The sequence below is a fragment of the Chenopodium album genome, chromosome 11 (genome assembly GCF_948465745.1).
Source record: "Chenopodium album chromosome 11, dcCheAlbu1.1, whole genome shotgun sequence".
Taxonomy (NCBI): Eukaryota; Viridiplantae; Streptophyta; class Magnoliopsida; order Caryophyllales; family Amaranthaceae; genus Chenopodium; species Chenopodium album.
This window is the reverse complement of record NC_137844.1, coordinates 1,400,879-1,503,541: the sequence shown is the minus strand read 5'-3', so window position 1 is coordinate 1,503,541 and position 102,663 is coordinate 1,400,879. Positions and strand designations below refer to the sequence as shown.

The 102,663-nt window shown below is 33.6% G+C and overlaps 8 protein-coding genes and 1 non-coding gene across 11 annotated transcripts; 4 read left to right on the top strand and 5 right to left on the bottom strand.

Moving 5' to 3' along the window:
• Positions 1–10,438: 10,438 nt before the first annotated feature.
• On the bottom strand, positions 10,439–19,036 carry LOC145568156 (uncharacterized). 2 transcript variants are annotated; one of them, XM_081627597.1, is made up of 15 exons: positions 18,798–19,036; positions 18,065–18,150; positions 17,748–17,977; positions 17,040–17,214; positions 15,979–16,062; positions 15,218–15,459; positions 14,908–15,124; positions 14,600–14,679; positions 13,761–13,845; positions 13,518–13,649; positions 13,300–13,413; positions 13,162–13,209; positions 12,743–12,827; positions 12,210–12,266; positions 10,439–10,580 (listed from the first exon to the last, which is right to left on the bottom strand). In XM_081627597.1, the coding sequence occupies exons 3-15, from the start codon at positions 17,972–17,974 to the stop codon at positions 10,498–10,500; spliced, it is 1,629 nt and encodes a 542-aa protein (XP_081483723.1). In that variant the 5' UTR covers positions 17,975–17,977; positions 18,065–18,150; positions 18,798–19,036; the 3' UTR covers positions 10,439–10,497. The 2 variants fall into 2 exon arrangements, with proteins under 2 accessions (XP_081483723.1, XP_081483722.1); XM_081627596.1 differs by lacking the exon at positions 10,439–10,580 and adding an exon at positions 10,970–11,327.
• Positions 19,037–28,220: 9,184 nt separating this feature from the next.
• Positions 28,221–33,810, bottom strand: LOC145568155 (E3 ubiquitin-protein ligase HAKAI homolog). Its single transcript, XM_081627595.1, has 4 exons — positions 33,610–33,810; positions 33,039–33,301; positions 32,197–32,255; positions 28,221–29,421 (listed from the first exon to the last, which is right to left on the bottom strand). Exons 2-4 carry the CDS (start codon positions 33,291–33,293, stop codon positions 28,404–28,406), a joined length of 1,332 nt encoding a protein of 443 aa, XP_081483721.1. The 5' UTR covers positions 33,294–33,301; positions 33,610–33,810; the 3' UTR covers positions 28,221–28,403.
• Positions 33,811–36,205: 2,395 nt separating this feature from the next.
• LOC145568154 (auxin-binding protein ABP19b-like) lies at positions 36,206–36,838 on the bottom strand. Its single transcript, XM_081627594.1, has one exon. It carries the CDS (start codon positions 36,836–36,838, stop codon positions 36,206–36,208), a length of 633 nt encoding a protein of 210 aa, XP_081483720.1.
• Positions 36,839–44,564: 7,726 nt separating this feature from the next.
• LOC145568153 (biotin carboxyl carrier protein of acetyl-CoA carboxylase 1, chloroplastic-like) lies at positions 44,565–48,716 on the bottom strand. Its single transcript, XM_081627593.1, has 7 exons — positions 48,342–48,716; positions 46,775–46,819; positions 46,519–46,685; positions 45,770–46,070; positions 45,577–45,648; positions 44,874–44,939; positions 44,565–44,778 (listed from the first exon to the last, which is right to left on the bottom strand). Exons 1-7 carry the CDS (start codon positions 48,492–48,494, stop codon positions 44,755–44,757), a joined length of 828 nt encoding a protein of 275 aa, XP_081483719.1. The 5' UTR covers positions 48,495–48,716; the 3' UTR covers positions 44,565–44,754.
• A 4,290-nt stretch (positions 48,717–53,006) lies between these two features.
• LOC145567112 (uncharacterized protein At1g03900-like) lies at positions 53,007–58,591 on the top strand. The gene is made up of 3 exons (XM_081626343.1): positions 53,007–53,650; positions 56,921–57,205; positions 58,091–58,591. The coding sequence occupies exons 1-3, from the start codon at positions 53,123–53,125 to the stop codon at positions 58,157–58,159; spliced, it is 882 nt and encodes a 293-aa protein (XP_081482469.1). The 5' UTR covers positions 53,007–53,122; the 3' UTR covers positions 58,160–58,591.
• A 204-nt stretch (positions 58,592–58,795) lies between these two features.
• LOC145568152 (uncharacterized) lies at positions 58,796–64,507 on the bottom strand. Its single transcript, XM_081627592.1, has 11 exons — positions 64,337–64,507; positions 63,890–64,120; positions 63,691–63,774; positions 63,416–63,549; positions 63,219–63,313; positions 62,391–62,479; positions 62,212–62,308; positions 60,735–60,883; positions 60,575–60,645; positions 59,451–59,565; positions 58,796–59,346 (listed from the first exon to the last, which is right to left on the bottom strand). Exons 2-11 carry the CDS (start codon positions 64,112–64,114, stop codon positions 59,179–59,181), a joined length of 1,227 nt encoding a protein of 408 aa, XP_081483718.1. The 5' UTR covers positions 64,115–64,120; positions 64,337–64,507; the 3' UTR covers positions 58,796–59,178.
• Positions 64,508–74,957: 10,450 nt separating this feature from the next.
• On the top strand, positions 74,958–76,782 carry LOC145568041 (uncharacterized). Its single transcript, XM_081627484.1, has 2 exons — positions 74,958–75,809; positions 75,958–76,782. The coding sequence occupies exons 1-2, from the start codon at positions 74,958–74,960 to the stop codon at positions 76,780–76,782; spliced, it is 1,677 nt and encodes a 558-aa protein (XP_081483610.1).
• A 6,655-nt stretch (positions 76,783–83,437) lies between these two features.
• Positions 83,438–83,544, top strand: LOC145569735 (small nucleolar RNA R71). The gene has a single exon (XR_014096276.1). It is a non-coding gene; the product is annotated as a small nucleolar RNA R71 (small nucleolar RNA).
• An 8,602-nt stretch (positions 83,545–92,146) lies between these two features.
• On the top strand, positions 92,147–98,751 carry LOC145567111 (protein CHROMATIN REMODELING 8-like). 2 transcript variants are annotated; one of them, XM_081626341.1, is made up of 7 exons: positions 92,147–92,345; positions 92,892–93,446; positions 93,627–94,023; positions 94,954–95,806; positions 96,114–96,723; positions 97,033–97,500; positions 97,859–98,751. In XM_081626341.1, the coding sequence occupies exons 1-7, from the start codon at positions 92,256–92,258 to the stop codon at positions 98,540–98,542; spliced, it is 3,657 nt and encodes a 1,218-aa protein (XP_081482467.1). In that variant the 5' UTR covers positions 92,147–92,255; the 3' UTR covers positions 98,543–98,751. The 2 variants fall into 2 exon arrangements, with proteins under 2 accessions (XP_081482467.1, XP_081482468.1); XM_081626342.1 differs by lacking the exon at positions 92,147–92,345 and having other exon boundaries at positions 93,283–93,446; positions 93,632–94,023.
• Positions 98,752–102,663: the final 3,912 nt, after the last annotated feature.

Genomic DNA, 102,663 nt, shown 5'->3' with positions numbered 1-102,663 from the left:
GTTACTAACCCAAATAAGATTTTTTTTTTTTAATTTTGTTTTTTCATGCTTCATGCAAATGTATATGTAAGATAAGTTTTTTTTATACACTATCACTAATAATTGGATGAGGTTACTAATCATGTAGAATTATGTATTGAGTGATTTGTTGCATGTCACGTAGACGATCAATAAGGTTTTATACTCTATAATATACTAAAAACTACTAGTGGCAGTGAATATTAATTGGATGAAGTTACTAATCATGTAGAATTATGTATTGAGTGATGTGTGGCATGTCACATAGAAGATCAATAAGGTTTTATACTCTATAATATACTGAAAACTACTAGTGGCAGTGAATATTAATTGGATGAGGTTACTAATCATGTAGAATTATGCATTGAGTAATGTGTGGCATGTCACGTAGAAGATTAATAAGGTTTTATACTCTATAATATACTAAAAACTACTAGTGGCAGTGAATATTATAGTTCATCCACTATTTTTTAAGGTTTTATGTCAATTTGACAATAACTAAATACAGTATGCATTAAAGATAATGTGAAAGATATATTCATTGTCTAATATGATAAGATAATTGTTTCACAATTGAGTTATCATTTAAAAAATCCAACACCAAGTGTTTGGTAGGTAGAACTCATAGATTTTAGACAGTTTATATACCAAATAATTAAATTGTAAATATATAACTCTCCTAACTATCTAATGATCGAAAACAAATAAGATTGGTAAATAAATGACCGTTGAGTCACATCATTTTTACAAGAACAATTCCATTCCATTTCGTATCTTTTCATTTTCTTTTATGGTAAATGACTTTCTCAGTCACATCATTTTAATCTATAGAAAATCTACAAGAATATTCAAACTTAAGTAAAAAAATATGAATAAAATAGCTAGGTATCAAACGAATCAAATACTAAATTAATGGGAGTAGGTGGTCCTTTAACTCCAAATTTAGACCTATCCCAACATGTTTGATGGGTCTCAAAATAAATCTAATCATTTGCACTACAATAAACTTCTTGCATTTTAATTAATTTATTTATTTTATTTTATTTTGGTTTCATTAACTCATACCGTATTCCTTCAAGTCCCATCTTTAATACTTGGATTGACAAAAAGCAATTAAGCATTGGATGTTGTATTTCTTCTCAAGAAGTTCGGTCTCCCAAGATATTTTTAAGATATATCTTGGATCTTACACACTATATCATGTGCCATATATCATGATATATGTATACAATTTCTACTAAGGTCATGCTTACATTTGGGGTAATATATTAAGGGGTAATATAAGTCAAACTTGTAAAAACATAAGTAATTAGAGGTGGTGCTATAGGTAGTTACAAGTGAAATAAGGTAGTTGTTGAAACCCATTGTAGCCCACTGTGAGTATTCCACGTTGGAGAAAGATGAGAGATGATTCCATTTATAAGGTAGAGGAGTAACTCCTACTACTGTCAATTGGTTTTAGTATGAAAACTCCTAAGCCTAGTTTGTGGACCAAACTCTCCTCCTTATTCGGGTTGCCCAGACCCATTTCATATTATTTTAAAATTTAACATGAATTGTAGGAAAAGAGAAAGATGGAGGAATTTTTACCCTCATATTAGTCATATGAGGGTGATAGTTGCCTACCCTCCCTGATGTGTGACTATTACCCCAAATAAGGATGACAATGGAAAGGGTCAAGTAATACCCGTACCCGTAAAACTTTTCCCATACTTATACCCTACCAGGACCCTTAGGGTCTAAAATTTTTAGACCCTTACCCGGACCCTTTGGGTCCAAACAGGGTCCCTAATTTTTATAATTGTCTTTTTTAGTGTAAGATTGCATATTTGCATATAGCATGCAAAAAAAAAAAAAAAAAAAAAAAAAAAAAAAAATAATAATAATAATAATAATAATAATAATAATATGAGAAGATATTGTGTCAGTCCGGACTGACGAAATGCGGATTTTTGATATCCTCAATTGGCGGGATGATATCCTCTATTGGCTGGATGATATCATTTACTAATTGGATGATATCTTTTATTGGCTATATGATATCCTTTATTGACTGGATGATATTTCTACTGACTAGATGATATTCTCTATTGGTTAGATGATATCCTCTATTGGCTGGATGATATCATCTAACTGGATGATATCCTTTATTGGCTGGATGATATTTCTACTGGCTGGATGATATCCTCTATTGGCTGAATGATATCCTTTATTGGCTATATGGTATCCTTTTATTGGCTGGATGATAGTTCTACTAGCTAGATGATATCCTCTATTGGCTGGATAATAGCATATAGCCAATAGAGGATATCATCCAACCAATAAAAGATATCATAGACACAATCATAAACGATATCATATAGCTAATAGAGGATATATCATCCAACTATGATATCATATAGCTAATAGAGGATATCATCCAACCAATGGATGATATGTATAACTTGTTTGAAGATATGTATAATTTGTTTGATAATATGTATAACAATGGTGGAGCCTCCATTGAAGTGCTCGTACTAAGGTCATGGGTATAACATAACTTGCTCATTTCTCAGCTAAAATACATGCATATGTTATTAAAATGCTCACAATTCAACATACAATCATATGGGACAATTAATTTCAACAATTATACATCACATAAAAAAGCCCCAATTCGATTTTTGGGCATTTTTCAAAAAATTTGAAAATCTCAAGCTTTCTCTCTCTTCCGCCATGGATGACCTCGCTGCTCTCCTTCGTCGTAACCACCACCAACTTGTCATCGAGTGGAATCTTGTTCTTCATCGCAAGAAGATGACGATGATCTGATACTTTCTTGAGTCTCGACTGACGAAACATTGTATTATAGCACGCTCTTTACTTAATTTGATAAGTATAATAATACATTTGCATATAGCACGCTCCTTACTTAATTTGATAAGTATAACTAGTGTGCGGCCCGGCGATACCCCGGGTTGCTAGTTTGTACTTGTTTAGTTTGCTAATCTAGTTTGATTGTTTAGATAGTAAGACTTGTTAGTTTTGATTTTAAGTTTTGCTATAAACAGTTTTTAGTTGTGAAACTCAATCATTACATAATGGAAACAAATAGTATAATAAACATAGATTAACTTATCTAAGTTAACTATAATTTTGTTGGATAAAAAACACAATTAATAAATGGCTAAGGTGGTAAGACTTGTAACTTAAGACTTGTTGTTCTTGAGTTCGAGTCTTGTTATAAGTATTTTTTAGATGCAAAACCTAATACATGTTGTGAGGGTGACATGCCATGTTTATAGTGACATGTGGCACACATTGCTAACGTGTCGAACTTAAAAAAAGTGACATGTGGAACATATTCTATTTTAGCAACGCTTTTTAATATATAAGTATAGATAATACATTTGCATATAGCATGCTCCTTACTTACATTTTTACCTTTACAAATATTATTTTATTTTGGTTTTTTATATAATAAACTAGTTTGGGGCCCGGGCGATGCCCCAGGTTATGTTCGAGTATAAAATGAAAAAAAATTACCTTGAGTTTAAATAATATTTTGGAATCAATACCTTAAGTTTAAATAATAAAATAAAAATGATAAAATTAGTTGGGGATAGAAAGAGAGCTGCAATAGTATTTGTTTTACAATTATGTAGGGAATTACATATAATGATATAATGCTTAAGGAAAAGTGACATTAATTGCGGAATAATGGTAATGAAAAGTTGGGAATTTCAAGGGATGTAATACTAATGTGTTGTTATATTATCATCTATGTGGCGCTACATCATAAATGTTATGATGAAAAAGTATGACACATGTCATCAACATGTTAATTCCTTGGGTTTTCATAATATTATAGATTGGACGGGTCTAAGTACGGGTCTGAATTTGACGAGTTTGTGGGCAGGGTTTGGGTATGTATATATTGTATCCGGACTCTTACCCTACCCGATACCACTTAGACCCATACCCTATCCGGGCCCATAGGGTCTAAAATTATACCCATACCCGTATTTCACGGTAGGGTTCGACAAGGTCTGGTCAGGGTCCTTAACCCATTGTCATCCCTACCCCAAATGAACCTTTTTCTTCACCTCATATCACAAAATCACTACATAGTTTTTCATACAATTACATTATCACTACATAATTTTTCTTACAACCACACCATCACTATCTCCTCCTTCCCTATATTCATTGTCATTTTACTTAGAGGTGCCAAAACCGAACCAATCTGAAAAAAATCATCCGTTTTGAACTGTAACCGATCCAATTTGATCCGAGAAATTTAGGACCCAAATTCGATCGGTAATCAACCCGAACTTAATCCGAACCTGAATTTAACCCGATCTGAACTTAACCCGGCACCAAATTGACCCGACTTGAACTCAAACCAAACCCGATATGAACTCAAACCGAACCGATTTGATCCGACTTGAACTCAACCCGATCCATTTTAACCCGAACTGATAATAACCCGACTCGATTTTAAATGATCCGATTTTAACCTGATCCGATTTTAACCCAGCCATAATTTAAAACCTAACCTATTATTAACCTTTTTTTTTCAAGTTCTTATACTATTATATATTTACAACTTTACTAATTATTGATAAGTTAGAAAGTCTAAAACTCTAACAAATATCTTATACAAATTGAATTAGTAAAAAACCAAACTAATAGTACTCATAGCCTCATGAAGTCATGAGATTAAACAATTGAAGTGTAATACCTTAAAAAGAGGACATTCTTTTTTGTATATCACCGTATGTGACTATCATCTATCAATCTATTAGTCTGTCACTAGTTCATCACTATTTGTCTTATTTGTGTACGTAGCTATGATAACTCATCGATAATTATTTAGTTTGGATTTGGCTCCAAGATAAATATTACACAAGGGTTGATTGAATGAGGAAACTAATTCTTTGTATTTTATAATAATTAACCACGCAATATGAGAAATGACACATGAATAACTTGATATCAACTCAATAATAAGGTAAAAAGTCGATAATTACTCTAGTTTAAAAATGACATTACTTGGATATTGAATTTGGTCAACTCGACCAAAATCTAGACAAATACGGAAATTATTTGAATCGGAATTGACCAAATACTAAATCAACCTTATCTTAATCAAACGAAATTTGACCGAACTGAAATCAATTAGACCCAAATTTATCCGACCCGAAATTAACCTGGTCAAACCCGTTCTGAACCCGATTCGAATTTATTCGAACCGAATATGAACCGATCTAGAGTTGACTCGACCCATATCCGACCTGTACTCAATAGACCCTGATCCGAATTTGACCTGACCCGTCCCGAGTTAAAAGAATAATTTTGATTCGAACATATCAGATCTGAGTTCCGAATAGATCCAACCTAAACTCCATCTGGTTATCCGAATTGACACCTTTAAATTTAAAAAGTTTAACTTTATTGCTACAGTAATACATCCTCTCAATCCAAGCATGCCCAATTAAAGATGATTACTATGATAATCTTACCGCGTATTAAAAAATGAATTTTATGTTTGATATTTCTACATCCGATTAAAAAGTGGAGTATTTTAAAAAAATGGTCAAACTTTATATTAGTATTATCAACAAAACTGAAATGATTTTATACTTATTATGCGATGCGAATTGAAATTTTATAAAATATAGTATTTTGGATAGTAAAGATTATATTTTATTTATTTATATTATTAAATTATTAGAATAGACAAGACAACACTAATTTTTTTTTTTAAATTTTTTTTTTTTAAAAAGACAACAATGAATTAGATCTTACTCACTTAACAATTTTTGAATATTTCTATAAAGAATAAATGAATAAGATCATAAAATCAAGTCAAATAATTTTTTATTAGTGATTGAATCAACATAAAACAAATTATATTAAAATTATTTATATATTAACAAATTACATAAAATTATATATATATAATTACAATCATTTTATTACACAAAAATATAAAATTAAACATTAAATTATCCATAATTAAATAAATAAATTAAAAAAATTTAATTAAAATTACCCTATGGGTAATCAAGACAAGGTGTTATGTCCAATGTGCATTGCCATAGAAACCCTATTTTGGGTAACACAGTAAGCACACCTTGTTCAAGACTTATTTATGAAATTAAAATCTAATATAAAACTACAAAACTTGAATTAATAACATACAAAAAAAAAAGTAATATAAAAACTCGTCAAAATGAAAAAACAACAGAAAAAACAGTATCCCATAGGGAATCGAGACACTACAAATAAAAAACACCAATTTAGAATATCAAAAACGGATTATAAAATAATAAGATGATTATAATTATAAAAGGGAGTACTGAATAATGTACTAATACATAAACCCCGTAAATGCACTGTTTGTTTGTATTTTTTTTTTTTGGAAAGAGTTTGTTTGTATTCTTTTAAAAAAACAAATATGTTTTTGTGTATGAGATAAAATTTATTATTTTATTCGTAATATGTAGTATATCATTTAATATTTTTATTTTAAAATAAATTGTTAATTTCTTCTCATTGTTACATATTTAGATAAATTTATAATCTCAAAAGATAATACTTATTTTTAATTAATTTAAACTTTAAAAGCTCATTCGTCATTTTCATTCACGTGATATTTGAATTATTTAACTCTAAAAGAAATTATAAAACTCTTATTCAATGAGTTATAAGTCTATAACTAAAATTAATAATTTTATCTGGCACGATAAGAAATTATAATCGTATGTGACTCTCTAAAATCTTGAGAATGAATGGATCATCTTTATATATATATATATATATATATATATATATACTAGTTTTGTGCTTGAGTGACGCTCGGATTGTAGATAAATTTTAAGATAAACTTTTTGGCTTGAATATTAAATACGATTATATAATCTTTTTGAATAATGCTAAATATTTAGATATACGATATCATATCGTTTATTTATAGAGTAATGTACTTTTGTAGTTTTGATTGTAAATAAATATCTACGTTATTATTACCTTGATTTTTTTTTATTGAACTTAGATTATTTTTTACCAAACTTAAATGATTTTACAGATTAAAAATTATTATTTTTTTTATTGATAATCTATTATTTTCAAAATAAATTATATGTATTATAAAAAATTTTTGAAACAAATTTAATGATGGAAATTTAATCGAGTTATAGAATATTTATTAAAAGTTAGGAATAATTTTGTTTATTTAAAATATAAGTATAGTGATAATAAAACTCTATACAACATTTTTATCTTAAAAATTATATGCAAAATTATCTTACTTAGCATCATATTAGATTAAGTCCCGTACGTGCCGCGCACGATTTTTACTAAATTTTATAATGAATTATACTGTTGATTCAATATCAATAAAAAAAGTCCTTATATTTTTAAATGAAATTAAAAAAGTTTGAATCTTAATTTATACCTAGAATTAAGCTCCGAATCCGAATTATCCCAAAGGATGAACCAAGTGGAACACAAAAAAAAGTAAAAGATAATAGAATAATATTTTACACAATAAGAGATATGAAAAATATTTGAATATTTTTTTAGGAGGTAAATCACAATTATATGAGTTGGTGAAAATTTTTTTAAGGAAGTGAATCACAATTATATGTGTTGGTGAATATTTTTTTTTTTTTAAGAAAGTGAATCACAATTATATAAAGAAATAAATATTTTTTAGGAAGTGAATAAAAAAAGAAAAAAAAATTGGAGGGAATTAAAAGAACATCACCAGGAAGTGACACGTGTCATTCTTGATGTCTGTTTTAGTATTATGTTGTTGATGTGTCACAATAATACCTATTTATCGCCAGTGCTTGACACTTGGCTAAAATTTAAAATGTCAAGTGTCGCTGTCTCGCAGTCTGGCGACAATTATCAAGATCAAAATGTAATGTGAAAACATGCTGATTGTTGATTATAAGAGGGGAAGAAGAAAGAGAGAAGTATGGAATTAGCATTGCTATGGAAGAGAGGTCAGGATGTGCGCATCAATTCATACTCAATTAATCACATCGATGCAACAATTAGTAGCCTGAAGTATGAGGATTGTCGTTTTACTGGAATCACAAAAGATGATAAAAAAAATATAAGACTGGTGCTCTCATGGAGTCCCTTCATGCTGATGACACTAGTATTTTGTGATTGTGTGGGGGAGAATTTAACTTAATGCTTTGGTCCCATGAGAAGATGAGAGAAGATAAATTTTAATGAAACTGTCATTCTTAGATAGGTTGCCAGTTGGAGGACTTAGGGTATAGTGCCATAGTGGGCACTAGTACACCTAAACCAACAACAGGGGGAGACAATGCCATCCAAGAGAGACTCAATTTTATTTATTTATTTTTTTATTTTTTTTTTGCGAATCAAGCTTGGGATGACATTTTTCAAGGGTTTTTTTTGTAATACATTTAAAGAAGAGAAAATCTAATCATTTACCAATTCTCTTCAAAGATAGGGAAGTCCCTACGTAAAAAAGAAAAAAAGACTCGTGTGGGAGAAGAAGGGCTTGAGAGAAGATTCGTGTGGGAACATTATAAATAACGCTTGGGAGAAAAGAGGAGTGTGGCAATAAACATTAGTAGAACAACCAGCAGACTTAGCTCTTGGTAAGAGAAACTTTCAATAGTTTTACTAAAGAGCATTACTGCTTATTTTGAGATTTTCTTTGGGTTCTCGAATGACGTGGATGTGGAACCGGTGATTGATAAAAGTGCAAGCAAAAATTTCTAACACAATGTTCACTTTGCTCTCAGCTCCCTTTGCTGAAGTAGAGGTTATTAAGGCCATCTCCCCACATGCACCCGACAAAGGCACTTGGCCTCGGAAGGTATGTTTGCTATTTTTTATCAGAAGTTTTGGAGTGTCATTGGCCCTGATTATATTAAAAGAGACTTAAATATCTTGAACAATAATTTGAAATTGTGTCAATTAATCAGACTCACATTGCTTTGATTCTAATTATATTTTTCTTATGATAAAAATTTTAAATGTGGTCAAAGTATTTTATACAATTAGTGTAATAAAATAAGAAGTATTGTTTATAAATGAGCACAAGTGTGCACAATTAATAAAAAATATATTAACATCACCGACTTGTAGAGCATAAAAGCTCTTTTATTTATATGGCGGTTGAATAAATCGTTTGCTTTTGTACAACTTGTGTTTTAGGATACTATAAAAGAGTATACTTCGTATAATTATTTTTTTTTATTTATATTATTAATTTTTCTAGGAGGCAACTATAGGTTTGATCTCACTATCCCAACAATCTTTGAAGTCTTCTATAAAGAACAATTCAATTAGTTCAATGCAAAATTGAAATTATAGGGATATCCCAACTTATCTTGTTTGGACTCACAATAATACCCATATCAAATACCATTAATTTAAACTTTTTGCCGATTTATAGTCTTATAGTACCCGTCAAAAAAAATAAAATAAAATAGTCTTATAGTAATTGAAAGAAAGGTTATGAGGGAGATAATTTCATAAATAAAAGTAACAATCAACCTTATTTTTAACAAGTTTTACTAAATACTAAATGTTTAAAATAGATTAAAGATGCCTCGGTATACACGCAGAGGGTCTTGATTCTAAGTCTTGTATATCCTATGAATGTTGATTTTTAGGCTATAATAGATAAGTAATTTTCTTGTTATGGTGGTACGTATTCTCTTTGTTTTGAATATTTGTTACAATTTAACTAGTATAGTAGTGTTAATGCATAAGTTTAACTATAACTGTATACTGTTATATGAGTTAAATTGGGAGTATATACATAAGACATGAAAAAAAAAATCAATATTTGAGAATGTTCATGAAACTAATCCTACAACTTTAGACAATGACATTTGATTTGCATACATTAATAAAATAAATTGTCAAAATTGATACATAAATAGTGTTAAATAGTGTTAAGATCAAATTGTTGTGAGATTAAAAAAACCGACTATGTAATTATAATGTGTTAACTCCATAATATGCCAAATTGCCAACCAAGGGAGACAAAGTCTAATTACGCAACGGTGGTGCATTACGCGGTAGTAAAGCGTGCCGTGCGCCAATTCCTTAAAACTTTTACAACTAGAGTATTCATTGTTTAAAAGATAATCTCCTTGTACTATGGTTTAATTACATGAATTTTACAAGCAATCCAAAGAAAATTTCATGATCACATTCACACCTGTCGTCCATAATGTATTCCAGCTCGGTACAAAATTATCATTTCGGTGTGAAAATTATTGTGCAACACGATTTTAATAATTGATTATCCAGTCAAATTAATCTAAAGGGGATGATTTTTGTGATTGAAAACAAGGGGGTTACAATTTACTAATACAAGTAAATAAGCAATACTTAAAAAATATTCATAATCAATGATTTTGTGTTAAAACTATGTGTACATGAGTTCAAAGTTTTAAAGCTTGCACATATGTTGATCTTTATGCAATAATTTCACCGTGAATGTCCCGATCCTCCATCCGTCTCAAGATCATATATACACGTACTATTTTGAGATCGAAAACTCGTCATATTTTCTACAAACAACAAGTAGATTGTGGTTATATTCCTAAAGCACCCCACTTAATATGATCGGAATAACTGTGCAATTCTAAGTTCCCGAACTATATATAATATGTCACATTCCTAGGCCTTTATGGTTAAATCCTATTCAAGACTTCTAATCAAGAAACTAGTTGAATGTTTAGTGAAGAACAATTCCTTACGTAGTAACAAGAAACATGAACCTTGTTGCAATCGTATGGGTCACACATCTGAGCTGAACATTGGAGAAATGAATCGGAAAACTATAGAAATTTATCTCTCATTAACCAAGGGAAACCCAAATGCTTAACACAAGCAATACATTTGTACAAGATACAGGTTATACAGTACAAAGGTTGGAACAAAAAGAATGGGGCATCAGTAATCAACAAATAGTATTCACTTTACAGTTTAGTTGGGTTACTTTGGGGGGAAATTTTACAGTAATGAAAATGGAATCAGGAGCAAGATCGAAAATTAGCTAGTGATAAAATTCTCCTATGCTTTCAGATGTACTTAATGAAACAATGATAATTATAAAGTATAGACTGACCAGATCTATCATAGGTCAGACATTCCTTGGTTACCTAATGCTTGAAGTATTTAGGAAAACTTTGATGGGGGAGTATCGGTTTGAACTGGGGACACTTCTAATTGAGGAGGCAAGAGATTAAAAAAACTCCCATTAACAGATTGATCACCACTGGTTGCTGCTTCTGATGAATCTGATGACTCGTCCTCTGGCACAAAGAAGCAACATGTGAAAAAAAAAACCCGGACTAGTCACCTATTGATGAATGATTAAATAACTCCAACCAAACCTATTGGTGAATGATTAAATAACTCCAGCCAAAAAGATTTGATACACATGAACCTCTCTATATAGCCATCTCAAATGGGAAAAGAAAAAAAAATCCAGAAAAATGACCAAATCAATTTCATCCCTTCTACCATCGGATTAAACAATTCCTTTTGCTTTAAATGTCTCACTTCAATCATCAATTAATAGAAAAGAAGCATAAGTGGAAGGCTTATCCAAGAATATGCTATTCATCAACTTCAACTCTTTAAGATCGATATATTCAAAAAGTACAGGCATCCAAGTAACCAAAGGAATGAGAATATTTATGGGAGGGCTATCAAAATGAAAAAGATGGTATAATAGTAGTAGTATATATTTTCTCCAAAGGGCTGAAATCATAATGGTGGGAGAACACAGACATGAGCAGTTGAAAGAAACAAAACAATCTTGCTAAACTTTCATATGCAACCAATCATGGTGATATGCAATTGCAACAAAAGCTTAATATGTCACATAAAAAGTGATATTAAAATGGGAGGAGAAAAAAAGGAAAAAAAAAATGTGAGGTTTGAGCAAGGAATACTATGTGAAGGAATCTGCTGAAACAACACCCATGAAGAGAAACCAAGTCTACAAGCTCTTCCAAGAATATTGGTTTAGCAGTTGCAGGAGCAAAGCAACGTTTTTACAAAACTTCAAAGGAGGCTTCACAATATCTAGGCTTCTCGGCCAAGATCGCAGAGAACTAGATAACGCAAAATGCAGATAGGAATAAATGAAACACAAACTCAAGACAAGAACCCCAGAGGTACAAACTTACCAAAGAGTGACTTGATTGATGGCCTCTTAGGCTTGTTGTCTTTCTTCTTCAATTCAGCTGCAAGTAGCCACCAGATTACCAAGGTCAAGAGTATTAGACAATGCAGTAAAATATGTATTGAGGCCTCAGAAAAAGACCCAATGAAGGTGACTATGATACAAATGTTGGCAAATAACGATACAAGAATCAGATGAAAACTAACCCACTACCCTACAACTTCAACAACATTTTTTTTTCACGATTAATACTGTTCTATTATACAGTTACTCAAATTTAAATATCCTGCTATGCATGAAAAGCCACTAGGAGAGTCACAGTGAAACAGGAACTTTTTACTCTGGGACAGTGACGAGGTAGAACACTTTATGTTAATAAGTGTTGATGGAACTTTATAACTCAATAGATCCCTTTTACAAAAGTATAATCAGATTTATGCGTTCTCAGCCAGTCATTTTGCTAATACAAAACATGATTTCAGACATTGACACAACTGTTAAAAACACAATGTAGGAGAAGAGCAAGAGCAAGAATACCAATGCCCGGAACTTGATAATCATTCACAATTTCGAAGTTCTTGTAAGTGTAGCCCACAAAGTTTAGGTCCTTGGATGAAAGCATCTGTAGAAAGGCCATAATAACGAGAGAAAAACTTAGATAAGAAACAAAAATACCAGGACAAAGAAAGAAACAGAGAGCATATACTATGATATTGCAGAGATAGAGAAAAAGAAAGAAATATAAGAAAACAGATTAATCGATGAAGCAGAAAAAGAAATATTTGTAATTTAAGAGCTTCCCCTGTTTAAAAAAGTAAGCTAATCCATAGTAGTCTAGCTAATATATTTATAACCAGAGATATAGAACAAGAACATAATCATTAAACTGCATGAAGTATTATTATGACACCAACAACACCAAAATAAATAAGAATACTAAAAGTACAGCAAATTACCTTTCTCCATGGACCTTGCTTTGATGTTGATTGGGATGAAAAGTCAGCCTGCATATACCACAAAAAGTGTAAGTATATCCATCTATAAATGCAAAATAGTTGTAGAATTTCAGTATCACTACAAAGAGGTGAGAGCACCTCATCAAACTTCTCAAAATTCTGTGTGTCTAACTCATCATTGACTTCAGGGAGGAAAGCAGCTTCCATTTGGTATATTCTTTCCCAATCAATACCATCGAACCATGGATGAACCTAATATAAATTTATAGAGATATAGAAGAAAAAGATTAGCTTCTTATTTAAAAAATCTATTTAGATCTCCTAAAGAACTAAGAATAGGACAGACCATACAACACCTTTATTTCATTAGCACCATTTGACCCAAGTCTCTGATTAACATTACACAACAGTTTACCAATGAGATCTTTAGCTTCTGGAGATATTTTTGCTTCCTCAGGGAACTTTAAATGAGTTCTCCAGTTTACTATCTGCAAAACGTGGAAAGCACTATAAACCACCTCTCGCATAATCAATCTATTACTCCATCAGTTTACAACGGTTATATCAGCATTGGTAACTGAAAAGGAAAAAACAATTACCTTCCTACATGTTGTCATGGGATCATCTGAGTAAAAAGGTGGATATCCAACAAGCATTTCAAACATTATTGCCCCGAGTGACCACCTGTAGAACAATAAATATACATTTTCAGAAGGCACACAATCAACAAGGCACAATCAACTGTGAATAAAATACTCGGACCTTTACTACAAGTTACAAAAAATAAAAGCATGAGATCATAAATATGTTAAAAAAAAAAAAAAAAAAAAAAAAAAGAAAAACTAAAATGCAGCCAAACACATAACATGTATTGCACTGAGCCATATAATTCAAATTGAAGTGATTCAAATGTATAAATTAACTAAAAAATATTGGGATGGAAATGTCCAGGTGTACCATCAGAAAAATTTCAAATAGATCTTAATCCCCACAGTTTGTAACTTACCACCTTACTAAGCTCATAATTTGTAACCTCTAAATTGTGGCTTGACCGACTTCACTTAGTGAGCTCCCACGTTTTCAAGTAGGACAAAATTTCAAAAATCATAATTCTTCAGCATATATAGAGCACGTAATGTAGGTACTTATTAAAAATATTTTTCTTAATTTTAGCCATTTTCAAGTATTCTACTTGGAATTAGCAACTTTTCCCCTCTGAAGGATGCAGTGCTTTTTTTAATCAGATCATGGAGATAGTAATGACAATTATTAAGCCAACAGCCAAAACTTAAAAATGGAATGTTTTTATCCTATGGACATGGAGAATAATCCAGATTTAGGCAGTATAGTATTTAGCATCACTAAAATGGAATGTTTTTATCCTATTGACACGAAGAATAATCCAGATTTAGACTGAAGAAATACTTATATTACTCACCAATCACATTCCATTCCATAACCCTTCTTCAATAGAACTTCTGGAGCTATATAATCTGGTGTGCCAACTGTAGAATAAGCCTGCACATCATCAATAAATCAACATCATAAGATAGAGAACAAAGCATAAAAGGCCCAGTAACTTTTCACATATTACATAACAATACAGCTAATAAAGAGTTCATATTTGTACCCATGAAAGGAATAATATGAATTGCTAACTAAGTTATTTCAAGCTGCACACTCCAAGGAGATAATGCTTCAAACACAGGTAATACAATATCTTCCAGCAAAAAAATGTGAACATACAAGCATCCGCCGATTCTTCTGCCAGTGTTGAAGTTGCTCCTGCTGTGTACGTCTGGGCTTTGTAGAGCCATCATCAGTTGACGAATTCCCATTCCCACTCTGGACTTCAAAATCCTTTTCTTCAAGGGTACTGCAGTCTAATGGTTTACAAAGTCCAAAGTCTGACAGTCTCAAGTGCCCAAATTTATCAAGCAGCAAGTTATCAGGTTTAATGTCTCTGTCAAAATTGTACTTACAGGTTAATCAGATGTGTGCCATGCAATATCATCACAGCAGTCAATATATCCATTATAAAATGTCAATCACAAACCTATGAATGTAATGATGTTTGTGGATAGATTCAATGGCCAAAACAGTCTCTGCAACATAAAATCGTGCCTCATCCTCTGTCAATGTATCCTTCCTCATGAGTAAAGTCATCATATCACCACCAGGAAGATACTCCATAATGAGATACAAGTATTCCTCATCTTGAAAAGAACAATAAAGCTTAACAATGCAATTGCTGTCAACTTCAGCCAGAAGATTCCTTTCAGCTTTTACATGTTCAACCTACAATTACACGGCAATTGGAAATGAAGTTAGTAAATAAAGTAATAAACATGGCATATACTAAGTATAGGACATTTCAGATCAGCTAATCAACTGATGTAATGCCATACACAAAATATTTAATTATAAGTTATTATATTAAAAAAATAAAACTAATAGTCTTTCCTCTAGTATGTTATCAAAGAATATAATGTTCCGATTTGTGCCGCATTAATGAATGTCAGTTCATTTTGTTTTATAGGATAAGGAAGGGTTTGAGTAATATCATGTGTGCTGTAATTTCCATAACTAAGCACCCATACAATATTAGATATCTAAAACAACATAAACAAACAATTATAATTCATGTACTTTACTCGAAAAGGATGTTTGACATGCAAACAAGAAACCTTAGTGTTAATCCAGGAACAGACCAATATTTCCTCTGACCAAAACCCTTTTCCCATGAAGTTGCAAAAAATCAACATAAAAGCACAACTAGAAATAACAGTTGACAGAAACAAATAGAGATAGTCGTACCTGCCCTCGTCGAAGCATCTCTGACTTTTTGAGCTTTTTCATAGCATATACATGATCTGTTGTCTTTTCCCTACATATCCTGACCTGCCCCACATAATTTTGACCAATTAACTAAGCACTGACAGCACGCAATTAATCCAAAAACAGCAGAAATGCAACCAATAAAAGGGGTACAATCACAAAAGATATTTCTTCAAATTATCATATATAAGGACCTAAAATCCTAGACCAACAATCCCAAAGAAAAACTAGTTTGTGACACCAAGAGTAATTAAAAATCTACAATTTCTAGACAAAGCACCTCTCTAAAATAAGACACTCCTGAAAAATTTAATGATTTGCTAGTTGTCAACGAATTCAAGAAAATGAGTAATTAGCACATTGGCCAAGGTTGAGATTAAAAAGACTCTTTCATGTCCAAAGTTTCCTCCGCCAAAATAATAAATTATAGAAGTATCCACAAACCTCTTCTTTCATAATCAAAGATAAGGCGTAATGTCAGTAACACCTTCAAAGGCCATTCTAACAGACCCTTATCCTCCATATTTCCCCATTTATACCTACAAATTTATGGATACCAACACTATTCTATTCTATAGTGATGTGACCAGCTTTAGATAGCTCTAACCTGGGCCTGCCCAATAAAACTTAACTACATCACCCTTCAATCCTTCATTTATCATAATTATAAACCTTTGTCAGCTAGGTAGTGGTACAATCTCCATTTGGAAAAGGAGCACAAGGGAAGAGGCAATATTTACACAGTAAGCTATTATAATAGTAATGTTGCAGAGGATGCTCCGATTTGGTAGAAAAATAACAACACTTATTATTTACATAAGTACATATTGAGTTGCAAAAAAAAAAAAAAAAAAAAAAAAAAAAAAAAAAAAAAAAAACTGTTAAAAAAAAAAACACTGTTATAAAGCACTGACATGTTCCTTACCGTGGTCTGCAGATATAAAATGAGGGTCCATGACAAAAGGGACTGAATGCCATCAAATACTAACGGATAAAAGAAACTATTTTTGTGAAAATTAAACAAATCGAAAATTACATACCTCACCAAATGCACCCTTTCCAATCATTGTCAACAGCTCAAAATCATCAGCACCCATTTTATGCCTTTGGAGGCGCATGTACTCAGTCTCTTTCTTCTCCAAAAACTTTAATAAGTTGTTCTGATCTTCCTCAGACACATCAGCATCAGCCAACTTCCTTTCTAGTACACTCCGGCTGGTCACAAATAGCAAGTGGTATAAATCAAGTTAAGCTTCAAAGCGAATTATATTAAAATTTATATGAATCCATAATCAACTTTGCACACATGAACCACATCCCTCACAATGATGCAATCACATGCACTGAGGCAATATATGACATTAGTTACCCATATAAGCAGACGAGGAAAGAATAACATAAAAGTTGATTACTAACTTCATGTTCCTCATCAGAAATGGAAGAGTAAAACTAAAACAAGTAAACATGAAATATGCAAACGTGGTATATGATAAATATAGCTGACAGAAAATCAAAGCGCGGTGATCATGCATCAACTCATGTCACGTAGAATTTCCGAAAATTAATTATGCAATAGATGCCATTTTGCTTACTAAGTTGCACTGAGATAATCAAGATTTTGATCAATCATTAAAAGTCAATCTTCACTTAAATTCAAATATTCCAATTCCCAAGTTCTAAATCAGCAAAACGAGCAATTATTTTGTTCAAAAAAAAAATCAATTATTATCAAAGTTCTCAAAGCATACCGCTCCTTCCTTTCTTGCAAATTCTTCATTTGCTCCTTGTAGTGTTTCTCAATATATTGCTTTGCTGCTGCAACCCTCTGTTGTGTAACATTTGACGGTGTTTCATCATCTGATGTCGGGGCAGACACTTCCTTACCTCCCAACATCCCGGAATCCTTCTTTTTTGATGCAGATCTCAACTTATCACGTGGCTGCAACTTATGAAACCAACTCTTGGCCGAATCCATACCCTTCATTTGGGAAAAGAAATTATTCAGTGATCTCCTGAGTTTTTCAAATTGCATAATCAATGATTCAATATACTTTAAAATACCCACCAATCACGTCATCTGCAACTATTGAAGAACATCAATCCAACCTCATTTTGCAAAGCATGCTATCTCAGATTCAAATTTCAATAACCCTGCAACATGAATACAGAAATCATTTATATAAAGAATTAAACATTAAACAGCATTCAAACATACTTTAACTCAAAACATCCACAAAAAATCACACCTTTTCACTATCTCATTGTAACATTTCCCAATTGCAATTATATTTAACCAAAATTTAACCAGTTTCCTCTAAAATACTTCATAATAGGAAAGAATGAAACAAAGAATTCACAAAATCATTAATGTGAAAATCAAAAACGCAATACCTATATATAACAAACTCTGCCAATTGCAAATAAACTGTTTGTATTAAAGCATTAATCGAAAAGGGGGTAAATTGAGGAAACCTCAATCAATTTGATCTAATTTTCTGTATTCAATAAAATCCAATTAATCGAAATAATAACTCCATACATTTCAGTCAACAACCACAATACAAGATCATAATCTCAATAACACGAACATTAATTAATAATCATAATCATGATTAAAAAAAATTAAAAATTGCCTCAACCCGGGAAAATTCAATTGAATAAAATAAATACGACAAAACAATCCAGCAACATCAAATTGATCATCATATCAATAAATAAAAACCCTAGATTGATTGAAATTGAAAAATTACTATAAAAAATCAGACAAAAGATCAAAAACAAAGAATGTGGAAGATTACCGTGAAGAATTTCGCAGACCGAAGAGAAGTAGCGGTGATCGTCGGCCCGCGAAAATCTCAGAAAACTGAATTGCAGAAAATAAAAATTGAAAATAAATTGAAAAAAAAGGGTGAAAAAGGATGTTTTCAGAAGAGCGAAGAATTCGGAAGGGATGACCACGATAGCTATAGAGTCCTCGTTGCCCGCATGATCTTTCTTTCTCTCTCCTCTTCTCTTCTCTTCTCTTTTCTTCTTACTTTCAACTTTATATTTATTTTGGTATTTTTGGGGGGAAATTTATAGATTATGATTGTATGTGTATATATATATTTATATGACAAATGTAAAAAGTTGGAAATGATCAACCTATAAAAGTGATTATTATCTTTTATTAAAAAAAAAAAAAAAAGTTGTTTTTGCATGATTAATTGATTAGTGAGGGGAGTAGGTTATGTTGACTTTATCTGTTCGTAAGTAAAATTATACTCGAGAAATATAATGAATGAGTGAAATATAATGAAATATAATTTGTATGAAAAATATGATCGATGGACCAATGGTGGCTACTTGCTAGTGAATGATATACTATGATGCATATAACAAGGATTTTTTTAGCGAGTAATGCGCATTTTATGAAATTTAGATATATGCATCACGAGCATGTATATAAGATGTATGTTTTATGTGTTGCTCGTTTATTTAGGTGTACAATAAACATATTACATATTAATACTCGCCATAAGATTGAGCCTTTGCGTTAATTAGTTTTCAACCATTTTGCTCTTATTATGTAGTTGTGTTCATGTTTAGTGATGAAACATGATTAATCTAATAGTTAGATTTAAAGACATGTTACTATTACAAATTAACAGAGTAGTTTTTACATCTAAAAGAAGCACCTAAGTTATTTTGTACGGAGTAGTTTTTCTTTTGTAATTATTTTAGCCTTGTAAATTAAATATTGATTTTAAAGTTCTAATATTATATGATACTTTCCATTTATATATTCCTTCAACCTACAGCCTCTTTTCTTCCTGAACTTTTTTTCTCAATGGATAATGGCTATACAAAGTAACTACTCTTAACATTATTTCTTCCATCTCACTAAATGTTATTTTAGGATAAAAAAACAACAATATCCACTTTTAACAACTACCTTGAACATCCCTCAAAAAAAAAAAAAAAAAAAAAAACTACCTTGAACATGGTAAATCAAGATCTTCATTCTTAATTTAAAATGCAATACTCATAAAATAATAGCGTACCATATAAATATGAACATGCTTTACTCTATGATTGAGAGAAATAATTTTAAAAGTATTGATTTATAGATTTGGTCGACTATTTATTAGGACAAAACACTATTTACAAGGTGATTCGATGTGGGATTTCCTTAGAAAAATGATTTGTAGGAAACTTCTGAGGAAGTGAGAGATGGGCCTGTTTGGCTGGCCTTAATACTAGCACATACTGCCAAATTGGTGAAAGCATCCATCCAAATGCTAAGGATCTTCTATATTTTCCCATATTTTATTTATGTTATAAAATAAAGGGAATAGGAGAGAAGATTGAGAGAGAATTAATCTGTATTTTCCACTTGTATTTCATATAATGGAGGTATAGATATATATAGATACAATATAATTGATAGGGTTTGCTTGGAGAATAATAAACCCTAAAATCTAGAAAGTTCTGGAATGATACAAGGGTATAATGGGCATCCACAAATATATATTTCATAACACTCCCCCTTGGATGTCCATTATCTAAGAATGTGCCTCGTTAAAACCTTATTAGGAAAAACCCTGTGGGATAAAAACCTAATGAAGGAAAAAGAGTACAACATTCTTCGTAATACGCTTGGGATGCTGCCTCGTTAAAAACCTTACCAGGAAAACCCAATGTGGGACAAAACCATGGTTAAGGGAAAAAGAGTGCAGCGCGTATTTGCTCCCCCTGATAAATGCATAACGTATTAACGTGAAATCTTCCAATGCGATAAATCCCATGCGATATGGTTGGGTAACTTCTTCCATGTAGCAGAACACCATTTCTTGATGATTGATCCTTTCAAATTGAACTTGAATCTTCAAATCTTTACATGGACTTATTAAGGCGTCTTCATTTCTTCATACTTGTGGAAAGAATACATGTGTTTACCACTGCACTATTTCATTCGATAGTTTTGTTTCGAATAATCATAACAATTAGATGTATGCCTTCTTCTGGAGGTCATATATACTACAAAATGATGATCAATAATTGATCACACTATCCAAATATAATTTCATGGCAACACTTATTATCATCATATATATTTCATTTTCCAGTATCATAAGAATTAAGAAATTAAACTAATTACATATTTTGCTCATGGCTCTTCTGGACCATAAGAATATTATTCTCACTTAATGGTATCTCAACTCTATTTTTAATTAGACATTTCATTTTTTATATGAGAATTTGCCAATGAATACAAAGAATTGTTGAATCTCACATAATCAACTTCAGGTTGAGATATCAATGATGTAGTCATATTCACTTTTCATGAGTTTGATAATAATTGCAATATTTAAGATATAAAATATGTAGGGCTGTGTATTTAAATACGTCGTATATAAGTTCTTCAGGAACTCTTCTTACATGAATCATAACAAGTTATTATTAAATCGATGTCATTAATAATTTCATCACTAGTGTAAGCCCATTGGAATATGAATATCTCTTTCTAATTTTTCATCAAAGTTGTAAACATATCTTACTATACTTTGAATGAACATTTACATACACTACAGTTATTGTAAGAAACTAATGCATGCAATATGAGATATAGAAAATATGATAACATATTAACAAATATACAATGAGTAATGCATCTAAAAACTTCCTATATATGCAAGGAATAATCCATTAACTTATGACTCACACATGCACATGAACATAAGACTCAAAATGATGTAAGACACTGTACAGTGTGGATTAAAAATCCATATTTCATTGGACTTCTGGTCCATATTAAACTTTTGATCATTATCATTATGTCGACAACAAAATGGACATATATTTCAGATCCCTTATTCACTAGTCCATTCTATCATGCATATGCATATTATTCATCGGTTCCATTGTGTACCGGTATCATAAAATTCCTATAACGTACATTTCGCATGCTATTTTACTATGATATCTGAATGCATTTCTCATTGGTACCATCATAACTTTTCTAACATAATAGGCCATCTATTATAGTAATTCAGATATCTATACCACATATTAAGGGTATTTCTCACACTATGGTATTAGTATACTATTATTATACTTTAAAAGTATCAACTGCACTATCTTGCCATATATTGCATATTTATATTGGAACCGATCTTACAAACTACACTTCAGGTGCAGTGGTTTAAAGTACATTGGCAAGATCTATCTTGATGTATGCACATAATATCATTATCACCATAATCAAAACATGTCCCTCTATTTCTCTAGATGGGTCATAACGGTATACAAATCAAATCATAGATGTGCAACATATGTTGATACAAAAGTTGGCATGTAACTTTACAAAGTATCATTAGAGGGATCAACTATTTATAGTATTATAATTTTGCCAACTTACTTCAATTCTTCCCCCTAAGTTGGTAAAATATCTCAAATGTTGGGGCAATTCTTCACCAACTTAGAATCAAATTTCATCTCGTAGGATAATCATATATATTCAACAAAGTTCTATCTCTTCTAGAGAATAATTCAATTTGTTCTCCTCTAGAGATCAATATTAATAGGGGTAATAAATTGTGCAGTTGCTAATTTCTTATTCTATTCCTTATGTGCTGACATACAATAGCCCCAATCAAGAGAATTGTTATAAAAATATAAACTTTCTTGTAATTTCATTAAGAGGTGATGTTCGGGATCACTAGAAACATTAATAGTAATACTAGTTACTTAAAATTTTCACATATAACTTGTACGTGGTGAGTTTCTGGTCACCTAATATTTGTCAACATATAAATTATTCTAGTGAACTTCTGGTCACCATTCATTCAGAAAAACCAATATATTATCTCTTGAACTTTACTTTTAACACAAAATATTAAAAATCATAATCTAAATATAGCTCAATCTCAATGTTATGTCTTGCCATTCAATTTATTTCATATATTTAACATGAGAGAGCGTCAGCACATTTTATTTCTTTCATATCAAATGAAACTTCAGGTTTTCATAACGGGGATTTATTAAATCCCGAATGGCCTAATTATTAATTATCACACCCAATCACTTTTCCTTTAGTATTTAATTTATGGTCAGTTTTATAATATTGGTGATCACCTTATTAGAGATACTTTATACATGGCCAAGAATATGATGTGATTTTAGTACACCAATGTGTTTCTTTCTACAATTGGCAAGACAATTAACTAATACTCATACTCTACTATAGCATTGATTGTAATCTTGATACATGCTAATCTTGTTGGACAACATTTTATATTCTTCTAGAGTACTTTAATGTACTAGAAATGATCTCTTCAGGAGATGCATCAAAATGTGTCACTTTCTCAAATTTGTCATTGTCAATTATTGCTCTTTTCCTCTTCCAAGGATTCTTATTGTTGTAACCCTTTGGATTACCATACTTCAGGTGTGCTAGTTTCACTAGCAACTGTTCTTGTCCTTCTAGGACATCAACTTAATATGTACATTTTTAGCTAGTATATAAGTAATGACATTTATTCATATCCATCTTCAGGATGGTCCCTTTCTAAATATTTGATTATCATGTGGCCACCTCTATTAAATAAATTATTGATATTTAGGCTAGTGTATGTACCAAACTGACCATTAACATATTTAATTATTCATGTGCAAGGATTACATAAAAACAATGGAAGAAACACTATCTCCCCCTAATCCTTGCATATGGGGGTATAAAACTAGTCCAACAATCTTTAAATCCACTCTCTTCTCAAGCCATAAATTCTTTTAGCAATGCATGTATCAAACATAATAAAATTATTCTTATAAACTCTTACTCGTAACTCTTGCCCAATTTTATTAATCTTTATATTGAAAATTCTTAAAACTATGGGCATAATAAATACATTTTTCAAGCAAGGTTTCCACAATGTCATCCATCTCATGCTCGAATATATATTGTGCAATAATGTTTAATACGTAGATCGTATAACTTTTGCATGAGTTATATCCATCACAAAAACATGCATATATCATCTCAATCATACAATTATTTCTCATTCATTTTCGGGTATAAGAATCTAGTTATCTATGAATTATTAATACTCACCCAAAGTGTGGTATCTAGAATAACCACCAAATTAAAAGACATTATGTCAACTTTTCTAAGCTTTTGTATAATCATTCTCATGACTTCTTGTTTATAAAAACACATTAGTATTGTGAATTGTAGATTATATAAGCAACATATTCTAGAAACTAATAGAAGTTTCTAAGTCATATATGTATCTTCATATTATTTTGAGGAATTTGAGCTTTCATAAATTTAAGGAACTTCAGGTCCATCTGTATGAGTATATTATGTTCAATCAATTCATTATTCCTATAATCCAACTTAATGTAGGCATATAATATCATATATGATCTATCTTAATCACACATCAATAATTTTTTTTTTTTTTAATATATAAATCACGTCAGTAGATTTCATCATAATATCAACTTATAAGGTTGCTAACATACATGTCATGTCAGTGAAATGAAGAAAAACATACTTAGATATTTCACAGAATTCAATATATCAAGGTCATATATAAACTTATGTAGTGCATAATTCAGTGTACACATCAATCATAGTTTTATAAATGCTATGCATTATGTAAAACACTTTAGAGAAATTAACTCTTCATAGTTAAAAGAACCCGAGCCCTATGCATCACAATATGTATATGACATGTGAATAAGAAAATCATAACTAACATCTTGATAAATAACATATATTATGTATAAATCACTAAAACAGATTTCCTACCCCATATAAATAATCACAAGCATTCAATAAATAAAGGTTCAAACTTCATAATAGTTTTGTGACCATAGATATTATTTCTAGGGAGAAATATCAACTTTATGATACTCCATGATCAATGTTAACTAGGCCTCTAACAGGATGAATAGACACATTAATAGGATAAAAATTATATATGTCTTGAATCAATGTTCAACAAAGATTCATGGTCAACTAGCTAAAATCATGGTCGATCGTCAGCAACAAAGTTCTTGATTTTGAATAATTATTGAAGTGCCTAGCATGAGCTTTAAATAGGCAGTATGGTCGTTGAATGTACACATCAAATTAGCAAACCATTAGCTAAATAAACGGAGCTAATCAGCTAACTTACAAAAGATAAATACTACTAAGCTGATAAGCTAGCAAATTAAGTCAACCGTTATCAAAAAAAAATTCTTAACTATCCTATATTATAAACCGAGTCTAAGAAAAAAAAAAATCATTATTGTTTAATTCTTATAATTTCATTTAAGACTTGCAATGCCAGCTTTCAGAATACAAATTTGATTGAAAACAATTACGGAGTGCATAATTGTAAATACATGTGATTAATCACACACCTTTTGCAAAGCAATGACTTCCAATATCAAGTATCCATAATGCGTATTCAGTAAACATTATACAAGTATTAAATTAGTTCTTGATAACTAGTTTGGGATTTCAATAAAGTTGTAGAAGAATACTGATTGGAAGGAATGAACACAATCAATGCATTATTTGTATCTATAGAATTATATATATAGATCTTGATTCTAAAATATATCTCATAGAATCCGCAAACTATTTTGACATACTCGTATTAAAATATAAAAATAATTAAAAATATTGTTTCGGAAAAGTGACATTATAAATTCAACTATGTATCTAATTAAGAGTTTAATAATCAAGCAATAAGACTTATAACACTGACCATAAATTCCTTTGATATTTAATTCTTTGAAACTTATAGATCATAATGTGATTAATGTAATATCATATGATACCAAAATAAAGTAAGATATTACCAATACGCATATACTTGTAATATAGAATTTGGCATATACAAAGATGCAATAAACCATCACAAAATATTCTCAAAATTATGGTAAAACTCAAATTTCAATCACAAAATTATCTATGCTAGGTATTAATGAAGAGCAGACAAAATCAATTCGGAATGGTTCCTAACTGAAGAGTATTTTGAACCAATTAAAACCACCGAAATTGTATAATTGGATTACCTGGTTTGACAGTAGGATCAAATGTATTTAAGAATGAAGATTCTCACCATTCATGATGGACTCCACATCTTCCACCAACTCTGCGTGATGAAGCTTAAACTAATTTGATCATCCCAGACTATAATTATTGTGATACAATTATTGAATGGATGGGAAGATATAAGTTTTAACATCCAAAGCATTATATAATTGGCTTAGAGCTTGGTGCTGATAACGTGTTATAAAATAAAGGGAATAGGAGAGAAGATTGAGAGAGAATTAATCTGTATTTTCTACTTGTATTTCATATAATGGAGGTATAGATATATATAGATACAATATAATTGATAGGGTTTGCTTGGAGAATAATAAACCCTAAAATCTAGAAAGTTCTGGAATGATACAAGGGTATAATGGGCATCCACAAATATATATTTCATAACAATTTATAGTATTTTTCTTACAATTATTCTTCTTTTTATTTTTTATTTTTTATTTTTTATTATTATTCTATGTTTAATATTTTTTTATTTAATTATCTATCTCAGTTACTTTAAGGCTTATTCAAAAAAAAAAAAAAAAAAAAAAAAAAAAAAGTTACTTTAAGGCTTTGCTTGATTTGCACTTAATGAACAATTTTCATTAAGATTATATAATTAGTTTTCACCCTTTTATGAATTAATAATATTTCTTTACCCAAAGAAAGTAAAAAAAAAAAGGTGGCTAATAATACTCCTGTATATTAGGCTTTTGGCTAAACTTGAGGTATTAAAATCACCAAATTTCATGTTTATTACAAATAGTACTATAAATATCAAATGAAGAATTTGCACCAAAAAAACTATCAAATGAAGAATCAATTAGGCCTTAGCCTAGTATGTAGCAAAGATAAGAGTTTTGTTTAAGGACAATTTAATTACGCTCAATACAAGTTATTGTTTTTATTTTAATAATTAATTTATATTTGCCTTGGCCAATTGATAAAATTAAGAGGGTTGATATTTGTTGTTTGACTATTCTAGTTGCTAGTATTAAGTACGAAGTACTTACATAAACAATCTGATAAAGTTGATTGTTGACTACTAGCTACGGAGTACATCACATGTTGCTCCATAGCGTAGTAAGGTACTCCATTCATTTACGATAAACCTATTTTATATCATTTGTCGTCGTGAACGACCAATCTGAACAAACTACAAACGTTGTAATATTCCCCACCATGTTGGTACCAATTCTAGACACCAAAACTGAAGTAAAAATGATACATTTTTTCACAGACAATGTTGTTATTTTTCATTTTGTTCTATGTAATTGAATTAGTATATGATATGATTCATGTGGTTGGAGTTGTAATGAATGGGAAAATGTTCCTTATATTAGAAACAGTTGGCAGACCACATTGCTTATTCCTCTTAACATCACTCATATTGTACATGTGGGTTGACTCATTTTTGGCTACAATTGGTCAGTCAGACACATGTTTTCTCAAACATTAGCCCATGTGACCCATTTCTCTTAATATGTCCGTTTTTATTGGAAACCCCACAAAATAATATGCCCATCTAAATCAAATCCAAATATTATATAATCCAGCTAATTTATCATATTATTTAATAATATGATAGTGAAATTAATCAAATGAAGATGAGTTGACATTAGTAGGGCATACACATTACACAAGTCTTCTATTGTCTGCTCCCCTTTGTTATTGTTAAGTGCAAGTATGTAAGTATTATGCATCTCATATTAGAAGATGAAGTAAAAAACACTTTTCATTGTTAACTGGTCGTAGTTAAACACGTTTTGCCCTTTACAGTTTACACCAATGAGTGTATTTTTCTATTAAATAAAGACGAGTGTACAATAAAATTTTCAATAACTAATGGTTTCGATCAAGTCCTTAGCATAGTTCATCATGCAGACTGTAGGTCATGACTCTTGTTTGTCATATCAAAACTAAAATGAGATCAGAACTAGCATTATGGTTGTTACCTTTTCCTTTCTTTTGATCTCCTCCGTATTAGAATAAACTTTTCAAAATTAAATGAACACAAAACTATCACGGTCGTGTTGAAAAAATTCCAAAAATCTATTGTTATTGGCAAATTGTTCATCAATTGGGGTCATTTTCTCCCTGTTATGAACTGTAAACATCTTCCAACCTAACAATTTCTTGTCCAAAACTAGCATCAGGCTGAACCATGGCATATGCCGCATACCTAGCAAGCATTGCCAATATATATATCAAAGCAGCAAAAAAACAAATGCCAATAACGAACAGAAAACACTAATACTACAAGTCTACAAAAGCAGCATTATCCAAAAAAAATGTGAAAAGGGCATAATACAGCATAATAAGCAGGAAACTTGCACTAGTCCTGGCTACCTCCAAAACCGTCACGTCTCTCTGATTGCCATCCGTAGTTCTTTCCATCATTACTCATCTCACCTGAAAAGTGCCCATGTTTATGTTGCACCAAGTGAGGAGGTGGTGGCCCTGGTGGAGGTGGAGGTGGAGGTGGTGGCATGCCTTGCGGTGCTGACAACAAACCTTGTCCACCTTGGACATTCTCAAAAGGAACATTAGCAGGGCCCCCATTCCAAGGACGGGGATAATTTTCTTGGAAATTAACAGGCCCAGGTCCTGGAGTAAATCCCAATACAGACCCTTGCTCAGATCCACCTTCCCCAGTGGAGTCTGATCGTGCTACCTCATAGGAACCTGGAGTGTTATAAAAGGGTGGTGCTGCATCAGATGGGAAAGGAGGAAAGCCAAATGGAGGTGGACCCATCATCATTGGGTTTGCATTAACAGGCATTGCGAAATTAGGAGGCTGTTGGGGGTACATCATCGAGTACTCACGATGAGGATCAGGCAGAATTCCTGGTTGCTGCTTGTCTGAAAACTGGCCAAAATCCTGTGTTCCACCCTGTGTATCACCATTCTGCTGCTGCATCCGAGGTTGGCCCGAACCATCAAAGCCCATGGGGCGGTTGTCGGATTGAGGGTCAGAAGGATGGGCTTGTCCATAGAACGGTGGTGGCTTTGGCTGCATAAGTGGTCTAAGGGGAGGCTGGTCTCTAGGTTGCTGGCGGCGGGCTTTATCCTCACGATCATTCACCTGATGATTTGCACTAGGAGGGAAACCAGGCCTTGGTGGACCTCGAAGTGTTGTATCTAACGTTGAAGAGGGCTTAGAGTTTGATCCCTCTGGTTCACTCATCTCTTCTCTTTTCATATTAGGCTGAAGCAAGTCGGCATGGTTTTCATGTATGTGAGACTCAAAATCAGACTTTTTCAGAAATGACTTGAGGCAGTGAGGAGCAGCACAAATGAAGATTCCCTCCATCATTTTGATTGTTTGGATCTTCTGGATTCGTTCATCACATCTGTTACAAACAAACTTTTCAGTATATACTGCCTCTGTCCCCATCTCAGAGCCCATTTATTCCCCCCTCCCTTATCCCCAATATTTCAAAATGAGCACAAATTGGCACTACCAGGAGACTATACTCCAAGAGTACATAAGAAATTCTACTCCTCCATTATGTTTGTCCTGTAATGCTTTCTATGACCTCATAGGAACAAACAGAAGTTCCTAGAAAAATCCATAAAGACTATACATACATTATCTACTGAAATAAAGAGGACAGTCAATATACAACTGCTAAATATTTTGAATGTATGATATATAGACCCAACTAACCATTTAAGTAGCAATTTTTTCAACTGAATTTCACTATTCTTATCGGAACTAATTCACTAATTAGCCCTGAAATTATATTCATAACTAAACTTATCTTATATGAACTTATTAAACCTGAACTTATCTTGACCAAACCGATTAGCCTTATCTTGTCAAAAACTATAAACCTTGAACCTGATCTAGTGATCTTGTCTAAACCTATTAGCCGTGATTCGTGAACTAACCTTATATGAGCTTGTTAGACCGTAAATAAGTGATAATAAGGCAGGGAGTATAAAGCCCTGAGCTTAAAACTCATTATTAACTGAACTTATTAGACCTAGAAGGCTATAACTTTATCTTATCTGTACTTAATAGCCCTAATTGTATTATACGAACATAAAATAAGTGAACATAAGGTGTGGACAATAGCGCCTTAATCTTCATATTCACAATGACATGGACTCAAAAGTCTGGACAATTGATATTATTATATAATGCAGGATTGCAAAGACCAAATTGCTCCAACCATCACAAAACTAAAAGTTGAAAGCAATGAAATAGGTAAAGTGGTTAGAAATTAAAGAGCCCAAAAATTATAAAGAAAAGAGAAGGTTGATTACCAGCAATGTCATTCTTATAAATTGCATAAAAATTAATAAGAAGAATATATGAGTTTAAATGGAAATTTTGTATTCCTAGAACAACTTCTATTATGGTATTACTCAGTAATAATTTCGTACCAAACAAATAGACTAATTTTAAGAAAATAAAATTATTAGCAAGGCTTTGACCATTTTTCTCAAATTCTAAATTAGATCTGTACTGAAATTGGTATTTTTTACTCTTCGTGCTACCAATTCTAACCAACAAACTAAATCTATTTAATCATGCAATATTGCATGCACATGTATGATTACGCATACATTGAATTTGTCTATACTCCTTACATGCCTGAGGATGATTATTGATTGCATGAGATATGAAGCCTTTAATACGAAAAATTAATGCTCAAAAAAACCCAAGGAGCCACTCTTTACAATCCTTCACTCTCATACACTATTCATCGTCCTCCATTACTCATTACCTCATTAGGTATTCTTATTTTCTAAACTACTCTGTGACTTGAATGAATGCTGTATACAGAAAAATTTCTAAGATTCAAGGAGTTGGACTCGGTTAATTATCTGAGAATGTTGCATGATTTTTGGTCCATAAAAAGGGCCAGATATTCATACCCATGTCATGAGCATAAAATGACCGAATATCCAGCAGATAAGACATGAAGCCTTTAAAAAGATGGGGAGATTAAAGCTCAACAACACTCCAAGGAGCCACTCTTTACAATTCTTCACTTTTACACTATTCATCATCCTCGTTTACTCATTAATATTCTTATCTCTAAACTACTACTCTCAGAGACTCAAATGACTGCAATATACGGAAACATTTCTAGAACTATAGGTCTTGAGTCTTGACTCGGTCTTTTATATGAATACATCGCATGTTTTTTGGTCCAAAAAAATTGTCAGATGTCCATACCCATTTTAGGAAACATTAAATAACCATATTAACCAAGTATCCAACACAGGCAGGCACCTCAGGCGAAATAAAAGATTTCAAAGGACAGCTATGAGTGCTATGACTACTCTGAGACCGAGCAATACTCACAATATTTCTAGAATATTTCACATAGCCATGTAATACTCACAATATTTTTAGAATAATTCAAATCCTGGCATGTGCATGGACCTGTCAGGTCAAAAATCTACTACTTTGAGATTTTACTTACTACTTTGAGATTTTACTTACTACTTTGAGACTGAATTGCAAACACACCCTCTTCTCAGCAATGTTTCACAGGGGTCAAGATTTCTCCCAGGGATAAAGATAAATTTCCTGAAAGTGCAAATAGTCCAAATTTCCACACAAGTATCCCACCTTAGACAACTCAAAGATGCACTATATATCTTTTAAGTATGTTCATGCTCTTGGCAAAAAGTCTAGAAATATTAGAATTCTCCACATTTTAATTGAAAATGAATTTCGGGGAGGCCACACATAACTTAACTACCACAACTGCCATTATTACCACCTACCAAACAAGCACTACAGAATAGAAGGATGTACTAAATTTTAACATACAAAACAAGTCATTAGCTAAAGGAATACTATAATTGAGTGGCATCAGGGATTAAGTGTTAGAGATTAAGTTACATATAGGCTAATGTTGTCTACACTTTATGCAACTAGCTTCACTAATCAGAATAATCACTACATTCTCACAATAAAAGACAAGGACATTTCCTCAGCATCAACTAAAGTTTTATGAAAACCACAAGCCATCTGTAATAATTGTACTACAATTCATGATTATGAAGTGTGTGGAGTGATCATATCATTCAGCTCAAAAAAAAGACATTTACAGGATCCGTCATAAAAGCCAACCAGTAATTCGAGGAAAGCTATAAGCACTTACAGATAGCAAATTGAGTCACTCCTAGCACAATCAAGACAGAAGGCATGCTCGCATGGACTCTGCAAAAACCACAAAAGTATCATAACAATTATGAATCACAAAAAAACACAGAGCAGGATAGTAAGCAGAAAATAGCATGGTGCAGTTTGAACAATAATCACCCAAAACAGCTTTTAAGTCAAACACACTTTCACATTGCACCCAAGTCTACTTACATTTTAGTCCTTCAACCATAGTGTAAATTCTAAATTAAATAGTTCTAAGAAATGATTGTAAAACATGATTTAAGAGAAAACCTCCTCATAACCTTTCTATGCTTATCAATCATCACTCACCACAGGACCTTTAACACACAACAGAAGTATCGACTCCCTAATACGTAATTTAAAATTATGCTGCACACAAAAAATAATTGTTGGTTACAGAGGTAATTGGTTCACTTTTGAGCTCTGACAACTAAAGGAAACATCGTAACCACCAGCAACCCACTCATCCCTGAACCAAGAGAAATGATGCGAACATTTGTTAACTGAGTAATAAGGCAAATATAGAAGGGTTTAAACTTTAAAGTACAGCCTTTACAAGGGTATCAGACTACACAAGGTCGAGAAATCAATCCCTCAGCACACACAGTGAAAATAAAGCATCCTAAGTTGAAAACTCTTAATAATAGACAATTAGACATTAAGATAAAACAATTTCTTCTATAATCCAATTCTTTACCCAAAATCTCATCTAAGAATTCATTAATCACCCTTAATGAATAGCATAAATATACAACCATACGACATTTAAGATAGTTTTCGGTAAACACATAACAAGTTGATAAAGAAAGAGCGTACCAAGCGGCCATAAATTGCAATTGGAAAATCACAACGAACACAAAAGTGTACTCGCTCAGCAAGCTGTCGTCGAGAACGACGGCCCACAATCTTCACAAACGAAGCAGAAGTAGCTGAACCGAGACCCTTGGCAACAGGAAGGTCAGCAAGAACAAGGTGATCAGGGCATGCGACATTCACAGATTCCCCAGGCAACAACTTTGTTCCAGTGCTACCTTCTAGTGATGAACCTTTATTAAGCCGAATTTGAAGCATCTTCACACCTATGTTGAACAAAAATAATTATCACTTATAATCAAATTCTATCAACAACGAAAATACACCAAACAATGAAACATACAAAAATTGAAAACCCTAATCGGCAAAATATCAATCAATGTGTAGCAAATTAGCCCCAAAATAAATCAACCCTAAAACCTTCCAAATCAACACAAAAATCTCGTAATCAATGAACAAAAGGATTAAATTAACATGAAAATTGAAGTAGATGATTAACAAACTGTATTGAAAATTTGGAAATCTTTTAGCCTAAATTCGATCAAATGAGGAAGAAATGAAGAAATTAACTGACCTAGAAAGTAGTGAAGGGGTTTCCGGCAGGAGAGAGAATAGTGACGCCGACGTCACCGACACCGACCGCTGGTAGCGACGGAGGATGAGTGTTTGGAGTGGTGGAGGCGTCAACGATTTTCCTTTTGCTACTTTTCTTCTGAGGAAAAAACGCGCCTTCTGTAATGTAATGAAGAAGTATTGAGTATCACTTCTTGTTTTTTTCTTTTTTTTTTTTTCCTTATAAAAATATTTTTTTTGAAAAGCTAAATGTTGCCCTTATTTTAGCGGTAACGTCCATTTTGAACATAAAATGGACAAAAATATCCTCGTTGTGTCCCATGTTTTCCTTCCCTCTAACTCAATCTAACATTTTCTTCTTTTGAACCGAGGGCAAGGTCATCAGACTCATTGCCGGAGTTAATGTTTTTTTTTTTTTTTTTTTTTTTTGCTCCTAACTTTTTCAAAATTCTTAGGGAAAAATGCCTAGAATTTCGAAATTTCATAGGAGATTCAAAATATATAAGAATTTTCTTTTTGCGTTTTTTATTTTTTTTATCATAACTTTTGATCTTGAACTCGGATTAAGACAAATAATATATTGTTGTAAAGATATAAAAGTCTACTTTTCAACCCAATTGAAATCAGGTCAATATTATTTTTAGATCTTAGGAGTTAGGATATGAATAAATCTAAACTCGATCCAAAACCAACATCCTTACCATATTTCAAATAATGGTCCAAATCAAATAATATCATACTAATTATGGAGAAAACGATATGTCAGTCCATTGTTATCAATCTAGTATTGGAAATGCTTAAGACTGATAAGTTGAAATTGTCCCTTACTTTGATGGTCATTTAGGCGAAAAAAAGAAATTGTCGTTGATTCGTTGGTTGTCCAATTTGGGGAAAGGGGACATGAGCGATGATTCTAAAATAAAATACCAATAACAATTTTAGGAAGATATTACATATTTCTTCTGTTATGATGAGTTTTTTCTTGAAGAATAATATGATGACATTTTGAAAGGACATTCTCCAAATTATGATCAATATGTAGTATATATTATTATCATTATAATATTACGGAGTAGAGCTGATCACACTAAGTCCGACCCGATTTTGGGCGGGTTTTGGACAGAATTTTCCGGCCCGATTTTTTAAAAAGTTTGGACGGGTTTGGGAAATGGATTTTTTGCATTTTTAGTTTATTTTTTTGGCCCGAAAAGCCCGTATGGCCCGACTAGTTTGGGTGGGTTTAGATACACGTTTTCCGGCCTGAAGCTTGACCCGACCCGGCCCAACCCGAGAAATGAGCAAGTTTTTTTGACCTCGGCCCGGCCCGCCCATTGATCACCTCTATTACGGAGTATCTTTGATTAATCTAATATATATAAATAAAGTAGGCATTTTTCGGGAGCATTTGGCGTGCCACATAAGAAAATGAATTATTTTGTCCAATGAAAAATTAGATTAATAATTTATTTTAGAATTAAAAAATCTACTCGCCACCTAAGCAAAAGTGACGAATAAGATTTAAGAATTTTGACAAATAGGTAAAAACAACGAATAGAGAATAGTTAAAATTTAAATTATTTTTAAAAACCTAAAATTATCTTCTCAAAAAAAAAATTATCTTTTTTACATATATGGATGCAAATTTTTTATCTCAAATATCTTTAATCTCTCCCTAACAAATGTTACAAAAGTTTGATTTTAATAACATACTAATCGAGAATAAAACTATATCTCATATGACTAATTCCCCATAATTTTTAATAGTTAAACGATTATAAATGAGACTAACATTTTAAACAGAACGAGTATATTAAATAAACGCATAGGCAAAAGACTTATTTTGATCAATAAAAAAACGAGATTTGTCATTTCTTTTTTGAATTAAAAATTTAAATTGTCACACAAGCAAAATTAGTGAAAAAGGTTTGGGATTTTAAATTCAAGCATCACATAAAATAAATAAAACAACAAAAGATAACTTTAGGGTTAAAATTAAAAAAATTATCTTATGATATTAGGAATTTTATCCATATATTTAATGAATGATCTTCATAAATTTATAAAATTTTAAATTAAATAAAATGATTTACTAGAACCGTGCATCGCACGGGCTTACATCTAGTTTTAAATACCGTAGGAGAGTGGTCAAACAGTCAAACTTGATACTTCATATTTATTTCTCCAATTATATTTATCATTATTTTAATACTTGATTGTTATACTTTGACTACTTTTTTAAGTATATATACTACCTCCATCTCTTATTATGTGCAATAAAGGAATATTTTATATCTCACAAATAATACCCCTTTATTGCACATAATAAGAGAAAGGTAGTATGTTACTTTGACCTCTATTGTTATACTTTGACTCATTTTCCCTTCTGTTATACTTTGATTTTTGTTCCTTTGCAAAAAATTTATAACCCACATTCAACAAAATGGAACAATAATCAAACTTCAAAACATGCAGATGCTCTTTTATAATTTTATTTATGATTTAGCTAGCTGAGACCAGAATACATGAAATACAACTTGTGTATCTCAAAACTTTAATAATACTATTAAAAAAAAAAAGCATAAATATGCTCTAATTAATTAATTAGTGCCCCCAAATATCTTCTTCAACTCATGAATTTGATTAGTATCCAACAAAGTAATCTTCTGAATAAGATCAGTGGGTAAGTTGTTTGCGGCAATAGATAATGTAGCAATGTGTATGCCAGGATTTGCACTATTAAACGTAGCAGTAGCGACGGCCGGAGTCGTGCCGTTGTTAACCGAAAAATGGTAAGACCCTTGTGGTATGATCATGATATCGCCCTTGTTCAATGTTTTAAAATACGGCTTGTTATCCGTATTTATAAAACCGGTAATCATACTACCCTCGACCATGTAGATAAGTTCTGTTACTCGGTGTGAGTGGAGTGGTACGACTCCACCCACACCAAGGTCTGCTCGAAGGACGGAAATACCTAGACCATTCACGGCTGGGAATGTGACATCAAATGCTTCACTTATCCCAAGTTTGAAAATATTTGACCCGTTACCTGGAGTGGCTAGACCTGAAAAAGTAAAATCATCAACCGTAAGGTCAGTAGGATTTCTACAAGGGTATCCTGCTGGTCCACCTGGAAGCTTTAAATCCGCCACACAAAAATCAACAACACTTGTTGCATATGTTAGAGAAATAAAGAGAAAAACGAAGAAGAAAATTTTTTGTAGTTCCATGATGATTTGTATGATTTTTTTTTTGGGAAAATTATGTATTGATGGTTTATTTGCTCTTAGAGTAAGGACTCATGTAGTTATTGTCCTTTATATAGTGGTAAAAAAAACGTATCTCCTAATTAGGAGCTTTAATTAAGGAGTGATAATATCTTATACAGTTTTTTCTTTTTTGACAAATATCTTATACAGTATACTAGCTAATTCATGCATGTGATGATCTTTCTTGATTTTCATATTGCAAATCATAAATCATATTATAAAAATTACTTCCATTATAATAAACAATGCATCCAAAATTAGTGCAATATTTTAATGATGAAAAGAAACATTAATTTCTTCCCTTACCAAAAAGATTTTCATATCAATTTGTTTATTTTATACCATATACGAAGTAGGAATTATTGACCATATTTTTTTTGCTATTCCAATCCATATCATATGTATCATGATCCTAATGAAGATACATAGTAATTGTAATGGATGGATTGGACTCATTAGAGTACCAATAATGACTAAGGCCCTGATCTCATCAGTTCAGTTCAGTTCCTAATTTCCTTCTCTCATACAATATTCAGTTCAGTTTAGTTCAGTTCAGTTCAGCTCTAATAAGTTCAGTTCAGTCAATGAGAACAGGCCCTAAGGGTTTGTTCACGTCATGCATATAATACTTGTGATTCGTGGTCTAGTACCAATATGTATCATGATCCTAATGAAGATGCATTGTATTAGTTGAGGGATGAAGTTGTTTGTATATTCTCATTATTTACCTTACATTACTTGTGATTCGTGGTCTATTACACTTTGCTTTGCTTATTTATCTAGATCCTTTCGTTTGTAAACAACACTCATAATTCTACCGTACTTATTGATGGTTGTATGATCATTAATATTCTGCCTACTTCATTCACTTAATTAGTTCTTTGCTGTTAAAACCGCAAGGGACAAATATCGAGCATTTTAATGGTAAGCTAATTTGAGTTCCTGCCATCATAGAAGGGGTTCATATTGTCCTGCTGGCCTTGCTTTATAATTGTTTGCCTTTTTCTTGCTTACCTTGTAACCGTGTCATATCGTTATGGGTGTTTTGATCAATAAAAAGCTAAACCATTTAAGCTGTTTTCTGCAGTACTTGTAGATATGTCAATCTTTAATACTTAAATCATTTTTTTGAAAAAATTTATGTTCTTGTAGTTAAATTCTCCTAATTATCCTTTTACAGCAGAGTTTTGTAGTCAGACTTTGTGTTAAGAGATTTTAGTTTAGTTCTTGATGCCAATCTTGCAAATACGTGGGACGAGCCTTATCATCACTCTCAATTTCAAGCAAAAGATCCAGGTTCGATTTTGATTTGTAGCAAAGGCAAGGCCACGAGGGAGAGGAGTCGAAGTACCCATGTCATTATCACACTCCTTGTTGACGATACATTCCGTACCTTGCTTACTTGCTTAAATAGAAATTAAAGTTTATTTCATAATGGATAACATCATTCACATATATAGAATTACAAGTCTTCCCAAATACCCCCACCCCCAATTTTCCAACCAAACGGAGAAAAAGAGAGACTAAATCTAAAAAAATATTATTTGTTATGAAATATCGTGTGGATGACCATTATCCTCTTTTGTATCATTCTGGAACAATCTAGATAGGGTTTATATTCTTATCCAATCAAGCCCTACCTATATTGTATGTATATATATATATACCTTATCATATGGAATGAAATACACAGATTAATTCTCCGTCAATCTCTCTCATATTTCTTCTTATTTTATAACACGTTATCAGCACCAAAGCTCTAATCTTGGTATATAATTAACAAGGAACATCCTACAAATTGATGGATGTTAAAATCTATAATACAACACAATATTCCCAGTGGTGATATCTAAAATTTGATAGGCGATATCGTGCGAAGATGATCCAAGAAGCCATTGTGAGCCGATCAGCAAGGAAGTTTCCTCATACTTTCATTTATTAAGCTTTAATTTTACAAAATATATTATATTTGTTATGTTGAGGGTTGAGTTAATGTTTAATTATAACTAAAAGTTATTAGTGTAACTCACCTTGGTGAGTATGTTCGGCAGAATACGTTTATGTAGCTTATTTGGCGTGGCTAATATATAATTGACTTGTTGATTTAAACTTAGAAAAAAAAAAAAAAAAAAGGTGAAAAACACAATTTGTCCAATAAGAGAAGAGACGATGCGTGTAGATTGTTTACTCATTGACGAAAACATCTTCTAATCTGATGATTATCTTATTTGCTACAATTGATGCCAGTTATCCTAAAAGTATATCTTATAGTGCTTCCCACGCACGTGTATTTGGAGATTTGGAGTCAGCAATATGAAGGCATCTAATTACCATGACCTAAACCGAAATTATGGGCTTCAAATTAGAGAAAGTCCAATTGAAATTGTTATTTGTGTTGTTAAAGAATACCTCAAAAGTAAGGTACGCATTTACTATCATACATGTATTATTGATTTGTGATTGTCATGGTAATTAAATATAGTTAGCAGTAAGAATTAATTGATTAATAATGGTTTATTTTTATTTTTCGATATTGTGTCGATACCTATATTCTATAGAGTATATTTGAGTTATTTAACAATTTGTAATTGTTATGTTAAATATTGTGGCATGCCGACACTATTCTAATTAATCAGTTAGGGTATCTTGAACTTGTTTTCTTTTTTCCGATTTTAGTGTGTCATGCATACGGAGAAGTAGGTTACGGAGTACTAGAATTGCATTTAGTTGGATCAGTTATCTCCTCGGTTGTGGTACACTTTAAGAATAACCTAGTTTTCTCGGAAAAGTTTAATTTGGTTACTTCTTGGTTTTATGTAAAGTATAATAAATGAATTTTGCTATTATATTTTTTCTAATTTATGATTTATTTGCTGATGTTGGGATTATCAAACTTATATAGCTTTATCACGTGATTTTGTTATGTTTATATGATATGTTTACTATCAATAATATAAGATTATCTATTACTCATCATCATGACAATTTATTATAAATATATTTATCTAAACTAGATCCTAAGTCTTTATTTATAGTATTTTTCTCATGATATGTTTATATCTTATACTACGTATTGTAGATGGCATGTGTTTTACATTGGTTGAATGCTAAGAAAATTTAAATTAGTTTTGATTCATTATGGAGTATTGTTACGAATCTTATATCCCAAAATTAGAGGATATACTTCACCGTATTAGGAGTTTTTGTTAAAATTTGTATACGTAATTCTAGGAGATAACTAGGTGGAATTTATGTAAATTAAGAGTACTCTGATTACGCACACGTGATCCTTGGCTTGAATCAAGGATAGGTTACACTTTATTTTGTTATCACTTGTATCTATAGACAGTGAAGTGGAATATAAAAAGCAGAGAAAATATTGAGTATGGATTAAACATCATAGAATATTTTTATGGTGACACATTGAAGTCTTTAACTATGATTGAAATATTATTTTTACTGTTATGAGTGATATTACTTACACTTGAATGACGCTATAATTTCATTGACCTCATGAATAATAGGTTTAAAAATATTTACGTCATATTCAAGAACTAATATTTATGAGTATGATTGGTTAATGATACGTAGCATTATATTATTTCTTACTTCCTCCGTTTTCTTTTAGATGCAACACACACTTTTTCACGGTATTTAAGAAATGTGGGGTTCATATGATATAATACACTTTTAAATGGGATGAGTGGTTGTTTTGAGTGTAATTTAGTAGGCCATGTGCTTTAGATAAGGGAAATAGTATAGTTTTTCCCTAAAGTAACTTTCCTTTTATAGTGTGTTGCAAGTATTATGATATTTCCTTTTTAGGGAAGTGTTGCAAGTAAAAGAAAACAGAGGAAGTATATGTATGATTGCTAATATTTGCATGATGTCATAATCTCTTTCCAACTCTGGGATGGAATTAATGATCTATATATTACTAGATTTACTCATTACCAGTAGTGAATGAGAATTTATAGGATTAAATTATTTCTTATGTTAGCATGTTTGCATGATGTTATTTTGATATAATTCATTGAAAATTTATGAGAATTACGGAAACAATTACATATATTAGCTAATTGAGCAAGAAATAGTATTATGAGTTCAAATATATTAATCCACGACATTACTTGTGAGCAACTTATTTAAATGTATTTTTATTATGCCCATACTTATAAGTGATTAATATGATTAATATAATTGGGCACGAGGAAAATAATAACTTTGCTTTATTTGATATATGCATTGCTAAAAGAATTTATGGCTTGAGAAGAAGATGAATTTAAAGATTGTTGGACTAGTTTTATACCCCCATATGCAAGGATTAGGGGGAGATAGTGTTTATTCCACTGTTTTTATGTAATCCTTGTACATGAATAATTAAATATGTTAATGGTCAGTTTAGTACATACACTAGCCTAAACATCAATAATTTATTCAATAGAGTTGGCCACATGATAATCAAATATGTAGCATGATATAACCATCCTGAAGATGGATATGAATAAATGTCATTACCCATAAAATAGCTATAAATGTACATATTAAGTTGATGTCCTAGGTGGACAAGATCAGTTGCTATTGAACTAGCACACCTGAAGTGTGGTAATGCAAAAGGTTACAACGATAAGAATCTTTAGAAGAGGAAAGAAGCACTAATTGACAATGCAAATTTGAAAAAGTGACACATTTTATGTATCTCCTGAAGAGATCACTTTTAATGCAATAAATGTAATATGATGATTATATAAAGTACTCCAGAAGAGTATAAAATGTTGTCCAACAAGGTTAGCATGTATCAAGATTACAATCAATGCTCTAGTGGAGTATGAGTATTAGTTAATTGTCTTGCCAATTGTAGAAAGAAACACATTGGTGTACTTATATCACATCATATTCATGGCCATGCATAAAGTATCTCTAATAAGGTGATCACCATGCCAATATTATAAAACTGACCATAATTAAAATACTAAAGGAAAAGTGATTGGATGTGATAATAAATAAGTAGGTCATCTGGGGTTTAATAAATTCCCGTTATGAAAACCTGAAGTTTCATATGAAAGAAATAATGTGCTGACACTCTCTCAATGTTAGATACGTAGTATATGAAATGAATTGAATGGCAAGACATAACATTGAGATTGAGATATATTTGAATAGTGAATTTTTAGTTTATTTTGACGAAACACTTCAAGAGATTGTACATATATATTTATAAGTTTCTAGGATAGCAACTTTGTATGGGCATATGTAATGAGTGGCCAAAAGTTCACCAGAATAGTTTATATTTTGTACAATTTTAGGTAAGTAAAAGCTCACCGTATTAGGTGACTGAAGCTCACTAAGGCTACTTGTATGTTAAATTTTGAGTAACTAATATCTCATTATTAAAGTCTTTTGATGATCCAGAAGATCATTGTCTAGTGAATTACATACAAGTGACTATATTTATATAACAATCTCTTGATTATTGGGACTATTATCAGTCAGCACAAGAATAAATTTAAGAAATGATGAACAACTGCACCATATACTCTCCCTCCATGGATAATATTCTCCAGAAGAGATAAATTTTATTGAATGTGATCTTCCCAATGAAATGAAATATTTTGCAAATTTATATACTAAGTTGGTCAAGAATTTTAATGCCCCTATATATGAGTTATTTTACCAACTTAGAGGGAGAAGGGTTAGCATAAGTTGGCAAAAATTAAAAACTTGATGATCCCTGTAATGTAAGTTTGAAAAGTTATATGCCAACTATTTTCTACATATTATCAAGATATGTTGCACATTTATGATTTGATTTGTATTTAGTTATGACCCATGTTGCATAGCGTTGAAGATACATTTTGGTCATATTAATTATGTGTATACATTGAGATAAAATCTTGCCAATTATACTTGAATCACTACACCTGAAGTGTAGGTTGTATGATCGGTTCCAAAATAAAGATATGTCTAATATATATATGATATATGGCAAGATAGTGCAGTTAACACTAATAGTGTAATAGTACATAAATACCATAGTGTATGAAATACCCTAAAAGTGGTATAAATATCTGAATTATTACAAAAGATGGCCTATGATGTAAGAAAAATTATGATGGTACCAATGAAAAATGTTTTCAGATATCATTGTCAAAAATAGCATGCAAATTAAAATTGTACCTTAATTATACGATGATACCGGTATATGATAGAACCGATAAATAATGCATATGCATGATATAATGGACTAGTGATCGAATAAGGGATCTGGAATATATGTCCATTTTAATGTCGACATAATGATAATAATAAAAGTTTATCATGGACCAGAAGTCCAAAGAAATATGGATTTTTAAAATCCACACTGTACAGTGTCTTGCATTATTTCGAGTCTTATTTATATTCATATGCATGTGTGAGTTTTAGGTTATTGGATTATTCATTACATATGTTCAAAGTTGTAAATGCATTACTTATTGTATAATTTGTTAATTATGTTATCATATTTTTATATCTCATATTGCATGCTTTAATTAATTTCTATATAATAATTGTGGTGTATGTTAATGTTCATTCAAAGTATAGTAAGACATATTTACAACTCTGATGGAATATTAGAAAGAAATACTTATGTTCCAATGGGCTTATACTTGTGATGAAAATATTGATGACGTCGATTGAATACCATGTTATGAATCATGTAAGAAGAGTTCCTGAAGAACTTATGTACGACGTATTTAAATATTCAGCCCTGCAAAGTTTATATCTTAAATATTGCAATTCAATTATTATCAAACTCTTGATAAGTCAATGTCACTACTGACATCTCAACCTGAAGATTGAGCATATGAAAATTAGTGAGAATTACTATTTGTATTTGCAAAAGAAATATCATATCAATTATGAATATTCTAAAGAATATCAATGAGATACTTATGTGTGAAACTATTTTATTATGGTCTAGAAGAACCATGATAAATGTATATAATTACATGTGTTATATTAATTCATATGAAATTGAAGAATGGCATTAATGATATCAAGTTTTGTCATCAAATTATTATTAATGAAGTTTGATCAAATAGTGATCATCTATTTCTATCATGAACGACTTCCAGAAGAAGTCATAATCGTATTAGTTTAATTTTAAATCAAAAACTAAAACAGATCGAGATTTGAAATAATGATATTAGAGATAAACACATATATGGTGAAATGAAGACACTTCACATGTTCATGAGAAGACTTAATTAAAGAATTGAAGATGCAAACATATTGAATACAATGTTGCGGCACTAGAAGATCTCAAGTTATGTATTTATCAGGGGGAGAAAATACGCGCTGCACTCTTTTTCCCTTGACCATGGTTTTGTCCCACATTGGGTTTTCCTGGTAAGGTTTTTAATGAGGCAGCATATCGAGCGTATTACGAAGAATGTTGTACTCTTTTTCCTTCATTAGGTTTTTATCCCACATGGTTTTTCCTAATAAGGTTTTAACGAGGCACAGTCTTCGATAATGGACATCCAAGGGGGAGTGTTATGAAATATCGTGTGGATGACCATTATCCTCTTTTGTATCATTCTGGAACAATCTAGATAGGGTTTATATTCTTATCCAATCAAGCCCTACCTATATTGTATGTATATATATATACACCTTATCATATGGAATGAAATACACAGATTAATTCTCCGTCAATCTCTCTCATATTTCTTCTTATTTTATAACATTATTATCTTTCTATCCACCTATTAATCATTTAAAGTGCAATTAAACCAGCTGCAACACAAACTAATAATAGTACATATTAACGAGGTCGATATCTGACAGAAAATCATACGAACACAAACGGTGGAGCTCGAGCAACTGGTGACTCTTTAAGGCTGAATTACAAGTAGGGGCTGCAATGCATGTACCAATGAGGTCAAAATAAGTTTAAGTGAACAACAAAAGACAGCAATCTACATAACTTGGTACTAGTGACTAGTGAGCTTACCGTATCAAGGCTGACGGGTTTACCATCTTCAGCAAGTATTTCAACCACAGTTCCAGATTGATCAGCCTGTACAGAACAGACATAAAGAAATGCAACAAATTACAGCTGAAATCTTCGAAGATTTTCAAGAATAACATTAGGACACACAGGGTAAAAGATGAATGTTTCCACAAAGTTAGGAGTCCTCACAGACCACAATGTTCTGGTTTGCACATGTGGCCATTGTGGGATAAGCAGGGCTCAAGAAGGCAGCATAATCACACACGTCGGCGTGCCAGGTTCAGTGATGGTCATTACCAATATTGATAAACTCAAATAAATACTAGTAAGTAAAAAGTATGGTGTATGTAGTCCATCACCCATGCATTATGTTTACAGAGAAGAAAAAAAGAACCAATTTTCTTTCCAATCTAAATACGATACATCATACGTGATTTTTAAAAATTAATATTTTAAAAGCGAAAATTATGGTACAACTCGTACAAGTATATGACTTTAGAGCTCCAATTCCTAATTGGCGTTATTTGATTGAGTAATAAATATGTCAGATACCAAATCCGATACCAAATTGTTTTCAATATATCATGATCAATAAGTATGCCAAATACAAAAACCAGAGCCAATCATCTAGTTGCATTGCATCAATAAAAAAAAAACAATAATACCTTCACATGAACACAACTCTTACAGTTTCATGACATACCTCAATTTCATTCATCAACTTCATGGCCTCAATAATGCATATGATTTGTCCTTTCTGAACTTTATCTCCAACCTAAGGCAACATTAAAAAATTGTTCACCTTACTTGATAAAAGTATAAAAGGGTGTAGGAATACAGTAATACGCTGTGTGTGCATGCACTGATGCGCATGCACAAAAGAGGTATACACCCACCTTCACAAATGGCGGCTCACCAGGAGCTGGACTACGATAGAATGTGCCTGACATAGGGCTCTTAAGAGGTGGAAGTGATGGTTTAGCTGATTTGGCAGCAGGAACCGGGGCTGGTAGAGCAGGAGTAGGTGTCGAGGAGACAGGAGCTGGGGAAGGTGCTACTGGAGGAGGCGGTTGCGCTGTAACCATATGTGTAGGGTTAGGACTTTGTGATTGTGGAATAGCCTCCTTTTTACGGATCAATATCTCACAGTCAAGTTGTTTCAATTGCAACTCTGCAATGTCTCTAGAATCCACAAGCCTAGAGCACAAAATATAGAAGGTGAAATTAATTTCAGAAACCTAGTGGTTGAAAATGAAAATAACAAAAAAAGAAAAAAAGAAAAATCTCTGTAACCATTCTATATTTCTATGTTATTATTCTTTATCATCCTATTTAATTCACTTCTTTCCTTTCATCCTATAATTAATACTAAGTACTGTAATAAATAATATAGTACTTAGTATTAATTATAATTATTTTTGTATTTCAATTCAATTCTTTCCACATTGATATGGAATTTTTGTATTATAATGGTTATTCTTTGTGTAGTTCATTATCACTATGTTTCTCCTTAATGCTGATTTTTTCTTCTACCACATCCATATTTCGGATTATTTCCTGATGGTTTCCCTAACCTCTCTAAAGCCATCTCATATCCTCTATGACTGTATCAGTAGTGTCAGTGAGAAAGAAGAAAGTTGTATACTTGACAAGACTGGCAACTTGGCTTAAAAAGTCAGAAACTGTTTCTTCTGAAGCTGAGATATTAGGGGAAGTTTCCCTAGGCAGCTCATCATTCTTCGTTTCTTGGGCTGCTGGTCCAGATTTTGCTTGTGGTGTAGGTGGAGCATTGTTAGAACCACCCAAGGTAACCTTAAAAGACAAATTAGACAAAAAATGATCTTCACACTTGCTTAAGAGATCATTAAATCAATATGACATAAGGTGATAAGGAGACTCACCTCATTTAATTGGGCTTTAACGGCAACAATGCGGTTTGAAAGAGTCTACATGGTCACAACAAAAATTATAATAAGTCCCATATTAAAAATGATTTGGACCAGTCAAAACCAAGCAACAATAAAGTTGCAAAAACAATATACCAACAGTCTTTAACCAAATCTAATTGTCCAAATTGCTTCTCTTAGTAATTCACCCTTTTCTCCTATAATTTCCAGGCACGTATTTCATGACTATCAAGAACAAGACACCTTAGCATAGTAAAAAATATTTTAATGACATTAACACCTTGTTTGGATAGAAGGAAACGAAACGAAAAGAAAGGAAGAGAAAGGGAGGGGGACAAACTCTCTTGTTTGGATAAAGGATTGGGGGAAGGAAGGGAAAGGAGAGGGAGGGATCCATTATCCCTCTCTCTTTAATAAGCATAATCCCTCCAAATTTGGAGAGATTTGGAGGGAAAATGGAGCTCACCTCCCCCTCCCTTTCTTCTCTCTTCCCTTCCTCTTCTATCCCTCCCCTTCCTTTCCTTCCATGTTTCCTATCCAAACAAAGTATTATAAAAGCTTTCCTTTACTTTTGGAAAAATCATTTGATTTTACAATTATACAACTGAACATGTGAATATGATTTGAACTTCTCGCACTAGAGCTCTTTCCCTTCTAGATATAGTAAAGCTCACCTCGACAAAAGGTCATTTATATAATGCACAAGTATATGCATGTACTTCATCTCCAATTTATAAATTACTCCGTAGGATAAAGCAAATGATCCAAGTAAACATGACCATGTTATAAAATTTTACACCTTTATAAGGCCACTCATTCACACAACGCGCAAATCACCATCAATTACTCTATAGATTTCCTAAAAGGGCATCACATCACACTTCTTGAAACAAAATACATAGTAATACAGACCTCATTTTCAATGAATGACAAACACTACTTGGATGAGGATCAGCTAATGCAATGTCACACTCTAATCAATATTATTTATTACAGTTCAATACTATTAACTCTTTAAATATGGTATAGCCTACAAAGGCATTGCACTATGCTGGCATTTCAAGTAAACGGGTCGTGTTGAGTTCGTGTTCGTGTTTGTACAAAAGTACAGAGTATTATTTAAAGAAACCAAAATACTATAACAAAGTCAGTGTGACTACATACACAGCAAAAGATCATATGAGCTAACAATTCAAAATTTATTTTATAATATACTACCGATTAAAATAACAAAACCTGGATTTTTCATCAACCACAACATTCTTTTCTAAAAAAAAAAAAAAAAAAAAAAAGAAAAAGAAAAAAAACCACAACATTCTATATTAATATTATTCTTATTTTTCAACAATTCATAAATTTCAGCAAATCAAAATCAAATTAAATCATAAAACCCAAACAAAACCCACAAAAATTCAAGCTCAAAAATCAACAGCAATATTGCTACCCCAAATCAATTTGAACTTAATTAACAAATACAATAATTTTGTATAAAAAAATGAATTGTTGTTAAGAAAAATTCATTGCAGCAACCAATTAAAAGAAGAGAAAGAAAAGAATTAACCTTGGAAATGAGGCCAAGCTTGGTCTTAGGAGTCAAAGAGAAGGATACTTTGGAAGTAGAATGATGATGATTCTGAAAATTAGAGGTGGGAGTTTCAGAAATAGCTGAATTCAGAGAAGAAGAAGAAGAAGAAGCTGACATTGAGATCGCCATTGTTTAGATTCTTCTGAAATTGTTGCAAAAATTAATGAATGAAGAAAAGGGTAGTGGTTGAATTTGATTAAAAGTTGGTGATAAATTAATAAAATGGTTGAAGTTTGTAGTAGTTTGTTTGTTTGGTGTGTTGTGTTATGTGAATCGATGATATCGAAGAAGCAGCAGCAGCAGATGGGTGAGCCTCTAATGAGGGAGCTCCGATAATACCGATGTAAGTGTTTAAAGTTTGATCATCCATTATGTGTCGCATTCTAGTATTAACCCGAATGTGCACAAACTTGAATAGAGTTAGAGTTGGGTATGGGTCGGGTCAGGCAAACCCAATGTCATTGGACCTGATACTTTAATGGGTCGTGTCTAGAAAGGGCCAAGAAAATATTATGTTGTTAGGGATTGTCTTGGTCTTTCTTAAGAAAACACCCATGCATGTGGACACTTCCAATATTTCGTAATTGGTCAAAGATAAGCAAATCAACGTGTTGTATTGGTGCCAAATTTTGAAAATCATGTGCATGTCTAGGGTTGTACAGAGTGCAGTTTAGACTGCACCAAACCGCAAACCAAACCGCAATTTTGCGGTTTGCGGTTTGAAAATTACGGTACAGTTTTTAAAAATGACCAAACCGCAGTTTGCGATTTCCAAAAATATTGAGATCAAACTGCACTTTAATGCAGTTTGCGATTTTTATACTATATTTTCATTAAAATTATATAAAATAACTAAAATCTATGAGCTAATCTTTAACTATTAGTTAATTAAAGGTTAATAAAAAGAGTTTAATATTTGAATTATAAACTAATAATTATAAAATAAAATAAAAGTTTTGTTTTAAAAAGAATTATTACAATTTTAATAAAATACGATTAAACCGCAAATCGCACCGCACCAAACCGCATTTTGCGGTGTGGTTTGGTGCGGTTTTTTTAAAAGTGCGATTTGGTGCGATTTGAAAAAATTACAAACCGCATTTTTGCGGTTTGGTGCGGTTTATGATCCAAACCGCACCGCGAACACCCCTATGCATGTTCCATTGGTGTACATCGCCCGTGCTGGTTTAAGTCCTTTGCACTATGCCAATTGGTTCTTGTGCGAGTCTGACTTATGTCCAACTCTACACCTTTGAAGAAGAAAAAGAAAAAGTAGAGTAGTTTGCCTAGAAGAGTTAGCCAACGGATTGAATTTTATTTCATTAACACACTTAATAGCTTCCTATCTATGTACTCCGTAGCATAGAATACAAAAAAATAATCCCTTTGTTCCTTATAAAAATGGTTGAAACGTATTTTTAGGTTATAGATGTAGGCATTACCTGGAGTTTTAAGAGTAACATCTAGCATGTCATGAATTAACCCAGACGCATTAAACCCGTAAATTTACAAGTCAAACCCAACTTGTCGACCAATTTTGTGGAAAAAATCAAGTTTATACTCATGATAAATTTAGTTTGTTTATCTAGGCCCTTATATTCGTTTTTTTTTTTTTTTTTGGTGAAGAGGCCCTTATATCCGTCATTTCCCATAAAAAAAGCGTGGGTATTTTAGTCATTCTATCCTATTGAGATAGTCGATACTTCCTACAAGTGACCATTGTTAACCAAGCTAACCAGACAATATAGCAATTATGTCGAATCTAAGAGAGAATGAGAGGTAGGCGGTGTAGAAATGCGTATTAATGATATATACTTCCCGACAATTAATAATATTACTCCGTAAGTATTAACATAAATAAAATATGGAATATATACGGAATTCGGAGTTTAACATAAATTATTAGGATGCATAAAAGTTAGGGAATTGGAAACCATGAAATAAAAAGTAATCGGCTAATTTACATTCGGAAACAAAATAATGGATTAATTTTCTTGTTCATCCCTTTTCCCCTCTCTATATTTTCGAAATCTCTCTTTAACTTCTCGAAAAGACTTCAGATAATCACAGCACCACCACCGGCGCCACCTTGCCTCAGCCGCCGGAACCCCTCTCCCCCGCCAAAACCGGCGAAACCAACCCCATCACCCAATATTGCAATAATAAATAATCCAATACTTACCCGCCAAAAAAAATAACCAACGCTATAGATTCAACTACTTTGCCATAAGTGGTTGTAGATGTCAAAGGACTCCTACCCTCCATCTTCCTTGTTGCCTACAAACTCAAAACTAATTCTTTTTTTAGAGAATAGATGCGGCTGAGATAATTATCGTATGGGATTTCCAATATATATAGAGTACCTTTTCGAAAATATAATTTTTTATTAAAAAAAGAAAAAAAAACAAGCCCTATAAATGAAGCCCAAAAACAATGTATTCGTAATAAACATGACCCATATTTTGTACTCCGTACCACCTTTGTTACATAATGTTTGTTGCACCCCTATGCTTGTAACTAGGGCTGAGCAAAACAACCCGAAAAACCCGAATTATGATCTGTAACCGTTCCGAAAATTAGGATACCCGATTCGATAACCATAACGGTTTGGATATCCGTTCCAATAATTTGTTATCGGCTATGGTTATTGGATATCATTTTAAAATTAACGGTTACCCGATCCGTTCCGATAAGCATTTTTTTTGCTTTTTTCCCTACTTAAATCTATTTTTTTAAAATCTAAACTCTTACGTTACTTTATAATTACTTTATAATATCAATGATTAATAATAATATTAATAATTTGGTCAAAATCATATGATATTGTTGTTAATTAGTGATAAATTATATCATAATAACTACATAATTAAGTTTAATTTTCATTATTGGATACCTTATTGGGTACCCGATAACCGATCCGAAAATCCAGATACCCGAACTTATCGGTTTGGGTTATGGATATCACTTTTAGGGATTTTGGTTATCGGGTACCCGAATCGTTAGTACTAACGGTACGGGTACCCGTCTCATACTAACCCCTACTTGTAACTCTGTCTACACCCCAAAATAATGAAATGGATGTAGTACAAATTTTTACCTACACCCCTATGCAAGTATTTCTGTCTACACCCCTTTTTATTATAATAACGTCATTTTATAATTTTTCGGATTTTGAATCACATATCAATTTTGTATCATTAAGTATTCAATCTTGTTAATACAACGCGTTATATTCAAAGTCATATTTTTTTTTCCATTTTTATTTTAAGACAATTTTTCTTATTGATTTGTCTTACGAGTATTATTTAGTTAAACTAATAGGCTTTGTTGAAAATATATCTTTCAATGTAAAATAAAATTAATTCAATTACAATTATAATATCATTTTTAAATTAATACATACTCATTGTTTCTTAAGTATAATAGGGAACTCTCTTAACTTTTTAAATGTACACAAACTTAATTTTAAAAGCAATAAAAAAAAAGGAAAAATTGATATTAATAATCTCAACTTTGCTCCATTGTCTTTTAATAATCCCAATTTTAGATCATTTTGAAACAATCCCAACTTTGAGGGCTGTTTGCTTTCTTCAATCTCAATTATCGGAAGATTCGATAATACCAATGTAGAATGTAGAGTGTTTAAACTTCAACCATGCATTATGTGTCACATTCTAGTATTAACCCAAATGTGAACTTGAATAGAGTTGGGTATAGGTGGAGTAGGAATAGGACCAGAGACAGGGAATTCCTGGGTCAGGCAAGCCCAATGTCATTGGGCCTGATACTTTAACGGGTTGTCGGGTCGTGTCTAGAAAGGGCCAAGAAAAAATTATACTATTAGGCATTGTGTTGGTCTTTAAAAAAAAGCCCATGCATGTGGTCAGTTTGAATATTTCGTAATTGGTCAAAGATAAGGAAATTAAATCGATGTGTTGTGTCGGTTCCAAATATTGAAAATTATGTACGTGTTTACATCATTGGTGTTGGTTCAAGTCATTCGCACTATGCCAGTTCGTACTTGTGCAAATCTGACTTATTCCCAACTCTACACATATAAAGAAGAAAAAAAGAAGTAGTGTAGTTTGCCTAGAAGAAGTAGCCAAAGGATTGAATTTTATCTCATAACGCACTTAATAGCTTCCTATCTATGTACTCTGTAGCATAGAGTATAAAAAAATAGTCCCTTTGTTCCTTATTGATGCTTTATTTAAAAATAATTATTTAGGAGATTACAATACAAATGAAATATGCTTTGTACTACTATTTTTAACTTTTAATTTTGCAAATTGTGCCATTCAAAAGGTTTTGTGGCAAATAGGTTGGCCACTTTTGCTAAAACTCAAGCAATTTTTAGAAAATTGGATCTACCTTTTTTTTCAAATAAAATACATACATCAAATTGTCATCTTTCAATTATTTCAGACATTTAATTTGAAATTGGCCCATGTAAAATTCTTTAATTCCCATCTTTACACTTCATTTTCTTTCTAGTTAACACCATTCCACAATCACTCGTCCCTTTACCACCCATAGGCTAGATTGCTAACCTAGTAATGTAATCTACCCTTCAAAACAAAAAATAGTGTAAAAAATTAGGCACTTAGGTGCAAAATCCAATCAATTTGACCAAATTTCATTTTCATAACAACAACCTCCATTTCCTCTCTCCTCCAACTTCAGACCACTACTCCTCTCTCTATCTCTCTCCGCCATTTTTATTACCTTCATTCACTGACCTCCATTTCTGTTCATCAATGGCGTCTTCTCCTTGCTCTTCCACCTCCTCTTCCTTCGACGAATTCGACGACGATTCCTTCGAACACACTCTCCTCGTTGTCCGCGAAGTCTCCGTCTTCAAGATCCCTCCTCGCTCCACCTCCGGTGGCTACAAATGCGGCGAATGGCTCCAATCCGATAAGATCTGGTCCGGTCGTCTTCGCGTCGTTTCCTGCAAGTCTCGCGCCGAAATTCGACTCGAAGATCCGATTTCCGGCGATCTCTTTGCTGCTTGCTTCGTTTATCCTGGACTTCGCGATCAATCGGTTGAACCTGCGCTCGATTCTAGCCGATACTTTGTGCTTAAGATCGAGGATGGTACTGGTAAACATGCTTTCATAGGGTTAGGGTTTGCTGAGCGAAATGAAGCTTTTGATTTCAATGTTGCGTTGTCTGATCACGAGAAGCATGTTAAGAGAGAGAGTGAGAAAGAGGTTTCTGCTTCTACTGAAGGAGGTGATGAGAATTCTATTGATATTCATCCTGCTGTTAATCATAGATTAAAGGTATTTTTAGATGTTTCATCTTTTAATTTGGTTGAATTTTGAGCTCATATTGTTTTAATTGTGATTGATTATTGGAATTGATTGGAAAATGTGATGTTAATTTGGTTGCATTGGTTTATTGTTAGCAATTTAAGGTGTTTGATCAACTATGAATCTTTATGTGTGATCACATTTTCATATTTTTGAGTGCGATTGAAGTAGAGATGATAGAAATTTGGATTGTCTATGAGTAGGATCAAGCAAAGATTGGATTGTGACATTTGGTCAATTAGGTTTTTGATTGGTGTGCGATGGAAAATGTATGGAGTATTGACCGGCGCAGTGAAATTGGGAAAGTGCAGAGAAGGTAAGTTAATAAGTTATTGGGGATCTATGAATGGAGATAAATCAAAGATGTTATAGTCTCTTGATCTCGATGCTTGTGGATGCTGATCATGGCTGATTTGAATGGGGAATAGAGGGGAGGTGCATTTAAAACTTTGGCATTCAGTTATCAATAGCAGATTTGGAAGTATGAAATGTATTGATTCTCAGTTAGTAAATCCTAAAGAAGTGAAGAAATGCTGCTGGAGTGCTAGTGGTAGGATAACATAAAGTAATAAACTTTGCGATTGCATTTTTGAAAATCAATGGTAAGGGACATGGACATAAGAGGTAATATTGAAGCTTGTTGCTACTTACACATGTGTAAACCTACAAAAAAACTTTATCTTTTATGATACGTGAAAGGTATAGGATGTTATTCAGCTCAAGCAACTTTTTTTGTTATTAGTTTGAATCTAAAGTATGCTTTAGTCATTATTATGCAAATTATAATTGGGGATTTTGAAATGAAAGCTCTTATTTTGAGGCTGTAGAGCAGTAGTTTAATGATAAATGTTAGGTGATAGTTTTCTGTTCCCATTGCTAATTAGGAGTTAGGTTTTACAGCTAACCTATTGTGTTGCCAGGATAGACATTTTTTGGCTTAAAATTTACAGTTTGAAAGTAGAGGAAGAGTTTTGCTGGACATTAGAATATTAGATTTAGGCTGATTTGGATATCTCACTTACTTTATGATCTCATGTCGTGTTCCTTAGTTAGTTTATAATTTATACGGAGTATATTAGGTAGGAAGCTATCAATTCTTATTTATGTGTGAAGGGATAGTCACTGATAGCAGTGAACTACTTCATATGTAGAGTGTTTATCTGGTGATTTTCCCTAGGACCGAACGTGTGCTTTTTCAAAGGGATGAATTACTCACTACTTTCTTGTTGGTCATGCATGCACGTAAGCATTGTCGCCTTATTGATTGTGAATCCTAATGGTTGACTTTAAATGATCTTGGAAATGTTGGAACCAGCAATATGGAGAATTTGATACACTTGTTGTATTGTATTATGTTGGATTCAAGTGTTAGCTTAAGAACTAAATCAATAATAAATAAATTTGCATGACATAATGGTAAGTGGCATGTAATGTTATAAGATTTTATGGAGATTAAACTCAAGCCTACCACGGGCATTTATGACAACATATAATGATCATTTATGGTTCCAAACGACATTTTACCCCGGGATGTATCCCCTAGTTTCTCAAGACTTTTCGATACCGAGTCCCAAAACCTCCAAAATTGCTCTAAAAACGTGGATAATAGCCTTCAATTTTAGAAATCTAGGACTTTTTTTGGCCCGAAAATAAAAATTGGCGAGATGTTTACCATGAACCCTAATACCCTCCGGTAGTCTAATTGGGTGGGTGGAACCATCCAATTTACCTTTAAGCATCCAATTTACTCGTTTACAACTTGCCCTGATTTCATAAACTCAGGCCTACCACGAACATTTATGACAACATATAATGATCAAATATGGTTCCAAACAGCATTATAGGATCTTGTTATGTATCCCCTAGTATCTCAGAACTTTTCGATGCCGGGTCCCGAAATCTCTAAAATTGCTCTCAAAGCGTGGATAATAGCCTTTAATTTTGGAAATTTTTGACTTTTTTTGGCTCGGAAATAAAAAATGCTGAGATGTTTACCATAGATCCTAATACCCTCCCGGAGTCCAATCGGGGTGAGTGGAACCATCCAAATTGCATTTAAGCATTCAATTTACCCATTTTCGTACACGCCTCTTGTATTGATTATAAGTTTTTACGGGGCCTTTATGTAGCCGAATAATGGTCATATATGGGTCGAAACAATATTATAGGCTTTCACGGGGCTAGCATGCATCTCATAGTGTTCCGTGAATTTCCGACACCGGGTGACACCTCCTAAATTGCTCCGATTTCGTGTATTAGCCTTCATATTTGGCTATCATATATCATTTTTTCACCCGCCGAGATTATGCTTCCAGGTACTTCCATGGGTACCCAAAGGGCCTTGGGAGTCATAAATAGTACCCGAAACCATCACATTCATCTTTAATCATCATGTCTTAAGGCAAAGTCAACATACCCTCAAATGACAAAAATATCTATATGTATGCCTTGTCCTTGGGTGCACATGTCTTGTGCACATGCCACACGCCCCTCGGCACCATCCAACATCCATACACTTAGGCTTTGTGACTTGTCTTAATCCCGTACTTAGCATTTTTTAGCATATAAGATGCACTGCTACCTCGTTTTCCAAAATATAGGTTTTTTTTAGGGAATAGGGTGGGGGAGGACGAATCAAAGCGACATAGGGCTTAATCTCAGTGGATCGTGGCAGCAAGGCCACTCTGGCACTTACAATACCCCGTCGCGTCTTTAAGTCGTCTGCAAAGGATTCAACCCGCCGCTCGGTAGCATCCGCTAGGTAGCTTAAGAACTAAATCAATAAATAAATAAATCTGCATGACATAATGGTAAGTGGCATTTAGTGCTATAAGATTTTATGGAGATTAAAAGTCTTTAGTTATTAAACTTCAAACCTCTCCCATACCCTCTTAAAATATATGTAAAAGGGATTTGTTCCTGTCTTTTGTGCCATTTATTAGAGTAAGGATATTAAGCTTTCAATCTTCAAAGGTTTTGTTGCAATATATGGTGAAAATTTAAATACCTTTTCCCACAATTATGTTTTGGCCATGTAGTTTGGCAAGCTTACAATCTTTTCAAACCTTATCTGTAAAATTTGGTCTGAATTAGAAACCTGATACAATGCTTGACACTTAAGCTTGAAATTTGCAGTTGTTGATGTTGGTGGGGGCTTACAATATTTGTAATGGTGGCTTACTACAAAGTTTGGTTTGCGACAATGCCCCATATTTTTCTTATTAGTGTACATGATTGCAGGAAGGTGAAACTATTCGGATAAATGTGAAGCACAAACTAGCGAGTGGATCAGGTATGCTTTCTTCTGGGAATAAGTCTGTGGGACTTGCTCCACCTCCAAATGGGTCTGGGAACCCAAAACCTCTGGGCCTTGCTCCACCTCCAAGTGGGTCTGGGAAGATTCGTTCTGTACTCCCACCACCACCCAATGACCCTGCAGTAACTAGGCTGACTTCTAATCCCAAAGGCTCAAAAGACAGTGCAAGACATGCTGTGGATCCTTTGTCTGATTTTTCACAACTTGAGGTAAGTCCCTCAGCATAGATGTGCTTCTTTTACTGTATCAAATTACCAGAATATTTTTTCACAGTTGACTTCATCGTTTAATTTATTCCACTTTTTTTTTTTTCAAAAACAATTGTCTAAAGTACATGTTGCTGTAATGTTTTACTTTAATCCTAGAATCAGATTGTGTGTGTGCACGCACGTGCTTGTTTTTGGTGGGAAAATAAATAAATAAATAATATTGATACTGTTGAAAGAAGGGGAAATATTTATTCAGGTACTATGAGTATTAATAATAAATTCTTTCTTTGTGTATTTGTAATTCCTTGACTTAGAGCTACCATTAACCTTAAAATCAGTTTCATTTAGGAATTCTAGGCTATTTTGTTGATAAATCTATAATATGTTGTTGGTGTTTAAGTGAAGCTAAATTCTAAAAGTCCTGGTATTTTTGTGGAATTGTTGATAGGACATGATACTTTCAAATTAATAGGTCGTATGTCATATGAGTGGAATTTTTCTTGGAAGAATTCTGTTTCTGCTATAGGTTTTAGTGCAAACTTTTTCTTTTGGATTTGGACACGAAACAGGACCTTGATCTCATATTCAATTTAGGATATTAGGTGTTAGAGCAACCATGGATGTGTTGACGTTGTAAGGTAGCATCAAGACTTCTTGTTCAATTTCATGATTACACTTCATATTTACAATTTTCAATTGGGAATTGATGGTGTAGCTGAACTTTTTCATTCTCTTATGATATACGAGTAAGAAGTATCCTTTTACTTTTTTGATCTTAAATGGTTTAATATTCTTTTTGATGTCTGTTGCCATATTTGAAAGAGCATGTTGCTGGTTCATTGTGCTTATTCTGCATTATATAAATGTACTTGATGCAATCTGCAGAGGAATCTTCCTTCTAAAGCTGGATCTGGGACAACAAATGGCAGTGCTGCTGGATGGGCTGCGTTTTAAATGTACTCCATTGGTTTCCCACATATGTACTATTAGATTGTTGTTTACAAAATGAGAGAACAGTGCGCCTATGCGTGTGCGCGCGCGAGAGAGGGAGAGACTTACAACCCGGAGGTTGTTTATTGAGTTATTGAATTTTTACCAATTTCTTCAAAATAATACATCGAAATATATGTTTATAAACCTCAGTGAACCCTATTATATGGCTACTAATACTTGATTAATTGTGAATGTTGTGATGCACCCTTTTGATGAGTATATGTGCTATGGCATAAGAGAAAATAGCTAGTTTGTAGGAATATTCCTTGTATTTTCAAGAGTTGTATACTTGTATCATTGTATGTGTAATTTTAAAAGGAAATATTTACTCCTCGAGTCTTAAGTTTCAAAATAATGGCATCAATTTGACTTTTACTCTTTTGTTCTTATATATATTGTATAGATGTTAAATTAAAAAACGATTTTGGTATGATTTTTTTAAAATAAATAAATTTATGAATCGAAATTTTTTTTAAGGGTCAATGATTTGCATGATGTGAATGTCAAATTGTGGCAATGAAAGCATGTAGTGTACTATTCAGTACGGAGTATGAATTTGAATTAAATGGGATTGTCAAGTTCCAAAAAATCAATACATACACAAATAGAACAATATTAAATTTCATACTCAATTTGTATCAACTCAAAATTTTGCACAGCCCAAATCTTGATAGCTACACTAGTTTGGAATAGATTTAATAATACATCTTGTGGTTTTAGTCTAAATAGTTCATCCCTCTCATGTTTCGTCCATATAGCAACCTCCAACCTTGCGGCAAAAATATAAGCCTCTTGATTTTCAACTATAAAATCACTAAGCAAGACAAGGAATTAACAAAATTGAGGGACTTTAACTGCTTCGTCAAGCATCACACGGCCACATAGGTTTCCTACATATATCACTACAAAAAGGGTGTGGGTGTGGGTGTGGGTGGGTGGGTTGGGGGGGGGGGGGGGGGGGGGGCTTCTAATTGTGGTAATCAAGCATCAGTTGAAGATTGCGAGGTAAGTTGGACCCAAACAAACTCTTGTTTGTAAGATGGATTTCCTTCACAAGAGTCAGCACAGGTGTACACCACTATTGTTGCCCAGTCCAGCGAGTTGGCATCATTGTTCACACCAAAGTAGTACAGCAATTGAGGCAAGATCTACAAACAAAGCATCAGATATTTTATCAATTAAATACAGATTGCTGGGAAAAATTGCCTCAAGCACGAGAATCTCTTGGCTAATTAAGTGAATGTAAACAAACCTGTAACTCAAATTTCATTGTGCCGCCACAGGAAGAGCACTTTGGTATATCAGCTTTAGATGGCCGGCCACTTGATGTAGGCCACAAAGGCTTTGCCCCTTCATCTCTAGAGTATCTGTTTTTGGGCAAACAAAAGAAAATATGTTGTAACATCAATAATTTGAACCACAAAATAGGCATGCAATGATGCAAACAATATTTCCATTAGAAAATATGATTTCAAAAACTTCATGTCACAGAGCAATGTAATGCAGCCCAGAATGTCAGGTCTTCATTACACTTAAGGTGTTTAAACCATTAAATATGCAATGAATCTCTCCATGATGTATAAACAAGTCTACAGTTTGATCAGCTACAAATATACTCAGACAGGTGGTTGAAATGACAAAAAAGGAGACCATAGTTTGTTTGGGCCTTTTGGGATGTGTGTGTGGGAGAGGTTACATGACAGGAAGGCTTAGGCTTGTGATTGCTTGGTAATTTACAATATAATACATTACTCTGACAGGCTCCTGCAAGAGGAATGGGAGGTAGATTCGAGCTTACCCATTTTGTTTATTCATGAACAACCAAACTACGCCTGAATAAAAAAAAAAAAATTAAAAGCAACTGACTCTAATATAGATAGATTCCAAAATAAATGAAGTTGCAGCTTCTATGGGTTATTAAAATGCACCTGCAACTACAACACAAGGTGAACTTGCTTCTGTGTAGAGATGAGAGATATATTACCCACGACAGAGAACCCAAGAGCCAGGTAAAGCAGTAAAAGTGATGTCTTGTATGTAACATTGTAATTATAGTGATGTTTTCCTATTATCTCTTAAAGATCATACTCAAAGTCTAGGTGTCAGATAAGTTTTCGGTATGGGTATAGGTATAGCAACCTAAATCAGTGAATCAAAACAGAGGTCCAAAAACGGCATAAGCTAATCATGACCTAATCTGATTTACCCCAACTCAAATCCTTTTAGTAATCTACTGAAAACAAGTAGTGACAAGATAACAAAGTTTCCAGATAGAAATCTAACTATCACATATAATGCATAAACCATAAGAATATACATATTGTAACACTCAAAAGTGTACATAAGCAGTAACTGTACTACATAACTATAGATTACCTCAATACTTGTTCAGGGGCTTTAGCAAGATGCTGTTGAAATGTCGCCCAGCTCTGTCGATCATCATCACCCTGTTCAGAAACCAGCTATAATTTTAAACCGCTCCAGGGAAACATTTACCACCTAAAAGTAGAAAATCGTACACAGCATAAGCTCCCACCTCAAAACTGTCCATGAGTGAGTCGGCTGCTTCATCCACTTGTTGCCTTGAGACCAATGAATCAGCATTTTCATCAGTATCAGAAAATGAAAAGTTATCTTCATGTTCGTTTATGATCTCAAACTCAGGCCAAAGAGCTTTGCTTGCAGCTGTTCACAATCAACAAGAAATTATCATATACAGCCTTGTCCACAAATGCTATATCAACACAACTTACAAATAAAAATATGTTAAGAATGTCTTCCAAAAACTACCTTGTTACGAGACCTCCCACTCACCTCCTCCCCCCCCCCCCCCCCCCCCCCCCTCTTTCCCCTCATGGTGAGATGCATATAAATTGGTTGTACGAAAAAAAAAAAAAATGAGCTGTCTTGTATCTTCCATCTTTTCCGGATAGCCCTCCTCTCAAAGGCCCTTTCCCTATATTCTCCTTGTTCTCTCTCTTCCATACCCGGTCCTTCCTTTATAGAGTTCTCCATCACCATGGTGAACACAGAAAGGTATTAATTATGGAAAGGAGATAAGCTTCTCAAGTTAAGTTCCTGCCCATGCATGCATCTTCTGTTTGACTGTCTGGCAACCTCCCCATCCCCTTCTATAACTATACAATTTTATCATTCGTATTTCTTTACTGCCCTAATATTACATATTTTCCTTTTGGTTTAGCAGCTTTTATCAGTTTTGATTTTCCCTGCTTATTCAACTACAAGTTTCACTATTATTTCTAAACTGCCCTTTCTACAAAAATAACTTCTCAAAGTTGATCAGGAAAATACAAAGTGTACTAGTCAAAGACTTTCATTAAAGTGAAAACACTGCATTCCAGAAGCAATCTAATATAAATGTGAACACCTCTAAAGCATCTGTCCATCTGATGGTATAACAAATCTCCCACATTAACTCACGGGTCACAATTAGCAGCTAGTGGGCTCATAGATGAGGCATAGCAATAAGCGGAACAAGAGAAAACATATACAAACAGTTACATGGTCAAAGAGAGATCAAGTAAAACAGCATTTACACACTTCAGTTCAATGATAAGTTAATAACTACAAAGACTCAATTCATCTCCTCCCAGGTTCCCACCATTATTTCAGTTTGAGGCACGAAATTAGCTAGCTATTAGAGCATAAACTGACTATTAGCATTTTAGACGCTGAAATATGATCAGAGCTTGCAGTGCAGGCAAGCAGCAGTGTCAGACTACAAGAAAGTCTTGTTCTAAACCATGCAAGTGACGCAGCAAGGTATATGCATTTACAAGAAATTCACCAGACTTGAGAGAATTCCAAGGATCAACATTTTTCCGGCACTTTAATAGCACAAAATAATCCAGCAACCACACAGAATCCAAGATATTATAGCCACATGGGGTTACAGGTAAATCATTCAAATTAAGTTAAGAAATTAAACAAAGCATTTTGATTTTTTTTGAAATTGCATATTAAGAAGACTTGATATATGGCCATTGACAAACCTGTGACAGCCTCATTTGAAGAGGTATCATCAGATGATTTGGAAGAAACACTTAGTTGTTGACATTTGACTTTATGATCTGCACGCCAGTGCAATACCTACAAGCAGTGAGAGTAAATAATTAGTAATGGTTAAGCTTACAAAGTCACTCAAATTCAAAAAAGATTAAGTTGCAATTACCTGATGTTTCTCAGAGCAGTAACGAGCTGTTTTGCAGTTGCTACATAATTTATTTCCTTTCCATGTGCCACACCAAGCACAAAGGGGAGCTACACAACATAAGTGACAATCAGAAGACATTCAAATCACTTGGGAGGGTTGGGACAGAGCAAATCGAAAGAGTGAATAATATAGAACTTTTTTTTTTTTTTTTTTGAGGATTTGGGGGGGGGGGGGGGGTAAACAGATGTCAGTTACAATGTACAGGCATTATTGTGACAAGCAGCAGAATTAAGTTACTATACTGTTGGCTCATCATGACCAAAAGTCCAAAACTCTTTGAATTTATCCTTAAGGTAGTCTTTGACATAAGTTCAAATAAGGATTACCAAGTTTGTTTACAGCAAAATTGTGATCAGAAAAGTTCGAGTAATTTTCAATAAGGACTTTTCAGATTAAACATCTCTGTTTTGAATTGTTGTTTGAAGACTTTGAACCATAGGGTTCAATCCATTAATTTTTCAACCCAACCATGAAGTCTAATTTAACTTTATGTTGTGACCTTTCATGAATTAATATATACTTTTGTACCCCTATTTTTTAAGAATGAAATATCCTCCTTATAATATAATAGAAAGGCATGGTTTCTTTGCCCCCTTTATTTCCTATCATTACACATGTTACAGTTAATCAACACCATGCAATAGTTCACAATCTACATGTTCCATTTGAATTGAACATTAACATATTTCCAAATCAGTGTATCAAATATTGGAGCATTGTAAGGGTGATTATCAAGATAATTCATATGCAAGAGAATTTTCAAAATAAAAACATAAACCAAGATACCTCCTGATCCTAATGGTCTGGCACTCCCATCCTTCTGCGCCTCACTTGAGTAAAAGGCATTCGTAAGCGGGAGTTGGCAGCGGAAAACCTTCACACTAGAAATAAACATTGCAATTGCCCAAACTTAAGTGATGAAAGAACTACTTAAAATACTTTAAAAAGAAGCAGCTATTTATTTCCACAAAAACAGAAGATACCTTCGAGATGGCACTTGTGGTCCGCGCTTCCATTGCTCGTGTTGATCTCTAAGAAGACACGTCATAGAAAGGCACATGAACACATATAAAGTTCGATGAAATGCTGATTCCTTTTCCGAGATAGGAGCATACACCTGTAGTTGCACCAAAAGGAAGCATATTTGAACAAAACATAATCAATGTTGTACAATGAAGCAAACCGAATCAATGTCCTGTCAAAAACTGGTGTGCATATCAGAACACGAAACACAGACACGACACAACACAACACAAACCTGAAGTAAGAACTGCAAAGGCTCCCCACACATATCACAAAGACACAACTTCCCGGTCGGTAAATTCACAGGATCCAACCAAGCCTAAACAAGTAAAGATATAATCTTGCATCAGAAAATAGCACAAAACACAATTAAAAAAAAAAATAATAAAAAAAAAAAGAGAGCATTAGAGTTCAAAAGAGCTAGCTAAACACACCGGAACACCTCCGGCTTTGCTCGGAAAGGCCTCACGAAGAAGCAACCGGCTATTCTTAGGCTTTTCAACAAAACCAAGCCATACAGGGACTTGTTCGACATCATCACCCTCATCATAATCAATAACATCATCAAATACTCCGTCACCGGAAGCCAATATTTCACGGCTTTCCAACTCTGGCATTGATTCACCACCTGTATCAACTTCCAACTCCTCTAAACGCATTTTACCCTAAAAATCAATAATCAAAACACAAAAATAAACAATTTTACTCAATTATCAATTTTAATTCCTCTCGCTTATTAACATGGATAGCAAAAATACAGATTATAACCAATAGTTCGATAATCAATCGACCTTAGAAGAACCCTAAATTGACTGTAATAACAATTAAATTAACGATTACGCTGTAACACAGATATTAGTTGATGAAGAAAATTAATTTACCTCAGAAGCTGCTTCAATGGAGGAGAGTAAGCTCAGAAAGTCGCTTCAATGGAGAATTCAAGGTACGCTTCAATAGAGGAGAGAGAAAGAGAGGGGTGCACTAGGAAAAACACCAATTTTCTTGAGTTCGCTACTTTGCTTTGAGCAAATGAGCAGCGTATACTCGTACCACTGTACTAGTATTAGGAAACATCAAACTACAAAGTACTCCCTCCTTCTCTAGTTTATAAATACTTGCTCAATTTTCCTTTTGCGATCGTTTTTAAATTTTACTTCATTTTCTTATTTGGAAAGTTTTTATAATATTTAATTAGGTTAGGTCACGTGCCACGCACGACTATTTATTACTCTTTATTCAATGTTATTTTTAATAAAAAGAGTCACAATTATTTTTTTTCTACAGTTTAATAAAATGAAAAAGAGCGTCTTATGTTGGACTATTTAATGCGTCAAATTTTTTTTGACTATTTAAATAAGAAGAATGCAGTCCATTTATGTATTAAATTAATTTATAATTTTGATATTTCTCAATTTTTATAATATAGTGATTTCTATATAGAAAAATATAAATAAAATTTTCGCAAATGGGTTAATGTATATTTAATCGAAATTATATTCTTAAAAATATTCCATCATAATTTGTTTTACAAATGATTATTTATTTTCTTATTACTCCGTATTTATTAATTGTATATCAACATAAGAAAGATAAATATAATTGTTCGTATATATTGTTGACAAAAATAAACTTTTTTCAATAATTTTCTTAAATAAAAAAATTATTAAAAAAAAAACTAAAGACACACCAGAAATTGACACGTGTCATTGCCGGTGTGTCTTTTAGTATATATAGTTATAGTTATAGTTATTGATTCATAAAAAAAAAAAATAGAAATTGAATAATAAATCATCTTGTTAATTGAACAGAAATAGAAGCAATCTTCTCAAAAGCTATGGCAGGCCTGCAACATCGATCTATTATGAAACGAATATTTTCTCGTGAGTATCGAAAAAACAACAGAATTGCAAACCCATATTCAGCACCAAATAATCAAACCTTTTTTTTTTCTTTTGAAAAAAAGACTAAGATGATATGTGAATACGAAAATCGACAATATGGAAGATTGATGAACGTTCTTAAAATTAGCAAAGACAATTATCAAAAATGAAAAAATAAATTAAGAATTGTAATTTAAAGCATACCTCAACAACTTTAGAAATTGGAGAATTGTAAGTTAATGAACCCCTAGCCTGCAAAATATTTAAAAAAATTAAAATCAATCATACATAATTCGTATTAAAAACTAATTAGAATGAAGTGCAAAATAAAATATAAATTTAGTTGTTACTTTTCTTAATTATATAAAATGATAATTCATATTTGTAATACCCCATATTTTAATACGTATTTTATTTAAAATAAGTATTTTGTGAAGTATTTAAATAATTTGAATTTTTTAATTATAGTATTTTAATTATTTATTTTAATAAATTTGGAAATATTTTATAAAAGAAAAGTTTGTTTAATTAATTATTTTATTCAAGTTGGGGTTTAATTTAAGAAAGTTTTATTTTAGTAAAGTTTTATTAGGAAAGGGATTAGGAAAGATTAAAAAGGGAAAGTTTAGGAAGAAGGGTTTCTAGAGAAAGAGGTATAAATATTCAACACTTGGGGAAAATCAAACTTTGCTCGGAGTGGAGAAAACCCAAGGTAAATTTTCTCTCTCTTCTCCTTTATTTTGCTTTTCTTTTTCTTTCTTTTTCCCCTTCCCCTTTTTCGGCCTTCACCACCACTGGCCACCACCACCACCACCGGTGGGCCGCTGGCCACCAGCAGCAGCGACAGCCACCGGCGCTGGCAGTAGCCGGCAGTGGCACCGGCCTGCTGTCCGGCTGCCCTTCTTCATTCGGAAAAAAAATAAAAAAATTAATCTTTTGTTTTAAAAATTGATTTAATCCTATATCTAATTATTAAATATGAGTTTTGTGATTAATATTATGATGTTTGATTATAAGTAGTATGTAATTTAATTTTCAGATTTTAATTCTAAGTAAAAAAAGCCCCAATTTTGAAACCCTAGATTCATAAATTATTAATTATTGAAGGATTATGATATAGGATGGTTTTAACCTTTGATTTAAGTGTTTTAAAGTCTAATTACATCAAGTTTTTAAAATATAATGCTGGAATTTTTGGTAGTGCATTAAAAATCAAGTTTCTTTAAGGAATTTTAATTACCTATTAATTGGGATTAAAGTATGATGTTTTAAATATAATTTCAGCTTATTTTAATTAAATTATGAGGGGTTTAATAATGGTATATATTGCTGGAAATTTGTGTAGAGAGGATTTTAATACTCTTCTATGATTTTAAATTGTAGGAGACTTCGAAGTGAATGATTTCTATTAGTCGTGGCGATATTAAGATCGTATTCAAGGTACGTTCGCGTACTTAGCATAATTTTCATGATGTAGTAGCATGCTAAATGTGTTTAATTGATTACAAGTAGTATCATGCTAAATTTGGAATGAAAATTTTGATTTGGTTGTTATTGGTGATTGAATATTGAAGCATGATTTATTTGTGATGGATTAATGGTTGGAAAATAATAGTTTGGAATGCTGAATATGAACCACACTTTTATTTATGGCATGATAGAAAGCATGTTTAATTAAACTAAATGTTTAATTTGGTTTGGAATATTAAAAGATAATTTTATTATGGTTCATATAATTTTTATTGATGCTTTAAGCATGAGAAAGGAGCTAGGTAAGTGTCTATGTACATGAGGAGTAAATTGTATGTTGGTGCCTTAGTGCACTTAAGGTGTTTTTAACATCGAGGGATAGGATTTTTGGCGCATTAAGCGTTTAAGGTGTCTTTGGCACCGAGGTAGATTTAAAAAGGGTTCAACATTAAATATTATGTGGTCACTAATTATTCAAGAATTAAATTAAAGTGTTTAATTGTTTGAATAATCTTGATGTTTGATGTTGTTATAATTTGAGAGTCATCACCAAGTTTAATAAATGGTAAAGAACGTAAAATGAAAGAGATTACACACCAAAACTCTTGGAACGTATATACCTTGAGTATGAACACATGGGGAGTTATGCGATTTTATATTTGACCATAACTTCTACTGGAGTACAGGACGCTGTACATTCCTTTTATTATTATGCGCAAGAATTCCGCCACTTACGAGTGGTACTTTGATACTGGCACGGTTAGCTCCTGTGTTAGTACCCCTTTATTGGGGCAGGTTAGGGGGGAAACCTGTTCGATGCGTAATCAAAACTAAATAAATTATTTAGTTACCTAGTTGAGAAGTTTTGTTGAATGTTGTATGCTTGAAAAATAGGTGCAACAAGGTAAGTTGTGTGTTGATAGGTAAATGCATGTTAGTGTGTTTAAATACGCTTATGTACTCAGCTTTACTGATTGTGTGTTTGTTGGCCTTGTCTTTACCTTGGCCCTATGATGACCCATTTTTAATGGAGAGTAGTGGAAACAAGTAGAGAGAAGTTTTTCATGCGATGAACATATTCATGATGGGCATGAGTGAAGAGCGAATCATGCTAGTTTCCATAAGTAATCGATGTGTTATTGCTTTTATTTCTTTTATGATATTTCTATTGCGAGACTAATGTAAAGGTTTTAAATTGAATTGGTTTGTTAAGGGCCTACAATGGTTCCAAGTTGTAGGTTTGACTTTGTTTTACTTTGGTTTGACTTTATTTTCGCGAGTTGACTTTTAAGTTGATTTGTTTTAAAATATTTTAAAGGAGAGTCTTCCGCTGTGTGTCTTTGATAGTTGCCTTAACCGTTTTCACGGTGGCGGTAATATCTTAGATGTTCCTATTAGAAGTTTAAAACAGGGCAAAACAGGTATTTTAAAAGAAAGGAATTTCAAAATAAATGGATTGAAGTTAATTCCAATAATGTATATACGAAGTAGATAATTTTTTTTTTAACTTGATAATGGAGTAAGAGAGGGGGAAGGTGTTGGAAACAGGAAAGAACACAGTTTGGGAGAAGGTGGTTTGGAGACATCTCCAATATTGCTTAATAGGTAGTACAATTAATTATGTAGATTTAAAATTAGCCATATGTCCATTTAATTGGCCAAATTCAAAGACGAAAGTTCCCATAAAAAAAAAAAAAAAAAAAATTAATGACATCAATTATTAATTTAGGCGGGAAAATTTTACATGATAAAGTGACATGTGTACAGTTTGGAAAGAAGATGACGTCAGCGGTTGCTACTTTATTATTAGTTAGTTATAGATTCATTTCTCTTAGTTAGTGATTATCTCTCCTCCAATTTACCTTTCACTAACCTCACTATCTCTATATTTTGTTACTTTCTCCAATTTCTCTTAAAACTACGCGCATGGAGAAATGAAGCAAGTATTTAAAAACGGTCCATACTCCCGCCGTACATATATATATATATATATATATATATATATATATATATATATATATATATATATATATATATATATATATATATATATATATATATATAATTGAGATCATGTGAGAACCAAGGTGAATAATAGGAACTAGGAACTAATCTCAGCCATTGATCGCACTCCATCTAATGGCTCATATTGCACCCGCTCTCGTTAATGACATTCTCGTAATTTCGTTGTTTTCAAACTTTTTTTTTTTAAAACTTTTAAGGCAATTTCATTTACTTTTACTAAATTTTCATTTACTTTTAACTGGAAACTACTTTATAAAGTTAAAATATTACAAAAATGTCATTAATGACACGGGAAGCATGTGAGCCGTTCGATTAACATGATCTAAGGGCCTAGATTAGTTCTTAGTTCTTATTTTAGCCCTGTTCTCATTATAACTTGGTCCTATATATATATATATATGTGTGTGTGTGTGTGTGTGTATGTGTGTGTAAGGTAAAATAAGTAGTGCAAATGGAGCAAGTAATCATATCGTATATAACTAATATATAAAGCTAAACTTTAAGCCAGATCATAAGACAGCGACACTTGACATTTCAACTTTTCGCTAAGTGTCACACCACTTAGGCAGCTATTAATTATTAGTATATGACATGTAGGATGATTTAAACATGTTGAATGGATTTAAATGAGCAGCGTGTACTCGTACGACTATACTAGTATTGAGAAACATCAAACTACAAAGTAGTCCATACTCCCTCTTGTATATATATTTCTTATATATATTTCTTATGTATAAATAACAAACATTAATCAAAGTTGGTAAAATAAATAGTGTAAATAGAGCGAGTAATAAAATATAAAGGGATACAAATATAATATTGATTAATGAAAGTAAATGTATGGATTAAAATTTTAATTTCTCGGTAATAATAACAATTACTATTGTTCTAATACAATAATTTAAATTTTGCAATTTAGGATTAGCTTAAGGCGATGCTTGGACCACTACCCGATTTTCTCAACGCCATCAGGTTAGGGTTGTCAAATGGGTCATGGCGTGTCGGGTTCGTGTTTATCTCGATATTAAACAGGTTGAAAAACCCTTGACCCAAACCTAACCCGTCTATTAAACGGGAAACCCTTGACCCAAACCTAACCCGCTTATTAAACGGGTTACCCGTGTAACCTTTTACCCACATAGTATGTAATAAACTAAATAATATTCAATTAAAAAAATAAAAACACAGACATCATTAGTTCATTAAAGATACTACAACAGTTTTAAGTTAGCAATTTTAACAATATATACCACAAGGCTTTAAAGTTAGTAGTTTTAACTATATAACCATACATAAAAATTGTTTCAAATTAACCGCAAAACTAGATTTAATTTACAAAAGATGAAAATTATAATTTTATCGCCAAATTAACCGCCAAAAAATTTCCAAAATGTATAAATGGTGTCAAGGTAATTTACAAAATTACAAGTTTTGAATAAAAAATTTCAGTTTTTTTACTACTCAATTAATAGATTAATCGTGTCGGTTTCGAGTTGAAAATTTCAACCCAAACCTAACCCGTTTACTTTCGGGTCGTGTCCATGTCGACCCAATTATGTAAACAGGTTGAGAATTCTTGACCCAAACCCGCTTATTTCGTGTCGGGTTCGTGTCGGGTTATTGTGTCGTGTTAGCTTTTGACAGCCCTACATCAGGTAGCACCAAGAAAGCCAAGCGACGTATCATGGAGACATCGACTCAAAAACAAATTCCTTCATTACCGTCCACGTAGGATTGGTGTTAGGAGTCAACTTCTTTTTATCTGCAAACAATAAAAGCGGTTGTAAAATAGATCACATTTTACTAATAATCGGTCTATTTACTTCTTTAGTCTACTAGCCAAACAACCTTCAAGTTTCGAATATTTATTGAACTTCTTGGATATAAGATCACATTTCTTTATCATTTTAACCAATAGTAATTTATGAATTTATGTCGTATATACACACATATAGATATATCTCTCTAAGTAAGAAAAAAATAAAAATAAAGGTCATGTTTTGTACTTGTCTTTTGGCTTTTTCTTTTGGTTAAATAGAAAAAAAAAACGGTTTTTTCACCAAATACCCTTGAACTCTTTAAAATTTCACCAAATACCCTCAAGTTTTCCAAAATTCACCAAATACCAGTGACGTATTGTACTATTCACACCATGACCTTGGAGGGCCCCTGACGTTAGTGAACCGTTAGTGCGAAGTTACCATTTTGCCCCTAGTGTCTTCAATAGCGCCATAAACACCATTGACTCCTTGACTTGATCATAATAGGTCAAAATTTTTCGACCTTTCGTATTTTTCATCCTCTTTTTGCTCTGTTCTTCAAGGTTTCAGCAAAAAGGAACCCAAAAAAATCACGAAAAATCCAATCTTGACAAAATCTGAAGCTCTAACTTGGTGTTTTATTGTTCCATAAGAATCAGTGAGACGGAATTGTGGGTAGAAACAACCTGTGCGACGTGATTCGAAAGGGTTGGCTGAGTGTGGAGCAAAATTGTGATCGGAACATTTCATTTGGTGTTTGACAACTCGCGCAAGGTACCATTCTCTCTTTCGCTCTTAAAATCGATTTCGTTTTTTAGGGTTTGATGAATGTGGTTGCTTGATGAATGTGGTTGCTTGATAACTGTAAAATGATTGTTGGTGATTTATATCTATTATTGTGTGATGAATGTGGTTGATTTGTATAGGTAGTTGTATTTGTATTTGTTCATAGTATTTGTACTCATTGAATAGCTAGTTGTATTTGGTTTCTATACTTAGTGAATTGTTTGTGTGCATGTATAGGATGACTCATGTATGGCTGGAGGTTATTTATAATGATTCTGCATTTGATGTGCTGATTGAAGACACTGATAGGAGTAATTTAATGGAGTTGTTTGAGTACATGTTTGAGGACTCTGTAAAACAAAGTGTGTACCTCCCTAAGTATTTCACTTTGTTCATTGATAAACCTAGAACAAATAGGAAGTTGGAGTTATGTGATGATACAGATTTGTTGAAAATGTGGGAGTAGAATGAGGTAAAGAAACCATAAAAGTATGGATACAGACAATTGATGTTCCTGGGTTGGTGTTCAAGTCTGCTGAAGCTAATTGGCAAAAAATGATTAAAGATGAAGCAGAGAAGCAAATGTGTAGGTTGGAAGAATTACAGGATGAAAGGGAATTGATGGAGCAACAACAATATACTGTTGTTGTTGAGGTGCCTGATGTTAATGCAAATGATTTAGGAATTGAGGGTTTTTAACACTGATGTTGCTGATGAGATGTTCCCAGGAGCCTCTCAACCACAACCCTCCCAACTCTCAACTAGTCTAATAATTAATAAGAACTAACAACTTACTTCTGTTTGACTTTTCAGGTTAAAATAAAAAAAAAACTAGTCTAATAAGCTTTTTGAGTTTGACTTTTGGCTTTTCATTAAACAAATTACTTCTTTATCATTACTTAATAATTAATAAGTACTAACAAATAATAACTAATAACTGACAAATAATAATAAATATGCAATAAATAATAGTTGATAGTTAATAGTTATTAATTAATAATTACTAATTAATATTTAATACTTAAAATTTAATCTTATGAACTATTGATTGATTACGCACCTTATTCATATTTCATGTTTTTTTAATTATTTTTTTTATTGTAATCACCTTCCACAACTATTCTTTCTTTTCAAATTTTGATTAAGAAATTAAAAACGAAAATAAACGAATGATCTGACGCATATAAATCAATTGATAATAGAGGAACATCAACTTTTATTATTGTTTTGTAGCGGAAAAATTAGCATTAACTATAAATGGATTTAAATTAATTAAAATTAAAGCTCAATTCAAATGTAAATAAATTTATTTATTTATTTATCATTTAGAAAAAACATATAAATACATATTCTAATGACTTACTAACTAAAATAATTTTATACTATTGTATGTTTATTATATTAGATATAAAATTAGTATATAATGGTTGAAATATATATGTTACATATAAATTACATTAAAATTATTTATGAATTAATAAATTATGTAAATTTACATATATATTATATTAAACATATGATAAATTATTCTATATTTACACAACTTTTTTAGAAATTAAGTTACATAAATTAACCCATTGTTTTGAAACAAAATCCAATTAAAAATCTTATGGCTAGTTTTATTTTTATTATGTAAGTATTGAAGAGAAAATTACTGCCACTTTTAGTGGCACAGTTCATGGAGCTTATGGCTAGTTTTATTCTTATTAGGAAAAATTGTCATAAACAATATGACCTTTTACCCGTCCGCTAAAAACAAGTCGACCTTTTGATTATCTCTTAATAATACCACCTTTAGTACTAATCCGCTCTAATTAGGTAAAAAAACTGGCAACCTAGAACTAATTAGTTAACAGGTCAAAAAAAACCCCTTGACTTTTTTTTCCCTCCCAAATTGCACAGCTGGCGATTAATTACTCCAACTACCCAAACCTTACTGCTCTCTCTTCCGCCATTATTGAAGCTCACCTAAATTTGTACTAGTTACAGAGAGTGACGAAGGCAAGTCGGGAAACTAGTCGGAAGATACGAATTGCGCCGGAAATTGCCCTAAAGTTGTTTGCTTGCGACAGAATTCGCCATTAAAGTTGCTTAAATTAAGGTACGATCTTCAAACTCTTGTTGTTCTTATTTGTTCTGGGTTTTGTGAACTGATTCGATTATGCATGTTTGGTATTTGGGGGAATCAAATGTGTGACCTTAGTTTGTGTTTGATTATGCTTGTTATATCTTAATTTGGTGTTGTCGAATATGTTTGATTTCTTGTAGAGTAACATTAATTGGATTGCTAAATTTAGTTTTTTTTGGGGTTTTTTTTTGGTGCGATGTATTATTGATCTGTGTGTGATGATAATCTTGGTTTATGTGCTTAATTTTAGGTAACAATGAGTAATAATAGGTTGTTTGAGAATGTGACTTTGAGGTTTTGGTATGGGGGCAGATTTAAGCATGTTGTTGGTAATGGAGAGTTAGTGTACATGGGTGGTATGGGAAGGACATTTCAGGTTGCTCCTGATGAATTATGTTATTGGGAGCTAATTCACTTTGGAAAGAAATGTGGGGATTATAGTGACATTGCGGGGCTATATTATTTAGTTCCCAAGATGTCTTTAGCAGATGGGATAAGAAAGATATCAGGGGATGCAGAAGTGTTAGAAATGGGTGAGATAGTGATGAAGCATAGGAGTGTTGATGTGTATGTGTTGCACCATGGAGAAGAGCCACACTTGTCACCACAAACCCCATCTCCTTCTGATAGCCACATAAGCCCACCAATTTCAGAAAATATCCTACCCCTCATACCAACTAAGCCTAAAAAATTAACTCCCAAAAAGGGTCCACAGTTACAGCTCTTGGGCCCACCTAGAAGAAGCCCCAAAAAGCACATGGAATCCAATGTAACAACATCAACTTCCTTACCTGGTCCCCCTTTAACCAAAAAAGTTGGCTCAAAAGCATCTACTTTACCACATGCTTATAACAACAGTTTGACTCAACCATCCACTACTTCAAAATCTGTTTCCAACTTAGAATCTGCACATGACACTCTCAACCAAAATCAGCCAAACCCTAGTGTCACTACAGAGTATGAGTGGGAAGACAATAGACCAGATAGTCCACTGACCCTTAAAGAGCTTTGTGATTTTGGTACTGATTCTGATGATGAATCAAATCCTGAGTTTGTGCCTGATGAGGGTCATGATGATGAAGGAATTGGTGAAGATGATGATGTAGATCTAGAGGTAGAAGATGATGGTTACTTTGAGGTTGATGAGGGTCTTGATAGGGTTGATTTATTCACTGGTGAGTCAGACAACAGTGATGAAGTGGTTGAATTAGCTAGACAGAGGGTGAAACATTGCAACAACCAGATCCTTGAAATAGCAAGTCAACTTCAAAGAGAGGCCTGTGAAGGGATATTTGGTGGTCCTAAACAACCAAAGGATAAACTAGACAGTGTTGCTGAAACATTTGCTGCTGGTGGTTATGTTAGTGAGTATGACAACAGTAATGATGAGATTCACACACCTGAGAACAGTGATGATGAAAATGCATGAGCAAGAAGGAAGGGAAGGAGAGGTATGCTTGTGAGTGGTGAGACTGATTTTTCTACATTCACTTGGTTAGTAGGTCAGAGATTTGCAAATAGGAGTGATTTTAAACAGGCTGTAGCTAGGTATGCAATTATGCAGGGCAGGGATTTGAGCTTTGTTATGAGTAACAAGAACGGGCAGCAGCATGTAGGAGTGAGATGTGTTGAGGGGTGTCCTTTTTATTTGTATGGTGCATGGAATTCCAGAAATGCTACATTCTTGGTGAAGAGGGTGGAGGGCAGTCACACTTGTCATAGGAATATGAACAAGAACAGACAACTCAAATCAACATGGGCTACAAGAGAAATGTTGGAGATTTTTAAAGCAATGCCTCACTGGCCAGCTAAGGAAATCATTGAAGCAATTAGGAGAGCTTATAAGGTTATTGTTAAGAGGGACTTTGCATACAAAGTCAAATACCATGCACACAGACTGCTCCATGGCTCCATGAAGGAACACTATATGAAAGTGGAGAGGTATATAGAAGCTATCAAATCATCAAGCCCTGGTACAAGTATTCAGTTGGTGGTTGATACTTCCAAGAAGACAAATTCACCTATTTTCCAGAGACTGTACACTTGTTTTGAAGGAGTGAAGCAATGTTGGAAGCAAGGCTGTAGAAAAGTGATCTGTATAGATGCAGCTTTCTTAAAGACCTTCCTTGGTGGGCAAATTCTCAGTGCTGTTGGAAGAGATCCTAATGAACAAATGTACCCAATAGCATGGGCAGCAGCTGAAGGTGAAAACAACTCATCTTGGACATGGTTTATCACCCAATTACAATCTGATTTGGAGCTTGGTGATGGCACTGGGGTTGCAATTATATCAGATGAGCACCAAGTAAACACTAAACCTCACTTATGTTAATAAATTGCTATTATTTCAGTTGCAGATTGCAATTATCTATCATGTTTGGTGATTTATGTGTGTTTGGTGAGCTGTAGTTGATTTGTGTTGCTGTCTTTTTGTTTTTTTTTTGTTTGCCAAGGCTATTATTCATGTTATTGTTTTTGTCCTTCCAATAGCCGAGCATCGTCACTGTGCTAGACACATTTTTGCATTATGGCATAAAACATTTAGAGGAGATGAAATGAAATTACATTTCTGGAAAATTGCTAAATCCTACAATAGGGCAGATTATGAACAATATCCAGATGCAGCCACAGCTTTCACTTCATATAACCCAAACCTCTTTTGTAGAGCTTTCTTGAATTCTGACATTAAGACAGATGCAATAACATCTAATATGGCTGAAACATTCAACTCATACATTATTAATGCCAGAACAAAACATCTGATATATATGTTAGAGGATATCAGAGTGGCATTGATGCAAAGGTTGGTGACTAAAAGACAAGAAATGCGGAAGTCAACATCTGTTTTGTGTCCTAGAATCCACGCCAAATTAGAAAAGGAAAAAAGTAAGGCTGCATTTTGTGATGTTTTACCTTCTTCAGACACAATGTTCAATGTGAAGCATTTCCTTGACCAACTCAAAGTAGATCTACAGGCAAAACAGTGCACTTGTAAAAGATGGGATATGTTAGGGGTCCCATGTTGTCATGCCATAGCATGTATCTTCTTTAAGAACAAGGATGCTGAATCTTTTGTGGATGATTGTTATAAAAAGGATGTATACCTCAAGGTTTATGGTGGGTCTATTCCTCCATGTGAAGGAGAGAGGCATTGGCCTAAGGTGCCTTGCAACTTAGACCCACTTGTCATCAAAATAGGTCCTGGAAGACCTAGAAAAAACAGGATCAAAGATCCTTATGAACTTCCAAAGAAGCCAGGCTCTTTATCAAGGACATGAATTGAAATGACATGTAGTCTCTGCAAGGTTAAAGGCCATAATAAGAGGAGATGTCCTGCTAAAGACAACTATGTTCACCAAGAGCCAGCAACAAAGAGGGGAAGAGGAAGACCTAGAAAAGATGGGTCTGCAGGAACATCTTCTGATCAGCAAGCAAGTCACCCCCCTATGCTTCAGCTTCTTCTGCTAGTGTGCAACACCACTCCACCACTGCACAGCCAACTCATTTAGGCAGGGGTGGAAGGGTAATTTACAGTGGTAGGGGTGCTAGAGGTGCTGCTAGAGGTGGTGCCAGAGGTGGTGCTAATGCAGGTCCCTCAGTTAGGGGAACAAGAGGAGGAAAGGGGAAAGGCAGAAGAAAGGGGTCAGGTTCCGATTGGGGTTGGTGTGCTTTTCAGTGCTGATGGTACCCCAGTACTACAAGTAAGCTTATTTTCATCTTTTCTTTGCACCTGTTCTTTGCTAACTGTTAACTTAATTTTTAAAAATTCTGTTTCAGGCCCCCTCTACAAGGAATAAAGCAAGGAATCAAGATCCACACATATCCACACAGTCAAGCCAAACCTCAACAGTCCATCAGCAACAACCATAAAAACTTGTGTTCAGATTATGTAATTTTGAGAAACTATGATCAGCACTAAGTCTTTTGAACAACAATTTAGTGTAAATTGGTTTGTGTTTTGAACAATGTAACATGTGTAAGCTAAGTCTTTTGAACAATTGACAGGCTAAAGTCGTATCACCTAATCAAAAGTAATTACCTAAGTCCTCTAACTAAAGTAGATAGGGAAGTAGGGTCGAATCCACATGGAAACTAGTCTTTCTATTCCTAATTAATTAATAGCAATCTAAATTATTAGTAACAATTTGTTGTGATTTAAAGATTATACTACGAAGAATATAAGTAGGGAGAATAAAATAAGAGGAATCAATGAATTAAAGACCTAGGGCATAGGTTCACCAATAAATAATATTCCAGGGTAAAACATAATAACCAATCATTAATGCATCAATTAACCAGATAATAAAGGGCTTTCGCTACGTATTACAATCACAGAATTAATCTACCGGTATTAAATCTCATCTCTCGAATCTCGACTTAACCATTTATAGATTAACCTGCCTATTGAAACTAGACCTAAACATCAATTCTCATCTCTCGAATCTCGAATCAATATTGTCAAACTCATGCATAAAAGATCAGGCCTAATCTAGTCACAGAGCATTAAATCAATCAATAGGAAATTAATATAGCATTGATAATTAACAACAATAAATTACCCCTTCATATTATTTATGGATCCCCATAAACCCTAGAAAGAGAACTACTCACACATAATTAAATCTAAACTAATCAAAGCAATAAAATAAAACATGATAGAAGGAATAAAATAAATAACTGAGATTAAGAGAAAAGAAATCGTTACCAAAGTAATCAGAATAAAGAGTTGAGTAAACAACAAAGTATATAGTGTAGAGAGAGAAAATAAGCTTAAGTAGAGAGAGAAAATCTAAGAGAAAGAATTACAAAAGTAAAGAAAGAATAAGGAAGTGTAAAAAAGAATCCTAAACTTGCTTAACAAAAACATATTTATAATAAGCAAGAATCCTAAACTAAAACAAACTAAACGATGCTTAAAAGATCTATCAGAGACACGCGCCCGACCGGGCGCCACACCGCCCGACCGGGCGCGCCTTTTTGATCGGGCGAAGGACTGCTGCGATATAAGTCTTCTTTGCCCGATCGGGCGCGCCATCGGGCGGACCACCGGGCGGACCATCGGGCAGACCATCGGGCGGACCATCGGGCGGACCCCCTTGGATCGCTTGGACTCCTCGTTTAGGCTCGTAACTTGGCCCAAACCAAATATCCTCTTTGGGGCTTTAATCATTCGGTCCAAATGCCTCGTCTTCACACGAGTCGAGCCCTTATTCACCGGTTTGATTACTCTAACCGATCTTGGGCTACGAAAGATGGCCGTGCTCCTCCAATGCTCGTAGTTGCTCCATAAAATCCCAGGAAAGTACTCCAAAGGTGCAATTCCCTACAAAACTCAACCAAAACTACGAAAACACTAGAAAACACATATTAGTAATAAAAGTGGCTCTAAAGAGCCAAAAACACTACTAATAATGACCAAGGGACGGGGGTAAAATACTACATAAACTAGACATATCAAACTCCCCCAAGCCAAACCTTTGCTTGTCCCTAAGCAAAGAGCTCATCAATGAACATATAAAACATTCCTCACCCCAATAATCAAATCAAGCACAGACGATTCAAGGCAAATCTAACGAGCATGCTTGAATATCAATCAATCTCATTCATCCAATCATTTTTCCTCCCCAACAATTGTCAAATAGAGCAAACCACACGAGCATATAGAATTCAAGACTAGTGCTCACACACTCAACTCTCATTTATGTGGCGAGTAAAAGATGTACTCGATCGCTCTCCAACCACCCTTTTATGTGAACAATGCCCTCCCAAACTCACACACTCGTGTGTTTAAAAAGATAAGCACTCAACCTAATAGTCGACTCGGAATATGTCAATTCATAATTTGCATTGATAAACAACACTTTCACATCTACACAACTCTATGCACAAGGTCGGAAGGTCTTTAAAGCTTGTAATGTAAGGCTAGGATAAAGGGTAGGAAATATTTGGGAACATGTGAGAGAAAAGCCATGCTTAAAGGGAGCCAAATCCTAATAAAACCAATGATCAAAATAAATAATGATCAACATCTCCAACATAACTAACTCCAACAAGAATCCACCAAATACTACTCCAAACAACATAAACAATCCCAACACTTACAATTTCACTCATAAAAATATGACAATGTAGAACTTGAGTGAATAAACAAACTTTGAACTCATTCTTTTTTTCAAACTTGATACTTTTTCGTTGAATTTTTCTTGGGCAACTTTCATATAGATAATTTGAACATATAACAATTGTTTTCTTTTGCTTTTTTTTTTCTTTTTATTCCACATTGGAAATTTCAACTTTGAAACACAAATTCTTATTTTTTCCAATCACAAAAATCAAAGAACAAATTACTCTTCTTATACCTCCACATTGTGCAAATAATGTACACACTACACTCCCTCACCTCACTAACTATAGCTCCCCCAAGCCAAGCTTGGGACCAGTAACCAATGGGGCTTAAAAAACTTGTAATGTGGCTAAATAAACAATAAAAGGGCACAAGCAACAACATGGGTAGCAAGAAGGGAACAAATGTATCTAATATCGTCTGAAGGCTACCTAAAAGAATGAACGCCTTCGTCCTCCTCATGTGCATAATAGGTGAGTCATGAAATACTACTCATAGTTGCAAACCAATACTCAAATTCATTGACATACCAGGAACTAAACACACATTCCTAACCAAATCAACTAGTCAAGCACTATATTCACAAGTAGTTGGACAAAATTGACGCATGTTAAGGAATCCAAACAATCAAACTTCAAATCATGACCAACAAATCCACAATGCTCATCATCAATAACCAAGAATAAAAATAAATTTTCTCAAGTATGGGGCACAGGGAAGCATGATTTACAATTCATTGGAACGTATTTTTGGATTTTTTTATTTTTTCAATTTTTTTGTATTTTTCTTATAGGAAAGGAAAGCAATAAAACTACACTAGGAAAGCAGTAAAACTACAATAAGAATACCAATAAAAAGAGAGAGAGTGAAAGATATACCATATGAACACGAGAACCTCCCCCCAAGCTAAATCAGACAATGTCCTCATTGTCTTAAGGGGAAGCAAGTATTCAAGGTGACTACTCTTCGTCATCACCACATCAATGTCACCAAAGCCTCAGGATTGCAATGCATCTCTTTGGAACAAAATTGGGCAAGAAAGAAACAAAGTGTTAGTGGAAAAAAAGATAAAAATTGAGTCAAGTGCACTAATCTGACCATAACTTTTAATATATAGATGATAATGCAGTGATTCCAATTGCATTGGAAAGTAGACTTAAAGAGCTTTCCAACGATAGGTCACACGCCCAAATCAAATAAGAAACGCAAAAGTTATGGCCTATCGAAGTTGAGCAGTTTTGCTGATCCGCTCGCGCGCCCGGTCGGGCGCCAAACCGCCCGGTAGGGCGCCACACCGCCCGGTAGGGCGGTATAAACCCTTTAAATTCTCTTCGTTCTCGCGCCCGGTCGGGCGGTCCTTCGCCCGGTCGGGCAAAAATTGTAATTTTTCACCCTTGCTCTCGCGCCCGGTCGGGCGGTCCTTCGCCCGGTCGGGCCCGAGGCAATGTTTGGTACGAGAGACTCCTTCTCTTTTTTCCAAATTTGACTAACTCTTTTCCTTCTAACCTGTACAACTGAATAAACTCATTAAACTCTCTCCTCTCACAAGAAATAGAATGAAGACTAAAAAAAAAAACAAGAAAAATACGGGTTGCCTCCCGTAAAGCGCTGGTTTATTTAGGTCCCGCACGACCCTCTTACCACATTCGGGAAGTTAAGCCCCTTGGCCTATCGCCTGGTCGGATGGCTCTTCACCCGGTTGAGCAATTTTTAAACCACGACTCGGCTTCCTAACACGCCCTGTAAGGCGCCAATTCACCTTATTGGGTGGATCCTAATTGGCTTGAACTGGTGGTTCTTTGCTCTTGTTCGATTGAGAACCCTTTTTGACCATTGGTTGCCTCGATTTATCACTTTGTTGAGCTATTACAACACGATCTGGTGGAACTCTCACTATAGACTCAATTTCCGCAACTTGTGTACTTATTTCCACCTTCTCATCTTCAAAACCAAGACCTTCACAGTATAAGGCTTTCTCTATTGCGTCCACTTCCTCTTTCCATCGGTTAGTTGTACCTGTAGAAGATGCAACACACGATACCGCCTCCAAGGGATCTTTAACAAAAGCCTGGGGCTTATTAGAACAATTACCAACCACATCAATTTTATAACACTTCTCCTCTAGCATGGGGCTTTTAGGGGTATTATTCAAATTAAAAACAATTTTATCATCCCCTACTGATAGTGTCAATTTACCACATTTTACATCAATAATTGCTCCTGCAGTATTAAGGAAGGGTCTACCCAAAATGATTGGGGTTTGCAAATCCTCGGACATATCAAGAACAACAAAATCCACAGGTATATAAAATTTACCTACTCTAACAGGGACGTCTTCTAATATGCCTATGGGGTATTTAGAAGAACGATCGACCATTTGCAGAGTAATATTAGCAGACTTTAATTTACCCATTTTTAGCTTTAAACACACAGATAATGGCATGACACTAACACTAGCGCCCAAATCACACAATGCATTATCAATCATTAAATTTCCAATATGACAAGGGATAGAAAAACTACCGGGATCTTTTAGTTTGGGTGGAGATTTATTTTGTAGTACGGCACTGCATTCAGCAGTAAAAGCGACAGTCTCTACCTCACTAATAGACCTTTTCCTAGTCAATATTTCTTTCATGAATTTTGCATATGCAGGTATTTGCGTGATTAATTCTGTAAAGGGAACTGTTACCTGCAAATCCTTCACCATGTCAAGGAACTTACCAAACTGCATATCCATGGTGGTTTTCAAATGTCGATTTGGGAATGGTAGTTTGATAATTGGTTGTTGCACATCATTATTCCTGTCTTGAGTTACAACCTTCCCTGGAGTTTTACCCTGCTGCAATGTAACATCAGAAATATTAGTACTACCCTTTAGCCCTGCAGGGCTAGGATTAATATCCCTTGGTATAAAGGAATCAGGATTAGCAATTTCTGTTGAAACAGGTTCATCTTCTTTGGGCATAGGAGGCCCATCATAGTGTGAACCACTCCTGAGGGTAATTGCAAACGCCTGATCTGTGGGTTGTACTGGTTGCGATGGTAGGGCTCCTTGTGGGCGAACCTGAAGAGCAGCGGCTAACTGTGCAATTTGAGTATTTATGACTTTATTGTGGGCTACAATCGAGTCAATTTGTGAGTCTCTACTCTCCATATGCTTTTGCATACTAGTTAACATCGCTCTAATTTCTGATAAAGCTGGGTTAGAAGGTGGTGGAGGAGTTTGTGGTTGGTTTTTCTGGCCAGCATTGGGATGGTAATATTTCTGTTAAGGTGGTGGTGCTGGTTGTTGTGGTTGTTGTGGTGGAGGTGTGGGATTTTGCACATTAGTACTCTTGTAGGAAAGATAAGGATGGTTCCGATACCCGGGATTATAGGTGTTGGAGTATGGGTTATTTTGCTTGATGGACTGAAAAGCGTTAACCTGCTCCATGGAACTCCTACACTCATGTTCCCAATGACCTACAATTCCACAATTTTCACAGAAAGCATCATTAGCATTATTATCAACAGCAGAAACATTAGCAACAGAATTAGGATTGTTAGTAGTAAGGCTATCTAATTTCTGACAAATAGAAGTAAGCTGAGCTTGCATAAGGGTTACTGAATCAACATGATGTTTGCCCTTATTAGCATAACCTCTAGTATTCCCATATTGGGAATTATGGATCGCCATATCTTCAATAACCTGACCTGCATCATCAACATTTAAATTCATAAATCTACCGCTAGCTGCGGAGTCTAAAATTGTCCTAGATGCATTTCCTAATCCATTGTAAAAAGCTTGAATTAGCTGCCACTTTGCCAAGTTGTGGTGGGGACACTCCCTCTGCAGATCCTTGAATCTTTCCCAAGCTTCATATAATGCTTCATCTGTCTCCTGGGCAAAATTCTGAATGGCACTTCTCAATAAAGCTGTTTTCTCTGCAGGGTAATATTTATTATAAAAATTTAAAGCAAGAGTCTCCCAGTTAGTAATACCAAGTGCAACTCTATTCAAACCATTAAACCATAATTTAGCTTTTCCACATAAAGAAAAGGGAAAAAGAATCTCCCTGATTTGGTCCTGCGTTACCCCATTCTGCCTAATAGTATTGCAATATTGACAGAAGTCTGCAATGTGAAGATTAGGATCTTCACCCTTAGCTCCACTAAATTGCTTTCTTTCTATCATCGTTATGAACTGGGGCTTGATCTCGAACTGGACTCCCTAGAGATCAGGTGTAGGGGAAAGATGTGGGAAATCCTTCAGGGATGGTTGCGAATAATCGCTAAGCTTGCGAGGTGGAGGTGGTGGTGGTGTACCCATCTCTAGTTCTGAATCAGAAGAGTGCTCCGAATCACTAGAAGTAGGTAATGGATTTCTAGGAATATTGTTACTCCCAGAACCCGCCAGGATCTGCTTACAAAAATTCTTCTGTCTATGAAATGAGCGTTCGATCTCAGGATCGAATGGAATGTAACCTGATCTGGAACACCTGGGCATAAACAAAGAACTAAAAAGACAGATATTAGAACTACCTCAAAGAACTAATGTCCTTTGAGGCCTAAGAAAAATAATCTAGACTACAAAAACAATTAGAAATAAAAATAAAACCGTTTCCCCGGCAACGGCGCCAAATTTTGACAGGCTAAAGTCGTATCACCTAATCAAAAGTAATTACCTAAGTCCTCTAACTAAAGTAGATAGGGAAGTAGGGTCGAATCCACATGGAAACTAGTCTTTCTATTCCTAATTAATTAATAGCAATCTAAATTATTAGTAACAATTTGTTGTGATTTAAAGATTATACTACGAAGAATATAAGTAGGGAGAATAAAATAAGAGGAATCAATGAATTAAAGACCTAGGGCATAGGTTCACCAATAAATAATATTCCAGGGTAAAACATAATAACCAATCATTAATGCATCAATTAACCAGATAATAAAGGGCTTTCGCTACGTATTACAATCACAGAATTAATCTACCGGTATTAAATCTCATCTCTCGAATCTCGACTTAACCATTTATAGATTAACCTGCCTATTGAAACTAGACCTAAACATCAATTCTCATCTCTCGAATCTCGAATCAATATTGTCAAACTCATGCATAAAAGATCAGGCCTAATCTAGTCACAGAGCATTAAATCAATCAATAGGAAATTAATATAGCATTGATAATTAACAACAATAAATTACCCCTTCATATTATTTATGGATCCCCATAAACCCTAGAAAGAGAACTACTCACACATAATTAAATCTAAACTAATCAAAGCAATAAAATAAAACATGATAGAAGGAATAAAATAAATAACTGAGATTAAGAGAAAAGAAATCGTTACCAAAGTAATCAGAATAAAGAGTTGAGTAAACAACAAAGTATATAGTGTAGAGAGAGAAAATAAGCTTAAGTAGAGAGAGAAAATCTAAGAGAAAGAATTACAAAAGTAAAGAAAGAATAAGGAAGTGTAAAAAAGAATCCTAAACTTGCTTAACAAAAACATATTTATAATAAGCAAGAATCCTAAACTAAAACAAACTAAACGATGCTTAAAAGATCTATCAGAGACACGCGCCCGACCGGGCGCCACACCGCCCGACCGGGCGCGCCTTTTTGATCGGGCGAAGGACTGCTGCGATATAAGTCTTCTTTGCCCGATCGGGCGCGCCATCGGGCGGACCACCGGGCGGACCATCGGGCAGACCATCGGGCGGACCATCGGGCGGACCCCCTTGGGTCGCTTGGACTCCTCGTTTAGGCTCGTAACTTGGCCCAAACCAAATATCCTCTTTGGGGCTTTAATCATTCGGTCCAAATGCCTCGTCTTCACACGAGTCGAGCCCTTATTCACCGGTTTGATTACTCTAACCGATCTTGGGCTACGAAAGATGGCCGTGCTCCTCCAATGCTCGTAGTTGCTCCATAAAATCCCAGGAAAGTACTCCAAAGGTGCAATTCCCTACAAAACTCAACCAAAACTACGAAAACACTAGAAAACACATATTAGTAATAAAAGTGGCTCTAAAGAGCCAAAAACACTACTAATAATGACCAAGGGACGGGGGTAAAATACTACATAAACTAGACATATCAACAATCATTCTATATGTTACCAAGCTTTCACATCTATAAAGACAATGATTATGTTATCAAATTATTTCTGATTGTGTTTCATTATTCAAGTACCATTACATCTGAACACCAACTACAAATACAAAATCAAGTCCCCTTACTACATCTTCAAGGAAATTACAACCCCACCTGAAATCCCACCTAAAATTTGACATAAAACAAGACTATAGCAAAGAAAATCCAAGAAAAAACCAAAGCCATGGATAAATTCTTCTCGTTCCTCGAACAATTCATCATCTTTACCCGCATCGCATACACTTCGTTCTTCATTTCTTGAACATCCTCTTCTAGGTTATCCTTCTTCAATTGTAACCTCTTGATTTTATCATCTTTGCATTGTTGCTCATACTCCAACTCGGAAATTCTTGTTTCCTTCTCCAAAACATGATATTGAAGATCTTCTGCATTGTTGCTCTGATTAACCCACCTAAACATTTCACATTGGGTGTCCTACAATAATGTAATTGAATTTGCAATTAGAAACTGTCAAACTCAAATTAATCAACTTAAACTAAATTACAAGCAATTTAGAACATTTTAGAGCAATTGAGAGCAATTTAGAACAAACCGGCCACAAAGGACAACCATAAAACTTCATCCCGATGTTAGCACCCTTTTTTACAGATCTAACCACCGCAAAATTGCCACAACTGCAGCGAATTTTCCGATTTCCCTCCCTCGCAAAGCTTGACGATGAACCACTACATGATTGCCTCTTGCTAGCCATTCAATTTTTGATTTTTTTTTTCCTTTAAATTAACAAGGAGCACTGGAAGAGAGAGCATTTGAGTTTTCATGTTAATGGTGACAAATACGAAGAACACCTTTATAAAGAAGGATAAATAGAAAGAAAAGATAGGAGAAAGGGGTTTTTTTTAAAAAAAAATTAAAACAAATTTCCCAACGGTCAGTGACACGTCACTAGTTCACCTACTGTAACCGGTTACAATTTAATGAAACCTAATTAGAGCGGATTAGTACTAAAGGTGGTATTATTAAGAGATAATCAAAAGGTCGACTTGTTTTTAGCGGACGGGTGAAAGGTCGTATTATTTATGACAATTTTTCCTTCTTATTATGATTCTGTTGTCTTTGATATATTTCTTTTAATTTAATTATAATTTTTTTAAAATGTATTACTAATGTACGCTAAAATCTCCGTTACCTATCTCAAGAAGTATTGCCGAATATTTATTCAGTGCCTCACTTATTGGAACACTAAATTAACTGTGCTTACTTAACCTATCAGGTTGCTGGTATAATATAATTTTAATTTAAATATTTGATGAAATATATTTAGGTTGAAATATTGATAAAATATTTTGTTATTACAGTATATCCGCTTTTGAAAAAGCTTAATTTTTATTTATTTAATTATTTTTATGTAATACTATAAAATTAATATAAGGCAAGTTTCACCTCCTATTGATTATATTAATTTTAGGAGCCTTTGTATTTTATATTTCTATGTTAATTTCTATTGTTTTGGCGGTTAGTTTATTTTTGATTAAATTTATTGCTTAGTAGATATATTTAAATAAAATAATCATATTTAGGGTCTGTTCTCTTCAGCTTAATTTCAGTTCAGTTTAGTTTCTAATTTCTTTCTCTTATAGTTCAGTTCAGTTTCTAATTTCCTTCTCTCATAAAATATTCATTTCATTTCAGTTTAGTTCAGCTCCAATCAGTTCAGTTCAGTAAATTAGAATCAACCCTTAACCTAAATATATATATTTTTTTTCAGACAAAATCAAAAGCTAATCTAGAGTAAATCTAGTTTGAGGTACTGTATGTTATTTCATTATTTAGTTTTTTATTTTTTTAATTCTAGTGTTTAATAAAATAAAACAATAACAAAACAAATATAAAAAAAAAAATTGTTGAGCATGATGCAAGTTTTTAATGTAAGTCTGTAATAGAATAAGTTATCTTTAGAGTTTTTTTTCTAGGCTCGTTAACCCTAGTAAGTTGTAGTTATCTATACTTAGTATTTAAAAACTCAAACCAAAAAGACATGTGTCCTCATCCTATTACACTTCTCCATCTTCTTTTCCAAGCCAATGTGCCACATGTCATCTTATATGTTTAATTTTTTTTTTATTACAATATCTTTCTTCACTCTTTCATTAAACCCTTCATCTTCATCTCCCCTCTTCAATTCAACCATTTTCTTTTCTTATTTAATTTTAGTTCCCCTCACCTTCTTTTTCACAAAGCTTCATTTTGAATCAAAGTCTAAAAAGATAAATATCTTTAATCATGGTTTTTGTTACACATTACACCCATACTAATTTATTGATATTTCATCACTCATCTCTCAATACAATTATCTATGAACAACCCGTGCATTGCACGGGACAGAAGGCTAGTTCATTTTTATAACTCAAGTCCAATAAAATGACTATATTTTGATAGCTGTTCCACCACCACTAATATTTTAGTTTGCTTAACGAAAATTATTATATTTATTAGTCTCCATAAGGTTTGAATTATTCATGTATTGTCGATAATGTATAGTTGGAATAGCAACACTATAGTTTATCCTTTGATTGGCTTTTGTCATAGTTAATATTTGTATTTGATTGACTTTTGTCATGTTGTTTAGCGTTATTCAAAGTATCAATGTAACAAAAGTTTTAATTCGTATGTCAAATTTATGATAATAGCCTTTATCGAATATTTTTTTCGGAACACACTCAACCAGCAAATCAATTTAAAAGGTAGATGGCGCAATCCAATTGAATTAAACAACGAACTAAATCATTTAAATAGTCCAATTTTGAGTTAGTATACTTGTCATTTAACTAAGAAAATATCATAGTGATATACGAATTTTGTCATTAGTGTGTGTTCCGTTTTATTTTATTTTATTTTATATATTTTTTTTAATAGAAATAGCGAACTCCAAGAAAAGAAATACAAGAAGATATTATGGGGAATAGTGTGAAATTAGTGGACGAAAAAGGTTAGTGAGAGGATCCAAACTCCAAGCTCACTAGTCACTTGTTGTACAAGTTTTTTTTTTTTGACAAGAAACGGAGCAGAAACTTTATTAATCACTCAAGGGGCTTATAAATCAGTCATTCCAAATTCAGAAATGCTATGAGGAACTTCTTCCAACCAAACTCTAAGGCTATCAAAGGAAGGTGCCATTTTTGCTAATTCATGTGCTACACGGTTACCTCTTCTTTTCACGAAAGAAAACGAACAAAACTGGCAACTCTTGGCAATCTGCAGAATGTCATGAACAATCGAATCAAATTCAGTAGGAGGAGCATTTCCTTTCGAGACATGGCTATGGAGTTTAAGGTAGTCGGTCTCCACACACACTCTGCGAAACCCCGACTCTAGAGCAATACTAATTAAGCGCGTGTCTCATAGCGAGAGCTTCAGCAATATTAACCCCAAACTGACCATATACTCGCAAGCAAGTAGCAGCCACCACATCTCCGACTGCATCACACATAACCCATCCTAATCCCACATAGCTCGAGTTGGGAATGGATGCATCTTAATTAATTTTAATCACCCCTGCATCGGCACACTCCACCTGACTGTACAGGTTGTTAGTTATTGCACTCTATTTGTAATTTCAAAGGAATTAGTTTTATAACATATTTTAAAAAATTAGATTGGTATAGTAACATGCACTAGTTTTTGCCCCTTGCAATGCATGAATTCGATCATAATAATTGATTCGAAAATAATAAAAGTCAATTAAAATTAAATTAGTTTGAATGAAATGACTTATATAACATTTTTAAAAAAAAATAAAAATAAATTGCATTGAATTCATTTAATGTTTACCCTTAAAATTCTCTTCTTAGATATATTTTTTAAAATATTTTTATAAATTATTGTAACTTTTATTCATCAACTTTTTTATCATGTTATTTTGTAAGGAAAAAAAAAGTATTTGGCGGGAATTTTTTTTGCTGTGAATGTGACACGTACACTTTAGGGATAACTCTGATGATTATTTTAGTATATAGTATAGATGATTAATAATTACAAATTAATGATTAATTTTTAATAATTAATGTTTAATAATTATTCGTAACTACTACCTCCGTCCCATAATTAATATAGTTCCTGTTTTCCTAATTTGAAGATCTAAAATGTTATTCTTATTTCTATTTTTGGATAGTATGTAAAGACAAAAATACCCTTGAATTTTGCACATGCTTTGTACTTTTTTCATTTTCTCTATCTAACTTTTGTATATGATTGTAGTTTTCACATTTATTAATATACTTCATCCATTTTTCTCCTCATATTTCTTAAATACCGTGAAAACACACAAACAAGAACTGTATTCTGAGACGGGGGGAGTAGTGATTATTACTTAATAATTTGTCAGTACTTAATAATTTTTTTTTTAGAAATGTTAGTACTTAATAACTTTTTTTTAGAAATGTTAGTACTTAATAACTAGTAGTTAGTAATTAACAATTAGTAATTAGTAATATGTAATTAATGATTAGTAGTACTTAATAATTAATAAGTAATAGTTAGTAATCTGTAATAGTAATTAATAATAATGGTAATAAATGAATAAAAACACATAATAATGTCCTTTAAGGTCATTTTGCATATAATAAATAACAGTTGATTTTACCAAACATATTTACATACAACAAATGGTCAAACAACCAATGCTAACAACTAGTCAAACAAGTTAAGTTAAATAGCCAGCAACCAACAGTCAATTGCCAAACAATGCCAAAACATAATTATGATGTCTTACAAAATTGAATAAAACGCAATATAGAATTGTTCTCTTCCTTTTCGCCCCTATATTAACATTATATTTCAAAGTAGCAACCGGTGTGACGCTAATACGCAAGTGCTAGATTTTTAGGTTTTCTTGTTTGCCTATTTCACTCTGCAGAGAGCGTTTGCATAGCAGGATGTCTATAGGTAGGAGTCTAGCAGTTGTTTGTGGAAGAACGAAGGCTTGTGTTTCTTAGTCTATGATTGAGTATTGAAGGGTCGTGAGGAATTATCAAGGAAAGGTAATTCCTACAATTGGGTATCAATGATGTTCGGAGTCATTGCTTTAAAAAATTTCTACCTGAAAGAGGCTCCCCTTACACATGGTTTGGGGGTTCATAGCGCTCTAATGAAGTTGTGTCTCATCCCATTTGAGAAGGATAGACCAACTGTACCCTTTTGTATGGGTATCGAGTCACAAGAAAATGTGACTCTAGTTGTGGTTAAGACTAATCTTATTTTGGGTCATTGGGATTGCTCTTATTGTGAACATCAAGCTTTGCTCATTAGTTTGTCTCAATCAGACCATAGGTTTTCGTTCCTTTTACTACTCCCTTCCTTTGTCAAGTTCTATTGGTGGCTAATGGTTCCTTTCCAAGTTTTCTACCCTAGCTTCTACACTTTCTCCTACAACAGTGCAACCAACAAATGTTATGGGTTCTTGTTATTGCATAGCACAGGTATAGTTTGTGTTGACAGGTTTCACCGCCATCCGTTGTGGATTCAGTCTACTAACGGGGCTCTCGCAAGCGTAAGTTACCAACTTTTAATGTATTTTTCTTTTTGATTTGTATGAACTAGTAATAATAAGAGGGAACCCCAATTGATATTCCACTTTATCTCCTCTCACAGCTTTATGAATTGAAATATGTGCCAGTTTATTACTCCCTCCGTTTTTAAATACTTGCTCCACTTTCCTTTTTTGGGCGTTTTTAAATACTTGCTCTATTTCCTTATTTAGAAAGCTTTTACAATATTTAATTCATTTCTTTCACCTAGTAAACCCAATATAAATCATATTTTATTAATTTCATATTCCCTCTCCTCCAATTCTCTCCACTACTTTTACTTTTTACAATTTTTTATTCTTCCATTTACCCCACTACCTCCATATTTTATTACTTTCTCCAATTTCTCTAAAAACTCCGCGCATGGAGAAATGGAGCAAGTATTTAAAAAGCGGAGGGAGTATTTTAGTTTTATCATTTAAAAAATAAAAGAAAATGATTAAGTGGTGAGAGAAGATATATCACAAATTTATCTTAGGGAGAAACTTGAATTTACCCTAATTATAGTGTGTGCTTTGCATTTTACTTTATTTTACATGGTTTAGGTTGTAATAATTATAGTATTACAATTTGACCGGCACACAATTTATTGAAAAGTAATGTGAGAAAAAAGATATAATAAAAAAAGTAGTAGTGGATTTGGGTGGGGATCATGAGAGGAGAGAAATATAATATTTTAATGTAGTCTTTTGCCAAAAAAGGAAGTGTAACACTTATTAAAACACGGATGAAGTACTTGAAAAATAGAAGGATGGACATGGACCCCATAGCTGCATCAGCCTTTACTCAAGCAAGTCGCTCAACAGAACAGAACAGAGCGAATTCGCGCGCACGGAGAGAGAGTATAAATTAGGGTTTTTGCCGATAAAATTTGTCCAAATTGAAATTGATCTCAAAATCGCTTGGCCCTTAATTGAAACTTAATCGATCAAATTCCATACAATGGAGGAAGAAGAAGACGCGATTTTGCTCAATAGTTTAGGGGTTACCTCTGTCAATCCCGAGGATATTGAAAGAGATATCTTACACAAGGTAACAATTCTTTATTGAATCGATCTTAGTTTTGTCAAATTTAATTTTAATTTGGATTGATCATGCTATGTTTTGATGTTATGCAATGTGGGGTTTTCCTATTTTTTGAATGTTTGATTGAATTATACATTTAGCTATCAATTGCAGATACAATTTAGTGTTTTTAGGCCAACATTACTGTGCTAAGTTTATCCTTAATTAAGGGAAAACTTTACTTGAGTTAAAAGTCATGTATAGTGATCCTCAATTGATGATCACACACTGCTAAATTGTTTATTGAGGTTAGAAATTTTCACAATGTCGCCCTCGATTAATCGGATGGTGATATGTAGAAGGTTGAATGTAGGGATGGGTTATCGTAGTTCTGCTGTGATTTTAGTGATCAAAATTGTTTATGGGGGAGGTGGTGGGAGTGGACAATTGGGTACCTGTAATTAGGGGGTTTTGTTGAAATTATGGATTGATGGAAAGTGGGAGTGAAGAAGGTATTATATCTTACAAAAGCTGAATTTGGGGAAAATATTGATTTTGTGTGTTTGTGTGCAGGCTAGAAATAATGCTGAAAGCAGTTCTCATGGCGGAAGGGGTACTTCAGAAGTAGAAGATTTCACTGATTCCGTGGGAACTCAAGCTTCTTCTTCCAGCCAAGTGGAACTTTTGAAGAAATTAAGGGCTATAGAGGTTGAAATAGATGCTGTGGCTTCTTCTGTTGAGCAGACGAAAAGCGGGGGAAAGAATGAAGAGATTGACTCTGAGAGTCATGGTGGAAACGGAGAGGATGATGAGGAATTTGATAAGGCCATGCCTAATAGTTCCACCCTTCAGCATGCTTTGGCTGCTGATCGATTGAAAAGCCTGAAAAAGACAAGGGCTGAACTTCGAAAAGAGTTATCAAATGTGCGTGAAGATGGAAAAGCTGTTGGGGTTGAGGAAAAGTTGTTGAAGTATTTGGTCAGGGAAGAGTCTAAGTCAAAGCGGAAGTTGAAAGAGGTACAGGGCCCTAACAAAGAGTCCAAAAAGAAGAAGAAGGTTGTCTCATACCAAGAGGATGATGAATTCGATGCTGTTCTGAATGCTGCATCTGGAGGATTTGTTGAAACGGTGAGCTGTTAAATATACACAAATGTTTGTTCATTCTGCGGAGAGGGGGTGTGGTCTTTGAAAATGTCATCTTTTCATTCTATATAGTGGTGCATGTTAACCTTATTTTGTTTTCAGTGACTCGCCTCATAACTATTCAAGGCTATGCTTAACTGGTTTCCAATTACTCTTATGACGTAGGAAAGGGATGAGCTTGTGCGAAAAGGACTTTTTACACCTTTTCATAAGCTTAAGGGCTTCGAACGCCGAATACAGCAACCAGGGACATCAAGCCTGCCGGAGGACAGGAATGACACAGCTGACCATGCTTCTGAGAGTGTTGCCAGAGCAGTTCGGTCACTAACAGATGCTCGGCAAGCTCGTCCAACATCTAAGCTGCTTGAGCCAAAAGATTTGCCAAGACTTGATACACCACCTCATGCTTTTAATAGATTAAATAAGTCTTTTAAAATTCCTAAAAGTTTAGACAGTGATGGAGAAAAGAGTAATGATGCAAAAAGGAAGAAGAGAAGGCCTTTGCCTGGTGAAAGATGGCGGAAACGCATTGCTAAGGAGGAGTTTGTGGCAGAAGAACCTGGTATGTAAGTGTAAGCTGTGTTGCCTTGCTTCGTGCTTTTATGTGATATTATATATATAAACAACCTGTACTTCTGAAAATTTCCATGTGTTTAGTGTTTTTTATCCTGGATTTTGCTATACCCAATGGCTTGTTTGCAGCCTCGAAATTCAACATTGAATTGATGGAAATCTTACTGGATTTTCTTTAATAGAGTATGTGGAGGCCATAAGATTTGTGTTTTTAAGGTTTTTTCATAATATTTTTTTTTAATTTAATTTAATTTTTTTTTTAAACATTGTGTCTACACATGGTTGGAGTCTTGGCCACATGCATGATTTTGAATATAATCGACATCATGTCATGTTGTGGCTACTCTATATGTTTCTTTTTTGGCAACCAACAAAGAAGCCTTTGGCAGGGCAGGCAAAAGTTGATTAAATTACATCTAATGCATACTATTGTGTGATTGGCTTGGGAGCTGAAACTCAACCATGTTGCTGTTTTATGCTTAAAACTATTGACTATCAAACAATCAAACATCTTATCTGGATTCCCCCAGTTTAGCTACTCCACCTGTCCCGTAATAAACTTCACCCCTTACTATTTTGGGATAAAAGGAAATTGACCTTTCAAAGCAATCTTTTTCACTTGCCTTTCCAACACCATACTCTATCTACTTTCAATGCTGTTATACTTCTTTCTCTCTATTTACTACTTATATGTTTTTGTTTACATATAACATTTTTTCTCATCTCTGTGCTTAATTGAAGTTAAAACTTTTTTATGGGATGGAGGGAGTAGATTTGAAATTGAGTTATGCTCAACATTGGATGTGTGAATTCCCTGGTCTGTTCGATTCTTATATTTAACCACATGGTGCTAGGATATATTGAAGCATTTGAACTCTAAAATTTTTTTGCGCTGATATTTTCTTTCCTTGAAAAGCAGATGTACAGGATGACTTAATCACAGAAACCCAGGATGCTGAGAATGGAGATGGTGGCGAGACTCCATCTGTGACACTTGAAGGTGGATTAAAGATCCCTGAAACAATATTTGACAACCTGTTTGATTATCAAAAAGTTGGGGTTCAATGGCTGTGGGAGCTGCATTGTCAAAGAGCTGGAGGGATTATTGGGGATGAGATGGGTCTTGGCAAGACCATTCAGGTGTTAGCATTTCTTGGGTCATTGCATTTTAGTAATATGTACAAACCAAGTATTATTGTATGCCCTGTCACACTGTTAAGGCAATGGAAGAGAGAAGCCCGAAAATGGTATCATAGCTTTCATGTTGAGATACTTCATGATTCTGCTGTTGATGTTGGTCGAAAACAAAAGCAATCTGAATCTGATGAGAGTGAATATGAAAGTGAAGGGTCATTTGAAAGTGATCAGGATAAAGTTCCCTCCTCAAGAAGTGCAAAGAAGTGGGATGCCTTGATAAATCGGGTTTTGAGATCAGAGTCTGGATTGCTTATTACAACATACGAACAACTTCGTATACTGGGGGAGAAACTACTGGACATTGAATGGGGTTATGCAGTACTTGATGAAGGTCACCGTATCAGGAATCCTAATGCAGAAGTTACTATTGTGTGCAAGCAGCTGCAGACAGTTCATCGTATCATAATGACCGGTGCACCAATTCAGAATAAACTGTCGGAATTGTGGTCTTTGTTTGATTTTGTCTTCCCTGGAAAATTAGGAGTCTTACCTGTTTTTGAGGCAGAGTTTGCTGTGCCCATAAAAGTTGGGGGTTATGCTAATGCATCTCCATTGCAAGTCTCCACAGCTTACAGGTTTGCTTTTTCTCTGTAATTTTGAAGAATAATGACTTATCTGTCTCTTTTTTGACTTAATTTACATGGAGCACTTATTGATGTTTCACCTTTTACTTATCCAATAATGCAGGGTGTAGATTTTGGTGTTGGCTGATGTATGAATTATCCTGAACTGTAATATTATGAATTACAATGGATTGATGGAATTAAGATATAAAGAATTAGTTGTTTAGAGTTGCCATATTTACATGTCACCACAGAGCAATGAAAAGTCTATCCTTGACTTAATGTAACTAATGTAAGTCCTTGATTTCTCATTGACCAGGTGTGCAGTTGTCTTGCGTGATCTAATCATGCCCTATCTCTTGCGTCGAATGAAGGCTGATGTGAATGCCCATCTTCCGAAGAAGACTGAACATGTCCTTTTCTGCAGTCTGACTCCCGAGCAGCGCTCTGTTTATAAAGCTTTCCTAGCCAGCTCTGAGGTGGAGCAAATATTTGATGGAAATAGAAATTCTCTTTATGGTATTGATGTGATGCGTAAGATATGTAACCATCCTGATCTCCTTGAAAGAGAGCACTCTTCACATAATCCAGACTATGGGAATCCTGAACGCAGTGGGAAGATGAAGGTTGTTGCTCAAGTACTGAATATGTGGAAAGAACAGGGTCATCGTGTTCTTCTTTTCGCACAAACTCAGCAGATGCTTGATATCCTTGAAAATTTTCTGATTGCCAATGAGTATAGCTACAGGAGAATGGATGGTCTTACTGCAGTAAAACAGAGGATGGCATTAATTGATGAATTTAATAATTCAAATGATGTATTTATTTTCATACTCACAACCAAAGTTGGTGGTTTAGGGACAAATCTTACTGGGGCAAACAGGGTGATAATTTTTGATCCAGATTGGAATCCATCAACAGATATGCAGGTCAGTGTATATTATTTCATGTTATGTATACTTGCTCGTTTAAGAACTTTCGTGATATTTTTCATTCATACACTGAATTATTTGTTGCTCTTGCCATTGGGTTTTGTTCTAAATATGTTTGCTCAGGGAAGTTTTTGAAAACATTGTCCCTAATGCTATTTTTCTGATTGGTTGTGTTACTGTGTATGCCATGCTGTATGGCTTTACTATAATGAAATTTCCCCTTCATGTCAAAAAGAAAAGTTTCTGACTCTTTTTGTTCTCAATGCTGATAACCATGATGTCTGACTACATTATTACTCATAATAGGCCAGGGAGCGTGCTTGGCGTGTTGGTCAGACACGTGATGTAACCATTTTTAGGTTAATCACACGTGGAACTATAGAAGAGAAAGTGTATCATAGGCAGATATACAAACATTTTCTGACCAATAAGATCTTGAAAAACCCACAGCAGCGAAGATTCTTTAAAGCAAGAGATTTGAAGGATCTTTTTGTTTTAACTGATGAAGAACATGCTGGCTCAACTGAGACTTCACATATTTTTGGTCAATTATCTGAGCAATTGAATGTTATTAGCACTGATAAAGAAGACCAGCAAAAAGATAATTGCTCTGGAGCAACAACTGCATGTGCAAATGACACAGCGTTGGACAGAGAAAATAGCCCGCAGCAGGATTTATGTGGAAACAAAGAGAAAGAAGGTGCTGAAAATGGTCGAAATGCTGACGAAGAAACAAATTTCTTAAAGAATCTTTTTGACACACATGGGATACATGTAAGTTTTATAAACCTGTTAGGCTATTTCTGTATGTCTAATCGTTTACTGGATACTTTTGGTTTTGAATTGTGATGTTTTTGCCATTACATGTTTGAGTTTTAGGCTGTGAAATATATATGTCAAAAAAATTACGTGTCCGATCTGATTCATGCTGGTACTACGCTATATTATCTTATTCTAAAGCTTTAACTTTGATATACAGGGTATGCAATTTTTTGCATTTATGCTTTCCCTCTGTTTTTCTTACCTTTATAAAAAAATAAAACAATTTGCATTTGGATCTGTGCGTTGCTGCATTGTGATGTGTGGTTTCCATATGTTTTGAGTAATTTCCATCCTATTTTTACTATTTCAGAGTGCTATAAATCATGATGCTATCATGGATGCCCATGATGAGGAAAAAATGAGGCTCGAGGAGCAGGCTTCCCAAGTTGCACAGAGAGCAGCAGAAGCACTTCGTCAGTCGCGAATGCTTAGAAGCAGGGAGAACATATCCGTTCCGACATGGACAGGAAAATCTGGGGCTGCCGGTGCACCTTCATCTGTTCGCCGGACATTTGGATCAACAGTGAACTCTCAGTTGGTAAGAAACTCCAGAGCAGAAGATGAGGCACCCAAAACTGGTACAAATGGATTTGTTGCAGGAGCTGCTTCTGGTAAAGCATTGTCTTCATCTGAGTTGCTGGCCAAAATTCGAGGGAATCAGGCTAGTGCAGTCGGTGATGGGCTCGAACATCAGTTTAGTTTGGCTTCCAGCTCTTCTAACAGGGCAGGTTCCAGTGTAACCAGGCCTTCTCGGGCATCTCAGAATCTCAGTGGGGTCCCTCCAGAAGTTTTAATCCGAAATATCTGCACATTCATCCAAAATAATGGTGGGAGCACCAGTTCTGCCACAATAGTGGAACATTTTAGAGATAGAATTCCTTCAAAAGATTTGCCCTTGTTCAAAAATCTTTTGAAAGAAATTGCTATACTAGAAAAAAACCGGAATAGCTCAGTTTGGGTTCTAAAGCCTGAATATCAGTTGTCACGTTCTTGAGCTGCATACATGGATATCCTTTGGAATGGAGCAAGAAGATTGTGAAGTAGAGAGCTACTCTGGCGTATTTCACAATTTTGGCTATAGGTAGGAAATTTTTAGGTGAAGTGCATTCTTTTAGCCATAGAATTATAGAATTATTGGACGGATGTATTCATTGTAATTTGTAAATAAAAATTGTTTACAAGGCTAGTTCCTTACATGTCTCAAAGAAGTGCATTGTTTTGTTTCCTTTTACCTTTTTCAGTTTTAGGGTAATAAACTAATAATCGATTGAGAAGGGGCACTGTAATCTCAAACTTGGAGGAGAAGAGCATTCACTTGCTTAAAAAATTGTCTTCACTTGCTTTAAAAATTGTCCTGGAGAAAAAGAGAACTCCATTAAGGTCAAAAGGGCTTGAGTTAGTCGGATTATTGTTGATTTTTTTATTTTTAAAAATTTTGAGCGACAAAGAGAGGTGGTAAAAAGACATAAATAAAAGTAAAACTAGTAAACAACACCTTAGGTCTTAGGCATAAGCACTTAAGCAGCCACAACCGATGCCTCCTAGTCCTACTCCTACATAGCTCGACCAAGCACAAGACCATTATTAGCCCAGCATGGTAAGAGAGGCATGCCGGTGGGGTGTGGGCCATGTGTGGACATCAATTTCAAAATTTAGCAAGAATTGGATATGAGCACAATAGGCCGTCTCGATGTTGGTTTGTTTATTTTAACCAAATCAACAAAATTGGAAAGATGATTAGGGGAGTTGGTTGGTTAGGACACACGACACGTGAACTTATCGTGCACGAGCTCTGGTTTTGAAAGATCGACACGTGTTTGGCCCAGTATGAGTATTTTTTAGCCGTCTAGACATGAGACAAACTAGCATAACACGTGAACCTACACTGCTCACCTTTATACTTTTCCAAACGGACCGAACAGTGGCCATCCAAATACTTTGACGGCCCAAGTATAGACATAAGGGCTGTAATTGTCCCGCGAATAGAAAAATCCCGAAACTTCAAATCATATAAATATATCAACCATTTTAGGGCTTCTCTTTGTTGTTGTGTAGAATTGCAGAGGACAGTCGTCAAATACGCAAAACTAAGGTGAATTTTCTTCTCTTCTTCTTAATCGCAGTTTTTTTTTTTTTTTTTTTTTTTTTTCCTTTCCAAGTACATTAATTTCAGTTTTTAATTTATCTAATTTCCTGATAATTTGTTTGTATGGTTTGATTTTTTTTTTTCATTGAGTAGGTTAAAGAAATTATCAAAAATGTATTTGCAATTCTACATCAACGATAATGGCGACAAAGTCTACACTACTAAGGTTCTTTCTTTACCTCTTTGTTTTCTGTTTCTTTGTAATTAGCTCAAATCGTTTTTAAGTTGAATTTTTTGTTTGTTTGTTTAATTTGCATATTTAGTATGGGTAAATTAATATTGGTGCTTTGATGATATGTTGCTTCTTATATTGAAAATTTTGATGAAAAAATGAAGTATGGATTGAATATAATATGATAGTATCACATTGTAATTGGAGCACCCTTGTTGGGTGGTTAATTATATTTATGAAATTTTAATTTTTATTTTAGGGTTCTTAATTCGAAGTATTGATTTGATTTCATGTGATATTTCAGAAGGAATCGCCTGTTGGTAAGGCCACACAATCTGCTCATCCAGGTAAAATTGCTGCTACCACCTTAAACACATTGCGTCTGTATAAATTGAACAATTTGTGTTGTTATTGCTGTTGTTATGTGCTAGTAAACCCTAGAAGGCATTTTTGAAGAACACGGAACGATATTTAATTAAATTTTGACATTTTGTTGATGCTGAAGTTTGTATTGTTGCATATGTGTAGTCTTGATGAGGCTTCTTTTGATTGTTATGCTTGAATGTGTTTTGGTTTCTTAAATGTTAGAATTCAAGGTTGATTTCGAGATGTTATGCATTCGTGGATGATTACTGCCATGGTTTTAGTAGTTGGATGGTCTGATTGGTCTTTGAAAACTTAAGTCGTTGTTACCATTTGTCCATCTGAATGGGGCGTTCTGTGATGTTCTCTAGTTAATTAAATTCGAGTACCTCCCGTATACCTGAAGTTGGCTGTAGGCTTTTAAGCTAATAGATCATTTACTTTGGCATTTTCGGTTTTCATTACTGTTTATGAAATGCATTCATGATTCATCCCCTGACTATGTTATGTATTGACTATGCAGCTCGCTTTTCCCCTGATGACAAATTCTCGAGGCAGAGAGTTCTGCTAAAGAAGCGTTTTGGACTCTTGCCTACCCAACAAGCTCCTCAGAAGTACTGATAACGGATTGCATGCCGTGCATTTGGTGCTTGACTCTTGCAAATCAGCTTATGAGTGCCAAGGAGCATTAGGAATTGTTAGTTTATTGAGTAATATATGTAATGGAATGGCCGTTGTCTCTAGTATGTTTTGCGATCTTGAATGCTAGATTATTGAGATGTAGACGTTTTAAGGATGTAATTCGAAGAACAAGTCTTACCATGATATATTCCAAATTTTAATTTCTTGTTTCCTTGCATATTAGAGTATATATTTGTTTCTTCCTTGCTCTGGTTTTTGGTTGTGTGGAGAAGGTAGTGTTAGACTGTTGAAGGCTAAACTACTGAATTTGTTGATGGAGAAACTAATGCAAACATTGGATTCAAACAAGTTGTAACCTATTGGGAGTTGCAGCTAGGAGGTAAACCTTCAAAAAAACAGAAAAAATCTAGCAAGGGAAAACCTTAAAGGGAACCCATGAGTGGCTATTACTATATACATTTTATTACCCCTAATATATTACCCCAAATCCAAGTATGGAATATTTAATAATACAAAATTATACATTTATATACGAAGCATATAAGGATCTCACACCAAATAGAAATAAAGTGTGACTACTCTCTAGAATGAGCGCTAATCAGCATCCCCCGAATTCCCCTGAAATTTTCGATCAAACAAAAAACCCAAAAGAAAAATTACTCATGTCATTTTTAATAATGATAAGAATTCTGAAACAATGCTCCAAAATTCTGCTATGGAGGTTGAAAATGAGGGTTTGCCGCATCAAGGAAGGATACCACCGAGCCCTAATGCAGGGGTAATTCACCCTCCACCCCCAATCAATGGGGCTACTCCCAAATCTTTCAGGGATTTATTGAGAGACACCCAGTTAGCGTCACACGCTGACATTGATAACCATATAGATATGGAGGAAGACGATGTCTCAGATGATGATGAAGCCCCTGAAGGAATAGAGGACAATGACAGATGCCCTGTCATTTTGCTCACAAAGGAAGAGAAGCGCGCTATGCGTAAGCCATGGAGAAACACTCTAATTATTAGAATGTTTGATGGCAGCCTTGGCTATATGGGATTGATGAAGCGTCTCAAGCGCAAATGGCAGCTTAAGGGAGAACTGATTCTCACTGACATTGGCTGCAAATATTTTATTGCGAGGTTTAACAATGTTGACGATTATAACTATGTTCTTACTCAGGGTCCGTGGCTTATTGATGATAAATACTTGACGATTAGAAAATGGACTCCAAATTTCATCCCAGAAGAAGCATCAATCAATGTGTTAACTGTATGGGTGAGAATTCCAAATCTGTCAGTTGAATACTTTGATAAAGAATTTCTCAAGAAAATTGGGGCAAAGATTGGAAAGGTTATAAGAGTTGATAAATCTACTGCTTATGCTGAAAGGGGGCAGTTTACACGATTAAGTGTAGAGATTGATCTTTCCAAGCCACTACTAGCAAAATTCTGGCTTAAAGGGAAGTTTTGGAGGATACAATGTGAAGGAATTAGGATGTTATGCTACAAATGTGGTAAATTAGGACATGTGGAAGAGCAATGTGCATCGAAAATTCCTACTGACAGTATGATGATTGATAACATTAACAATCAGTTGGATAGTGTTGCAGCTCAGCATAAAGAACCTCAACCCAAGCCTGTGGATGTTGATGATTATGGTGATTGGATGTTGGTAAAGAAACCGGGTCGGAAACGAAACCCGAGGGTTGAGAAAGGTGGACCGAGTCATACGAAAGATGCACCAGTGTCAAATAAGGAAACTTATCAATATCTTCCAAAAAATCAAACAAAGTCA

Coding starts and splice junctions, on each gene's coding strand:
- LOC145568041 (XM_081627484.1), top strand. CDS start 74,958: ATGCTTGTGAGTGGTGAGACTGATTTTTCTACATTCACTTGGTTAGTA. Junction 75,810..75,957: donor TTATATCAGATGAGCACCAA/GTAAACACTAAA, acceptor TTGTTTGCCAAG/GCTATTATTCATGTTATTGT.
- LOC145567111 (XM_081626341.1), top strand. CDS start 92,256: ATGGAGGAAGAAGAAGACGCGATTTTGCTCAATAGTTTAGGGGTTACC. Junction 95,807..96,113: donor CAAGTCTCCACAGCTTACAG/GTTTGCTTTTTC, acceptor CTCATTGACCAG/GTGTGCAGTTGTCTTGCGTG. Junction 96,724..97,032: donor ATCCATCAACAGATATGCAG/GTCAGTGTATAT, acceptor TACTCATAATAG/GCCAGGGAGCGTGCTTGGCG.
- LOC145568152 (XM_081627592.1), bottom strand. CDS start 64,114: ATGCGTTTAGAGGAGTTGGAAGTTGATACAGGTGGTGAATCAATGCCA. Junction 63,550..63,690: donor CTTTGCAGTTCTTACTTCAG/GTTTGTGTTGTG, acceptor GTGCAACTACAG/GTGTATGCTCCTATCTCGGA. Junction 60,646..60,734: donor CACTCATGGACAGTTTTGAG/GTGGGAGCTTAT, acceptor GTTTCTGAACAG/GGTGATGATGATCGACAGAG.
- LOC145568155 (XM_081627595.1), bottom strand. CDS start 33,293: ATGCTTCAAATTCGGCTTAATAAAGGTTCATCACTAGAAGGTAGCACT. Junction 32,256..33,038: donor TTGCAATTTATGGCCGCTTG/GTACGCTCTTTC, acceptor TGGTTTTTGCAG/AGTCCATGCGAGCATGCCTT. Junction 29,422..32,196: donor AGTGACTCAATTTGCTATCT/GTAAGTGCTTAT, acceptor TGTTTGTAACAG/ATGTGATGAACGAATCCAGA.
- LOC145568156 (XM_081627596.1), bottom strand. CDS start 17,974: ATGGATTCGGCCAAGAGTTGGTTTCATAAGTTGCAGCCACGTGATAAG. Junction 15,125..15,217: donor AAACATCATTACATTCATAG/GTTTGTGATTGA, acceptor CAATTTTGACAG/AGACATTAAACCTGATAACT. Junction 13,210..13,299: donor ATTTTGAGAAGTTTGATGAG/GTGCTCTCACCT, acceptor TGGTATATGCAG/GCTGACTTTTCATCCCAATC.
- LOC145568154 (XM_081627594.1), bottom strand. CDS start 36,838: ATGGAACTACAAAAAATTTTCTTCTTCGTTTTTCTCTTTATTTCTCTA.
- LOC145567112 (XM_081626343.1), top strand. CDS start 53,123: ATGGCGTCTTCTCCTTGCTCTTCCACCTCCTCTTCCTTCGACGAATTC. Junction 53,651..56,920: donor CTGTTAATCATAGATTAAAG/GTATTTTTAGAT, acceptor ACATGATTGCAG/GAAGGTGAAACTATTCGGAT. Junction 57,206..58,090: donor CTGATTTTTCACAACTTGAG/GTAAGTCCCTCA, acceptor TGCAATCTGCAG/AGGAATCTTCCTTCTAAAGC.
- LOC145568153 (XM_081627593.1), bottom strand. CDS start 48,494: ATGGCGATCTCAATGTCAGCTTCTTCTTCTTCTTCTTCTCTGAATTCA. Junction 46,686..46,774: donor TTAAAGCCCAATTAAATGAG/GTGAGTCTCCTT, acceptor TTGTCTTTTAAG/GTTACCTTGGGTGGTTCTAA. Junction 44,940..45,576: donor AGTTGATGAATGAAATTGAG/GTATGTCATGAA, acceptor TGTTCTGTACAG/GCTGATCAATCTGGAACTGT.